The sequence below is a fragment of the Marmota monax genome, unplaced genomic scaffold (assembly GCF_021218885.2).
Source record: "Marmota monax isolate L192 unplaced genomic scaffold, Marmota_monax_Labrador192_F-V1.1 WCK01_AAM20220418_F8-fsc00315, whole genome shotgun sequence".
Lineage (NCBI taxonomy): Eukaryota > Metazoa > Chordata > Mammalia > Rodentia > Sciuridae > Marmota > Marmota monax.
In genome coordinates, this window is record NW_026692798.1 from 364,437 (window position 1) to 489,121 (window position 124,685).

The window sequence follows — 124,685 nt, forward strand, 5'->3', positions numbered from 1 at the left end:
TCCAACCCTGGGCATTACACATCCCAAGGAAAGGCTCCAACACTCAGATCCATCCCAGTCCTGGGAGGTTACCTAGAACTCTAGGTAAAGTTCTCCCAAAAAAGACAGCCCAAGGCACACAGAGATTATCTAGCCTAAAGAAGGAGCTCAGATCCCATGTGGAACCTGTGCAAATGTCATTTTCATGTGTAACTCAGAAGAAACTCTGGTCAGTTGAGACAGGAGAATTGGAGGAAGGACTTTCAGAGCGCTCCTAGGCAATCTTAGGAGATCCTATCTCAAAATAAAACTGAAAGCAGCTGAAAGTTAAGTGAGCCTTGGTTCAATCCTTGCATTTGCATAATAAATCAATTATTTCCTGCTTTCCTTCCTTCTCTCTTTCACTCATTGCTTTCTTATTTCTCCCTTTCATGTTGCCTATCTTTTTATATATTTCCATACAACTTAATTTTTTCCTTTTGTTTTTAACTGACACATTAAAATATGTGTACATAATTATACATATTTATAGGGTACATTCTGATATTTTGATACTAGTATATTTGGCGTAATGTTCAAAGAAGGGTATTTAGCATATCATCACTTATTATTCAAAAATCCCCTCTTCTTGCTGTTTGGAAATATTCAGTACAATATTGTTAAACACAATTATCTCACTCCACAAGAAATAATTGAATTTATTCCTCTTATCTGTATCTGTATCTTTTCACCTGTTGACCAATTTCTCAGCTCCCCCTGCCTTCTTCAGCCTCTGGTCACATAACCATTTTTCTACTCTAATTTTGAGATCAACTTTTAAAGATTCTATGTGTGAGTGAGATCACGCAGTATTTACTTTTCTGTTACCAACTCATCTCACTTAGCACAGGTTCATTATGTTGCCACAGGATTTTACCTTTTAATAGCTGAATAGTGTCCCACTGTCTATAATACATTTTCTTTTTTCATTCATCAATTAATGAACACTTAGTTTGACCCCATTTCTTGGCTACTGTGAATTGTGCTGCAATAAACATGCACAGGCAGATACTTCTTCAACATAATGATTTCATTTCTTTGAATATATACTCAATTGTGAAATTGCTGAATGATTCATTTATTGCACTTTTAAGTTTTTGAGAAATTCCCACACTCTTTTCCATAACAACTACAGTAATTTACATTCCTACCAACAGTATGTAAGATTTCTCCTTTCTGCACAACCATTTTAGGATTTTTTATTCTGTGTCTTTTCAATAATAGATATTCCAGCTATAAATTAGACATTCAACTTTTTCAATACAATTTCATTGTGGCTTTGATTTGCATTTCCTTGATGATTATTATTATTTATTTTTGTAGCCAGGATTGAATACAGGGGTGTTTAACTACTAAGCCAAATCCCCAGCCCTTTTTTTCATTTTTTGTTTTGAAACAGAATATTGCTAAGTTGCTTAGGGTTTCAATAAATTGCTGAGGCTGCCTTTAAACTTGCAATCCTCCTGTCTCTGCATCCCAAGTTACTGGGATTACAGCATACACCATTGCACCAAGCACCCAATATTTTTTCTGAACTTTTTTTAAGATTCTTGTTGACTATTTGTATATATATTCTTTTAATAGATGTATATTCAGGTGTTATTCTCATATTTTAATCAAACTACTTCTTTTTCACTGAGTAGTCTGAGTTTCTTGTATATTTCTGTGTATTAACTCCTTGTCAGATTCATAGTTAGTGAACAGTTTCTCCCATTCTATAAATTGTCTATTTGTTTTGTTGGTTGTTTCCTTTGCTGTGCAGAAGGTTTTAGTTTAATATAATAATTTGTCTATGTTTTCTATGTTTTGGAGATCTTATTTAAAAAAATTCTTTCCCACATGACTGTCATGAGAACTTTTCCTCCAGTACTATTGTTTTGGGTCTTGCATTTAAGTCTTCAATCCATTTTGAATTGGATTTTGTACATGGGTGAGAGATGAGGACTAGTTTCATTGTTCTTCATGTGGATATTCAGTTTCTTTAGCGCCATTTCTTGAAGAGACTGTCTTTTCTCCATTGTATGTTCTTGGCATCTTCGCTGAAAATAAATTGGCTGTAAATATATGGATTTATTTATGTTTTTCCTATTCTTTTCCATGATGTATATTTCTGTTTTTATGCCACTACCATATTGTTTTGTTTACCATAGCTTTATAGTGTGTTTTTAGGCCAGGTAGCGGGATACCTCCAACTTAGCTATACAATTTAATGATGAAAATATCTTGTTCCAATACTTAAATCAAAGAAATAAAAATCTAAAATATTAGGTTGACTTTTTTTCCCTAGTTTTCTGCCATGCTTTGAGTTTATCTCAAAAAAGAAAATATGAGTCTTTCATTGTTAAAATTCTCCAGAAAGAATTTTGTTGTCTTTTTTCTCATGTAATAATAAGAAAAGTATAAGATGACTCATAACAAAAAAATATAAATTCTGAATCATCGGTATTTCTGAACAGCAATATATGTGTGGGTTAAAGGCTTGATGTCTATTACCTCTCCATAGGAATGTTTGATTAGTTTTTAATACAAAATGAAAGTATTATTGAAGACCTTTCTTCTTAATGATTTTTAATAAAGGAGATGCTGTTATTTAGCATGAGTCTGAGAGATATCTTTATGCTTTCATTTAATGCTCTTAGATACTTTTCTTATAAAATTTAGGCGTGAGAATGAGAATGTTAAAACAAACCGTAATCAAGGTACTGAAGCAAAGGTTTTGTGTAAATTCAAGTTGTTACTGAACAAATTTTTGCCTGAGAAAATCTGTACCAAGATGTAATGTGTACTTAATCTGACAGGATGAAATCTGCCATTTCCAGTAAACAATCTTTGGTTACTCAAAGCCTGTTAATAAGTTAACCACATAAAAGACTTTCATCAGCAAAACACTTGAATAACCCTTGGACCAAAAATGCTGCCACCTTCGGAAGAGAAGCTGAATGTTAAATTAGAAATATTTTTTAAAGTCAAGCATCAAAAAAGGAAAAGATTAAAAACAAAAGACAAAGTCTTTGCCATATTGTGTAAATAAAGAACACTTTTTCTCTAAAATATTTTGTGATTCATATGGATACAATAGATGGGTATTATTAACTATGGTACTTTCCTATTTTGACAAATTATTTGTAAGAGTATAACACTTACACTAAAGATTCTTTTAAAAATGATTCTTAGGAAAATATAAAGAGAATATGTCAAAAATTTCATTTAATCTATTAAATATTGAAATAACCACTAATATGCATTACAAATTCCAATAGCATTCAAAAAGCTAGTTTATTCACAGGCAATTGAAAAAATATTAGCATAAGAATGATGAGGTAGGTATAAAGTGGTTAATATAAAAGAAGCATAAAATCTTGGGTTACATGCTCTGCCAGATAGAGATTATTTACAATAGTATCTGACAAAAAAAAATGAACAAGAACTTCAGTAAGTTTAGAACATTTCTTTATAGTAAATAGTAAGAAGAACTTACTTATAGCTAATTCTTATTATTAATTCTTATTATTAATGTATTCTTATAGCTAATCCTTAAGTGGCTCTTGTCTCCAAACAGCAACAAAAGAATTATATTATGATTATTTTAATCTTGTTTTTTAGTTTCTGAAATTTTTTATAGTTTCCCTTCAGTAAAGATTGTTCATGATAAGAAAAATTGAACTGGTAGTTCTCACAAGGTTTGGATTATTTTCATAGGTATATAAAGTGGATTCATTAGCCATGCAGTCCTTATGAGCCTTCAGTATCAAGTAAATATTAAGGCCACACAATAAAGTTTTGTCTAGGAGACAAAACAGAATATTGACTTAGACTTTCAGTAACAATATTATGGTTTTAACACTAGGTGTCCCCCAAAAGCTCAAGTGTGAGAAAATGTGAGAAAGTTTAGAGGTGAAATGATTGGATTATGAGAGTCTTGACCTAATTGGTGCACAATCCCCTGATAGGGATTAACTAGGTAATAACAACTGGCTTGTAGGGTGTGACTGCAGGAGGAGGGCCATTAGGGGTATCCCTGCTTTGGGGGCTTATTTGTCCTTGAGAACTTTCTACTTCCTGGTGCCATGTTTTGAGCTGATTTCCTCTATCACATATTTCTGCCATGATGTTCTGCCTCATCTCAGGCCCCAAGAAATAGAGCCAGCTGTCTATGGATTGAAACCTCTGATACTGTGAGTCCCAAAATTATTTTTTTTCCTATTCTAATTGTTCTTGTCAAGTCTTTTTAGTCACAGCAATGAAAAAGCGACTAAAACAAGTATCAAGCAAATAGTAAGGCCACACAATTAACTTTTGTCCAGGAGACCGAACATCTTGACAGACTTTTAGGAACATCTATAACATGTTATTTCACCTCCTATTGACTACAAAGACAAATGAATTCCTTTTATGTGGAAGACTCCAACATTGCCAAGGTCTTTAGTTTCCAGGGAAACAATCTTTACACTTGAGAAACTTGGATCTCATAAGTCAAATACCACATTCCAAAAGAGAACTTTGTAAGCATCATTCCCCAATATATTTCTTAATAATGAGCTTTTTGTGCTAGATTAAATCAGAATTATTTTCAAATATTAATACTATTGGTATTTATTTATATAATTAGATCAATGTGTCCAATTATACCCAAATGTAAAGAAAACCAATTCTTAATGAATAATGTAAATAATTACATTGCCATGGAAGGTAATGACACATAGTAAAAACATTTATTTTTTCAGAATTAAAATGGAGCCATCAAAAATTATGTGTCATTATAGCCAGGCACAGTGGCACACACCTGTAATCCCAACTGCTTGGGAGGCTGTGGCAGAAGGATCACAAATTCAAAGCCAGCCTCAGCAACTTAGTGATGTCATAAGCAACTTATTGAGAACTTGTCTCAAAATAAAAAAATGTAAAAGAACTGGGAATGTGGTTCAGTGGTTAAGCACTATGGGTTCAATCCCTGGTACAAATAATAATATGCCATTTTTTAATGTTTAATTTTGTCTATGAAAGTAAAATCGACTAGGCTGGGGATTAGGTAGTGTAAAAAGATAGGAAAAGAACTTTTACCATATTCATAAAAATACATTTAAAATAACACCATGTTCTAAATAAGTAACCATAATTTAATTTTCCTCCTCAATTCACTCAATCCTAATTCATTCTTCCTGCTTGATATTGCATCAAGTATTATTCTTTAAAAAAATTTAATATTGTTTAGTTGTCAATAGACCTGTAGGTTTTATTTATTTGTATGAAATAGCTGAGAATTGAACCTAATCTTTTACACGTACTAGGCAAGTGCTCTACCACTGAGCCACAACCCTAGCCCTCAAGTATTCTTCTTAAATGAAGTAGATTTGCTTCAGAACTGAAACTTACTGGAAATCTTATCTTGATACACTGTTACAACATGAAAGTTGTTGAAGGATTAACAACTCAGCAGTCTAAATTCACAGGTCTATTCTTTGAAGATAGCTGAGTGTTTGACAATAGAGTACTCTGCAAAAACCTTCAGCAAACATAATAGGGGAAAATGTGTTTAAAATTTGATTGCCACACCATTTTTCAATCTCACCAACATGTATACAAAGATTCTGTCCAGGATGGTGGTTTGGGGAGGTAGTTGAAATTTAAGAGGCAGGAGCTATTAAGAGGTTCTTAGGTCAATTGAAGACACTGACCTTGAGAATGGATTAAGATATCTCTTGTGCAACCTCTTGGTAGTTCTCATGAGAGGTTGTTATGAAAGCTTAAAATTGGCCCCACCCAGTTGTCTGGCTTTCACTCCTACCATTGTCATTTGTCATGGTATAATGCAGCCAATAGTGCCCAAACCAGAACTAAGCTAATGAAGATACCATATTCTTGAATTTCCAAAACTGTATGCTAAATAAACCTCTTATTATCTTAAGAAGCCAACATAAAGTATTTCATTATAGTAATGAAAATTGATTGATAACAAGTAATCTCTTTTTAAAAATTTATTTATTTATTGTAGTTGTAGAGGGACAGCATGCTTTTATTTTATTTATTTATTTTTTATGTGGTGCTAAGGCTCTAACCCAGTGCTTCATAAGACCTAGGAAAGAGCTTAATCTTCATGAAGAGCTTTAAAACCAATATATCGTTTAATGAAGAGAAAATCAAATTCTGGTAATACTGTAGCAAATATTTGAGAGTAAAATTTTTATCAGCTTACTTTAAATTAATAAGCTAATCAAAATTGAGCCAAGTGATATCAGAACAAAAAGGCAGAATAAGAAATTCAAAAAGTCTCATGTTTGTGAGATAGAAGATTTAATATTATTAAGATGACAATACTTCTCAAATCAAGCTATAAATGTAATGCAATCCCTTCAAAATTCCAGCTATCTTTTTTTGCAGAAATGGACAGAGTCAAAAATTCATAACCAAAATGATAATTTAAAAAAAGAACAAAGCTAGGGACTCATACATCTTTATTTCAAAATTTATTGCATAGATGTAAACAATCAAGATAGTGAGGTACCATTATAAGTACAGATAAATAGATTAATGGAATAGAATTTACAGTCTTTATACTATCTTAATTTCATTAATATACATTGCATGCACATATCAAATAAATATGTACAATTTAATAATAATAATAATAATAATTTACAATAAAAAAGAAAAAATTGGAAATCCATAAATAAGTCAACCCATTTTCAATGATTTTTGAAAATGATATCAAGAATATTCAGTAGAGGAAAGAATACTCACCTTAACATACAGTGTTAGAACAACCAGAAATTAAAAGACTCAAAGATTAAAGTTGGACACCTAACTCATATCCTATATAAAAATTAACTCAAGATAGATTACAAACTGGTAGGAATGACAGTGGAATGAGGTGGGCATCATTACCCTAAGTAAATGTATGAAGACATGAATGATGTAAATATACTTTGTATACAACCAGAGATATGAAAACTTGTGCTCTATATGTGTAATGCTATAATTACTATAGCTGTAATGCATTCTGCTGTCATATATAACAAATTAGAATAAATTTTTTAAAAAATTAAACTTACAAAAGTTTTAGAAGGAGCATAAGAATTAATCTTTGTGATGTTGAAAAGTATTTTGATTATTGATTTTTTCAAGTGTAGAAATAGCAAAATATGCTAATGTTTTACATTGGAGATTAGGAAGAAAGAGAGTCAAGGACAATGTCATGATTTTAGGTATGAATAATCGGAAAAAAAAATGTAGTACTGTTTAATGAGATTGAAATGGCTGAAGGGTTAAATTTTAGAATAAATAAAATATATATTTTCAAAAAAATTAGAATTAGCCTTTGTGACTTTGAATCAGGTTTAAAATTCTTATATATAAAAATAAAAGCAAAATCAACCAAAAATCTTTAAGAATTGTACTTTATAAAAACTATACACTTTTGTGCATCACAGGATATTACCATGTATGAAAAGGTAACTGCCACAATGGGAGAAAAGTTTTGCAAATGATACATCTAGTATGATCCAGAGTAGTTAAAGTACTCTTACAACTCAGTAATAAGATTAAAACAACTGAATTAGAAGAAAAAAAGGAATTGAACAGATATTTCTTTAAATAACCTGTTCAAATGACTAAAAAGCCCATGAGAAGATGTACAACATCATTATTTGTTAGGGAAATGTAAACCAAACCACCATGAGATACCCCTTCAGATTTATTACTATAGCTATACTTTCACAAAAATTAAAGTAGGATAAGTATTGGTAAATATATGAATACAATGCTGGTAAGAATTTTAAATAGTTCAGACACTGTGGAAAATGATCTTTCAGTTCTTCAAAATGTTCAATATCAAGCCGTCATATGACCCACAATCCACTCCTGTGTATATTCTCAAGAAAAACATGCTCATGCAAAAACTTGTACACAAATATTCATAACACAATATTCAAAATAGTAAAAAATGTAAATAAATATCCATTAACTGATTAATGGATAAACGAAATGTAGTATATCCATACAATGGAATATTTATCACTGATATGAATTGATGGTCGATGCATGCTACAACATAAACTTTGAAAACATAAAAGAAACTACACACAGAAGACTAAATGTATTATGATTCTACTTATCTGAAATGTCCATAATAGGTAAATCCATAAAAATAGAAAGTCTATTATGGTTACTAGAAGGAGAAAATCATTAATTTCCATTTATTGACAGCTAAGAAGTATGTGGTTTCTTTCTGGGAAGACAGAAATGTTCTATTACTAGATAGCAGTGATCATTGAATAATACCACAAGCACATTAGCAACCATTAAATTATGTAGCTTAATATAATGAATTTTATTTTAGATTAATTTTATCTCAATAAAAAGGTTGTCCAAAAGTAAATTTATTTACTTTTTCAGATTCAGTGTTACAAATAAAATGAAAAACTTCCCTTCTTGAAATCCTTATTCTACATTTATTTTGGTTTTCTCTTTCACTGTTCCATTTCATGTTTTGGAAAAACAAACCCTGAAATTTAGCTCCATCCCTTCTAAATTGCAGTCTAAGACCATTCCTGTGTTTACAGGTCCCTGTTAGGAAACATGTCCACAAGTACCCTTGCAAGCAGGTCTGCTGGCTTTGATCATATTGTATATTTTGAGATAGCGGGTAAATTAACTCCAATCCCTCTCATTTGTGATCTAAGAACAGGTCTGCCCACTCGGGGAACTTCCAGAAAACATACTTATCCATTAACTCAGAAGCAGGCCTGCAGAATGGTCTCAGCTTGTAAGCCCTGAAGCCGCCATGGATGTTGGTTCTCAGAGGCCAGTACTGCTTGCCTAGAGATGCACCCAATGACTCAGTAGGAGCCTTCCCAGGAGCCCAGAGAAAGCCACATCCATCCACATACCAGGTAAGAGGCCTACCATTTGCGAACCCTGAAGCAGACCATTATCCGGAAGAGTCCTATTGACTGAGGTCATGGGGGCAGTCCAATTTTTTTCTTACCCAAAGAATAGAAAAACCCCAAGCCTACCATACACGTTGGTAAAAAGCCCAATAACCAGAGGCCTCACTGTGGACCTAGCAAAACCACATGACCTGGCTATCACTATAACTGATCATTATTCTGTTATCCTAAAATGGAAGAAAAATTGCCCAAAAATTTATCAATGAAGAGCTTCAATAGCATACTTCATCATGAATAAAAAAGAATTAGCAACTCAAAGGCAAGTCTTTGGATATAATGTAATGAGAGGTACAAAACAAAAGAATTTAAAAGAGTGGAGAAAAAATAAAGGACTACATGACATCATAAGGTGTACCAAAATGCAAATTATGGGAGTTCCAGAAGAAGAAAGAGATGGGCAGAAAATGTATTTTAAAAAATACTTGGGCTGGGATTGTGGCTCAGTGGTAGAGCACTCGCCTAGCACGGGGACCCGGGTTCGATTCTCAGCACCACATAAAAATAAATAAATAAATATATGTATATATATATATATATATATATATATATATATATATATATATAGAGAGAGAGAGAGAGAGAGAGAGAGAAATAAAAAAGGCTAGAGTTGTAGCTCAGTGATGGAGCATCTCCAGGTTCAATTCCCAGTACCTGAAAGAATAATAATAATATACTTGTAGTACTTTCATCTCCATTATTGACATACAAGGAAATAGAAAAAAAACTTCACAGTGGAAATAACTATAAAAACTTGAAATGATTGGTGTATATATGCTTTTTTTGCCAAAGGTATCAAAAAACTAAAACAGAATTATTATGAATCCAAAATTCAGGGGTAAAATAGCACTCATGTTGTTAATCCTGTGTTAGAGAACTTTTTCCTTAGAGTATTTGATGATTCCAGAATGTCTGGCTGAGAATAATTTCTGAAGCCTTTAGTAAACAAAAGTGCAACAAATAGAGTTAAAGGCCTACTAATTAGGGGCAGAGAGAGGTTTTTATAGATCCTACCCATAATGTATTGAGATATCAAACTGAAGATACAATCTAAAATTGCCAATAAACAAATAAAAATACATGTAACCTCATTAATAATATATATTAAAACAAGATACTATTTCACTCATCAGATTGACAAAAGGTAAAATGCCTAGTGAAGCAAAATGATGGTAAAGATATAACAAACTTGGAAATACCTTACATTGCTGATAGGTATTAAAATCTGTGTAACACTTAAGAAGGGAAATTTATTAATATCTGACAAATTTCATGAGGTTTATGCATATATAGCCTATAACCCATTTTCTGCTATTTACTCTAGAAAATTTTAAAAAAATATTCATAAATAGATAGTATTCAAAGTATTTATAACTGAAAAATTGAAGATTATAACATTCAGCTATAAGGGAATGGAGTAACACATTTTACTATATGCATATGGTGGAATTCATATAGATGTTTATTAAAAATCAGTAAGTTAGTGTACAATCAGTGACTTGAAAAATTGTGTTCTATATATGCAATATAAAATGAATTGCATTCTGCCATCATGTATAACAAATTAGAATAAAGAAATAATTTAATTTTAAAAATCAGTAAATTACATCTTCAGTATTACATCTTTAGTATACTGTGAAAAAGTCTTAAAAACATAGTAAGAGGCAAAAATAAATTTTACAATTATACATGCATACTATTTAAATTTATGAAACACAAAATAAAAATGATTCTATATATTATTTACATCTATGTGCAATGAAACTGTTAAAACATTATTAGAAGGATACATATCAACCTTCCAATCCCACAACACTAAGAGGGAAATGAAATTAGAAATTAGAAATGAAATTAGAAATTAGAAATGAAATTAGAAAAGATTACAAAGCAGAATCCTTCCATTTCTTAAGAAATGGCCTTAAACAAAAGTGGCCAATGTTTAATTTTGTTAAATTTGGGGGTGTGCTAAGTACAAGCATATTCTATCTTGTTCTCTATATTTGGATGTATATATATGGAACATTTCATAATTAAAAATTAATGTTTTATTTGATGGTAATTTGATGAAAGAAAGAAGGTCTGATAAAGACTAAGAGGAATGCCCTGACTTTATATGCAGAGTTGACAGGAATGGGCTCTCCAAAGAAAAGACATTAGGTTGAAATATGGAGAAGTAGATAGAAAGCTGGTTTTTCAAAAAAGTTGCAAGCAGATCAATATGGGAGCAGACAGCAATGTGTGCATCCTCAGGGTGACACTGAATCTGCTGTTGGTTTATCTATGATCAGTCCTGGGCTTCACATTCTTCGAGAGCATGGACACTGAATATTCTGTTCCATATTGTATTTCCACCACCAAAATAGCACTTAATACACAGGAAGTCTCAAAAAATAATCTTAATGTAAACTTTAGTGCCCAGTTGTCAGACCCGCTGACAATCTGTAATTCCTGGTACAGCAGAGATGCTTAAGAAAGACACACACACACGCATTCAGTAGAAAATGAGCACCGTCTTTACTTTTTTTATCTCCTTCTTTTATACAGCATTGTTAATTAAAACAAGGGGAAAGAAAAAACATCCTTTCGTCAGCTTAATCCTTTCAAACATGGATAAACGTTCTCAGGAAAACTTTGTTTATGGTCACAGTGCTCCATATTTCTTATCAATTAACTTGTGGTTAGTTATTCCCAGGCAAACACACACACACACACACACACACACACACACACACATATATATATATATATAAATTTTACACTTTGCAGAACATTCTTTTCTCCTATCTTCTTAAGACATCAACAAGGACACAGTTCAAAGAGTTCATACTTTCTCACAGAACTCCTTGTTTTGCTAAGCACCGCAAAACTTAACACTTTGTGTGCGTGAGCACACACCCAGTCAGCAACAAGGAAAGATAGGAGCAAGTAAAGTCTGATGGGATTGATGCTATTAATGAAATAGGCAAATGGGATCTTTGATAACCCCTTTCTGATATCTCTTTTATCTGTCCTTCCTTCCATGGCAAGTACTTCTTTTTAAAAAAACTTCCTTCTTTTTAAAATAATTTTTACTTTTTTTTCTTTACACAAATGGAGCACAACTTTTCATTTCTCTGGTTATACATGATATAGTTACTAGCACCAAAACAGACATGTACAGAATAGAGGACACAGAGACAAACCCAAATAAAATACAGTTATCTCATACTAGACAAAGGTGCCAAAAACATACATTGGAGAAAAGATAAACTCTTCAACAAATGGTGCTGGGGAAACTGGAAATCCATATGCAACAAAATGAAATTAAACCTCTGTCTTTCACCAAAACTCAACTCAAAATGAATCAAAGACCTAGGAATTAGGCCAGAGACTCTGCAACTAATAGAAAAAAAAAAAAAAAAAACAGACCCAAATCTTCATCATGTTGGATTAGGCCCTGACTTCTTTAACAAGACTCCTAAAGCACAAAAAGTAAAATCAAGAATAAATATATGGGATGGATTCAAACTAAAAAGCTTCTTCTCAGCAAAATAAGCAATTATTGAAGTGAAGAGACAGTCTACAGAATGGGAGCAAATTTTTACCACATGCTCATCAGATAGAGCAATTATCTCTGATATATAAAGAACTCAAAAAACTTAACACCAAAAAAAAAAAAACAGTAATAAATGGGCTGAGGATATGAGCAAATACTTCACAGAAGAAGATACATAATCGGTCAACAGATTTATGAAAAATTGGTCAACATCTGTAGCAATTAGAGAAATGTAAATCAAAACTACTCTAAGATTTCATCTCTCTCCAGTCAAAATGGAAATTATTAAAAAATCAAACAATAATTATTGCTGGTGAGGATGTGGGGAAAAGATACACTGATTCAATGCTGGTAGGATTGCAAAATGGCACATTGCAAACTGGCACAACCACTTTGGGGTAGTGTGGAGATACTTTAGAAAACTTGGAACTGAACCACTATTTGACCCAGCTAGCCCACTCCTTGGTCTATACCCAAAGTACGTCACTTTAATCATTTTCTTCCAGGACCAGGAATCCACTGTCAAAAATAAATCCTCCTGAACTTGACTTCCCTCAATCCTGGAAAGAAATCTGTATATTGAATGACATCAAAGTGATACATCCCATCACCTTCAAATACAGTTTCCTTTGTTATTTGCATGTGAGAATTTTTAGGAGAAAGTTTCTTTGAAGATCCTTCATCAGAAGTTTGCAATGGTGCTGCGTATTACTCCATTGTGTATAAATGCCACATTTTTTTTTTATCCGTTCATCTATTGAAGGGCATCTAGGTTGGTTCCACAGTCTAGCTATTATGAATTGTGCCGCTATGATCATTGATGTGGCAGTATCCCTATAGTATGCTCTTTTAAGATCCTCAGGGAATAGTCCGAGAAGGGCGATAGCTGGGTCAAATGGTGGATCCATTCCCATATATTTATTCTTGATTTTACTTTTTGTGCCTCACCAATTTGCAGTCCCACCAGCAATGTACAAGTGTACCCTTTTCCCCACATCCTCGCCAACACTTATTGTTGTTTGACTTCATAATGGCTGCCAATCTTACTGGAGTGAGATGGTATCTTAGGGTGGTTTTGATTTGCATTTCTCTGACTGCTAGAGATGGTGAGCATTTTTTCATGTACTTGTTGATTGATTGTATGTCCTCCTCTGAGAAGTGTCTGTTCAGGTCCTTGGCCCATTTGTTGATTGGGTTGTTTGTTATCTTGTTGTTTAATTTTTTTGAGTTCTTTGTATATTCTGGATATTAGGGCTCTATCTGAAGTGTGAGGGGTAAAAATTTGTTCCCAGGATGTAGGCTCTCTATTTACCTCTCTTATTGTTTCTCTTGCTGAGAGAAAGGGAGAGAGAAGGGAAATCATATGGAAATGGTAGGAGACCCTCAATGTTACACAAAATTACACATAAGAGGTTGTGAGGGGAAAGGGGGGGAACAAGGGAGAGAACTGAACAACAGCAGATGAGGTAGAGAGGGAAGATGGGAGGGGAGGGGAGGGGGGATAGTAGGGGATAGGAAACGTAGCAGAATACAACAGTCACTAATATGCCATTATGTAAAAATGTGAGTGTGCAACCGATGTGATTCTGCAATTTGTATTTGGGGTAAAAATGGGAGTTCATAACCCACTTGAGTCAAATGTATGAAAGATGATATGTCATGAGCTTTGTAATGTTTTGAACAACCAATAAAAAAAACAGAAAAAAAAGAAGTTTGCAATGGAAATTAAAGTTCATTCCAACTAGAATATTAATTTTATCCTTCGGGAATACCTCAGAGCCTGTTAGAATTTAGCCTTAAAAAGAACGAGGCAATACTAAGAGCAATGACCCTTTTTGGGAACCTGTGCCCCATTCTGACCTCTCATCAAAAGACTTAGGTGGGGCTTGTTTAAAAATAACTTCCACATAAAGCCTGGTCAATGTAGAGAGTCTCAGAGATCAAGCTGAGGGCAAGGTGTTGGGAACAACACCACACCTGAGATTTGTCTCTCACTATGGGCAAAGACAAGCTTCTTCATTTATGTTTGGTGTTACTTCTTGTCTTGTTTTCTGCCAATGACTCAGACTCTGCCGAACCGTAAGTCTCACTGAAGTCTCAAGACTCTAATCAGTCATTACCTTTTATCTTTACTTTGCCTTTCCTATTAAATGCTACCTTTCCACTCCTTAAGGTACCTTTAAGTCAGAGAAGATTGTCTTGGTAAACCCATTTTTTTCTTTCACATATTCTCAACTCTTGAAATCACTTCTTTCCAGTGGACCAATCATCATAAATACAAGAAGTAGTCACTAGGAAGCACAATTTGAAACCTTATACTCTACTTTCTCATGAAGGTTCTTTTGGACAGAGGGCATTGAACATAAAAATATCAGGGTGTATAGTGGGGTGCAACTTAATTCACACTGTAGGTCAGATTTGTTCAGAAAGGACAGCTCCTTTATTATTTAATCATTTATCAAGTCTTCATGAAAAGTCCCCCAATTATTGGTCAATGGGAAAAAACGAATTTAGCCCTATCCAATTTTAAATTTGATGAAATACAATAATTGAATTTTGCTCTCTCCCTAGTTCCTTCTCCAAGATAGTGTCTAGAGGGTTATAGTCTCTATAACCTTCTGGAGGAGAAGAGAGACAGAGTGTTTGGCCTCAAGAGTTTTCTGTCTCTTTTTGCACTGTTAATCTGATTTCTTTTTACCTGCTGGCATGTACTGTTGGAGTCACTAGACAGCTGGTTTCTCTCTTTGATCAAGATGTAAAAGTCCTCTGGTTGACTCTGTCTCATTTCAGCTCTTTCACCTCCCATTTAATCCCAACGTTCTACTGCATTCTACATTCAGTAAAGTCACTATGATTCCAACATAGCTTAGGCTGCACAGTCAGTGTGCTCCTTTGCAGTTGAGGCTCATCTGGGGTCCCTGGCCTAAACCAAGCTACATTTACATTCTTCAGAGAATGGTGGGAATTCTTGGATCTGATAAGAAAACATACACACTGAGGTGTCCTGAGGAGGTTAAACTTCTAACCCTCCTTTGCCTACACACACTGTACTGCCAGATGACTTTGGTTGTTAGAGTCTGTAAACAAGTCAATCCTGGAATAAATGGCTCCCACTCCTGCTGTATCAAGCTACAGAAGTTATTCGTCACCCCCCTCCCTTATTTTGCCCAGCCAGCCGGCCAGCGGCATTTGGTGAAGCTACATTTCAGACTTATAGAGGACAACCTCCAGAGTTCAAAATTGGTAGAGAGGTAAGAGGACCCTCCATCTGTTGTTACCTTATTCATCTGTCACAATTGGTCCTGTTCAGGCCAAAGTATGGGAAGCAGGAATTAGTACTCTGATCAACTAACTTTTCTGTCTTCCTTAGGCTTCCTTTTTGCACATTTTTTCATCAAACAATACAGGTGAATTTCTCTCCCAACATTCTTCTACTTCATCTGCAACTGCAGATACATCAACTCCCACTGCTCCCCATCCAGATAGCATTTGATTATAGGTAGAGATTATTTGGTGTTCTGAGTGCAGGTTGAATGAATAAAGCAAGAGGCATTTATTGGGTTCGGAAATACAAAGCAGTTTGTATCCTCAAATGCAGTCTACACTACACAGGATTATCCCATCCATTGAAAATCATTATTCCCACCTTTTAGCAAATAGCAGTAAATCTAGTTATCATAAACAGAAAGGGATTTTTCTCTACACAGTGAAGAAATCCTTATCTTATCTCTCCAGAGTTAGACTTTGATGTGAAAATTGAGAGAGTGACAAAGAGACAAAGTATCTGTTTCCCTCTTCTAGGGACAGTAAGATTCCAGGAGACTAAAGTTTCAAATAACAGGTGAAAATAGTAAATTAAAAGTTATCAGTTTAATATTTACAAAATTTAGCTCCTACTCCAAAGGCAAATATTTAAAATGCAAACATTAATGGTTGAGTAATATATTGAAACATTGTGGTGGCTAACTGCAGGTGAAATCTTGGGCAAATTACTCAACCTCAGTGGGTCCCAACTTCAGTATCTATTAGATTGAATATTAACCAAACCCTTATGAAATAGTTGTTTAAAACATCAAATATGTATATAATTAAATTTTAAGTTGTTATCAAGTAGGCTTAAAATTTTTAAAAAAATAGTATATTGAGTCAATTATACACTTATGTCTCCTTTCCTACTGAGATCAAAGAACTAGAGGAAAAAAGCTGGATGGGAAGGCAAAAAATAATGTTTATCATGTATCAGATGCTTGAAAGAACAGTACACAAGATCTCAGAAAATTCAGGTGCCAGGGAAGAGTTAGATGAGAAGTACAAGTTGAATGACCATGGGTAAGTTACGTAATTACCATGACCTTCTCTTTTTTTATAATAAAAACTTAGTAGTCATGCAAAAAAAAATATGAGATTTACATTATTTAAGAGTGACCCTAAAAATTCATGACATATTTTTTTTTGCCAAGAAATTCTTCAAAACACATAAAGAAAGATTGATGTTTAGGAGTAGACCACCTGGAGAATGAGGAAACAAACTTCACTTCTGTATTCCACAGATCAAATACCTTTGGTATTCTCCCCTCCAACTCTCTGCTCTTTACATAACAAAGTAATATTAGGATTCTTGTACCAAGTTTCCTATTTAAAAAAAATTAAGATATGAGTTCATGTTGATGATGTATGGGCAAAAGTAGTACAAGATATAAGAAAATAATAGTTCTTAATTGCAAATTAACTACAGAATCACCATCTTATTGCTCTTGGTTTATTGACTCTTGGTACAGAACCAATTACAGCTATAAATAACTATTGTTCTGGAGAACACAGAAGACAATGCTTATTATTATAGGTTTGTATCTGATTTAACCTCTTACCTTCCCAGACATTATATGGTGCTGGTCCCCTCTCTTCTCCACACTGTGACCCCTGAGAAGGCCTGCCTCCTTCTTAGCCACTTGAATGAGACAGTAACTATCAGTGCTTCTCTGGAGACTCTAAGGGAAAACAGAAGCCTCTTTACTGACCTGGTGGTGGAGAAGGACTTATTCCATTGCATCTCCTTCACTGTGAGTACTACTAGAATACTGGGTGCAATGCCTGTCTCAATGAATTCTGCTAGTCCTGGTGATAGGAACCTGGTGTTCAATCCCAAGTAATCATTTTAAGAATGTTGTTAGGTCTTCCACAAAGACCATAGACTGTAACTTCTCAGCTACAAAGCATGCATCTTCCACTAGAGTAGGGGGAAAATATTTTCTAAATGCCAAAGTTTAGTTTAATTCCTAAACAAAAATCCTGTTGCCCACAAAAATAGTATAACATGGAGGAGTTTTCCAGTTTTGACATATGATTTTCTCTGAAAGAGTCAGGATTGGACATTGCCTAGGAGCAGATTATGCAAAGATAATTCTGCATTCAGTGCATTTTTTTCTTGTGATGCATGTTAGATGTCATCTGAATGTTTCAATCCTGCAAAACACTCCAAACATCCAGTACCTCTTTGAGGTTGACTAATGGGTCATGCTCAGTTCTTATATTCTCCCATATTTTTTTTCAGGACAAGGAATATTCATAGACTCAGTTAAAAGAAATGTGTTTTAATAACTAGAAGTCTATATCAGTCAACTTCTTGTTCTGTGACCAAAATGCCAGATGACAATTTAGAGAAGGAAAAGTTTATTTCGGCTCATGGTTTCAGACATAGCGACCATAGTTGGCTGACACCATTGTTCTGGGCATGAGGTGAGACAGGACATCATGGCAAAAGAGTGTGGCAAAACAAAGCTACTCTCCTTGTAGCATCTGGGAAGCAGAGAAAGACGGAGACAGAAAGAGATAGAGAGGCAGAGGAGTCAGGGACAAGATATAGTCACCAAGGGTATACCTCCAAGGACCTATATTCTCTAGCCATGCCCACTCAGTAGTTCATTCAAATTATTAATTCATCAAGTGGATTAATCTAGTTATGAGATTACAGTTCTCATAATCTAATCTGAGTTCTGCTGATGGCTGCTCTTATTAATTTCCCCTATTTCTTATGTTAATGTCTTTGTTCCTATATCCAGAGAAATAGTATTTTCTACCAAGCTGCTTTTAAGCTAAAGAACAGATAGAAATAATAATGAAGAACTCACAAGGAATAGGTGTAGAGTTCCTCAATTATAAAATATTTGTTTTTTAGCTCCCAAGGATTTTATCTTCTTCAGAGGTAGGATTCCTCACTATCCAAATAAAGGGACCTACACAAGATTTCAGGAAGAAGAACACAGTGCTAGTGAAGAATGCTCAAAGTCTGGTCTTTGTCCAGACAGACAAACCCATCTACAAACCGGGCCAGACAGGTATGTAAAGAAATTTCCTCAGCCAGGGAAACACTGAGAAGGAAGGGCCATCTCCCCTGCAGGTTTTCCAGCCAAAGTCATCATCATCCAATCCTTTATCTTCTTGACTAATAACCCAAATCATCTACTTTTCTGGGTATGAATCTTACAAGATAATTTGTTTTTTAGTGAGATTTCGTATTGTCTCCCTGGATGAAAATTTTCACCCCCAAAATGAACTGGTAAGCATCATATGTCTATGAAATGGGAATGAGGGGAGGGGCAGATTGGACTACTCTTCCAAAGCCAGGCAGAAAGGTCCAAGAAGAGCAAGATGATGAAAGATATTCCCTTTGTAACCTGACTCCAGCCTCACCACAATTCTAGAGTCTCATATAGGACAAAGTTGAGGGGCAGGAGATGAAGAAGTCTTTTCTCTTTAACAGTAATTAATCAATCTGATAATAGCTACATTTAATTGCTCTGAATATACTGCAATAAGGATAATGAATTATTAATAATATATTTAATACATATATTAGAAAATATATACAATATAGAGTTGGATGTGCTTACTGAACATCACTTGCTCCAACTGGCCTTCAACATATGACAAAATAACAAAGCTACTTTTTTTTTTTACATTTTTTAATTGACACAGTAATCACACATATTTAGGAAGCACAGGATAATAATTTGATACATGTATACAATATGTAATCACCAAATCATGCCATCTCATTTAGCATATATTATTTCTTTGAACGCTTCTCTTCTAGTAGAAGTAATAGTCTTAGTTTGCTTTTAATCAAATAATTCTGGAAATTCTATTCCTACTGGGTCTAAGTCAAAATGACATATAAATCTATGAATATACTTCTCTTGTGAAAGTAAATACTATAGTCATATCTTCATTAGGAGGATGTAAGTATTCAAGTGATATTATTAAATAATATTTTTCAGGGAAATAGCAACACATAGTAATAACCACATTACTTCTTTCCTGTTTTCCTATAGATTCCACAGATATACCTTGAGGTAAGCATCTCAAAGGAAGTTAGTATTTTGATGTGTTAGAAAGTTCAAATATTCCTCCTCCCTGAAGCCCAATTTATTGTATTTTATCTTCCTTCTACATGTGTCTTTCCCAAAGGCAATGCTAATTACCACCCTCAAAATTATTGGTAGTGTTCAAGGACCATCATAACTTAATGTTATCACTCCCTATGCTTCTTGCTTTTCTTTAGAACCCAAAAAGAAATAGAATTGCACAGTGGCAGAGTCTCAAGTTAGAAAGTGGCCTGAGTCAACTCTCCTTTCCCCTCTCATCAGAGCCCATTCAGGGCTCCTACAAAGTGGTGGTACAGAAAGAATCAGGTGGAACAGCAGAGCACTCCTTCACTGTGGAGGAATTTGGTATGGATAATATAAGTGGGAAAGGGCAGGACTTTTCTGGTACATAAAATATGCATTCACTTAAATCATTTAAATTTTACATAGGTATGTCGAACTTGAATTAAAGACAGTTAAACCTATCTCTAAAGAAAGCCATCATGATTATATAAACAAAGTCAAAAGGGTTTGTAAAATCATTTCAGTATTCTTTGAAAAATATGAAAATTCTTACCTAAATACAACTATTATCATCTGTTAGTGTCATTAAAATCTACTGTGGTTAGAGTCTGTTTTAACTGGTTCTGCATGGATTGTTAAATCTTGCCATATTAAAGTTAGTGCATTGAAAAATTCATATAACATTTCAGAGTACCATTTGAGGGAAAATTATAGACATGTCAAAAATGTTTGCATTTCCAGTAAATGTTCACCAGCCTCTCTTTTTATCATTATCTCTATTAACAGTGCTTCCCAAATTTGAGGTCAAAGTTCAAGTGCCAAAGATAATCAGTATCTTGGATGAAAAAGTGGAAATAACAGTATGTGGAATGTGAGTTGTTTTATCTACATTGTCATAATTGGCATCAATTCTGAATAATTATTTATCTAAGTATAGATAATAAATTTAGTTTCCCTCAGCACTTTTATAATAGTATTCCACTGACTGCCCTTTGAGTACTTATTAATAAAATCACAAATATAGAAAAGAAAAAAGACACCCTTAATCAATATTTAGCTTTCCATATTTGTATCATATTTTTTGCTTTAATATTTTAGATTAATTAGAGGTCACAAAATTTTCCCCAAATACATACCTCTAAAAAAATAGAGGTATTTCCCCACTTACAACATACCATTATTACACTAGCAAAATTTAAAGTATTTTTCAATATTAGTTATAAACTTATAGTCAAATCCTCAAATTTTTCTGAATGTGTCTAGAGGTGTTTACACGTTGTTTTTGGCAATTTTAACTCATAAGCACTCTTTGTTTCAACTCTCTATGATGGAAATTTTCAACCAAGTACAAAAGTTAACAGAAAAGTAAAATGAAACCTCATGTGCCTGGTACCTATTAAAAAAAAACTATGAAATTCTCCATATTTTAACTCCATTTACTCTCTCTATAGTACTTTTATTTTGCTTTAATAATTTAAAGCAAACCATAGAAACCTATAAATATCTTAATATCTTAAAATTTGTAGCCTTGTTTCTCCCTATGGCACTAATTTATTGAAGACAAAAGGCCTGTTAGATCCTAAACATTTCACTGGCTGGAACTGTCTTCTTGCTTCTCATGGAACACTGAATTAATTATGTTCAATCTCTCCACTGGGCAATTTTAAGAAAATACTTTAATGATTAACATAGATTCTTTGGTACAGTGATGGAACTAATTATTTAATAGCCTCAAATAATATTTCTCTCAGAATTTTCTACTCTAGGATATTTTACTTTCTCCTTTTCTTCATGTATATACCATAATTACTAATCCTGACATGGATCAAGAAGGAGGAGGCTCTAATGAGACTGACTGAAAATATAATAGAAAAGATCATAGGTCAAAACTACTGGGCAGAAGCCAATAATTAGAATTCTAACAAAGTGACTTACACATAAAATAAATGATCTAGTGACTGATATTATGACTATAAGGATAACAGGTTGAAATAAGCAGTCATGAGAACACTACCAGTGACACTATTTTATTGAGGTGTGCTATTTTTCTGAACCTCCATTCTTTCTTTTTCTTTTTTTTTTCTGAGCCTCAATTCTTTCTTCCTTTTTCTTGGAAATTGGACCTAAGGACATTTAACCAATGAGCCACAGCCCCAGGCCTATTTATTTATTTAAATAGAAGTTGTCATTAGGTTACTTAGGGCCTTACTAAATTGCTGAGACTGGCTTTGAACTTGCAATCCTCCTGCCTCAGCCTTCCATGTTGCTGGGATTACAGGCATGCCCCACCAGGCCCAACTGAGCCCCCATTTTTAAGTAGTAAATTGAGGGAGTGAATATGATCTATAAAGATCCCTTTCACTTTTATCTTTTGTGAAATCAGATAACTCGAGTTTTTTTAGCCTTGAGAATAAAACTCATTCTGGCAAATAAGCAATAGCAGAGGGAGCAGGCTAGATAAAGAAATGTGACAGCCTAACTATTATAAGGCTTGTGGAGGGTTGGTAGTGGGAAATGCAGGTGGTCTTTCTCAATTCCTGATTTGTTTCTCACGTGATAGATACACCTATGGGAAACCAGTCCCAGGACTTGCAACTGTGAGCATGTGCAGAAAACTATTTCATCATGGTAATTGTTACAAGAAAGAGTTCTGTGACGAATTCAGTCAGCCGGTTAGTATTCAGTGTTCTTTCTTGGTACTATCACCATTTCAGCCAGGAGGGCACTCTATTTTACAAGCTAGAAGGAGAATAATACGACAAACTTGCCCCAAAATATCCCTTATCCAAAACAGGAATTTCTATTCTTAGTCAATAAGATTCATTGAAAAATTAACCTTAGAGATTACAAAGCAGAAATGAATATGAGGTTCCTGAAGGTCAATTAACAATTTAACCCAAAAAAGTTTCCTTGGCATTAGAAAGAAAATAAATTTAGTGACTATGCATCTTAATCAGCTTGACATTTATTGTTTTTGTGTTCTCAGCTCAACAGTGATGGCTGCATCACCCAACAAGTAAAAACCAACTTGATTCAGATTAAAAGTTCGGGCTACGAAATGAAACTCAGAGTGGAAGCCAAGATCAGAGAAGAGGGAACAGGTTTGAGTACTAAATGAGTATGGGAGATAAAATACTAAACATTGATTTATTTCTCATAACAAAATGAGGTTGAGAAAAGTTGACATAGAAAGGAAATTTTAGGACTAAAGTAACTTTCAAGAGTATTCACTCTTTTCTGTATATTTTTCAGACCTGATATTCACTGGAAATGGGACCAGTGAAATCACAAACATTGCCACCAAACTCAAGTTTGTGAAAGTGGACTCACACTTTAGACGAGGAATCCCCTTTTCTGGACAGGTATAGTGTAACTCACAAGTAGGCAAAATTTCCTGTTGATATAAGTCCAGGGCCCAGTGATGTAACCCATACTTGATTAGTTATTAATTACTCAATATGACCAAAGTCATGAAACCAAAAACTAGAACTTCCCTTTGTAAATATCACTGATGAAATGTACAAATCTAGAGTAAAGTACTCACCCAGCTAGCACTGGAATTTTCAGTTTCTCACAAGTGACTCTCAGTTTATGGCTGCCAGTGCCTTCTTCGTAACTGTTCTTCTACTTAGAAATAGGTGAATAAACAGTTCAAATTTTAGGTATAGGTATTATTATATCATGCATTTCATAGTTATTATTGTATTGTTTTAATATGTAAGATATATAATTTAAGAATAATAAAGCAAGGCAAATACTGATTTTATTTATATTAAGAATTGATTTCATTGGTTTTATAATTATTTAACTTTCCTCAAAAAGAAATATTTTCATGTGGGTTTCCATAGCTGATTATTTCAGGAGATAATAGTAATGTTACTGACCAATATTTTTGGAATAAATGTGTCAGATATCTTCTAATATATTTTAAGTGGATTACTTTACTTAATCTTCACTGCTACATATGAAGGAGGCACTACTGCTAGCCCCAGTGGGAAGCTGAAGCACAGAGAAATGCTTTGTTCAGGGAGGAGGAGAGTGAGCACAGCCAAGCACTCTAGCCTCCTGCTAAATGAAAAGGGGAAAGCAGCCCTTTTAAGTTGATTCCTATAATTTTGGCACTAGATGTAATTACTAAATTATTAAATATCAAATGTAATCACTAAAAAACCTCTGACTAGTAACATAATTTAAAAAATAAAACCTCCCTGATCTTAAAGGAATACTAAGGAGTTTCAAAAATAAACCAGTTATGGAAGCATCTGAGGAGCCCAAATGGAAGAAAAGCCTCCTAGTAAACTTAGTTACAGCATTAAAGGCATATGTGCACATGAGTTCTGTTCTCTTTGTTTTCCCTATAAATTATCGAATACTTTTTCTTCTATAGGTGCTTCTGGTGGATGGGAAAGGTATTCCCATTCCCAATAAATTGATCTTCATCTCTGCAAGTGAAGCCAATTATCTTTACAATGCAACTACCAATGAACAGGGTCTTGTAGATTTTTCAATCAATACCACTAACATCTTAACCAACAAACTTTTTATTACGGTAAGTACCACAATAAATAAACCCTCTGAGGACAAAGAGAGAGAAATAACATTAGTAACAATGAAATATTCAGAGCAAACATTGCATTTGAAAGAAATAAGAAGTCCAGACTTCAAGGTTAGATATTTGAGGATAATTGAATTTCATGAAAAATAATTAAGGCATTAGAAAAGGATATTATAGGAGTGACTGATAATTTCATTAGTATTATTTGTAAAATTTTATATACTGTGTAAATAAAAATCTTATTTGATTTGGGTCCTGAATAATATCAGCTGCTTCACTTATTAATGAAATTTATGTTATATATTTTCACATCTACTTAGGTATTTTGTAAAGTGATCATGAATACACACACACCTAGTATATATTATCTAATGATGATGATCAAAAGATTTCTACAGCTAAAAGTTTTCTTGCTTGTTATCATAAACAAAAAGTGGTAAAAGACGACAATTTGTTGATTCTAGCTTAGATAAAGAGTATTTAAATTATTTCTAATTCCAAATATTCCTGCTAATTAAATTTAAAAATATGTGATGATGTTAAATGTTTTCCATGTAATGGATACCTGCTCCTCCTTAGGACCAAAAAGATAAATAAGCAGAGTCCCTTAAAATAGTTGAAATATCCATAAAGTTAACAGACCTGTAAATTATTAGTATAATGTATCTAAGTATAATAGTTTTTAAACAAATAGAAATTTTATTATGGGATCAAATAGATTAGTCTGTAAAATATGTCAAATAAATTTAGGAAAAAAATATTTATGCACCAAGAAAAGAGCTAAGGAGTAGTGACTTTTTAGGGAATATGGAATTATGTGCTAAACATCTGCAAGGTTTAAAGTTCCAGGAACTACATAGGCCTTAAAAGTTGGAAATCATAATAATGAAAAGAAGTATGAATGCAAATTTTCTGAGGATTATTTATAAGCAATTTTAGGTCAGTAAGATAATATATTACATTTATATATAATTTCAATAAAGCAATTTACAAAGGATTTCAGTTATCTGATGATTCTCTTTTCTGTTTGGATGATTTATACTTTCCATTTGAATATCATTATTCCTCTAGCTCTGAAAAGTAGAAGAAAAAAGAAAAACAAAATGTCAAAGCAGTGATAAGTCAGCAGAATCAGGACAAAGGAGACAAGTCTGTGGATGACTTCTTTTTAATATCTTCAACATAGGGATACTGACAACTCTGGTATTTAATAGTCAGCAGGGATGAGGGAGACACAGAATAGAAGACACATAGTTTTAACTATTCATTTCGATAAGAAACTAACTAAAGAATTTCAAGATAATTTTGTCTCTTTGCTTTTCTGTTGTATCAGGTGATCCACCAGCAACCTAACACATGTTTTAACTATATATGGATCCAAGAAGAACACCAGGGAGCTCAGCATACTGCAAGTCATGTTTTCTCCTTAAGTGGGAGTTACCTTTACCTGGAGCCTGTGGCTGGTACCCTGCCCTGTGGCCAAACACAGAATATCAAGGCACATTATATACTGGATGGACAAGCCATGGGAAAGCTCAAAGAACTCATTTTATATTACCTGGTAAGAATAAGGCAGTGGAAGGTATTCGGGTCTTATCAGTAGACAGAAGTGATCAATAGGTCCAAGAATGTCACAATAAATTACCTGTGCACCACAAGTAATTCTCATCCATGCTCCCTTGACTCTTACGTTTTATCAGGTTGATTCCCTCCAGCAGACTCAACAAACCAAAGTGGGTCAAGGTCAAAGATGTCAAGTCTCTTTTCTGTTGATTTTTCATTTCAGATCATGGCTAAGGGAAGCATAGTCAGATCAGGGACCCATGCTCTGTCTGTGGAGTCAGGAGACAGTGAGTACCCTCAAACCCATCTCCCCATTTGTTCATTAACACATTTATTCTTACCCCTCAGTGACAGTTCACAAATGGAGAAATTATTTTTATTATTCCCTCATAACAAGAAGAAAGACAATAAGAAAAATATAGAAATTCCTTATGATTCTTTGGCATCTTTTTAAATGGTCAATAGACACGTTTGACTGCCTACTGTAGATCAGACACTCTTTTCCCCCCATAGCTTTGTTGAGGTAAAAATGAGGTACAATAAAATGCACATATTTGAAGTATGCAATTTGATCAATTTTGACATGTATGTAACCAATACGATCAATATAAAAAAGCATTTCCATTACTTTTTTTTAATTTGAAATCATGCAGCGTGTACCCTTCATGATTTATTACATTAGAAGTCAATCACCTTAAGATATAGAGAAACCCACCCCCACATGTCAACTATTTCAAAATTAAATGGCATTTATAAATATCTAGAGGTCAAGTAAGAAAGCACAAGAAAAGTAAATAAAAAGTGCTTTGAACTAAGTGATAATTAAAGCTTAAAATATCAGGATCTTTGTGATGAAAGTACTCAGATGAACATTTATAACAAAGTACTCATATCAAAAAGAAGCCAGAATAACAATAAAATTACTTTCAAATTATGTATTAGGAAGGAAAAAGTAAAGAATAAGAACAAAAATATATGAAATAGAAAAGAAATAATACAAATAAAATTTGATAAAAATCTAATCAATAAAAAGAACACAAAAATTAATATTAATGGAAAGGGAGTTATCAAAATAACCCTTATGGATGTTAGAAATATATTAATATAATATTACAATTGTGTGCCAACGTATGTGATAACTTACTTATAACATGTTCTATATTAAAGATGGATCCATGTGCTGCTGAGAATAAAGTGTATTCTGTCATTGATGGGTAAAATATTTTATAATATCTGTTAAGTCTAAATTATCAATTGTATGTTTTACTTCTATAGCTTCTTTATTTAGTTTTGTTTGGAAGATCTATACAGTGACAGAGGCATGTTAAAATTACCCAATATTATTGTGTTGTGGTCTATTTGATTCTTGAAATTGGGAAGGGTTTGTTTTATGTACGTAGATGCTCCATTGTTTGGGACATAAACATTATGATTATTATGTCTTGTTGATGTATGATTCCCTTAACACAGTATGAAATGGCTTTCTTTATCCCTTATTAACTTTAGCTTAAAGTCCACTTTATCTGATATGAGGATAGAAACCCCTGCTTGTTTAGGTGATCCAAGTGAGTGATATGTTTTTTTCCCATCCTTTCACCTTCAATCTATGGATATCTTTGCTTATGAGATGAGTCTCTTGGAGACAACATATTTTTGGGTCTTGTTTTTTAATCCAATCACCCAGTCTGTGTCTTTTTATTGATGAGTTTAGGCCATTAACATTCAGAGTTATTATTGAGACATGGTTTGTATTCCTGGTCATTTTGCTTTTTAACTTGACTTGGTTTCTCCTTTGATTGACGTTTCCTTTAGTGTAGTTTCTTCCTTTGCAGATTTTCATTGTTGATTTTCATCTCCTCCTCATGGAATACTTTGCCAAGAATGTTCTGTAGTGTTGGCTTTCTTGCTGTAATTTCTTTTTAACTTTTGTTTATCATGGAAGGTTTTTATTTCATCTTAAAATCTGAAGCTTAATTTTGCTGAATATAGGATTATTGGTTGACATTCATTTTCTCTCCAGAGCTTGGTATATGTTATTCCAGAACCTCCTAGCTTTGAGGGTCTGGGTTGAGAAATCAGCTAGGATCTGAATGGGTTTCTCCCCTATACATAGTCTGATATTTTTCTCTCGCAGCCTTTTAAATTATATTTTTATTCTATACATTAAGCATTTTCATTATAATGTGCCTTGGTGTAGGTCTGTTGTATTTTTGTACATTTGGAGTCCTATAAGCCTCTTATATTTGATTTTCCATTTTATTCTTTAGGTTTGGGAAAATTTCTATTATTATTTTATTGAAAAGATTGTGCATTCTTTTGGTTTGTATCTCCATGCCTTCGTCTATCTGGTAAATCTTAAATTTTGTCTTTTCATGTTATCCCATGGTTCTTGGAAGTTCTGTTCATAAGTTCTTAACATCTTTTCTCCATGGTAAACTCTATTTTCAAGATTACATATTTTGTCTTAATTGTCTGAGGTTCTGTCTTCCAAGTGGTCTAGTCTGTTGGTGATGCTTTCTATTAAATTTTAAATTTGGTTTATTGTTTCCTTCATTTCAAGGATTTCTGCTCATTTTTTCCCCAGAATCTCCACCTCTTTATTGAGGAGGTACAATTCATGTATTTTCTCTTTCATTTTATTTCTTATACTGTCCTTTACTTATCAAATCAGTTTAACTATGTACATTCTAATCTCCTTCTCTGACATTTCTTTTTTTTTTTTTAATTTTTTATTGTGGGTTGTTCAAAACATTACAAATTTCTTGACATATCATATTCCACACTTTGATTCAAGTGGGTTATGAACTCCCACCTTCACCCCATACACAGATTGCAGAATCACATCAGTTACACATCCATTGATTTACATATTGCCATACTAGTGTCTGTTGTGCTCCGCTGCCTTTCCCATCCTCCACCCTCCCCCCTCCCCACCTCTCCCCTCCCCTCCCCTCCTCTCACTCTACCCCCTCCACTGTATAACCCTGAGGGTCTCCTTCCATTACCATGCAATTTCCCTTCTCTCTCCCTTTCCCACCCACCTCTCATCCCTGTTAAATGTTAATCTTCTTCTCCTGCTCTTCATCCCTACTCTGATCTTAGTTACTCTCCTTATATCAAAGAAGACATTTGGCATTTGTTTTTTAGGGATTGGCTAGCTTCACTTAGCATAATCTGCTCTAATGCCATCCATTTCCCTGTAAATTCTATGATTTTGTCATTTTTTAATGCAGATTAATACTCCATTGTGTATAAATGCCACATTTTTTTTATCCATTCGTCTATTGAAGGGCATCTAGGTTGGTTCCACAGTCTTGCTATTGTGAACTGTGCTGCTATGAACATCAATGTAGCAGTGTCCCTGTAGCATGCTCTTTTTAGGTCTTTAGGGAATAGACCGAGAAGGGGAATAGCTGGGTCAAATGGTGGCTCCATTCCCAGCTTTCCAAGAAATCTCCATACTGCTTTCCAAATTGGCTGCACCAATTTGCAGTCCCACCAGCAATGAACAAGTGTACCCTTTTCCCCACATCCTCGCCAGCACTTGTTGTTGTTTGACTTCATAATGGCTGCCAATCTTACTGGAGTGAGATGGTATCTTAGGGTGGTTTTGATTTGCATTTCTCTGACAGCTAGAGATGGTGAGCATTTTTTCATGTACTTGTTGATTGACTGTATGTCCTCCTCTGAGAAGTGTCTGTTCAGGTCCTTGGCCCATTTGTTGATTGGGTTGTTTGTTCTCTTATTGTCTAATTTTTTGAGTTCTTTGTATACTCTGGATATTAGGGCTCTATCTGAAGTGTGAGGAGTAAAGATTTGTTCCCAGGGTGTAGGCTCCCTATTTACCTCTCTTATTGTTTCTTTTGCTGAGAAAAAACTTTTTAGTTTGAGTAAGTCCCATTTGTTGATTCTAGTTATTAACTTTTGTGCTATGGGTGTCCTATTGAGGAATTTGGAGCCCGACCCCACCAACTGTAGATCGTAGCCAACTTTTTCTTCTATCAGACGGCGCGTCTCTGATTTGATATCAAGCTCCTTGATCCATTTTGAATTCACTTTTGTGCATGGCGAGAGAAAGGGATTCAGTTTCATTTTGTTGCATATGGATTTCCAGTTTTCCCAGCACCATTTGTTGAAGATGCTATCCTTCCTCCATTGCATGCTTTTAGCCCCTTTATCAAATATAAGGTAGTTGTAGTTTTGTGGATTGGTTTCTGTGTCCTCTATTCTGTACCATTGGTCCACCCACCTGTTTTGGTGCCAGTACCATGCTGTTTTTGTTACTATTGCTCTGTAGTATAGTTTGAAGTTTGGTATCGCTATACCGCCTGATTCACACTTCCTGCTTAGCATTGTTTTTGCTATTCTGGGTCTTTTATTTTTCCATATGAATTTCATGATTGCTTTCTCTATTTCTACAAGAAATGCCGTTGGGATTTGGATTGGCATTGCATTAAACCTATAGAGAACTTTTGGTAATATCGCCATTTTGATGATGTTAGTTCTGCCTATCCATGAACAGGGTATATTTTTCCATCTTCTAAGATCTTCTTCTATTTCTCTCTTTAGGGTTCTGTAGTTTTCATTGTATAAGTCTTTCACCTCTTTTGTTAGGTTGATTCCCAAGTATTTTATTTTTTTTGAAGATATTGTGAATGGAGTGGTTGTCCTCACTTCCATTTCAGAGGATTTGTCGCTGATATACAGGAATGCCTTTGATTTATGCGTGTTGATTTTATATCCTGCCACTTTGCTGAATTCATTTTGTAGCTCTAATAGTTTCTTTGTAGACCCTTTTGGGTCTGCTAGGTATAGAATCATATCATCTGCAAATAGTGATAATTTAAGTTCTTCTTTTCCTATTTTGATGCCTTTAATTTCTTTCGTCTGTCTAATTGCTCTGGCCAGTGTTTCAAGAACTATGTTGAAGAGAAGTGGAGAGAGAGGGCATCCCTGTCTTGTTCCAGATTTTAGAGGGAATGCCTTCAGTTTTTCTCCATTCAGAATGATGCTAGCCTGAGGCTTAGCATAGATTGCTTTTACAATATTGAGGTATGTTCCTGTTATCCCTAGTTTTTCTAGAGTTTTGAACATAAAGGGATGCTGTACTTTGTCGAATGCTTTTTCCGCATCTATCGAGATGATCATATGGTTCTTATTTTTAAGTCTATTGATGTGGTGAATAACATTTATTGATTTCCGTATATTGAACCAGCCTTGCATCCCAGGGATGAATCCTACTTGATCATTGTGTACAATTTTTTTGATATGTTTTTGTATCCAATTCGCCAGAATTTTATTGAGGATTTTTGCATCTAGGTTCATTAGAGATATTGGTCTGTAGTTTTCTTTCTTTGAAGTGTCTTTGTCTGGTTTAGGTATCAGGGTGATGTTGGCCTCATAGAATGAATTTGGAAGTTCTCCCTCTTTTTCTATTTCCTGAAGTAGCTTGAAAAGTATTGGTATTAGTTCTTTTTAAAGGTTTTGTAAAATTCTGCTGTATACCCATCCGGTCCTGGGCTTTTCTTAGTTGGTAGTCTTTTTATGGTTTCTTCTATTTCCTCAATTGATATTGGTCTGTTTAGGTTTTCTATATCCTCCTGACTCAATCTGGGCAGATCATATGACTTAAGAAATTTATCTATGCCTTCACTATCTTCTAATTTATTGGAGTATAAGGATTCAAAATAGTTTTGATTATCTTCTGTATTTCTGAAGTGTCTGTTGTGATATTGCCTTTTTCATCCCGTATGCTAATAATTTGAGTTCTCTCTCTTCTTCTCTTCGCTAGCATCGCTAAGGGTCTGTCGATTTTGTTTATTTTTTCAAAGAACCAACTTTTAGTTTTGTCAATTTTTTCAATTGTTTCTTTTGTTTCGATTTCATTAATTTCAGCTCTGATTTTAATTATTTCTTGCCTTCTACTTCTTTTGCTGTTGTTTTGCTCTTCTTTTTCAAGGATTTTGAGATGAAGTATGAGATCATCTATTTGTTGGTTTTTTCTTTTTTTAAGGAATGAACTCCAAGCAATGAATTTTCCTCTTAGAACTGCTTTCAATGTGTCCCATAGATTCCGATATGTTGTGTCTGTGTTTTCATTTATCTCTAAGAATTTTTTAATTTCCTCCTTGATGTCTTCTATAACCCATTGATCATTCAGTAACCTATTGTTCATTCTCCAAGTGATGTATGCTTTTTCCTTGCTTCTTTTATCGTTGATTTTCAGTTTCATTCCATTATGATCAGATAAGATGCATGGTATTATCTCTACTCCTTTATATTGTCTAAGAGTTGCCCTGTGACATAATATATGATCTATTTTTGAGAAGGATCCATGTGCTGCTGAGAAAAAAGTGTAACTGCTTGATGTTGGGTGGTATACTCTATATATGTCAATTAGGTCTAGGTTATTAATAGTGTTATTGAGTTCTATAGTTTCCTTATTCAACTTTTGTTTGGAAGATCTGTCCAGTGGTGATAGAGGTGTGTTGAAGTCTCCCATGATAATGGTATGGTGGTCTATTAGACTCTTGAACTTGAGAAGAGTTTGACGAACATAGCTGCACCATTGTTTGGGGCATAAATATTTATGATTGTTATGTCTTGTTGGTGTATGGTTCCCTTCAGCAGTATGTAGTGTCCCTCTTTATCCCTTTTGATTAACTTTGGCTTGAAATCTATTTTATTTGATATGAGTATGGATACTCCTGCTTGTTTCCGAAGTCCATATGAGTGATATGATTTTTCCCAACCTTTCACCTTCAGCCTATGTATGTCTTTTCCTATCAAATGCGTCTCCTGTAGGCAGCATATTGTTGGGTCTTGTTTTGTGATCCATTCTACTAGCCTGTGTCTCTTGATTGGTGAGTTTAAGCCATTAACATTTAGGGTTATTATTGAGATATGGGTTGTTCTTCCAGCCATATTTGTTTATTTATGTTACTAAACATGGTTTGTTTTCCTCTTTGATTATTTTCCCCCCCTTTACTGTCCTACCTCCCACTGTTGGTTTTCATTGTTATTTTCCATTTCCTCTTCCTGTAATGTTTTGCCAAGGATGTTTTGAAGAGATGGTTTTCTAGCTGCAAATTCTTTTAACTTTTGTTTATCGTGGAAGGTTTTAATTTCATCTTCCATCCTGATGCTTAATTTCGCTGGAAACACAATTCTTGGTTGGAACCCATTTTCTTTCAGTGTTTGAAATATGTTATTCCAGGATCTTCTAGCTTTCAGAGTCTGTGTTGAAAGATCAGCTGTTTTCCTGATTGGCTTACCCCTAAATGTGATCTGCTTCCTTTCTCTTGTAGCTTTTAAAATTCTCTCCTTATTCTGTATGTTGGGCATCTTCATTATAATGTGTCTAGGTGTGGGTCTCTTATGATTTTGCACATTCGGCGTCCTGTAGGCTTCTAGGATTTGGGATTCTGTCTCATTCTTCAAGTCTGGGAAGTTTTCTCGTATTATTTCATTGAATAGATTGCTCATTCCTTTGGTTTGAAACTCTGTCCCTTCCTGTATCCCAATGACTCTTAAATTTGGTCTCTTGATGTTATCCCATATTTCTTGGATGTTCTGCTCATGGTTTCTTAACAGTCTTGCTGAGCTGTCTATGTTCTTTTCAAGTTGAAATACTTTATCTTCATTGTCTGATGTTCTATCTTCTAAGTGTTCTACTCTGCTGGTAGTATTCTCAATTGAGTTTTTAAGTTGGCTTATTGCTTCCTGCATTTCTAGGATTTCTGTTTGTTTGTTTTTTATAACCTCTATTTCCCTGTATAGTTGATCTTTTGCTTCTTGGATTTGTTTATGTAATTCATTGTTGAAGTGATCTTTCATTGTCTGATTTTGCTGTCTGATGTCTTCCTTGAGACTCCAGATCATCTGAAGCATGTATATCCTGAATTCTTTATCTGACATTCCATCTGCTGCAGCTATTACCTCTTCTAACATTGAGTTGACCTGCAATGCTTGTGGTCCTTTCTTTCCTTGTCTCTTCATACTGTTCGCGTTCCTTTCTACTTGGTGAAACTGTTGTGCTATTGAATTTTCCCCCTATATATTTATATTGGTCTTGTATAGTTGCAACGTCTCCCTCGCAGGCGCGGGCGGCGGCTCTGTTCCTCTGCGGGCCGCTAGGCTTGTTCTTTCGGTGGTCACAGTTCTGTCTACTTTGCAGGCGCAGGCAGCGGCACTGCCCCTCTGCAGGCCTCTGGGGCTGTACTGCCAGTGGGTCGCAGGCCCGCCTACCTTGCAGGAGTGATTGGAAGCTCTGTCCCGCCGCGGGCCACTGGGCCTTTTCTGTCTGTGGTCACGGTTCCACCTACCAGGCAGGCGTGGGGGGTGGGGGGCGGCTCTGCCCCTCAGCAGGCCGCTGGGCCTGCTCTGTGCGTGGTCACACTTCCCTCTACTTTGCCGGCGCAGGGGGAGGGGGCGGCTCAGCCTCTCAGCAGGACGCTGCTCCTCTTCTGCCGGTGGGTCACAGGCCCGCTTACCTTGCAGGAGTGATTGGAAGCTCTGTCCCACCGCGGGCCACTGGGACTTTTCTGTCGGTGGTCACCTGGCAGGCGCGGGGGGTGGGGGGTGGCTCTGCCCCTCAGCAGGCCGCTGGGCCTGCTCTGTGCGTGGTCACAGTTCCCTCTACCTTGCCGGTGCAGGGGGAGGGGGCGGCTCTGCCTCTCAGCAGGTTGCTGCTCCTCTTCTGCCGGTGGGTCGCAGGCCCGCCTACCTTGCAGGAGTGATTGGAAGCTCTGTCCCGCCGCGGGCCACTGGGCCTTTTCTGTCCATGGTCACAGTTCCCCTACCTGGCAGGTGCGGGGGGTGGGGGGCGGCTGTGCCCCTCAGCAGGCCGCTGGGCCTGCTCTGTGCGTGGTCACAGTTCCCTCTACCTTGCCGGTGCAGGGGGAGGGGGCAGCTCTGCCTCTCAGCAGGCCGCTGCTCCTCTTCTGCCGGTGGGTCACAGGCCCGCCTACCTTGCAGGAGTGATTGGAAGCTCTGTCCCGCCGCGGGCCACTGGGCCTTTTCTGTCCGTGGTCACAGTTCCACCTACCTGGCAGGCGCGGGGGGTGGGGGGGCGGCTCTGCCCCTCAGCAGGCCGCTGGGCCTGCTCTGTGCGTGGTCACAGTTCCCTCTACTTTGCCGGCGCAGGGGGAGGGGGCGGCTCAGCCTCTCAGCAGGACGCTGCTCCTCTTCTGCCGGTGGGTCACCAATCTTTTTTTTTAATAAAATACGGATATTTTTTATTGCAGAAATGTCATTCAAAGAACTTTAGAAAACATGTTCAATTAATTAGCTAATATGATCGGGTATCTATGAAAACAGTTATAAATCAGTACTCAATATATGCAATCATATGCCCATTTCACAATAATAGTTGCTAGAAGTTTCTGTTTTAACAGGAAATATGAGAGCAAAAAGCAAATCTAGTTCAGGGATTTATTGTAACATATGTAGGAGAAAAATTGTAGAAACTTAAAGCAAAATAAAATAAAGATAAGGATAAAAAACAGATCCAGGTGAGAATAAGGGATTACAATAGGAAAAAGAAACAATTCTACACATCTGAAGATAAAGCCTGTCTTATGTGTTAGCAGCAACATTTGCTGTCCTCTTGTTAAGATAATAATTTGCAGAACTATTTAATATATATTATCAATAATACAAAAGCATTGAGTTTCTCCTGTATTTTCTAGCACTATTCTTCTTTTTCTTTTTTAATTGATTTTATTTTTTAAATACATGACAATGGAGTGCATTACAATTCTTATTAAACATATAGAGCACAATTTTTCATATCTCTGTATATAAAGTATGTTCATGCCAATTCATGTCTTCATACATGTACTTTGGATAATGAGGTCTATCACATTCTACCATCATTGCTAACCCCCTGCCCCCTCCCTTCTCCTCCCAAACCTCTGCCCTATCTAGAGTTCATCGATTCCTCCCATGCTCTCCCTCCTTACCCCATTATGGGTCAGTCACTTTATACCAGAGAAAACATTCAACATTTGTTTTTTGGGGATTGGATAACTTCATTTAGTATTATTTTCTCCAACACCATCCATTTACCTGAAAATGCCATGATTTTATTCTCTTTTATTGCAGAGTAATATTCCATTGTGTATATATATGCCACATTTTTTTATCCATTCATTTACTGAAGGGCATCCAAATTGGTTCCACAGTTTAGCTATTGTGAATTATGCTGCTATAAACATTGATGTGGCTGTGTCACTGTAATATGCTGTTTTTAAGTCCTTTGGGTATAGATGGAAGAGAGGGATAGCTGGGTCAAATGGTGGTTCCATTCCCAGTTTTTCAAGGAATCTCCATACTGCCTTCCATATTGGCTGCACCAATTTGCAGTCCCACCAGCAATGTATGAGTGTACCCTTTTCCCCCCACATCCTTGCCAACATTTATTGTTATTTGTCTTCATAATAGTTGCCATTCTTACTGCAGTGAGATGATATCTTAGAGTAGTTTTGATTTGCATTTCTCTAATTTTATTGATTTTATTTTTTATTTTGCTAGAGATAATGAACAATTCTTCATATGTTTGTTAATTGATTGTGTATCCTCTTCTGAGAAGTGTCTGTTCATATCCTTGGCCCATTTATTGATTGGTTTATTTGTTTTTTGTTTTTGGTTTTTTTTTTTTTTTTTTGGTGCTTAGCTTTTTGAGTTCTATATAATACCCTAGAAATTAGTGCTCTATCTGATGTATGAGGGGTAAAGATTTGCTCCCAAGATGTAGGCTCTCTATTCACTTCACAGATTGTTTCTTTTGCTGAGAAGAAACTTTTTAGTTTGAGTCCATCCCATTTATTGATTCTTGGTTTTAATTCTTGTGCTATAGGAGTCTTATTAAGGAAGTTGGGGCCTAATCCCACATGATGAAGATTAGGGCCTACTTTTTCTTCTATTTAACACTATTCTGTACAGCATCCAAATTCCTCAAATTTCAGAACTATTTTTGAGTCTGTTTAAAATTCAGAATACAAATTTTAAATAACAAAACCTTTACAAATGTCAGTAATAATGGGTTAATTTCTTTAAATTATTCTTTGCAAAAAAAGATGTCTGTTCTCACTTCTCTTTCTGACCTTATGGCATATCAGTCTACTTTGCTTTCTATGTTTAGCTCAAGTGACAGAAGGGCTGAAATTTCACTCCTTTTAGAGTGGTAATTTATTTCTTTTTCAAGATCAGAACTAAAATTTGATCTGTCCAATTGGACAATGATATGAATGGCACGGCACTGCCTAAGAGACATCAGAAACCCCATTTCCTCCCAAATTTAGAGTTTTGCTGTGTAAGCACCTCACAGTAAACAATGTTAAGTTAAAGTAAAGTTTACATAGGGTTGGGGAAAATCCCTATTATATACAGAGTTATACAGTTTTTAACTGAGCTTCACCGATAGCAGGGCTTTAAGACACTTTTTAAAATAATAAATTTTATCTGTATATATTTAAGGTATGCAACATGATGTTATGGAATAATGTAGGTAAAAAATGGTGAGTATAGTGATGCAAATAAATATATTACATTATCTCACCTGGTTGCCCATTTTATTGTGTATATACCAAGGGCAGCTACAACCTACTCAGCAGAAATCCCAAATACAGTATAATTTTATTGACTATAATATTCATGCTGTACATTAGATTTTTCATCCTAATATAATACTTTATAAAATTTCCTGAAGGATATTTTTAAACTCTTATAGTCAAAAGGGAAAAATCAGTTGTAATTTCTCAACAATTATGACATTCTTGTCCTATGATATTTTGAATTTCAACAATGGCTAGAGACTCTGCTGTTCTATGTGTAGTCTAATTGTATCAAGAATATGTAAATGGAGAACTTGGAAGCACAGGACTTTGAAGACTTATAGCTAGGTGTCTGGGTACAGGATGTGGAGAAGAGGAGGGAAGATATGGAACAAATGACAGATTGTTTTCTGCCCTTTTTTAATATTTATTATTTGGTTGTAGGTGGACACACAATCTTTATTTCATTTTTATGTGGTGCTGAGGATCGAACCCAGTGCCTCATGTGTACTAGGCGAGCACAGTACACTGAGCCACAACCCTAGCCCCTTCTGTTCTTCTTTTGTGAACCAATATTCCAAACTCTTTGTTATCATTAAACAAATTGTTTGGCTTTTTAAATTTCTTTTATTCAGATAAATGTGGGTCATAAACTCAAGTCAGCATTGAACCATTCAGAAACTAGAAATATTACATCTATCCTTTTTTTCCTCTTAGCTAGTCTTAAATTTTAATGTGCTTTTCAAAGTGTAACTGAGTATCATTTAACACTTCTGGTAGACAAACATTAATAGGACTTGTAAGAGCTTAAAACTGCAATGAAAAGTCAAATATCTACATTTTCTCTTAGGAAGTCTAATGGCCATTAATTTCTTCATATTCTGAGATTTTTAAAAGTCACATATTTGAAAAATACATGTTATCAATTCTAGCACTATATTTAAGTTGAAAATCACCTCTAGTCTGAAGTCTAAATAAAATGGTCTTCATTTATCATGCATATATGGAGCAACTTGAAACTATTAATATTTAAGTTGATTTAGGCATCAGGTGGAAAATCAGATGAAGAAAGATGTAAGTGAAAGGAATTTTGTTAATTTAGTCTACAATTGAAGTCATGAGGGAGACATCAGCCTATTAATATCACCAAATAACTACAACAATATTTAAAGAGATTAAGCCACTGAATGCATAGACACAGTTCTGAACTGGGTGAAACAAAGCAACAGTTGGTCTAAACCACCACCATGTTTCCCACTCTCTCCATGCTCCAGTGAAAGGCAGTTTTTTCCTGTCTCTCTCTGTGGAATTGGATATCGCTCCCATTGCACGAGTGTTCCTCTTTACCATTTTACCAGATGGAGAAGTTATTGGAGATTCTGAGAATTTTGAGATTGAAAATTGCTTAGCCAACAAGGTAAGTGATTCAATATAAAATGATAAGAACACAAATAAATGATACTATCATCAATTTTACCCCAAAGAAAACTGGGCCAGAAGAGTGAAGTGAATTGTTCAGTGGTTCCCAATAAGTTAATGGCAGAGTCAAAACTTCAGGCTTCAACTATAGCACTTTTTAAATTACTACCACATACAATATAATTCATTTTTGTATCAGCTCTATGCTGACTCCATTATATGCATATATAAGGTTAAGACTCAGAAGTTCCAAACAGCTGTAGGACAAATAAAAATAACTAGAGACACCTTTCATATACCAGAAGCATTGATGGGCTTCTAAAATTCAAACAAGCTATCTATCTTTGTGATGTCAAATTTAATGTCTTGGGACAAGACTGATATATTGAATAAACATTTTCTTCACAATAGCTAAGCTATGGAAACAACCTAGGTGTCCTTAAACAGATATATTGATAAAGAAAATGTGATGTGTATGTATTTACATATATATGTGGGTAAACACACACAATAGAATATTACTTATCCATAAAAAAGAATGAAAATATGGCATTTTCCAGTAAATGAATAAAATTGGAGACTATTAGGCTAAGTGAAGTAAGCCAATCTCAAAGGCTGAATGTTCTCTCCGATATGAAAATGAACACACAATGGGGGAGAGTGATAGAAGTTCACTGGATTAGACAAAGGGGAATGAAGAAAAGGAAAGGTAGATGGGAATAGGAAAAACAGTGAAATGAATTGGACATAACTTTCCTATGTTCATATATGAATACACGACCAGTGAAACTCCACATCATATACAATCACAAGAATGGGATCCTAATTAGAACAAATTATACTCTATGAATGTAAAATTTGTCAAAATACACTCTACTGTCATGTAACATCTAAAAATAACAACAACAACAAAAACAAAAACAAACCTTTGGCCAAATTTAACTGATGTGGTTATATTTCAAAGGGTTGGCATTTCTCCAAGGACTCCTGTTCCCTGAACATTCTAGAGCCTACCTAAATTAAATAAATGTAATTGACAGTAAGGAAAAAAATAATTTTTTTTCAATAAACAATGAAGAAAAGATGTGAAAAGAGGTCCTCAACTGACATTCCTGACGAGGTCATATAAAGCTGAATGTAAGGATGACTGAAGAAAGGCATGTAAAGACATGATTAAATCAAGAAACTGGCTTTTTTGACCTCTCTTTCAAATTCACAGGTGGATTTGAGCTTCAGCCCTGCACAAACTCTTCCAGCCTCACATGCCCACCTGAGAATCACAGCTTCTCCTCAGTCCCTCTGCGCCATCCGTGCTGTGGACCAAAGTGTGCTGCTCATGAGGCCTGAAGCTGAGCTCTCTGCATCCTCGGTGAGTGCCAGTCAGAGTTCAGGGATCAGCAAGGACCGTGAAAAGGGCTCAGAGCAAGAGAAGCCTCTATTGAAAGTAAAATGTGATAATAAAGGTACTTACCACTTGAGTAGTCCTTGATAGTCTCTCCCTGTCCCACATAGGGGTTGTTCTTACTTACTTTTCCAAATCCCAGAAAATAAGTAATAGCCCCATTTTAAGATGACAAAACTAAGATTTGGAGCAGTTGTGATGTTTGTGCAAGATTACCCAGAAGTAAGTGGCATAACTGAGATGTGATTCTGAAACTCTGCCTGCAAGTTTTGATTCTTCCTATTCTATTCTAAGCTATTACTTTCAGCATGTATTAAAGGAATTTAGTCTCTTCTCAATATTTCTATTCTTCTATTTCTGTAAGGAATCAAATCTAATGTCTTCATTTTAATGTCTTCAATAATCTTCATGAAAGCTACATTTTGTTAAGATTCCTCACTTATGAGACAGTCATGCTCAAAAAGGAAAATGGATTAATGAGTTGCTAAAAGTATTAGATAATATGACTTCTGTCTAAATAAAATAATTTTGGTCTCAGGAATAAATCAGTTTGCTACAAAATTAATATTTGAAAGCATTAAGGAAGTCATGTACCTTCTAACAGATCCATTCATGTCTCCATGTTCCTTGGGATCTGTGAAAATGTTAATAAGTAATTCACAATTATTTTCAATTTTTAAAAAATGTCCTACTGCATCTTTGTTAACAACACTGATTCACTAAAATTTTAATTTTCTGCTTTTTTCTGTAATTATAATAATTCTTGGTATTAACTCCTGACATGTCATGCTTATTTATTTATTATCTTATCATTGTTGTTGGTATTGTTTCAAGCCCACTATGTGCTGGATCTCTTGCAGGAGCAGAGGAAAAAGAAATAAATGTATCACAGTCCTTGTCCTTACAGAACTGTCATTATTGAGGGGTAATACCTAAAAGACTATATGTGACTCAGAAAAATGGTTAATACCATTTGGAAGAAATACTGACAAATAAATAGTTTTTCAAAGAACGATTACCAAAGGAAGGGACATTTTTAGAAACTACATCTCCCAAGTTCTAAATAGAAAACTAGGTTATTTATATTTTGAAAATTTTCAGCATAATGTGAAAAAAATTTGTGAGTTCATCATTATCAAAAAGTTATGGTAGACCAGTGTAACTCCACATTATGTTCAGGCACAAGAATGGGATTCTAATTAGAATAATTTATACTCTATGTATGTATGATATGTCAAAATACATTCTACTGTCACGTATATCTTAAAAAAAAACAAATTTTTTAAAGTTATACTAAATTTTATGGCTTTAACTACCTCATGAATCAACATTTAAAAGGACTGATTAATATGCCTGGAGGGGAATTATTGCTATTTTTCTATGTTGGGAGGTAAATCGGTAATATTAAAGTTTATTTTGTGTTTGTTCTAGTTTCTGCTTCATATATATGAATTTTTAAAAAATATTTATTTTTTTAGTTGTATTTGAACACAATACCTTTATTTTATTTATTTTTTGTGGTGCTGAGGATCAAACCCAGGGCCCAGCTCATGCTAGGCAAACGTTCTACAACTGAGCCACAATCCTAGTCCCTAATATATATGAATTTTAAACCTGTGAAGTAACTATACCAAATATACTTGTCCTATTTTTATTCATCCAAATTAATGTCCTTCAGCATGAAGCACATAACCAAAGTTCTTCTCTACCTTAGTATTTTAATAGTTCAAAATACTTCCTCATTAATAACTATCACACTGAAGAGCAATTATATTTCTCTTCTTAATTATAAGAGTTAACCTGGAAAAGGGATTTTTTTTCTCTGAGTGTTTTCTTTGGAAACACACCTAATTTTTTTACACTTCCTATTGATGGTAGTCTATTCTAAGCTATTATTTTCAGCATGTATTAAGGGAATTTAGTCTCTTCTCAATATTTATATTTACCCTGTTTAGTCATATAAATTTAGTGGTTGTTTTGGTTGCATACAAAGTTTTGAGTGTTATGGAGGTGAGAAGGTATCATAAACATAAATGGAGATTTCAGCTTTTTAAGTTATAGAAATATTGAAGCTTACTTTCTTTGAATAATAACTTAGAAAACATTGGTCTGTCCAATATAGACAATGCATGCTTACTTAAGTGCCTATTTAATTCTTCTACTGGAGAATAAACACAAACAGGCAAAGAAGTATAAGCTATTAGCTATCTACTGTTGCATAACACTTTTCCCCAAAACTTAGTGAACGAACACAGTAAACTTCTATTATCTCATGCAGTTTCTGTGAGTCAGGAATTTAGAGCAGCTTATCTAGGTGGCTCTGGCTTGTGATCTGTCATACGATTATGATTAACATGTTGATCAGAGCTGCATTCTTGCAAAGATTGACTGAATTTGGGAGATCTGCTTCCAAGACTGGTTTTTCATGTTACTGTCAGGAGGGCTAAGTTTCTCACCTCAAAGACTTCATATTGCCAGAGATTTCCAGCAGGGCAAGTGATCCAAGAGAGCTAAAAAGCTCTTGGCCTAGCCTTGGAAGTTGTATACTATCATTTCCATAATATCTAATACAGGTCAGCCCTACACTTCATGAGAGAAACACTACAAAGGCAGGAATCACAACAGGCAGAGATTATTATTCAGGGAAATTTTGGAGATGGTCTTCATAGGCTGCCTGCCAACTCCCAGTGATTCATGATCCTCTCACATGTAAAAGACACTCAGTCTTCTGTCTGTGGTCCCTAAAATTCTCATTCTAAAATGATAACAGCTCAAAAACTGAATTTCACAATTTAAACCAGATCCAAGTATAGAGTATTCTTCCCAGGTATAATTCCTCAGGTATCTAGCTATGAATATCTTGAACTAAAGTGAAAGCAAGTCATTTGCCTCCACACACCCACCATACAATGGTGGAATGACTGTCATGGAATGATCACTGATGATGCCTTGGAAAAGTGGGGAAACAGGAGGCACTCGGGAGTTGCTGGTCTACAGTAGTTCAAAAATCAAGCCAGGCAGATGCTGGAAGTTCTTCAATTAAGACTATCTTACTCCAGTCCTGGAATAAGTATCCAGGCCTCTAGCTCTGTGCTATGAGGATTTGGTTCTAAATCATTCTTCTTTTTCCATAAAAAAGTAATCTCCGTTTGCAACTGCATAAAAGCCCATCTACCCAATATGGATGATATATGTTCATTTATGTGCCTATGTGGTTCTTCAGTACAAAAACAAAAATGAGTAAACATAAAAGTTTAACGGGGGCAATAACAATTCATACCTGAATTCCATGGGGCATTAACATCATCAAACACAGAGGTAAGTTAGATCTTCTTCCAATAGTTGATCTAAACTCCACACTGAATTTTTGATTAATACTTCATAATTTAAGATTTTATTACTCTTTGAAAGCAATTCTCCAAGCAAGTTTTACTGTTAAAAATCAAGAAAATCTTTAACTTTGTTCTAAGGTACCAATTACCTGAATGTACTTAAGAAAAGTTTGATGATTAATTATCCAATTTCTATCAGTTTATTGAATATGTCAAAAAAACAACAGGTAAGAGTTCTGCCTTTGATTTCCTCCTACTGTTACAGGTCTACAATCTTCTAACTGTGAGGGATCTCACGGATTTTCCCAACAATTTAGACCAGCAGGAGGAAGAGCAAACAAGCTGTGTGCATTCTTTCATCATTCGTGGAGGATCGGTCTATGTTCCCTTATCAAGTTATGATGAAGAAGATGTTTATAATTTCCTCAAGGTAAAGTTCCTACTAATTCACATGCTGTCTTGGGATTTTTTATGCTATTAAAACTTTGAATTTATAAATGATTTTAGTAATTTTTTATTTCAGCTCACCACTTCATTTTTCAGCTGAGAAAATGAATTCAATGACAAAATTAAAATATCTTTAAGATCACACAATATTTCTGTTAGTAAGTCAGCTATGGCTAAACCCAACCTCTGGCTCTTCATTAGACACTTTTTTATTATATTTGGGGTTTTTTTAAAATATTTTTCCTTAGTTGTTGATAGATCTTTTTAAATTTTATTTATTTGTATGTGGTGCTGAGAATCAAACCCAGTGCCTCACACATGCAAGGCAAGTGCGCTACCTGTAAGCCAAAGTCCCAGCCCTATATTTAGTTTTTTTCCCAACTAACCAAAAATAAGTAATAAAGAGTGAAATATTAACAATTCATAAATTATAGTAATTTTACTACAGTGTATTTCCTGAGTTGTGCATATCTCCATGGAATTAAGACTATTGGAATTATGTAGAAAATTTAAAGATAATATTTTATAAATTCTAATCAAGTTTACAAAGGGAGTGATCATTTTTTTCCAGGGTATGGGATTAAAGGTGTTCACCAACTCAAAAATTCGAAAAATATCGTCTTGCTCAGTTACCCACACACCTACAAGAGAAGCTGGAAGAGGATTTCCTGGAGGTAAAATAACAAGTTGCTTTTAATTTTGTAGCATATACAACAATACTACTTTTCTGCAAAGGTAAAATGAGATCAATAATGTAGTCCTATCTCCTTTTCATACACACAGAGAACCATGATTTAGATCAGGTGTTTTTTGTTAAGATCACTTAGCTGGTAATCAGCCTATTCAGAACATATCAGAGGTTTTCTGTAGATTAGTCAGATGCTTCAGGGCACAAAATCAGATGAAATAGAATATTCCAATGTACTATAAGATTGGAAAGACAGGTAGAGAGGAAAGAGAGAGTAGTTATCATTATGGAATCAGGAAAATATTAAAAGATGCTCCATCTTTTAAAATAGAAGAAAGGACAAAGGCCTACCAATGAAAAGACATTGTAAACATGACAGAAATACTCATAATTCATGACCTAAAAAAAAGTACTTAAATAAAGCAACATTTTTCTAGATCTCAACTTCCCATTAAAACTACTGTCCTATCCTCAGGTCTGCCTACATACAAACCCCATTATCTACCCTTTTTCATTCTTCTTTCACATGATTTGAACTATCTTTTCTCCAAAGTATCTTGATGTTTATCTGCTAACAAATACTTATATTTTTTAAGCTCAAATTAGGAATCAGAGGTACTTTGTGTAGAATGAGTAAGTAATGTCTATTTTCTAAGGCTCAGATCCTTCATTAATAAGAAATTTGACTAAAACTTCTCATAGCCTTTCAAAATACCCAATAAAATAATTACATACAATTTATCAATACAAATTAAGAATTTGTTTAAATATTATTTTCTGTTTTCCTTGACATTAAGGTTTATATCCATCTATAACAAGGCTTACCATGATAAAAATCATACTATCAGCTCTATTGGAAAGGGCCATGTTTTAGTTGGCCTTTTCACTGCTGTGATTAAAAGGACCTGACCAGAACAATTGTAGAGGAGGAAAAGTTTATTTGAGGGCTCACAGTTCCAGAGGACTTTGTCCATAGAATGGCGACTCCATTCCTCTGGGACTCCTGGTGAGGCAGAACATCATGGTGGAAGAGTGTGGCAGAGAGAAGCAGCTCACATGTTGATCAGGTAGCAGAGAGAGAGAGGCCTCCACTTGCCAGATACAAATATATACCCCAAAGACACACCTCCAATTCCCACCTCCTCCAGCCACAGCCTACCACTTCATTACCACTCAATTAATCCCTGTCAGGGGATTAATTACTGATTGGGTTAAGACTCTCACAACCCAATCATTTCTCCTTTGAACCTCTTGCATTATCTCACATGTGAGCTTTTGGGGGACACCTCACCATCCAAACCATAACAGGCCATAGGCTGTCTTTCTCTAAGATTCAGTAATAGCACAAATTTCAGCTTTTCATTAAAGGTAAATAAGATTTTTATCATGTAAGGTATTTTATAAATGATGGAGAATTTAAAGGAAAGGAAAATAATCATAAGAACTACATAGAAAGAATTTCAAGTTGAAACCTTGGAAGTTTGGGGAAAAGGAAATGATCTGGAATCTTTTAAGGAGAGAATTTCAGGTATCTGAGATGTCAGAAAAAAGAACACCTAAAATGTGTGATAGGTACCAAAAAGGGATTGAAATGTGTAGCTATAAATAAGTCAAGTATATAAACAAATGAAGGAACTAAGATAAATGGAATATCTTGTGAATGCTCTTTTTTCTTTCTTTTTTTATTTATTTCTTACATAGATGACAATAGTGGAGTGTATTACATTCATAATTATCCATTCGTGAATGCTCTTGGATAATTAGTTAAAGAACATGAAATCATTGCCATAACTGTTTGGGAAGCCATCCTACCATCTCAAGGTGTTTGATGATATGGACTAGTATAGATAGAGAAGCCCTTAATAGTATCCCTAGGACCTAAGAGAAAGAGGAAGGGAGAAAAACAATAATTGAACCAAACCATGGACAAAAATTATGTTAGACAAGAATAGAAATAACTAGTTCCTAAAACAGTAAAATTAAAAAAATAAGTTATTTATTCTTTATTTTAATAACTGACCTACTTTCTGATTATACTTACAAATATCAGAAACAAAAACGTTTGACTTTATGAAGGTTATGTTTGTAATAGGCAAGCAAGATCATAAACATATTAGTGAGAATATTATATGGCTCATTAGAAGATGATAAATTATATAAGCAAAATTCAAATAAGGAAAGGGATTTGAATTACAGGGAGTTGCAAATTACATAGGGAGGTCAGTGGAGGTCTTACCAAGAGTGAAATTTAATGAAAACCTGAAAAAAGCAAACCACATGACTATCTGGAAGAAGATTATTACAGCCACAGGAAATATTAATAATAAAAAGTAGTTATGGAGTCCTTTATTGAGTAGATTTCCTTAATTCTTGTAGAAACCTCATATGGTAGGCATTCTTATTATCATTCTTCAGATGGGAAAAAAAAAACCTGAGGCCCATAAAAGTAAAATAACTCAGTCACTATATCCCAACTAGTAAGATATGGAATGGGGATTCATGTCAGTGAGTCTCACTCCAGATCTCCTGGTCTGAACCTCTACACTATTCTGCCTATCAAAGACTCTCAGGTTAGTATTTTCCTGAAAATTCTAAGCAGAATAAGGAAACTTGCACGGTTGAAACAAAGTTAATTAAGTGTAAGCAATTGGAGACAGAGATCAGATCAATAAGCAACGCCACACTGTGTAGGGCTTTTAGGTCAGGGTGAGTATTTGACTTTTTGACTGAAATGTGGGGACTTTCAGATGAAGAGTGATACCACCTAAGATGCTTCTCCAAAGAAATACTAAATACTAAATATCTAGTGATACTAAATACTAAATATCTAGTGATACTAAACTAAGAAAATAAAGTTTCAAGTTTTTGTAATTTTTTGCTTGAAGTTATTGAATGTCAAAGAAGTGTTAAAAAGTTAGATTGAGCAGTTCATTTTAAGCCATGAATGGAGTATTCGTTTGGAAATATTTTGCAATCAGGAATGAAACAGAACATAAGTGGGTTAGTCCAGAGATCAGCACCTTTTCATGAGGTCATATGGGAAAAACAAGCCGGGACAGGGGAAGATAATATGTTTGACACCAGTCACATCCCAAGAAAAAAAAAATCATATCACCTTAACAGTAGTTTATTAATTGTGGCATGGAGGAAATATAGAACTTTGCTACAGAAACTGAAAAGACAGAGTCAAGTTGACAATATAAATAGAAATAATATATCCATCACTTAAAAAATGGAGCTAAAATAACACATAATGGTATGGTTTGTCAGCTGCAATAGATGGAGGAATTAGTAGGTCTTTGAAACCTGGGGTAGGAAATGAAAATGAATTCACTTGGGCACATTGTTCATTTATATATTTAAGAATTAAAGATGAGAATAAAGAGAGGAAAAATAAAATATCCATGAGAAAGCAAAGTCAGAGATAGAAAAGGCTACCACTTAAAAAGGACACAGAGAAAAGCTGTATGATATCCATTAAAGAAATTATTACTGATGCTTTCCTCAGGAGCAATGATTAAGGAGAAATTACTGGAAATCAGTTTTTCATAACTTCTAAGTATTCCTTCACAAGGTGTTTCTGAAATATCAGATTGGATACCTAGATAGAGATCCTAACTGAAATTTATTTGTAAGCATGATTTCAGTCATGATATGAGCCAGGCAGCTTTCATGTCTGTTTTTCTGCTCTCTTGCTTTTTTAAGTGATTTCTTTATATGAACTATAGGGCTAAAACTAATTAGTTATGGTTGGAAATAGCTATGATTAGTATCTTGAATTCTTCACATCATTTTTCTATAAACTAAGCAGAATAAAAACCTAATATTCTAGTCTTATTATCCAGAGACCAATGAATTTTCAAGCTTCAACATTGGCACACGAGTTTATTGTTGAATTCTGTTCACTCCATTGGTAAATCAAAAATTTTCCAGTATAGCCACCCTTACATCACCTAAATAGCATTTTACAACTTTTGATCAGTCTCTCTGAGGATGAAGCAATACTCTCACCTTAAAAACCAGCCCTTCCTGCATAAGACCCATAAAAACATCTGAGTTATCTTGTCATTCCAGCTACAATTCATGTAAAATCATGTCATATATAGGATACACAGAATTAAAACCTTTAACAAATATGTCTCTCTTCTTAGTGAATGAAAGATCAACAAATTATTTCCAAAGTTCTACAGCACCTAGGAGAAAATTCAGGAAAACTGAAAATTTTCTCTCCTACATCTCACACATGCACCATGAAATGCATGGATGTTTTCTTTAATTGAAATATTATTTTCTCTCATTTTATTTGCAGCAGGATCATTAGCCATGCCATATATTCCTCAAGCAGCTTCATTTAATATGAGAACTTCAAATAATATGCAAAATCCAGAGCCAGTCCTTGAAACTGTGCGGAGCTATTTCCCTGAGACCTGGATCTGGGAGTTAGCAGTCGTAGAGTATGTAACTTCACATTTCTCCATTTGCTGTAGGGGAGGGACTGTGGGTCCTCCAGCATTTTCAATCCTAAAATAATCATTCTGGAAATTTCTAAATAACTATCTTAACCTCTGACCATTTTAGGATAGACCTAAATTCAGATGCTTTATTTAGGTGGGTTTGTTAATATAATTGTCTCAAGAACTGAGCAATTCTAAAATAATTATACCTGAGTCTGACAGAAAATAACCATGGGAGCCAAAAGTTGTATTCAGGAAGCTTGCCATAAACAGTATGATTAGAACAAGTACATAAATAGACCAAGCTACAATACAATGGTCTATTTGTTGGACCATGTTTTTAAGAATTTTCTTACATAAGAAATGGTACAAGTAAGGAAGTTTTAGAACCAAATTGGATCACATTCAAATATATTTATCAAAAGTACAGCCATGTGTGATATGGCCACAGGTTGATAACAGAAAGAGGTGCCTTTTTGTGCCTTTCATTTTTCCAATTCAGTCCCCAATATGGAATCTAGTACACACACGGCACACACTTGTGCACCCTTGAGTGATTTCTTCCTCCACAGTAGTTTTACACTTATTGATTCTTACTTGAGAAAATATGTTTCATCTGCTTGCTTTCTGTTCTTCACATTGTGTCCTTTCAGCTCATCCGGTATGGCTGAAGTAGAAAAAACTGTCCCTGACACCATCACTGAGTGGAAGGCAGGGGCCCTCTGCCTGTCCAATGACACTGGGCTTGGTCTCTCTCCCACTGCCTCTCTCCGAGTCTTCCAGCCCTTCTTTGTGGAGCTCACAATGCCCTACTCTGTGGTCCGTGGAGAGGCCTTCACTCTCAAGGCCACTGTGTTGAACTACCTTCCCAAATGCATCCGGGTAAGGAAAATAAGTGTGAATTGGAAGGGTGGATAGAATGAAAGACTCCTTTGTCCAAAGTTCCCAGCACTAAGTATTCTTTCAGGTAATTATGTGTTGACACTACAAATAAATTGTATGTGGAAGGGCAGGACATGATCACTGAGAAAATATGACACATATGTTACAGGTGTTTAAACCATGGATCATTAAACTACAATTTTTTAAAACTTTTCTAGAGCTTATGATAAGAATTCTTTGCCACAAATTAGGTTTTGTTCCAGAAAGTTTCTTAATATTGATTCAAAATTCAGTTTTATCAATTCCATGAGTGTCATTCTCTGGGCCCTCATTTTGAGATTTCCACAATACTGTATATAGTTATAATTTATCTTATAACACTTACCTCCTTATAAATTATGCCATCATTTTGTAGTATATTATTTCCTTTGCAATACAATATCCTCAAGTTCAGGAACCTCTTATGTATTGCTCATAGTGTTCCATGTCCTGAACAGAGGAGACATGTATAATTTAGAGGAAGTGGGGGAAGGAAAGAAGAAAGGCAGAATCAGGAAGAATATCATCATGGCAGATAGGAACCTTAGGTTGTTTCCCCAAGGACAGTATATAATCTCTGTTGCTCCCCTCCTGCACTACTGCTGTATCAGCAAATTTCTCTAATTCACCCTAATGTAAATGCCAGATCTTCCTACTAGATAAGCAATTGTGATTTGTGTCGTTGCCATTTTCATGCTTCTTAAAGCATAAACCAACTTAAGTATCATACTTTTCTTTTAAAAATCCAAATGTAAAGCAACATCCCACACTTGGCCCTGATTCCATGTGTTCATTGTCTTTTCATATCCTGTTCATTTTTATCTCTTTGCCTCACTTGTGGATATAGGTTAGTGTGCAGCTGGAAGCTTCACCAACATTCTTAGCTTCCCCAAATGAAAAAGCAGAAGAATCCTATTGCATTTGTGGGAATGAAAGGCAAATCTTGTCTTGGACAGTGACTCCTAAAACTCTGGGTGAGTGACAGTCTCCCCAAAAGGCTCACCAGTCACCAAGGATGGTGGCTATCCAAGCACTCCTTTCACTGTATTAAATTTTTTTGTTGTTGTCCAGGAATATAATTCTATAAAATTAATTTCTTCTCTTTTTATTTCTCCCCACAATGACCACTTCTCATCATTCTCATCTAACTTGGTCCCCACAATCACTACCCTTGGGTAACATTTACTCTGCCCATTAGTCTTGGAATTTTTAGTACTATTTCCTTCTCTTGCCAACTGTAAGAATGAAGTGTATCCCTTAAGGGTATTTGAATTACAAGATGGATACTCAATTTTTCTATTATTCTTTTTTTTAGGGAATGTGAATTTCTCTGTGAGCACAGAGGTAATGAAGTCTCTAGAACTGTGTGGAAATGAAGTTACTGAGGTTCCAGAGACTGGAAGGAAAGACACGATCATCAAAACTCTGTTGGTGGAGGTAAGTCAGTCTGACCCACTTGATATATTTTTCTGAGCCCCTAACAATTTACAATGTGACCACTCTTGGGACAACAAAGGACAATATCATGCTCACCCAATCCATTCTATAAGACTAATGGAATTTCTCACCTTAAAAGAAATACAGGAGATATTGCCAGCTATTATAAGTAGAGTTTTCCATAAATCATTTGAGAAGTATTCCCTTTTTAAAAAATTTCTACCTCTCTCCTAAGATTTGCAAATTTCTTGTAACTATTATTGATTCACTAGTCTTATCCTCATTTTTCATTTTATCCTCTACCAGCAAACCTGGTTTTTCAGTGTTTTATGGATTTATAATAATTTCATAATAAGTAGGATATTGAACATCATTTCTTATAAATACTACCTTTCAAAGGAAGGAACTTTGTTGTCTTTCTATGACCTGGGGATATGTTTATACCTTTACTTATCCCTTTTCTCTTCATTCAAGCCTGAAGGTATTGAACAAGAGGAGACCTTCAACTCTATGGCCTGTGCTTCAGGTGAGACTCCACCCTTAAAATTACTGTGAGAACAAAGCTACACACAGGTAGAAACTTCAAATTACTGTGTGTATCCATACATATTCTCTCCCTTAATTTTGGAGTTGTTTATAAAAATTAGCATCATACTAATTATTTCTTTATACACATTTAACAGATAAGAACACCGAGTCCAAAATAGCAAGTTAATATGGCTCAGATGGTACAGGCAGGACTAATTCTGGGGACTTCATGGTTCATATTTAGCTCTCTTACCTCAATAGACCAGTGGTTATCCATTAAGAAGCCTGGCTATTGAAGCTCAAAGTGTCCCAGGACAAGGTAGAAAGAGAGCCGAATTATGATGAGTTTGAATCAAGTAATAGTCCCTAAAATTGCTGCAGATGAAAAACATGGTATTTTATACTAATCCTACCTAAAAAATTTTTTTTCATTTCAAGGCAAAAAAAGTTACATTTGATTTTCACTATATTATTAAGAAACAGTTGTAGCTTTAATACAGTATTGCCACCTTAGTGTTAGTTCCATGTCCAGAATACATACAATATTGTATTTGTCAATTGAGGAGTAATTTAATATATATTCATGTTATCTATTTATAGAATCCATTGAAGATTATATAGAATAAGGAAGTGAAATAACTCTATTCTTATGGGTATGTTTTACTAACACAATAATAAATCAGAGAGATGTGGCTCCCCACCATCTCCTAGCCTTCTTTTAGAAATCTACTAAGCACAGCAATGCAAGACATGGTTAAATAAGAAGGGAAAGGATTCTGAAAGTCACACAGTCTAGGGAACTGAACTATTCAAAGTAATCTCATCTTTGAGTCAAATTTTTATTCCTTAGATCCAGAATTCCTCAAGGAGATAAAAATAATACTACTGCTAACTATAATAATAAAGGAAGAGCAATATTAATAACTGTTTACAGTCATTAAAATTTAATATGTTGCAGACACTGTTCTGATGTTTTACATTTATTATTTCACTGACTCATCACAGTTTATCCTGGGTCACATAGCAGGGCCAGTAGCGTATGAAGGCTGTTTATCTCTGAAGCTCCCACTCTAACCATGACCTTATATTGTAATCACAGAGGACCTTCTTTGATATGAGTTGTCTATTTCTAAAGGTACTAAAGTGTCTGAGCTGTTATCCCTGAAGCTTCCACCAAATGTGGTCAAAGAATCTGCCAGAGCCTCTGTCTCAGTTGTAGGTGAGTCACCTTAAGCTTAGGAAACTTGGTTCAAAAGAGTTGCCTGTGCATAATTGTCAAGTTTGTGATTGTTTCAATTTCTATTAGGGTCCTAGAGGGTTCATTATCTGTAAATGTAATTTTCCCTTATCTAAATGATAGAGTATGTGACTCTGAATACAAAAGTCATTTACTGTTTATAGCATTGACTACTTTTGAAGTGAAAGTGCCCTGACTTCAAATCTTTTTATTCCCCAGGTGACATACTGGGTTCCACTATGCAAAATATACAAAATCTCCTCCAGATGCCCTATGGCTGTGGAGAACAAAACATGGTCCTATTTGCTCCTAACATCTATATCTTGAATTATGTGAATGAAACCCAACAGCTAACTCAGGAGATCAAGTCCAAGGCAATTGGTTATCTCATTGGTGGTAAGTGAAAAAGGAAAAAAACTTATCTTGTTATTCCAATGAGACGTTTCCCAATTAGGCTTAAGCTATATTATTAAATATTAACCCATGTTGGTGATTTTTATGGAAATAACAGTCTTCCCACTCTGCAATAGGATGTTGTTTCAGTGTCTATAATATCCACCGAACTATAGCAGATCCTGCACACAGGTGATCAGACTATAAGTGGCTCCTAGTGGTTCCTGGATGATCAGCTTACACTTATGGGTGGCTTGCCTCATCCCCTAGGCTTCCTGAACTATCTGAACCTCCATTCCAGGTTACCAGAGACAGCTGAACTATAAACACCAAGATGGCTCTTATAGCACCTTTGGGGAACAATATGGCAGAAACCAGGGCAACACTTGGTAAGAAAAGAAAATCAATTCTGAATTCCAATTATGAGTTCAAAGAACACACATATATTATTATCCTATTTAATTCTTATAGAAATCCTATGAATGAGAGTTATTAGCTTCATTTTTATGGAGGAGGAAATTAATATTCAATTTGGATAAATAAATGTCTCAGGCCTAATTCTAATTAATTCTAATTACTCAAAGAACTGAGAACACTTTAAGGTTCATTCTTTTGATATGCAAAATATCAAAACCCTTTTTCTTGTCATAGTACTAAAGGAACATAAGTTTGTGATTTGCCCCTTTTAGTTGTTGCTTAGCATTTGAGAGTGTTCCAAATAGGCTAGAAAAGCAACAGCTGTCACTCATAGAACATAACTTAACTCCCTTCTAGATGATTTGCTCTCATTCTCATTTGACTGCATAGGCAAACAAGGGGAAGGAACGTGGTCAAAGAGCAGGACAAAATGGTGGGAAGTATTTCTGTAGCAGGACATCAGGGTAACTAGAGCAGAAAAGAAGGTAAAGAAGTCTGTGAAAAGAAATAAATACAGAATGCCCAGAATGTGAAAAAAAAAGGTCTTACCTAGCCCCCAAAGAAACTAGAAGAAATCTGAATCCCTAGAGTTAGCAAAGAAATTCTTTTGGAAGCAAGGACAAGTTGGTGATGGACTTAACAACATATGGCAGTGAACCAAAAAAAAAAAAAACCATGGAATATTCCACATTAAAAAGCCTCTAAACTCTCAGTTATAGCTCATAAATTCTACAGGGGTGCACTGGGAGTGGGGGGGCCCTATGTGTCCCAAACAGAGCATTATGGTGCTGCATGAGAACAGCCTCCACACTCATGCTTTCTCCCCCGCAGGCTCACAGCCTTTGTACTGAAGACATTTGCCCAGGCTCGAGCATACATCTTCATTGATGAAGCATATATTACCCAAGCCCTCACCTGGTTGTCTCAAAAGCAGAAGGACAACGGCTGTTTCAGGAGCTCTGGGTCACTGCTCAACAATGCCATAAAGGTGAATTCTTCCCAGAACTTCTGAACCCTATAATGGATCAATGTAATATTCTCTTAGGGGAGGGGGAGAAGAAGCATAGAGAAATTGCCAAAGATAAAGTCCTAGGTAAAGTGTGAAGGCATCAGAGAAAGAGAACAGTTATCCCTTGGTATCCACAAGGATTGGTTCCAGGACACTATGCAGATACTAAAATAAAAGCTCAAGTCCCTTATATAAAATGGTGTGTCATTTGCTCATAACCTATGCACATCATCCTGTATGCTTTAACTATCTCTAGATTATTTATAATACCTAATACAATGGGAGTTCTGTGCATTTAGATATTATACTGTATTGTTTAAGGAATAATGATTAAAAATATCTGTACATTTTAAATATAGATGCAATTTTTTACAAAAACATATGAATCCACAATTAGTTGAATCTGTCCATGTAGAACCTTTAGATGCAAAGAATGATTATTTTAATCTTTCTACGAAGGAAGAAATGTACTTTATCATGGTGATATTTCTTTTTATAATAGCAGCAAATACTAAGGAGGGTTTCTATTGAGCAATAGAAAATAATATACAAAACTTGTAGTGGAGTGGGAACCAATCAAAATCAACTTCAATCACCCTCTCAGTCTCCCTCACAAACTCTCTCTCATATTTACAGGGAGGAGTAGAAGATGAAGTCACTCTCTCTGCCTATGTTACTATTGCCCTTCTGGAGATTCCACTCCCAGCCACTGTAGGTACCACCTCAATCCATTCCCTTCTGTGAAAACTGAAGCCTGCTATCTGGAATGGCTTCCTAAGAAAAGCCAAGCCTCAAACTTCCTTTGCTCAATAATGAGGCATTTTCAGATCAATGAGCTCTTTGGTAAATGCTTTTAGGAGAGATTTATACTGTACTTGCCTTGCCCAGTGGTGTCCTTGGACTCTATACTAAAACTGATCCTTAAGACAAAGCATCTTATTTTCTTCATTAGAATTAACTATAAAGAGATCTAAAAACTATTTTTCTATTTAAATATGATAGGTATCTGTCTATCTACTTGATTGGCTGAATGCCATCAATGACATCTGACAATATCCAACTTAGAGATTACTTTGTCCTCTGTTTAGCCAAGTTAGACACCACCACCTCTTTTGATTTTTATAGCATCCTGTTGTCCGCAATGCCCTGTTCTGCCTAGAATCAGCCTGGAACAGAGCAAAAGAGGGAGCCCATGGCAGCCATGTCTACACCCGGGCTTTGTTGGCCTATGCTTTTGCCCTAGTGGGAAACCAAAATAGGAGTAGAGAAATATTGCGCTCACTCAATGAGGAAGCTGTTAAAGAAGGTAAGAGTAAATAGCAAAAGTTTCATCTGTTCATTCTTTTCTTGGGTCATATGCTGTGAAACAGAGCAACTTATTATAATATCTTTTCTAGGATTATATGTTGTATAGAACATAACATAATAGACAATGACACAGATTAATTACAGGATTCTATTCCCACCCTCCATATTACACAAATTTATATATTTTATTTTGATGTCTACATACTAATAATTGGATGATAAGAGGTAAAACAACAACATAACAAAAAAGTAAAGGTATCATAATAACATTTTCAATGCAGTTTTTACTCTAAAATTTGCCAGCAAGATCCTTACAAAAGTCTTCTGACATCAAAAGGTAGGAGTTTTTTTAAATGTTTTTTTAGTTACAGATGGACCTTTATTTTATTTATTTATTTCTATGTGGTGCTGAGAATCGAAACCAGTGCCTCACACATGCTAGGCAAATGCTGTACCACTGAGCTACAGCCCCAGACCCAAAAAGGTTGGTTTTATATTTCAATTTATACTCTAATTCTAAGGAAATGTCACAAATGATAAGAATCTCTCTACCACTGTTCTAGCAATCCAACTAAAATAATATTTGAGAGAATGGTAAAGATGCTATATGCTTCTTCCTTCACCAATATTTTCTACAGAATAACCCAAACAGCATGGAAGTATGAGTTGTAGGGGCTTATGGAAAAGAGAAAGCCTTGTTCGATCTCCGGTATTTAATTTCAACTCCATATGATACAAATGTGCATTCACTTATTATTTAACAAGTAAACAATTATGATTCCCCCCCCCCTTTTCTTTTGTCACCCTTAAGACAATTCAGTCCATTGGGAACGGCCTCAGAAACCCAGAGCACCACAAGGACTTTTGTACCAACCCCAGGCTCCCTCTGCTGAGGTGGAGATGACGGCCTATGTGCTCCTCACTCTCCTCACAGTCCAGCCAGCCCCGACCTCAGAGGACCTGACTTCTGCAGTGCCCATTGTAAAGTGGATCACAAAGCAACAGAATTCCCATGGTGGTTTCTCCTCCACCCAGGTCTGTGGTTCACAAAAAGTGTTCTCTGGGTACATCTGGAAATTAGATATGTTGAAAATGTAACAGTTACAAGGAAAAGAGAAGGGAAATAAGTAAATCAAAGAAGAAATATTTAGGGATATTTGTGGGCAGTGAGAATACACAGGAAAGACTTTAGATGTTCCTCCAAAAAAATGTTTTTTGTTAAATCCTAAGTGCTACCAAGGTGGAAACTTAGCATAAAGAGCATTTCTCTCTAAAGCTACACTATGCTCTGTGAATACTTCTATACTGGGGGGAGGGGGCAGATCTCAATTTCTGAATATAGAGAATAGTTCAGGATGATACCAATTTAGATATACTGAGGTTTCTAAGCAGCAGCACTACTGACATTTGGAGCCACATAATTATTGCTGTAGGGGCTGTCTTTGCATTGCACCATGTTTAGTAGTATTCCTTGCCTCTCTTCATTAAATGCCAGTAGCAGCCAACTCCTAACTGAAACAAAGCAAAACATCCCCCTGTGGAGAATCAATGTTCTAGAATACAGACTATATCTTCACACTTCCACACGAACTCTTCTAAGGTGAACCCTCCCCCAAAAAAATGTGTTTAAAAGGAAAGTGATTAAGTTGAGGCTCATGTTGATCTTTATAGAATGACTAAGAAATTCCACTTAAACTACTCCAAGGAACTGAGCCTCTTTTTCCTGGGAGCTCCCTTCTTATTTCCCAGTTAAGTGGGATTTTTATGCAGAAGTTCTTGAAAATTTCCTTTTCGGTCTTTTTTTTTTTTTTCCCTATCTCAATTCTGGAAATAGCTTATGAAAGGTATAAACCTCCAAGAGAGTCTGTTACCTGTCTTCTTTCAATATTTAGGATAAACATAATGAAACTTGTTTTTCAAAGAGATAAGGTGGAGTAAATAAAACAAGCTAGAAAAAGAGGAAATGAATCTTGAAAAAGTAGGGCTTGTCTTGTTCCATTCTTTTTATTCACAACCAATTTCTATCACTCTTCAATCTAAATGGTCATTATGCATCTGGTTAATAGTGGTCACTATTTCTGTTTTACTTCTTAATTTTAGAATTATTTTTTGAAGTAAATGACCAAGAGCAAGAGAATTGTTAATAAGAAAGACCTGAACAAAAAAAAAGGGAGGGGGCAGATCTCAATTTCTGAATATAGAGAGTAGTCCAGGATGATGCCAATTTAGATGAAAATAAATTATGAGATAATTAAAATTAGTAGTATTTTGAGAAAGTGTGGCATGATTTTAATAATACCTGAAAGGCAGCGGAAAGGAAAAACAACTATCCGAGGTATGCTTTGTAGGGGAAAAATTCCTTGTCCCCTCATGGTGGCTAACACAGACTTTTGGGGGAAATTTCAGCTACCAAAAATTGGCTGTGGGGCAATTCTCCACTCATCTCTTCCAGGACACAGTGGTGGCTCTGCATGCCCTATCCAGATATGGAGCAGCTACTTTCACCAAAACTGAGAAAACTGCACAGGTTACCATTCAGAACTCCAGGGCCTTTTCCACAAATTTCCAGGTGGACAACAACAACCCCCTGCTACTACAGCAGATCTCATTGCCAGAGCTGCCTGGGGACTATACCATAACAATAACTGGGGAAAGATGTGTATATCTTCAGGTGAGACCTGGGTTTGCTATGTTGGAGAAAGTTACTTTAAACTCTGGTTTAAATGGAAGCTCTGCTCTTTCTTTTCTGGGCAAGCAAAGGGAAAATCTGGAGACATTAAATGATGAAAGATTGAGATAACCCAGGAAAAAAAGAAAGAAACTGATGATCTTTGGTATTTCACAGACATCCATGAAATACAATATTCATCCAAAGAAGGAGGATTCCCCATTTTCTCTGAAGGTCCAGACTCTACCTGAAATTTGTGATGGACCCAAAGCCCACACCAGCTTCCAGATCTCACTGAATATTAGGTAGGACCTCTTGACTAAATTACTCAATCCTGACTCCAAACACTACCTAGTACTATCAGTAATTAATAGCCTATTTGGTAGCTGTGTTGTGAAATCAGAATAATAGAGAATTGATACACCTATTACTTTAACATTATGAAGTATTCCTTTTTCTAATAAGTCTTTTTATCTTGAAGTTTCAGTAATACTTTAAAAATAAATCTGGTATTATCTTTCAAATTAAAAATGTGAATTAGTCCAATACTCTAATCAATTCCTACTTTTCACACATAGTTTTGTTCAACTCACTGCTAATGAATAAATTATTTTCCTTGAGGATTTGTGTTTTAAATTAAGTCTTCCTTGCTTCTACTAAATAATTAAATCTTATTTAATTATCTCTCTAATCAAATGAATAAGTAATTAATATTAATACTAAATGCAAAGATAAATTACATTATAAAATATAGAGATCACCTATCAAAAACTACAGGAATCCCAAGAAAACAAAAGCAAATGGTACTCCCATGCTAATGTGTTAATATTATAAAATAAATCATATTTCAGACAACCAACTCAGCTATGAAAAAAAGTATACTGTGTAAGAGAGTGTGTCTGATCTCTGAAATTCTGAAGCCTCTTTGGAGAAATATGATACATTTTGGTTGACTAAAAATATAAAAGTGATGCATAAAAATGAATAGTAGTATAGATGGAGTTTCTAAAAACTGTAGATATGTTTTAAATGAAGATTATCAAGATCCACTTTTATTTTTTTTGTGTGCAATTCATTAACATATTAGCTATGCCACTCCCCATATTATACTTGAAATTTCACCTCATTTCTATAAAATTATTCCATAAACACCTATCATCCTGGTCCTGAATGCATCTTTGGCAGGATGTAGGAAGAAGCAACATTAGATTTGCTGAGAAGTATGGCTTCATTTTTACATAAGATTTCAAAAATAATTGCCAGACAAATTTCTATTTATAAAATTTACATGTCAAAATTATTACTGAATGTATACTTGGCCATAGTGTGGCATTACTAATCTTTAAATTAAATATTTAACATTAACTATTTAATGATTTTCAATTAAATATTTATAAGAAACATTTAAAATACATATCTTCAGTTTTTTCATGATTCAAGAGTAAAAATGGTTCAATTATTTTGAGTTTTTTTCTAAACTGAAAATGTTTGACTAAATCATGTAAAGTATCTATTCATATCATTTTCTCATGGCAGAGGAGATTAGGTAATTAAAGGGAAAAAAGAATTGAAATAAACCAAATTTATCCCTTGGGAATTTTATACACTGTTTAGAAATATACAAGTTGGAGAAGTTAAATATAGGAGCAAGTAAATGACAGGTAAACTAATCAAATTCATAAAACAATTTTGGATTTAGTAACTAAGATAAAAGTTAAATTTAAAACAATTTGAAGACAAAGTGGACAAAGTTATAAATTTTTTTAAACTAAGATCCATAGTTCAACACCATACATGACAAAAATGGATATTGTCCATAAGCATGTGGTGAAATCACTTGTGGAGTAATAGATTTATATGTATTTCTGAAAGGCAAAGAAACCACAGAAATTTGTCTTTACTGCTTTTCAAGTATGGGTATTTTATTTTATATTCTACAAATCTACATTTACAACCAAATAGCAAAACTACATTATACAGATCAGACATGTCTTCTTATTCCATCCCCCACAGTCCCTACCAACCATGATTTACCAGTTATTGATTGACTCACAAGCATATCTAGTTAGACTTCAAATCCTTGTTCTACCATTGACTAGCTAGGTGAAGTTCAGCAGATTTTCCTTTACAATGCAGCTAATGATAAAGCCAAGAAGGTGAGAATATAGGAGGTGGTACAACTCAAGCACTTCAACATAATTACTTCTCAAGATCCACTTTTAAAGATTCTGGTTTGATTGTCTGGGATGTGAAATTTTAGCAAGCTGTAGATCTGATGTACACTCAGGTTTTCAACATCAATATCATCCATGTCCAAGGTGCACAGATTTCTGTGGATATTGAGAGAAAACTTCATGGAGATGGACAGGTTTATGGTGAGGCCTGAAGGAGAAATCTGGCTTTCTTTCACATATTTCATCCTAACTCCTTTTTGCTTTGACACTATAGTTACACAGGGAGCCGTCCTGTTTCCAATATGGTGATTGCTGATATAAAAATGATATCTGGTTTTATTCCCCTGAAACCAACAGTAAAAATGGTAGGTATATTTTAAGTCCATTAGAGCTCATCCAAAATGATGCTATGTAACCCCAAACTAAAATCATAATAACATCAAACCACATCTATATCATCCTGCCTCATAAAGTATTTTCCCCAAATCCAGGCAATCAAACTATTTATTTGGCTCTATGATAATAGAATGGTGTGATACTAAAGAAATATAAGAATGGTTCCCATTCTTAGGCCACTCATGGTCTAGCTGGGAATTTAAACTACACAAGTGCAAAACTATAAAATAACAACTCAAGAAAGACAGAATATAATTCAAGTCCAAAACTGACTGATAGGAACTAAAAAATTGTATTTTTAGTTATAAAAAAATTGATGTGAACTAAAATCATCTGCTACTTGGATATTGAGGACTATATAGTTTCCTTATTTTCATAAGTTTGATGATTTTTGTCACAGTCAGGACATGATGTTGTTGAATCCTGCCTCCAAAACTTGATATCTCCTATCTTTTTATATCTGTACCTGGTTATTTAATCTAGAAAATGATTTAAAGTTTCCTAGTTCTATGATTTAAAGAATCCTAGTTCTTACATCATTCAGATAATAGTTTTCTACTCTTAGAAAACAAATGTGCTAACAGTGCAAGACTAACTTTTCAAGTTCTCTAATTTTCTTTAGCTTGAAAGATCTAGCTACGTGAGCAGGACAGAAGTGAGCAACAATCATGTCCTTATTTATGTGGATCAGGTGAGAGCTCTGACATTCTGGCTAGGATTTCACATCAGTGGGCTTTGTAAGTGGGTCCCTTTACAAGGAAGCCAGTAATATGAAGAAAGCAATAATTAGGAATGCCCTTCCAGAAAGTTTTACTATTCTAAAGAAAATAAAAGAAATATTTTAACTCCAAGACATGTTCTACTCTTTGTAATTATGTTAAATTTCAAGTGTGAAATTAATAGAAAAGTTTATAATGTATTCCTGTTATTTTACAGGCCCCCCCAAAGGAATAAATATGATCACATTGGTTGATCAATGATAATGTTAACATTTGAATATGTCATTATGTAAAAAAAAATGTGGATTGCATGAATATCTTCAAATCTGACTGTGAAGCAAAGGAAATGTTTTATTCAGTCACACAAAAAGAATAGGGTTATATTATAATCACAGATTGTAGAAAGCCATGTCTCTATATCTTGGCAAATATTCACATTGGTCCAGAAAATTAATCTTACACACAGGACTACAAGAGGATATAGGTTGTCTCAGTGGTCTTTGTTCACCATAAAAAATGCCCACAGTTATGGTATAAAACCCATCCTGTCATCCATCAATATTTGCTCATGTAAAAGATACAGGTGAATCAGAGTCAAAGAATATTTAGTGAAAATATGTTTTGTTCAAGGAAGAAAGTAGAAGGCATTCTGTGTCCTTAATTATTCCCATTTTCGTTTTAGGTGACAAATCAGACACTAAGTTTTTCCTTCACGGTTTTGCAAGACATCCCAGTAAGAGACCTGAAGCCAGCAATTGTTAAAGTCTATGACTACTATGAAACAGGTAAGTGAGAGAGAACTGAGACAATTGAACTCTCTCAACCGAAACCAAGAAAGTGATCCTATTGTGACAAGTCATCCTATTTTTAATCCACTTAAGTCAATACTGTATCTTTGTTTCTTTCCTCCAAGACATGTACACTGAAGAAACTACCTATAAAACTAATTTATCAGTTAAATTGAATAAGAAACATAAGAATTTAAAAAGAAGGATAATACAGGTCACTGTTTTCAAGTAGTTTAGACACAGAGAACATAATACACTTGGAAAGATAAGTTAATGACATATGAGAGTTAACCAGCTAGTAAGATTGAAAAGCTAAAATCATGTTGAAGGTTGATGCTCAATAAGAACAGAGAAAGAAAGATTCAAGCTGGATCCTGAAGAGACAGTAAAAATTTTAGAGTAGAAAGGAGTAAAAAGAGTGTTTTAAACTAGACACGTCATTTTTAGAAAAGGATTTAAAGAAACAAGCTCAACAAAGTAAACAGAAGTAGAGGATTCAGAGAAGAGAGAACTTCAAACTGATGCAATGATGGTCATCTTCCTAAAAATTTAAAATTTGAACAGCAGCTGTCTAAACAGGTTTCAATCCCCTCTCCTCTCCAGAGAAAGATAATATAGATATTTTAATTATTCTGTTCAATTTTGGTCGATTTACCTGGAGAGTTTTGATAATTCTTATAGCATTCACTTCACTCCAATAGAAAGGTGAATAAACTTAACATGGTCCCTATTTTTAGATTTTTTTGTTTCTCCATTTCTTTCAGATGAGTTTTCTATTGCTGAGTATATCAGTCCCTGTAGTACAGGTAAGAAGTCACATTTTATGACCATTTTTATATTCTGTAAACCTTGCTTGCTAATATTCCCTTAAATTTTAAATTCTGTAGAATCTGAGATAATTCATATGGCAAGTTCTCACACAAAGAGAAATCTTTGAAGTAAAGCACTTGTTCTGTAGTGGATTCTCCAGTTTCTGAGAAAAAAAATCAATAAGCTTTGTTATTTGTATGACAACTATCCCTAATAGGTAACATTTTGTTTCATAGCTACTTGGGTTTCCTTCTTTACAAGGGTTGATGAATTACAACTCTCAAGGCAAATCTAGTCCAACACCTATTTTTGTAAATGATGTTTTATCGGTACATAGCCACACACATTCTCATACTATCGTTATGACTGCCTTAATGCGTTGATTAGTAATGACCAAACCACGTGGCCATATGGCCCACAAAGTCTAAAAATAAAAATATTTACCACCTGGCATATCACAGAAGAAGTTTTATTGTCCCCTACTTTAGTTACTCTGCTGCTACACTCATCTGAGAGAATGCTCCTCAGGAAACCCTGCAATGTTCTGATGGGTTTTCTTGCTGTTTGCTCTCCATAGATACAAAGCATGAAAATGTTTGAGGACCAGATTCAGGCTGCATATCTTACTGGATTCCCTGTCATATACTTTTATTTAGAAGGAATGGAGTTTGTCTCTATAAAACAAATGCCCAAAATGTGTACTGAATAAATATACATTTCTGGTCAATCATGTATTCATCATTCATTCATCAAATACTAATTGCATGTTCACAGGGAATTTTTAATATATTTTTAAGTAATATGGACACAGATTCATAACATATCTACTTATATTACAAATGTGGACATAAAGTCAAATCAAGAACAATTTAAAATATCTTTATGTTCTGAAAAAAAAACTATTAATTAAGGGAGTGTGCACGTAGTTCAGTATATGCAAGGCCCCAAGTTCAATCCCAGCACCAGAAACACCAGAAAAGTTGTTCATTAATCTAGGAAGCCTTCACTTGGGAAATAAAGGGAAAAGTGGGGTAGGGAGGAGGAGCATGGGAGGAACTCTAGATAGGGCAGAAGGATGGGAAGGGAGTGGGCATGAGGTTAGTAATGATGGTAGAATGTGATGGACATCATTATCGAAAGTACATGTATGAAGACATGAATTGGTGTGAACATACTTTAGATACAGAGATATGAAAAATTGTACTCTATGTGTGTAATAAGAATTGTAATGCATTCCACCGTCATGTATTTAAAAAATAAAATCCATTAAAAATAAACAAATAAAAAATTAATTAGGGGGGCTGGGGTTGTGGCTCAGTGGTAGAGCGCTTGCCTACCATGCGTGAGGCACTGGGTTCAATTCTCAGCACCACATACAAATAAATAAAATAAAGGTCTATCAACAACTAAAAAATATTTAAAATAATAATAATAATAAATAAATAAATTAGGATTACATAATTTTTTTCTTGAGAGGGAATTCCTAAGCAAAAGCATCAAAAATAGGCTTGAAGAGACACGAAAATGATTGAAGTAATTAGAGAACATTTTGGAAAGAGGCAATAATGTACAGCTGTCAGAGTCTATAGACATAGGAGCCAGACTTCCTGGGATTGAATTCTGACTCTAGCCTGCCTCCCCAACTAAATCACTAGAACTAAATCACTGACCTCTCATTTTAACCTCTCCATTTTCTCATTAAGAAATGAGGATAACATCAGACTTTCTCAAAAAAATATTGTTTATGAAGATGTACTACTGTCTTGAAAAGAGAAATAGCTGAATCAAACAATACCTCATAAAGCTTCTGCTTAAATGAGGTGTATTTCAGTTTTGTATGTATTTTGCTAAAGCAAGTTATATGACCAAGCCACGTTTATGTTTGATTATATTATTTTTTGTTTAAAGACCCTTATCTTTTAGAGGTATGTACTGAAATATTTGTGAATCTTATTTCAAAAATGGCAATAGGAGAGATAAAGTGATGGGAACACATAAGTAGGAATACGGGCAGGCAAAATTGTACATGGTTAACAGATATTGGGGCTGGTATTCTAGGTTCATTTTACTGTTATAGTATTATAGGTACATCTGGATACATTATTCTATTTTTATAATCTTATTTCTCTCTAATTTTGAAACTCCACTATAGACAGAAAATTATGAGTAAATAACAATGAAAGTTACAACTATACAGAATTGAACAACAAAAACATTATATATCAAATACCTGGACTATTTAAAATGAACCTTAGAATTGTATTTTATAAAACTAAACTAAATGTATTCAAAATGAAAGATTTTAAAATGGGATCACAGGAAAGTGGGGCAAGATGGCAGCTGAGTAAGAACTTCCATCATCATCTCCCCCTTAGAGACACAGTGGGAATAGGTCTTTGCACACCAGTTTACCTTTACTCTAGCTGAGGAAGCCAGTTGAGAGACTTTTTGTATGTTTTTAGTGTAATAATAAAAAAATGATGCATTGAAGAAGGCAAGAAGGAAGGAGTTGCCCAAATCACCCCACTCCCAACTCCAAGCAATAGAGTACAGGGAGATAACTCAGATTCTAGATTTCAAACCTAGAACCAAGCCAAACAAAAGGAAACCCTGAGCTGATCAGAACTGCATGGTCCCTGACCCTAGGCCAGTACCCATACTGAACCTCTGGAACCTTGTTAGCCAGGTGGCCAAGAAACTGCCTCCCATACCCCTTTTTCAACCTCAGGCAGCAGAGCAAAGAAGAAAACTCCTCTCACCTGGGAATGGGGCAGGAAAGTGCGCACAGGACTAGGTGTTGTAAAACTCCGAGATATAGGATGAATTTATAAAGATAGAAACTAAGCACACCTCACCTGCCATTCTGTCTTTCAAGATCAATGCTGAATTAAGACATACTTCACTTGACAGAGAAAGGATAATCATGAAGGCCCTAGTTTCCCCACTCATGCCACAAACCTCTGAGGTATCTACTCATAGAGAACCCTATGGCCTTCACAAGACATAGAGCCCAGCTTGCTGAGCTGAGGAGCTGTGGGGTTACTACACTACTATTGCCCCAAAGAAAAAGTCCAGCCCCTGTGTCCCCTTCCCCACCCAGGCTCTCACTGCACAGTCAGTCTTGAAACCCGGCCCACCCAGGGTACTGAGAAACAATCAGGCAGCTCCCTCCAGCAGCTCTACCAACCCGGCTCTATAAACCAGCCAGGAGTTTTTACTTGCCTTCCCATTGCCAAGCAAGAAATTGTGCTACTCACCCCTGAGCAGCTTGGCCTGCAGAGGCCTCTAGAAATCAATCAAGCAGTTTTGCACACCCTCTTACTGCCCAAATGCAGCTGAGGGCTCTACCCTTGCTCCTTTGACCCTGGGAAACAACCAGGTAACCAATCCTAAGTAACTCAGCCTGTCAAGTCTCATGGGAAGCAGCCAGGTGGCATGATTCACACACATCTGCAGAACATAGCCAGGCAGCCATTCCAGACAGCTCAGTCCACAGAGGTCCAGGGAAACAGAGGAATAGCCCTATTCACTTATCCATGACCCCAGAAAACAAACAGACTTTCCTAAGTAGTAGTCAACAAAGGTCCCCCAGAAAGGTCTTACCTACTACAGGAGTGTGGCCTCCAGAAGCAGTTGGGAAGCTGCTTTTCAGAAGTTCAACCCATGGAGTCCTGAGAAGCCAACACTTTGCCCTGCCCATTTACCCTCAGTCCCACAAAGCAGCTAGGCAGCCCATCCATGTTGGTCCCTATATGCCCCCATGAAGTCACCAGTGCAGGTGTCACACACTGACAGGTGCTCCAAACTGAGCACACTGGCACAGTGCAGCCCCCTGGGACCCTCTGACACTGATAGAACCTTATCCCACTATTGCCATTCACCTGGGTCTTCCAGGTGGCTCCACCCATGTATAATCTCAGAAACCGACAAGCACCCCACACCCACAGCCAGGGACCCCATACCCAGACTTGCCAAAAAACTTGCCTCACCTACGGGAGCTGCATGCCAACTGGTTGTGCAACCCCACCTGCAACCTAGGCCAATAAAATGCATATAAGATATGATAAGAACAAAGCATCACCTCCAGGATGTTCTTCTAAAGATACAAATGCCTTCTGGACATTACAGTTTTATGTTTTATAAACACATCAAACTCTTGTTCAAACCTTCTGACTTTTTCTTGCCTATATGAACTATCTTGGTAATAGTGTTATCTATTTTTTAAATTTTTTCTTAGTTGTAGGTGGACACAATACCTTTATTTTATTTATGTATTTTTATATGGTGCTGAGAATAAAACCTAGTGCCTCACATGTGCTAGGCAAGTGCTCTACCACTGAGCTACAGCCCCAGTCCCAATAGTTCTATCTTATCAGTTTAATTCACTCTCTTCATCTTCATTCTAAATCCTAATCCATTATCTTCTACCAATGCAAGAACCTTCTTTCTGACTTTCTTGCTTCTTTTCATTCTGTTATAACTTGGATATGTGGTATCCTCCAAAAGCTCATGTGTGAGCCATGCAAGAACATTTAAAGATGAAATGATTAGATTATGAGAGTTGTAACCTTATCAGTGGATTAACCCACTGATATGATTTAACTGGGTGGTAACTATAGGCAGATAGGGTGTGGCTGGAGTAGGTAGGTCACTGGAATGTGCCTTTGGGGTATATATTTTGTCCCTGGTTCTCTCTCTGCTTCCTTGTTGCCACATTCTGAGCTGCTTTCCTATGCATGTCCTTCCACTATGACGTTCTGCAACTGTGGAATCAGTCATCCATGGACTGAGACTTCTGAAACTATGAGCCCCAAATAAACTTTTCCTCCTCTACTTTATTCTTGTCAAGTTGTGGACACAGTGAAAAAAAAACAGATAACTAAAACACATTATCTCCTAAATCCATTCACTACATAGCATTCAACATAATGAAATTATGTTTTCTTTAATGTCTATAAGATTACATCACCCTTTTGCTTCACAGCTTTTCTGCAGCTTCTCTTCATACTTGGAATCATATCCAATGTCCTTGCATGACTCAGATCTTCCTACCTCTTCAAACTCATATCCCATCTTCCTTGTTCACTCTCCTCCATTCACACTGGTTTTCTTTCACATCCTTAAATGCACCAAGATTTTTTTGCCCTTTTATCTTTTACAGGTAACAACCCATCTATTTGGAAATCTTTTTTTTAAAACCTTGTCTTGACTAGCACTTTTATTTCAGAAATCAGCTCAAAAATCAGTTCCTAAGAAGGTCTTTTTCTGATCTCCAATTGAAGTAGCCTCAACTCCCCTGCTTCTAACATGTAGTCCTTTCCATCATAACATTTGTAATGATTTATCTGTTTATTGAGGAATTTTCTTTACACCTGATTCTCTCACTAGATTTAATCCTGTAGTAGATCAGTAAAGACTGAGTTAGAGATTATTTGGTTTATTACCAAAAAGGAACCTCCATTAAATATTTTTAATCTTTCTTATCCAACTTCCTAGTAATTGTCATCGAAGTTGCTCATTCCCTCTCTGGAACAGTCTCATCTCTACTTCAGTATCACCACACTCTTGGGCTATAGAACTCCAGATTTACATACAATATCCCATACCTTTTTGACCTCTCCATTTGGATATCCAGTAGGCAGCCTACATTTAACATGTCCCAAACAGAGCTCTAACTCTTGAATCTCTCCCCACTAAACTCTCCTCCTCTAACTCTTCCTCACATGAATTTTTATTAACACATTGTCCAAGGGGGCAAAACTGTGACGTATGCAGTCGAGGGGAGAAATAAAGAATGCCCACGAGTTTCTGCCCCTTTCAATGCTTTATTCACTCAAATTACTCAATACAGTTTCACTCTATAGGCTCTTAATCAAGAAAATGACAGTTCTTAATGCTAGGCACTGCAATAGACATAATCAATTCACAGAAAACAATTCTAGATTAATTAATTCACAGCAAACAATTCTAGATTAATTCTAAGCACTGCAAAACACAGGTAACCATGATAGGCTAATGACAGACATTTCCTCTGCAGGCTAAGTTCAAAAGTCTTAATCCTTAGGCTTTATGTCCAGCAGATGCACACTCACTCAGACTGCGGTGACCAGGTCGGAACCAAGGAAGGCTTTTCCTGGTGTGGAGTGGACGACCAGTTGAGGAGAGGGTCATAGGGAGAAGTACGGCTCTCACCAAGGTCTAGACGAGGCGGTAGAGATTGAGAGCGGTGAGGATCATGCAGAGGCTCTGGAAATGATGACAAGTGATGGGATATCAGGTCCTCATCAGGCTCTCTGAGTGCATCCTTGTTTTGGCTGGCTGAATCCCTGTTCATTTGCTCTATTATTTATACTAAATTTGGAGGCTTTTGATCCCCCTTTCAATCCTTATCAGCTACCACCGGATTTCTCAGTGACATAATTTACTCTGGGGTCAGAAACATCTGGTGGTCTCCACCCTGATCTTCTCACCTTTTCTTCTTATCAGGTGAGGACAACCAGCCAGGGGCTTCACTCTGTTTATCAGGGTGAGGGGAAGTAACTTGTTTGTGGCCATACTAGAGGGCTCTATGGGTATGCCTGGTGAAACTGCTGGTTTCAAACTGGAGTTTTTAAAATGGAGTTGCTTAGGCTCAGGCCTAAGGCCATCCTAACACACATTTTATTCAAATTGCTCAAAATCAAATCTTTGAGTCCTGTCTTTCATACCAAAATGCAGTCTACCAGTATGCTTTGTGTGTTATACCTACAAAACATAGTCTAAATACATTTACCTCCATTTTTGTCTTTACCACTGATATATTCCCTGTAATATTATTTTAGCCATCTAATAAATCTTCAAGCTTCTGTTATTTCCCCCTGCAATTAATTTTTTCAATAATTAAAATAATATTTTTAAAATATAAATCTGATCATATCAGCCTTCTGCTTAAAATCTTAGCTTTGAGCTGGGGATGTGGCTCAATCAGTAGCCCACTCACCTGGCATGCGCGGGGCGCTGGGTTTGATCCTCAGCACCACATAAAAATAAAATAAAGATGTTGTGTCCACCGAAAACTATATATATATATATATATATATATATATATATATATATATATATATATATATATATATATTCTCTCTAAAAAAAAAATCTTACATTCATATTGAATGTCAAAAGAAATTCCAAATTCTTTGTAACTCCTTGTATTGTTCTTAGATTTCTAAAATGTTAGCCTGCTTACCATTTTTAGAATATGTCAGGCTAGTTCTTCATCCTAGATTTACTAGCTCTTATGTTTGCTTGAATGATATTCCCCATTATTTTAAGTTTCCTCTTGTCATTCAGATCTCATCCTAAATACAATTCTCTCAGAAATCACTAACAAAGTCAGTCATTTGCTTTCATGTACTCTAATCTTCAATGGTATTTATCAATATCTTTTGTCTATGTACATAAATGTTTGTTATCAGTAAAAATGCAGGCTGCAAGTGACCTGCTACCCCTTCTCTCGTTTTGTTCTACACTCAGTCTTCAATAGTGTGTTCTCAATGAACATATACAGAAATAATTAGTGATAATAATGTTCTACACCTCACCTAATACTTACAAATCCTGTCACTCAGATTCTTTAACCTATCTCTCATTCATCTTCTCATTAATAGAGACTTATTAATGGAGGCTTTGTTTTGTTTTGTTTTTATATTATGCCAATATCTTTTTAGTGACAATGTCTGCCTCTTTTCTGGATAACCACTAATCTGTATTCCACATTGCTGCCTACATAACAGTACTGAAGCACAAAACTGACAACCTCACCTCCCTGTTTTAGGATCTTTTATTGATGGCATTTAGCTTTGCCCCAGGCCCTTGTGTTCTGGCCACTGTCTCCTTCTCTGTTACTATTTCCACTTACTTCCCACTCACATATGTTCTTGATTGTGTGTCATGCATCAATAAATCCAGACTTTATCACATTTCCATGTGTTTTCTCTTCTTCCCATACCATACTCTGAACCATATTTTTCCTTTTGATTCAGACCCACAGATATTATCCCCCAGGAACTTCCTATCCTGTTCGATTTAGGTGTCCCCTGTCCCCTCCCCTAATACTCCACATTTAACTCTTTCAAGGCACTTACTACAGAGTGGTGCTAGCATTTATTTACGCATCTGCCTCTTAACAGATTTTAAGTTCTCATAGGGCTCTCTTTTCTCAGAAATCACAGAGCACCTCATATGTAGGTAATATATAAATTGTGAAATGAGCAAATTGTTTATATAAAGTGGCATTGGATTATGTTTCTGCACAGATGGTTCTGTTTTCATTGCAGATTTATAATTTGTCCAGTTAAAGAAAATTTTCAGATATATTGTTAACAATAATTTTCAGGACTCAACCAATGTAGAATCCATATGGTTCACAAACTAGGATGTAAAAAATTATACTGATGTCATCCTCTCATTTTTGTCTCTTATTTGCCCAATTCCCATCTCCTTCCCTTTTACATAACTTATGTTTAGTGTTTTAGGTAATCATTCAATTTTTCTTAATTTACACCCAGGCAGACATGGTTATTGATTCTGATCCTCCCCTTAGCATAAAAAGTAACATAAATACACTCTTCTTATTTGTACTTCATAATACATCCTATACATATTTCCTTATTAGTACATAGAAATTTTCATTTCTTTAATGACACAGCTTCACAACATTACATTGTATAGATATTCCATAATTCATTAACTAGTTCCCTATTGATGTAAATTTGGGCTGCTTCCAATATTTTACCACTACAAACAACATTGCAAAGAATAACCTTGAATGCATGCACCATTTCATCAGTGTGCAAGCATGTGTAAAGATTGCCTTCCTAGAAATATAATTGCTGAGTCAAATGACTTTTGCAATAGTAGTCTTAATAGATATTTTGATGTATTGATAAATATTGTTGCATATTAATTTTATGTCCAGATAGCATACTGAATTCTCCCATAGTCCTTAGGCATTTCTTTGTTGATTTTCTTGTATTTTATTTTTAAATAAAATAATATGCAAATTATGATAATTTTTGCATTCTGATGATAATTTGCATATGATAATTCTGCCTTTCCTTTTTCTTCTTCTTTTTATTTGTTCTTTTTAGCTATACATGACAGTAGAGTGTATTTTGACATATTACATATTCATAGAGTATAACTTATTCTAATTAGGATCCCATTCTTGTGATTATATATGAGGTGGAATTTCACTGGTCATGTATTCATATATAAACATAGGAAAGTTATGTTCAATTCATCCTACTGTCTTTTCTATTCCCAACATGCCTCCCTTCCCTTCATTCCCCTTTGTCTAATCCAATGACCTTCTATTCTTCCCTTCCCCACTTATTGTGTGTTAGCATCCACATATCAAAGAGAACATTCAGCCTTTGTTTTTTGGGGACTGGCTTATTTCACTTAGCATGATAGTTACTATTTATTTCATGACAGCATGTTAGCTATTATCTATTTCACTTAGCATGATAGTTATTATCTCTTTATTTTGGGGGTTTGTCTGAAACTTCCAGTACAATTTTAAAGACTAATGAAGATAGATATATGTATTACTTCTGACTTATGAAGAATGTTTTCTTATTAACTGTTGTTACTTACTTTTAGGAGAAGATAATACACACATATGTACAATTATATATATTAAATACTGTATATAGTTATAGAACTATATCCATTGATTATTATTATATTACTAGTTATTTTGTAACAGCTTGGTCATGTTGTAAAAATGATTAATTCTTTAATGTGATACTGGCTTATGTTTACTAACTTTTCATTTTTTTTTTAATTTATTTTTTTTATTGGTTGTTCAAAACATTATAAAGCTATTGACATATCATATTTCATACAATAGATTCAAGTTGGTTATGAACTCCCAATTTTACCCCAAATACAGATTGCAGAATCACATCGGTTACACATCCACATTTTTACATAATGCCCTATTAGTAACTGTTGTATTCTGCTACCTTTACTATCCTCTACTATCCCCCCTCCCTCCCCTCCCATCTTCTCTCACTACCCCATCCACTGTAATTCATTTCTCTCCTTGTTTATTTTCTTACTTTTCATTTTAAGTATTTATCAACATTCGTAAGAATAGTCTCATTCATATTATCTTTACCAAGTTTGGACATCAATATTACACTCAGTTCATAAAAAAAAAAATGTTAAGTTTCTATGTTTTGAAAAAAAGTTCAATATCCTTGCAATTGAAATTGTTTAGTTTGCTGTGAGAAACTGCTCCCTTAGTTGCTCCCTCCCTCCCTGAATGTTATATTTGTTCAAGTTGATATCAATGCTTTGTGTATTGCCAGTATTTTGCAACCACATAAATTCAAAAAGAAAAAACCTCATTTCATTTTGAGGAAGTTATTTGCCTTGAACTTAGTGTGTTATTATTGTTAACAATAATTGTTATAATTATGTGTGCTCAATAAATGATGTGGATATATAGATGAAAGGAATTAATTCCTAGTCACCTAGGATGAAGATATAGCAATTGTCTTACACAAGGTTGACAAATAATCTAATGAACTCATTACATCATCATGCAAAACTTATTATAAAAATTCAAATAATATATTTGTTAGTGAATTTGTAGTTTAATACACAATTGAATTACTGTACCTATAATGTCAATAAATAAATTTAAATATGGCAAACGTTCTTCATTAGAAAACTACAGTTTCTTAGTAGTTTTTTTAGTTCTACGTGTCTGTCAGTAACTGAACACACAAAAAAGACTGCTTATCAGTTTGCAAATAACACAATGCTGGGAAACACAACTCATCTGTGGACATTGGAATCACATTTGAAAAACTAAGAGAACAGACCAACAGTTGCAAATTCATAATATTTGAATATGTCTACATAGACATTTTTCAAAAGAAAAATACAAATGACCAATAAGTATAAGAAAAATGTTCAATATCACAAGCTTTCACACCCTAAGCAATTTACAGATTCAGGGCAATGCCTATCAAAATTCCAAGGAGGTTACATAATCAGATAGGAATAATAAGTTCCAATGTTTCATAGCATAGTAGGGTAGCTATAGTTCATAACAATTTATTATATATTGCCGCAGTCTGGGTAGGCACAAAATCACGAGCCACTCAAGCAGGAACAAACTTTATTTTTTGAAACTGCCGCCAATGTTCTGTAGGCCCCCAGGAAGATCGTCGATCCACCCACGCGGCGTTCTCCCGGAACCCCCAGAGGAAGTTCCTCCCCCGGAACTCCCTCCTACTGTATTTCCCCAACCAATGGGAACTCTCCAGGAGTCCCGTAGCAGGCTGAGGTAAACAGCAGGAGTCCAATATCCATATGAATGCAAATCTTAACATAATCATATCATCTCAATGGCTAGCTGGCGTCACCTTTCAACCAAAAATGCCATGCATCATATACTTGGCTGGCTCTTAGCATCTCCTCCCTTCTGTTTAATTAAGCAACAAGCAATGTGGCTAGGGACCGTGCCTGTTAGGTTTGTCCAATTCAACATATGGTTCTTACCCGTCATCGGAAAACTGACCTCTAGGCGTCAGCCTCCTGTCTTAGGTTGATACCACTGCAATTGGATCATACCCATCACTGACTACCGGTCCAGCATATAGCCATACTTGTGGATAGGCCTATGCACCAGTGGGGGGGGGGGGGTGAGGTTCTTTGCCTCACCTCTGTTGGCCCCCAAAATTAGACCATCACTAGTAGAAGGGAGGAGGATACAGAAATGCCATGACACCAAGTCAAATGACGGCTCCTAGGAAAAATTGCATCACTGGTGACACATCAGCAAAGATACACCAGCACTACCATAATTCGCTGCATCAACAGATAGATCACAATGCATACAAGTGATACATAGTCCAGGCAAGTTCTGTAAGCAGTTCAAAGCAGAGGAATCTATCAATATGTCCATATCCTCCCAAAATAAATCAACTCATTGATTGAGCATTACTTGTTGAGTTATTAATCATTGATGTATCAGTTTATACAGTTTGTTGTGATAACTCTCGAAGAAGTTGTAGTTTGGTTTCATCTTTGTCTTCACCGGCACTGGGATGAAAATAGGAATTCTGACAATGATGCTAAAAAAATATGTAACATTTCAACAGGTACTAAGAAAACAATTTTTAGAACAATTTACATTATCCTGAACAGAATTATTAAATATAATGAAAAGGAAAGGTGAAAGTAAACAAACAGATCTGTTAACCTCCTATTTGTTCATATATTAAAACAATCCTCAACAGCTGTTTACCCAAATTAAATTAAACTATTAAAATCACGTGAATAATAAAAAAAATTCGGATCCATATTCATGAGCACTCCTCTTATATGATATATGGACATACGCACATACAGACATACAACACAAGACAGAAGTGTGCACACATAACATACAACACATAAGACAATAGTAAAGGCCTTGTAGCTTTACCTAGGTGAAATCTCCATTGCAATGTTTAAAAACTCCACAGTCAAAAAATAAAACTGATCAGAAAAACATTAACCTAGGTCTGTATGAGCTCAAAAATAAAATAGAACTTTATGATGTGGGAAAAAGCAATAATAAAATAGATATTGAAAAAAAGCATCCTGGTTAATCACTGTTGCAGATGTAAGAATAGCCAAGCTGGAGTTCTGGATATCAGCTGTTATGGATTTGAGTCAAATTATCTTCCTTTTGGTCTGTAGAAATTGTTTTGGTTAATCTCTCTGGAATCGAAATCGGCTGCTGTTCTCCCTGTGGAAAAACACAAACAGAACCCCGACTCCAGACAATCACTGGGTCAGGACCTTTCCATTGTCCTGTTAGAATATCCTTCCAAAGTACCTTAGGCTTATGTACATTTTTTGGATACAAATGTCTTTCCGCAGCACTAAGCCCTGATGAATCCAAATTTAAAAAGTTTAGAGTAAAAAGGGTTATTTTAAGTTTATCTTTGGGGGATATATACCCCTTTCCAATTCCCTCCTTTTGTTTTAATAAGTACATTTTAATAGTTTGATGAGCTCTTTCAACTATGCCTTGTCCTTGTGGATTGTATGGAATTTCTGTTATGTGAGTAATGCCAAATGATGAGCAAAATTGTTTAAAAGAGGTAGAAGCATAACCAGGACCATTATCTGTTTTTAACTGTTTTGGAACGCCCACAGTGGCAAAATTTTGTAAGCAATGAGCTATAACATCTTTAGTTTTTTCTCCAGCATGAAGGAAGCCCATCAAAAATCCAGAAGAAGTATCAACTGTAACATGCAAATATTTTAATTTTCCAAATTCTGGCAAGTGTGTGATGTCCATCTGCCAAATATGGTTAGGTATCAGTCCTCTAGGATTGACTCCAAGATTAACTTGTGATAAAAATGTCACACAATTTGGACATTGTTTTATTATATGTCGGGCTTGTTCTTTAGTTATTTTAAAATGCTTTTGTAAAGTATTAGCATTGACATGGAACCTTTTATGAAAATTTATAGCTTCTTCTATTGTGGAGAAAATATGTATGTCATGTGTAGATTTATCTGCTAATTCATTGCCCAAACTAAGGGCTCCAGGCAATCCTGTATGTGCCCTGATATGTCCTATAAAGAATGGATCTTTTCTGTCCCAGATTAGACTTTGTATAGTGGAAAACAAAGAGAAAACAGTAGAAGAAGAGGAAATCCTACCAGCATCTTCAAGGGATACTATAGCATTAACTACATATGACTATCAGAAAATAAATTAAATACAGAATCTTTAAACATCATAAAAGCTTGTAATACTGCATTAAGCTCTACCTTTTGAGCTGATTGGGTACTAAAAATATAAAAGTTTGATCAGGGGTAACTACTGCTGCTGTATTTTGACCCATCAGTGAATACATTTGGAGCATTCATGATAGGGGTTTTTCTTGTCATCTTTGGAAAAACTACAGGATGCTTAGACCAAAAAGACAACAAAGGATTAGATGGTAAGTGATTACCAAATGAAACATTAGATTTACACATGATTATTGCCCAAGTATTTAACTCATTAGCTAACTCATCAATTTGATCCATAGTATATGGAGTAATAATTTTATTGGGAGAAATCCCAAACACTCCCTTTGCTGCTTTTATTCCTTTGAGTATTAATTGTCCTACAGCCTCAGGATATCTAGTAAGAATAGTGTTAGGAGAATAAGATAAATGTATCCATAATAATGGACCTTCTTGCCAAAATACTCCTGTAGGAATATTTTTTGTTGGCAGTACAATAAATAATAAAGGCAAACTTATATCAATTCTATCCAAATGCATATTTTCCATATATGTTTCAATGATTTTTAATGCCTTTCTTGCTTCAGGCGTCAACATGCGGGGTGAATTTGGATCTGATGGACCTTTTAGAATATCAAATAAAGGTCCCAACTCTCCTGTCGGTATGCCTAGATAAGGCCTTATCCAATTTATGTCTCCCAATAACTTTTGAAAGTCATTAAATGATTTGAGTTGATCTACTCGTATTTGAATTTTTGGTGGACAGACCATGGTTGAGGATAATAGAACTCCTAAATAATTAATTGGAAGATTTAATTGTACTTTATCTATTGCTATCTCTAGATTATAATTTTTTAATAAATTTGTAAGTGTGGCATAACATTCTAGCAATGTGTTTTTATCTTTATGTGCCAATAACACATCATCCATATAGTGAAATATTTGTAGTTCAGGATTTTGATTTCTAAGTGGCCGTATTGCTTTGTTAACATAAATTTGACACATAGTTGGACTATTAGCCATCCCTTGAGGGAGTACTTTCCATTCATATCTCTGATCAGGACCTTCATGATTTAGTGCAGGGATAGTAAATGCAAAATGTGGACTATCCTTGGGATGAATTGGAATTGAAAAAAAAATCATTAATATCTATAGCTAAAACATACCAGGTTTTTGGTAAAGCAGACAATTGGGGAATCCCTGATTGAGCAGGTCCCATAATAACCATCTCATTATTAATGGCTCTTAAATCTTGCAATAATCTCCATTTACCAGATTTCTTTTTAATGACAAAAATGGGAGTATTATGGGGAGATACGGAAGGTTGTATATGTCCCTCTGCTAATTGTTGTTTGATCAGGTCATGGGCTACTTGTATCTTTTCTTTAGTCGGGGCCACTGAGGAACCCACACTGGTCTTTCTGATTTCCAAGTAATTTTGATTGTTTCAGTGGCCCTTTCTGAAAACCCAATCCATGTCTATTTATTTCTTGATCTATTTGAATTGGTGCTATCATACCTTGTTCTTGTTCTCTTAATCTTTTTTCTTTCCTAAAGCCTTGTCTAGCCCTAGTAGTGGGTGTGTTAGGATTGATGTTATTTGTTAATGTCAAACCTAATTGATCTAGGACATCTCGTCCCCATAAATTTATAGGAAGATGATCCAATACATAGGGCTTCACATCCTTCAGGATCCTTCCAATCTAATACCATTGCACTTCTATGGGGATTAGTTGCCACTCCTAGGCCTCGAAGCATTTGAGTGGCTTGTTGTAATGGCCAATGTTTTGGCCATTCTTGACAAGATATGATGCTAAGGTCAGCACCTGTGTCCAGTATCCCATTAAAGTCATGTCCTTGAATATTTAGTTTTAGCATGGGGCGAGAATCTAAATTTAAAGACAGCATAGCCCAATCTACACCTGTGGAGCCTAATCCCTTGGAACCTCTTTCTACAGTACGACTGGAAAATTTATCATGCAGGCTGGGTATTATTAATAACTGTGTTATTCTATCTCCTGGTGAAATTACTGATATACCTCTTGGAGAACTAGCTATAATTTTTATTTCACCCTCATAATCGGGATCAATTACCCCAGGACTTATCATAAGTACTTTTAGTGTTGAAGAACTGCGTCCCAATAATAAGCCTACTGTTCCTTGGGGAAGAGGTCCTTTTACTCCTGTGGGAATGATTTGAACTCCCATCTCTGGAGTTAGTACTGCTCTGGCAGAGGTGCAGATGTCCAACCCTGTGCTCCCTCTAGTTTGTCTGATGAGGGATTTAATGGATAATGCGTCCTGGGCACTACCTTGATGGTGCTGCTGGGTTCCTCCATTGCCCCTTATATTTGTGGTTTGGGGCCCCAGAGCATTGGGCCCTCCAGTCCGTTTTTTGGCAATGGAGCCTGATGCCTTTCTCCACAATATCGTGGGTAAACACTTGGTCCTTGCCTGTTTTTTGATAACGGAATACCCTCTATGGTGGTTTGAGAACGGCACTCATTAGCCCAATGTTTCCCTCTACAGCATCGTGGGCAAATACCCGGTATTCTATTCCTTTGATACCTAGCTTTGTTAAACCCTCCTCCTATGGGGCAACTCCTTTTAAAATGTCCTATTTGATCATAATTATAGCATGTTTTTGGCCTGGCATCTAAAGCCTGTTGTACTGCTGCTAAGACTTGCCCTTGTTCATTAATGTCTCTACATAATTTAATATATGTGTTTAAATCTTCATGTCTCCATGGTCTAATCTCTCTCTGCAGCAACAATTTGCTTGGTCATAAGCCAGTTGTTTTATAAATGGCACTGCCTGTTCTGTATCTCCAAATATTCTGGAAGCTGTTTGAATAAGCCTATCTACAAATTCAACGTAAGGTTTATTAGTTCCTTGTATTACCTTAGATAATTGTCCTTGTAAATCTCCATGCCCCTGTAAAGTTTTCCATGCCCTAACCGCATCTACAGCAATTTGTGCGTATACGCCAGGATCATATTCAATTTGTTGCCGTTGACCCTCATAAGGTCCTTTTCCTAATAACATATCTAGATTTCCTTGAGGGTAACTGGCTGCTGCATTTTGCCTAGCTGTCTCCATGCAAAATTCCTCATTGGCAACCTTCCATAACAAATATTGTCCTCCATTTAGCACAGATCGACACATGTTAGCCCAATCTGCTGGCGTCATGTCTAAGTTGGTAATGGATTTGACCATGCTCACAGTGAAGGGTGCTTGTGACCCATAGGTTGTTACAGCCTCCTTTAATTGCTTCACTGTTTTGAAATCTAAAGCACAGTGAATTTGTTGCCCTCCTGCCTGCTCAAGTACAGGGCATGCTAATCTTTGGGGTCCTGCCTCAGGATTCCGTCCATCAACTACGGGAGTTGAGGGCCGCTCAGCTGTAGATGGAGCTGTTGGTTGAATTACGCCCTCTTTTGATAGAACAGAGTTAGTAGCAGCCTCCTGTTGTAATTCCCCGCCTGATGGTTGTTTTTCCTCTAAGCTTTCTTTCTTCAAATTTTCCTCTGACTAGCTCGAGAGACCTTCTCTTTTGCTTGACCTAACATGTTTTCTACCATAGTCTGGACCTCTAACAATTTACTTAACAGTTTTTCGGTTTGTTTTTTACTAGTTTCTAATCTACTATAAAGGTAATGCAACCCAATAAGATAGCATAAAACAAAACCGAAACAGAATGAAACAAAAACGGAACAAAGAATAGTTGTATCAATTTTCTCTTTCTCAGGGCCCAACAACTTCAAACCTTGAGCCAACCATTTTTCCCAGTTTGCCTGAGAAAATTCTAGAGATAGGCAGCTTGAAACAAAAACAAAATAAATCAAAACAAGGACACATTGTTTTTTGAAATGGTCACCCATTTTGTCGCCTTCCCTCAGGGGCGAGCAATTTTACTCACCTCCAAGCTTCAGGCATTCCCCATACCGGCCACCAAATGCCGCAGTCTGGCTAGGCACAAAATCACGAGCCACTCAAGCAGGAACAAACTTTATTTTTTGAAACTGCCGCCAATGTTCTGTAGGCCCCCAGGAAGATCGTCGATCCACCCACGCGGCGTTCTCCCGGAACCCCCAGAGGAAGTTCCTCCCCCGGAACTCCCTCCTACTGTATTTCCCCAACCAATGGGAACTCTCCAGGAGTCCCGTAGCAGGCCAAGGTGAACAGCAGGAGTCCAATATCCATATGAATGCAAATCTTAACATAATCATATCATCTCAATGGCTAGCTGGCATCACCTTTCAACCAAAAATGCCATGCATCATATACTTGGCTGACTCTTAGCAATGTATTTTACAAAATACTACAAAAGGGAAGTTTGATTTCCTAACACAAAGAAATGATAAAATGTTTAAGGAAAGGGAAATACTAATTGCCTGGATCTATCATTACACATTTATATGTGCATACAATTATCACATCATAGCCCATAAATATGTACAATTACTATGTTTTAATTTTTAAAATGATCACCTCTTAATAGAGATATAAAGGGATTCAAATTCTTAGTTGGAAACCATGTTTGAAATGTAGAGTTAGAGGCAACGTGGAGAAGGATGTTGGGTATTTTGCTAATAATAGATTCTGAGGTCTAAAAGAATTAAATTTCAAGACATGTGGAAGGATAGAAAATTGGGTCATATTAGAAAAAGCCTGGAACTATAAAAGAATGAAAGACTGATTAAAAACACCTGGGAGGATGGATGAAGTTAGCAGAGTAAAAACACCTGGATCTTACCAAGAGTAATTGTAAAGAAATAGAAAATCTGAATAGCCCTCTAAGTAATATGGAGATTAAGTAAATAATCAAAAACAACCTAAAAAAGAAAAGTCCAGGATCAGGTGGTCTCCTACACATATTCTACCAAACACATAAAGAAGAATAAATGCTAATCTTTCTAAAGTATTTCCTTTAAAAAATGAAGAGGAAGAAACTTCAAACTTTTTAATAATGCCAGCAGCACCCTGAAACCAAAGCCAAACAAAGACATAACAAGAAAAGAAAACTACAGGCCAATATCCCTAATCTATACAGGTGCAAAAGTCCACAACAAAATGTTAGGAAATAGAATCCAACAACAATAACCTGGTTATATTTGTCCCTAGGATACATGAATTGTTTTGCATACACAAATCTAAAAGAAGGACAAAACTTCATAAAAAGGATAAGTGAGGAAAATCACATGATCTTATCTATAGATGCAGATAAAGCACTTCACAAAATTCAACATTCTTTCGCTATAAAAATTCTTTAAAAAGTAGAGATAGAAGATAAGTACACCTCAATATAATAAAGGTTGTATACGAAAAACCCATAACTAATATCATACCCAATGGTGAAAAGTTGAAAACTTTCCCTCTAAGATCAGGAGTATTTTTTCCCTAAAAGACGCCCACTCTTACCACTTCTGTCCAACATAGTATTGGCAGTCCTAACCAGAGCAGTCAAGAAAAATAAATAAAAGGCATCCACATCAGAAGGTTAGAAGTATAATTTTCTCTATTTGCAGATGTCATAATTATCTATACATTATATATAATTTTATATATATGACATACATATGTGTATGTACATATCCCCCAACAACTCCATTTTCTAAACTATTAGAATAAGTAAATTCAATAAATCAAAACACAAAATCCCCTGCATTTCTTTTTTTACATATTAATTGTGCATATTGTATGTAATAGGATTCAATGTGATATTTTCATATGTGTATATAGCAGCATTGGTCTTGCCCATCCACCCTTCTTCTACCTTAGCCCACCTACACTGGAACTCTTCCCAGTCCCTAGTAATCCCTTTTCTTTTCTTCAGGTCATCTTTTTCTTCTTCTTCCTCCTCCTCTTCTTCTGTTTTGGGGTGTGTGAATGTGTGTGTGTGTGTGTGCGCGCTCGCGCGCGTTCGTGTATTTGTTTTGTTTTATTCTGCTTTTTGTTTTGTTTTGGTCTTCCTAGTTTCTACATATGAGAGAGAACATTCAATACTAGTTCTTTGTCTGGGTTATTGCATTTAACATGATGTACTCCAATCCCATTCATTTTGCTACAAATTATAGGATTTCATTCCTTAGGCTATGAAATACTCCAGTGGGTGTGTGTGTGTGTGTATGTGTGTGTGTGTGTGTATACATATATATAAAATATATATGTATATATATACTTTTTTCCTTATCTAATCATCTGTTGATGGGCACTTAGGCTGATTCCATATCAGCAATTGTTAATGGTACTACAATAAATATGGGCTATTAAGTACCACTTCGGTATGCTGATTTAATTTCCTTTGAATATATACCCAGGAGTGTGATACCTGGCTCATACAATAATTCTTTTTTTTATTATTAGTTGTTCAAAACATTTCAAAGCTCTTGACATATCATATTTCATACATTTGATTCAAGCGGATTATGAACTCCCATTTTTACCCTGTATACATATTGCAGAATCACATCAGTTACACATCCACTGATTTACATATTGCCCTAATAGTGACTGTTGTATTCTGCTGCCTTTCCTATCCTCTACTATCCCCCCTCCCCTCCCCTGCCCTCCCCTCCCATATTCTCTCTCTACCCCATCTACTGTAATTCATTTCTCTCTCTTCTTTTCTTTCCCCTTTCCCCTCACTTCCTCTTATATGTATTTTGTATAACAATGAGGGTCTCCTTCCTTTACCATGCAATTCCCTTCTCTCTCCCTTTCCCTCCCCCCTCTAGTCCCTGTTTAATGGTGATCTTCTTCTCATGCTCTTCCTCCCTGCTCTGTTCTTAGTTGCTCTCCTTATATCAAAGATGACATTTGGCATTTATTTTTTAGGGAATGGCTAGCTTCACTTAGCATAATCTGCTCTAATGCCATCCATTTCCCTGTAAATGCCATGATTTTGTCATTTTTTAGTGCTGAGTAGTACTCCATTGTGTATAAATGCCACATTTTTTTAACCATTCATCTATTGAAGGGCATCTAGGTTGGTTCCACAGTCTAGCTATTGTGAATTGTGCTGCTATGAACATCGTTGTATCAGTGTCCCTATAGTACACTCTTTTAAGGTCTTTAGGGAATAGTCCAAGAAGGGGAATAGCTGGGTCAAATGGTGGTTCCATTCCCAGCTTTCCAAGGAATCTCCATACTGCTTTCCAAATTGGCTGCACCAATTTGCATTCCCACCAGCAATGTACAAGTGTACACTTTTCCCCACATCCTCGCCAGCACTTGTTGTTGTTTGACTTCATAATGGCTGCCAATCTTACTGGAGTGAGATGGTGTCTTAGGGTGGTTTTGATTTGCATTTCTCTGACTGCTAGAGATGGTGAGCATTTTTTCATGTACTTGTTGATTGATTGTATGTCCTCCTCTGAGAAGTGTCTGTTCAGGTCCTTGGCCCATTTGTTGATTGGGTTATTTGTTATCTTATTGTTTAATTTTTTGAGTTCTTTGTATACTCTGGATATTAGGGCTCTATATGAAGTGTGAGGAGTAAAGATTTGTTCCCAGGATGTAGGCTCCCTATTTACCTCTCTTATTCTTTCTCTTGCTGAGAAAAAACTTTTTTTAGTTTAAGTAAGTCCCATTTGTTGATTGTTGTTATTAAGTCTTGTGCTATGGGTGTCCTATTAAGGAATTTGAAGCCCGATCCCACAATATGTAGATCGGAGCCAACTTTTTCTTCTATCAGACGCAGAGTCTCTGATCTGATATCAAGCTCCTTGATCCATTTTGAGTTAACTTTTGTGCATGGCGAGAGAAGGGGATTCAGTTTCATTTTGTTGCATATGGATTTCCAGTTTTCCCAGCACCATTTGTTGAAGATGCTATCCTTCCTCCATTGCATGCTTTTAGCCCCTTTATCAAATATAAGATAGTTGTAACTTTGTGGATTAGTCTCTGTCTCCTCTATTCTGTACCATTGGTCCACCCGCCTGTTTTGGTACCAGTACCATGCTGTTTTTGTTACTACTGCTCTGTAGTATAGTTTGAAATCTGTTATCGCTATACCGCCTGATTCACACTTCCTGCTTAGAGTTGCTTTTGCTATTCTGGGTCGTTTATTTTTCCATATGAATTTCATGATTGCTTTATCTATTTCTACAAGAAATGCCATTGGGATTTTGATTGGCATTGCATTAAACCTATAGAGAACTTTGGGTAATATCGCCATTTTGATGATGTTAGTTCTGCCTATCCATGAACAGGGTATATTTTTCCATCTTCTAAGATCTTCTTCTATTTCTCTCTTTAGGGTTCTGTAGTTTTCATTGTATAAATCTTTCACCTCTTTTGTTAGGTTGATTCCCAAGTATTTTATTTTTTTTTTTTGAGGATATTGTGAATGGGGTGTTTTTCCTCATTTCCATTTCAGAAGTTTTGTTGCTGATAAACAGGAATGCCTTTGATTTATGCGTGTTGATTTTATATCCTGCCTCTTTGCTGAATTCATTTATTAGTTCTAGTAGTCTCTTTGTAGACCCTTTTGGGTCTTCTATGTATGGAATCATGTCGTTCACAAATAGTGATAATTTAAGTTCTTCTTTTCCTATTTTTATGCCTTTAATTTCTTTCATCTGTCTAAATTGCTCTGGCCAGTATTTTGAGAACTATATTGAATAGAAGTGGTGAGAGAGGGCATCCCTGTCTTGTTCCAGATTTTAGAGGGAATGCCTTCAGTTTTTCTCCATTTAGAATGATGCTAGCCTGAGGCTTAGCATATATAGCTTTTACAATGTTGAGGTAAGTTCCTGTTATCCCTAGTTTTTCTAGAGTTTTGAACATAAAGGTATGCTAGACTTTGTCGAATGCTTTTTCTGCATCTATCGAGATGATCATATGGTTCTTATCTTTAAGTCTATTGATGTGGGGAATAACATTTATTGATTTCCATATATTGAACCAGCCTTGCATCCCAGGGATGAATCCTACTTGATCATGGTGTACAATTTTTTTGATATGCTTTTGTGTCCGATTCGCCAGAATTTTATTGAGGATTTTTGCATCTAGATTCATTAGAGATATTGGTCTGTAGTTTTCTTTCTTTGAAGTGTCTTTGTCTGGTTTCAGAATCAGGGTGATGTTGGCCTCATAGAATGAATTTGGAAGAGCTCCCTTTTTTTCTATTTCTGAAATAACTTGAAAAGTATTGATATTAATTCTTCTTTAAAGGTTTTGTAAAACTCCGCTGTATATCCATCCGGTCCTGGGCTTTTTTTGGTTGGTAGTCTTTTGATGGCTTCTTCTATTTCATCCATTGATATTGGTCTGTTCAAGTTGTGTGTATCCTCCTGACTCAGTCTGGGCAAATCATATGACTTAAGAAATTTATCAATGTCTTCACTATCTTCTATTTTATTGGAATATAGGGTTTCAAAATAATTTCTAATTGTCTTCTGTATTTCTGTAGCATCTGTTGTGATATTGCCTTTTTCATCCCGTATGTTAGTAATTTGAGTTCTCTCTCTTCTTCTCTTCATTAGCATGGCTAAGGGTCTGTCAATATTATTTATATTTTCAAAGAACCAACTTTTAGTTTTGTCAATTTTTTCAATAGTTTCTTTTGTTTCAATTTCGCTGATTTCCACTCTGATTTTAATTATTTCTTGCCTTCTGCTACATTTGCTGTTGTTTTGCTCTTCCTTTTCTAGGACTTTGAGATGAAGTGTGGGCTCATTTATTTGTTGGTTTTTTCTTTTTTTTTTTTGAGGAATGACCTCCAGGCAATGAATTTCCCTCTTAAAACTGCTTTCATTGTGTCCCATAGATTCCGATATGTTGTACCTGTGTTTTCATTCATCTCTAAGAATTTTTTTATTTCCTCCTTTATGTCTTCTGTAACCCATTGATCATTCAGTAACATATTGTTCATTTTCCATGTGATGTAGGGTTTTTCCTTCCTTCTTTTATCATTGATTTCCAGTTTCATTCCATTATGATCAGATAAAATGCATGGTATTATCTCCACACCTTTATATTTACTGAGGGTTGCCCTATGGCATAATATATGGTCTATTTTTGAGAAGGATCCATGTGCTACTGAGAAAAAAAGTATATCTACTTGATGGTGGTTGATATATTCTATATATGTCAGTTAAGTCTAGGTTATTGATTGTGATATTGAGTTCTATAGTTTCTTTATTCAACTTTTGTTTGGAGGATCTGTCCAATGGTGAGAGAGATGTGTTGAAGTCACCCATAATTATTGTGTTGTGGTCTATTTGATTCTTTAACTTGAGGAGAGTTTGTTTTATGAATGTCGCAGCACCCTTATTTGGTGCATAAATATTGATAATTGTTATGTCTTGTTGGTGAATGGTTCCTTTTAACAGTATATAATGTCCTTCCTTATCCCTTTTGATTAACTTAGTCTTAAAGTCGATTTTATTTGATATGAGGATGGCCACACCTGCTTGCTTCTGAGTACCGTGTGCATGGTATGATTTTTCCCAACCTTTCACCTTCAGCCTGTGTATGTCTTTTCCAATCAGATGTGTCTCCTGGAGGCAGCATATTGTTGGATTTTTTTTTAAATCCATGTTACCAGCCTATGCCACTTTATTGGTGAGTTTAAGCCATTAACATTTAGAGTTACTATTGATATATGGTTTGTATTTCCAGCCATGTTTGATTATTTATCTTTTTTTAAAATTTGGTTTGTTTCTCCATGATTAGCTTTCCCCCCCCCACCCACCTCTCGCTTTACTAAGGTACTTCCCACTGTTGGTTTTGGTTATTGTTTTTCATTTCTTCCTTGTGTCATTTCTTCCTTTGCTCAAGATGCTTTGCAATGCTGGTTTTCTGGCTGCAAATTCTTTTAACTTTTGTTTATCATGAAAGGTTTTTATTTCGTTGTCATACCTGAAGCTTAATTTTGCTGGATACAAAATTCTTGGTTGGCATCCATTGTCTTTCAGAGTTTGAAATACGTTGTTCCAGGATCTTCTCGCTTTCAGCATCTGTGATGAAAAATCCACCGTTAACCTTATTGGTTTACCCCTGAATGTAATCTGCCTCCTTTCTCTTGTAGCTTTTAATATTTTCTTTTTGTTCTGTATATTGGATATCTTCCTAACAATGTGTCTTGGCATTGGTCTACTGTGATTTTGTATGCTCGGTGTCCTGTATGCATCTACAATTTGTACATCTGTTTCCTTTTTTATGTCTTGAAAATTTTCTATAATTATTTCATTCAACAGATTGCTCATTCCCTTGGTTTGAACCTCTATACCTTCCTCTATCCCAATGACTCTTAAGTTTGTTTTTTTTATGGTATCCCATATCTCTTGGATGTTTTGCTTGTGATTTCTTACCAGCCTTTATGAGTTGGCTAGACTCTTTTCAAGATGATATATTTTGTCTTCATTATCTGACGTTCTTGCTTCTACTTGCTCCACTCTGTTAGTGATACTCTCATTTGAGTTTTTAATTTGGTTTATCGTTTCCTTCATTTCTAGGATTATTGATTTTTTTTTATAATCTCTATCTCCTGATAAAGATGCTTATTTGCTTCTTTTACCTGTTTATGTAATTCATTTTCAATGTGTTCTTTCATTGTTTGAATTTGCTGTCTCATGTCCTCTTTAAGATTCCATTCCATCTGTCTAAGGTATTCCTTGAGTTCTTTATTTGACCATTTTTCTGATGCCTCTATATCCTCCTGTATATTTCGGCTGTCCTGCATTGTTTGTACTCCTTTTCTTCCTTGCTTTTTCATACTGCTCATGTTACTTCTTGTTCTGTTTGACTGCTGAGTTACTGTTTACTCCTATAAATTTATTTGGTTTGTGTGTCTCTGGGGTCTCTCTTTTGTGATGGGAGACTATGACGAGAGATGATGAGTTTTGTTGCATTTTAATGCAGATTCATTCGTTTCCTAAACTGTGTACAGATTCTGATGGCATATAGGTTTGCAGTTTGGTCTTGGGACTTATATTTAGGTCGAATGATGTGATGGTATTGAGGTTGGTATCTCTTGGTAACCTTGGAAGGTTGCTCTACTGATGAGGGATATTAACAGGAGAATGGTCTGGAGTATTTGGGGGTAGCTAGGGACTTGGTAGCACTATATAACAACTCAGAACATTTACCTATAGATATTTAGTATATTACACATAAACAGCATCGTGATGCTTGGGAGGAAAGGTATTAGAAGGGGAGGGAAGAAGTCACTAAAGAGAATGAGAGTAAACAGGTAGAATTCAAGGAAAGGGGAATAAGGAAATTGAAAAGACAAAAGAAAAAATAGAAAATAAAAAAAGAGAAAAATTTTAAAAATAATTTTAAAAATTTAAAAAAACAATAATAAAAAAAATTTTAAATGCAGTCTTAGAGTTCGATTAACTTCTCTCCCAGTAGGTGGAGCTGTGCCTACCGGGCCAAGCTTCTCTCAATACACACAAACCAATCGCTGTGAAGCAGCTCCTCCTCCCCGACTGGGCGGGTCTCCAATCCTGAGTGCCTAGGGCCTTTTCTTGTGTCCAGTCACTTCCCCACTTTTCCTCCAGCCAGGCCCTTCTCACTGGTGACGCTCACCACAATACTGGCTACACGCCAGGTCTGCTGCTCCCTGGAGCACTATTTTCTTGAACGACTGGGCACACTCTCCCTACTTGCCATTCCCTAAGACCCTAAGGTTGTGGAGCGAGGGGCTGAGAACCCTCAGTGTGTTTTGCCTGCCCTCCGGTAGCCACGCCTCCGGGAGCTGGTGCAAGAGACCTCAGTTGTCAGCGCTGGTGGGAGTGGTAGCCGGGGGTCCTGCGCCGTTCCTGATTCCCTCGGTCTGACTATCACACTCACAGGAATGCTGGGAGGGGCCCTTGAGGTTTCCCCGCTGTGTGGAGAGGGAAGGCTAGGGGGTTACACACCTGCCGCCGCCAGTTTCAATGAAGTTATCTCCTCCTCCGCATTCTGGTGACGTCAGTTCTCTGCCATGGTGATATCCCATGCGAATGGGGACAGTTTGTTCCCTTTGCCAGGTGTTCGATGCAACGGGTGGGTCCTGACCGGCTCTCCCAAGCCCCGTCTCAACCCTGTGGCCACTGCCTATGACGGCTCGGTTGGTATTAACCTCCACAGGTTCATGGAGGAGCCGACAAGTTGTTTCAGCGGGAGCATTTAGCGCTAAGTCACAGGGGTTTGTCTGCAAGATGCAGGCCAACGGGAGCCTGAATTCACCCGCTCCGGGCTCAGTGTGTGTTCTGAGGGGCGCAGACTGCTCACCTGAGATCCACGTCAGCTCAGCATTGCCTAGTGATCATCATACAATACAAATATTTTCAGCTTTTTAAGGAGCATCCATACTGTTCCCTACACTAGCTAAACTATTATACATTCCCAACAACAGTATATAAGACTTTGTCTACTACCCATACTTTCCAGTATTTCTTTTTTTTTTTGGTATTTTAATAATAGCCATTCTAACTGTGATGATAAATATTATTTCTCATTATAACTTTAATTTGTATTTTCCAGATGGTTAATGATATTGAGCATTTTTTTCATGAATTTATTGGCCATTTGAGCCTTTTCTTTTGAGAAGTGAATATTCAGATCATTTGCCCATAGTAATTGTATTATTTGTTTCATACTGTTAAGCATTTTTAGTTCTACATATATTCTGTACATTAATGTTCTGTCAGATGAATAATTGGCAAATATTTTCTTTCATTCTTTAAGTTGTCCCTTCACTTAATTGTTTCCTTTATTGTGCAGCAGATGTTTAGTTTGATGTAATCCTATTTGTCAATTTTTGCTTTTGTTTCCTGTGCTTGGGAATCCTACTCAGAAAATCATTGCTTGTGCCAGTGTCTTAAACTCTTTTGCTTATGCTTCATTTTAATGTCAGAATATCCAGTCTTACAATTAGGTTTCTTATTCACTTAGATTTGATTTTTGGACCGGGTGAAAAATGGGGTGAAATTTCAATCTTCTTCATGTGGATATTCAATTTTCTTGGCACCATTTTTTAAAGAGGATTTTATTTCTCCAAGCATGTTCCTGGAACCTGTGTCAACAGTTTTCTATAACTATATTGGTATATTTTTGGTATCTCTATTTTGTTCCATTGGCTCGTGTCTGGTTTTGTGCCAATAACATGTTTGGGTTGTGATACCTCTACAGTATTTCATAAAAGCATGTACTGATTCCTCCAGATTTGTTATTGATCTTATTCAATATTTTACTGGAAGTTTTATTTTTTTTTTAATTTTTTATTATGGGTTGTTCAAAACATTACAAATTTTTTGACATATCATATTCCACACTTTGATTCAAGTGGGTTATGAACTCCCACCTTCACCCCATACACAGATTGCAGAATCACATCAGTTACACATCCATTGATTTACATATTGCCATACTAGTGTCTGTTGTGCTCCGCTGCCTTTCCCATCCTCCACCCTCCCCCCTCCCCACCGCTCCCCTCCCTTCCCCTCCTCTCTCTCTACCCCCTCCACTGTATAACCCTGAGGGTCTCCTTCCATTACCATGCAATTTCCCTTCTCTCTCCCTTTCCCTCCCACCTCTCATCCCTGTTAAATGTTAATCTTCTTCTCCTGCTCTTCGTCCCTACTCTGTTCTTAGTTACTCTCCTTATATCAAAGAAGACATTTGGCATTTGTTTTTTAGGGATTGGCTAGCTTCACTTAGCATAATCTGCTCTAATGCCATCCATTTCCCTGTAAATTCTATGATTTTGTCATTTTTTAATGCAGAGTAATACTCCATTGTGTATAAATGCCACATTTTTTTATCCATTCGTCTATTGAAGGGCATCTAGGTTGGTTCCACAGTCTTGCTATTGTGAACTGTGCTGCTATGAACATCGATGTAGCAGTGTCCCTGTAGCATGCTCTTTTTAGGTCTTTAGGGAATAGACCGAGAAGGGGAATAGCTGGGTCAAATGGTGGCTCCATTCCCAGCTTTCCAAGAAATCTCCATACTGCTTTCCAAATTGGCTGCACCAATTTGCAGTCCCACCAGCAATGTACAAGTGTACCCTTTTCCCCACATCCTCGCCAGCACTTGTTGTTGTTTGACTTCATAATGGCTGCCAATCTTACTGGAGTGAGATGGTATCTTAGGGTGGTTTTGATTTGCATTTCTCTGACAGCTAGAGATGGTGAGCATTTTTTCATGTACTTGTTGATTGACTGTATGTCCTCCTCTGAGAAGTGTCTGTTCAGGTCCTTGGCCCATTTGTTGATTGGGTTGTTTGTTCTCTTATTGTCTAATTTTTTGAGTTCTTTGTATACTCTGGATATTAGGGCTCTATCTGAAGTGTGAGGAGTAAAGATTTGTTCCCAGGGTGTAGGCTCCCTATTTACCTCTCTTATTGTTTCTTTTGCTGAGAAAAAACTTTTTAGTTTGAGTAAGTCCCATTTGTTGATTCTAGTTATTAACTTTTGTGCTATGGGTGTCCTATTGAGGAATTTGGAGCCCGACCCCACCGAATGTAGATCGTAGCCAACTTTTTCTTCTATCAGACGGCGCGTCTCTGATTTGATATCAAGCTCCTTGATCCATTTTGAATTCACTTTTGTGCATGGCGAGAGAAAGGGATTCAGTTTCATTTTGTTGCATATGGATTTCCAGTTTTCCCAGCACCATTTGTTGAAGATGCTATCCTTCCTCCATTGCATGCTTTTAGCCCCTTTATCAAATATAAGATAGTTGTAGTTTTGTGGATTGGTTTCTGTGTCCTCTATTCTGTACCATTGGTCCACCTGCCTGTTTTGGTACCAGTACCATGCTGTTTTTGTTACTATTGCTCTGTAGTATAGTTTGAAGTCTGGTATCGATATACCGCCTGATTCACACTTCCTGCTTAGCATTGTTTTTGCTATTCTGGGTCTTTTATTTTTCCATATGAATTTCATGATTGCTTTCTCTATTTCTACAAGAAATGCCGTGGGGATTTGGATTGGCATTGCATTAAACCTATAGAGAACTTTTGGTAATATCGCCATTTTGATGATGTTAGTTCTGCCTATCCATGAACAGGGTATATTTTTCCATCTTCTAAGATCTTCTTCTATTTCTCTCTTTAGGGTTCTGTAGTTTTCATTGTATAAGTCTTTCACCTCTTTTGTTAGGTTGATTCCCAAGTATTTTATTTTTTTTGAAGATATTGTGAATGGAGTGGTTGTCCTCACTTCCATTTCAGAGGATTTGTCGCTGATATACAGGAATGCCTTTGATTTATGCGTGTTGATTTTATATCCTGCCACTTTGCTGAATTCATTTTGTAGCTCTAATAGTTTCTTTGTAGACCCTTTTGGGTCTGCTAGGTATAGAATCATATCATCTGCAAATAGTGATAATTTAAGTTCTTCTTTTCCTATTTTGATGCCTTTAATTTCTTTCGTCTGTCTAATTGCTCTGGCCAGTGTTTCGAGAACTATGTTGAAGAGAAGTGGAGAGAGAGGGCATCCCTGTCTTGTTCCAGATTTTAGAGGGAATGCCTTCAGTTTTTCTCCATTCAGAATGATGCTAGCCTGAGGCTTAGCATAGATTGCTTTTACAATATTGAGGTATGTTCCTGTTATCCCTAGTTTTTCTAGAGTTTTGAACATAAAGGGATGCTGTACTTTGTCGAATGCTTTTTCCGCATCTATCGAGATGATCATATGGTTCTTATTTTTAAGTCTATTGATGTGGTGAATAACATTTATTGATTTCCATATATTGAACCAGCCTTGCATCCCAGGGATGAATCCTACTTGATCATGGTGTACAATTTTTTTGATATGTTTTTGTATCCGATTCGCCAGAATTTTGTTGAGGATTTTTGCATCTAGGTTCATTAGAGATATTGGTCTGTAGTTTTCTTTCTTTGAAGTGTCTTTGTCTGGTTTAGGTATCAGGGTGATGTTGGCCTCATAGAATGAATTTGGAAGTTCTCCCTCTTTTTCTATTTCCTGAAGTAGCTTGAAAAGTATTGGTATTAGTTCTTTTTAAAGGTTTTGTAAAATTCTGCTGTATACCCATCCGGACCTGGGCTTTTCTTAGTTGGTAGTCTTTTTATGGTTTCTTCTATTTCCTCAATTGATATTGGTCTGTTTAGGTTTTCTATATCCTCCTGACTCAATCTGGGCAGATCATATGACTTAAGAAATTTATCTATGCCTTCACTATCTTCTAATTTATTGGAGTATAAGGATTCAAAATAGTTTTTGATTATCTTCTGTATTTCTGAAGTGTCTGTTGTGATATTGCCTTTTTCATCCCGTATGCTAGTAATTTGAGTTCTCTCTCTTCTTCTCTTCGCTAGCATCGCTAAGGGTCTGTCGATTTTGTTTATTTTTTCAAAGAACCAACTTTTAGTTTTGTCAATTTTTTCAATTGTTTCTTTTGTTTCGATTTCATTAATTTCAGCTCTGATTTTAATTATTTCTTGCCTTCTACTTCTTTTGCTGTTGTTTTGCTCTTCTTTTTCAAGGATTTTGAGATGAAGTATGAGATCATTTATTTGTTGGTTTTTTCTTTTTTTAAGGAATGAACTCCATGCAATGAATTTTCCTCTTAGAACTGCTTTCAATGTGTCCCATAGATTCCGATATGTTGTGTCTGTGTTTTCATTTATCTCTAAGAATTTTTTAATTTCCTTCTTGATGTCTTCTATAACCCATTGATCATTCAGTAACCTATCGTTCATTCTCCAAGTGATGTATGCTTTTTCCTTCCTTCTTTTATCGTTGATTTTCAGTTTCATTCCATTATGATCAGATAAGATGCATGGTATTATCTCTACTCCTTTATATTGTCTAAGAGTTGCCCTGTGACATAATATATGATCTATTTTTGAGAAGGATCCATGTGCTGCTGAGAAAAAAGTGTAACTGCTTGATGTTGGGTGGTATACTCTATATATGTCAATTTGGTCTAGGTTATTAATAGTGTTTTTGAGTTCTATAGTTTCCTTATTCAACTTTTGTTTGGAAGATCTGTCCAGTGGCCAGAGAGGTGTGTTGAAGTCTCCCATGATAATGGTATGGTGGTCTATTAGACTCTTGAACTTGAGAAGAGTTTGTTTGACGAACATAGCTGCACCATTGTTTGGGGCATAAATATTTATGATTGTTATGTCTTGTTGGTGTATGGTTCCCTTCAGCAGTATGTAGTGTCCCTCTTTATCCCTTTTGATTAACTTTGGCTTGAAATCTATTTTATTTGATATGAGTATGGACACTCCTGCTTGTTTCCGAAGTCCATATGAGTGATATGATTTTTCCCAACCTTTCACCTTCAGCCTATGTATGTCTTTTCCTATCAAATGCGTCTCCTGTAGGCAGCATATTGTTGGGTCTTGTTTTGTGATCCATTCTACTAGCCTGTGTCTCTTAATTGGTGAGTTTAAGCCATTAACATTTAGGGTTATTATTGAGATATTGGTTGTTCTTCCAGCCCTATTTGTTTATTTCTGTTACTAAACATGGTTTGTTTTCCTCTTTGATTATTCCCCCCCCCCTTTACTGTCCTACCTCCCACTGTTGGTTTTCATTGTTATTTTCCATTTCCTCTTCCTGTAATGTTTTGGGGAGGATATTTTGAAAAGATGGTTTTCTAGCTGCAAATTCTTTTAACTTTTGTTTATCGTGGAAGGTTTTAATTTCATCTTCCATCCTGAAGCTTAATTTCGCTGGATACACAATTCTTGGTTGGAACCCATTTTCTTTCAGTGTTTGAAATATGTTATTCCAGGATCTTCTAGCTTTCAGAGTCTGTGTTGAAAGATCAGCTGTTATCCTGATTGGCTTACCCCTAAATGTAATCTGCTTCCTTTCTCTTGTAGCTTTTAAAATTCTCTCCTTATTCTGTATGTTGGGCATCTTCATTATAATGTGTCTAGGTGTGGATCTCTTATGATTTTGCACATTTGGCGTCCTGTAGGCTTCTAGGATTTGGGATTCTGTCTCATTCTTCAAGTCTGGGAAGTTTTCTTGTATTATTTCATTGAATAGACTGCTCATTCCTTTGGTTTGGAGCTCTGTACCTTCCTGTATCCCAATGACTCTTAAGTTTGGTCTCTTAATGTTATCCCATATTTCTTGGATGTTCTGCTCATGGTTTCTTAACAGTCTTGCTGAGCTGTCTATGTTCTTTTCCAGTTGAAATACTTTGTCTTCATTGTCTGATGTTCTATCTTCTAAGTGTTCTACTCTGCTGGTAGTATTCTCCATTGAGTTTTTAAGTTGGTTTATTGCTTCCTGCATTTCTAGGATTTCTGATTGTTTGTTTTTTATAACCTCTATCTCCCTGTATAGTTGATCCTTTGCTTCCTGGATTTGTTTGCGTAATTCATTGTCGAAGTGATCTTTCATTGTCTGATTTTGCTGTTTAATGTCTTCCTTGATACTCCAGATCATCTGAAGCATGTATATCCTGAATTCTTTATCTGACATTCCATCTGCTGCAGCTGTTACCTCTTCTAAAGTTGCGTTGACCTGCATTGCTTGTGGTCCTTTCTTTCCTTGTCTTTTCATACTGCTTGTGTATCTTTCCTGCAGGCGCGGGCGGCGGCTCTGCTCTCTCCTTATTCCAATTGGGGTGTCGTGGCTACCACGCCGGCAGGTCACTGGGCCTGTTCTGGGAGCTGGCGGTGGCTCTGTTCTGCCCCTACTCCAATTGGGGTGACGAGTGTACCACGCCAGCAGGCCACCGGGCCTGATCCGCCGGTCGGTTGCAGGTTTGCCTACCCTGCAGGCGCGGGTGGCGGCTCTACTCTGCCCCTACTCCATATGGGGTGACATGTCTGTCGTAGCGGCAGGCCACTGGGCCTGTCCCGCTGGTCGGTCGCAGATCTGCCCACCTTACGGGCACGGGTGGAGGCTCTGCTCTGCCCCTACTCCAAATGGGGTGTCGTGACTACCCCGCCTGCAGGACCCTGGGCCTGTTCCTGGCACGGGCGGTGACTCTGCTCTGCTGCTACTCCAATTAGGGTCGTGTTTGTACCACGCCGGCAGGCTCCTGGGCCTGATCCGCCGGTCTGTTGTAGGTCTGCCTACCTTGGAGGCACGGGCGGCGGATCTGCCGTGCCCCTTGGAGGCGCGGGCGGCGGATCTGCCCTGCCCCTCCTACCACGCCTGCGGACCCCTGGGCCTGATCTGCAGGTTGATCACTGGTCTGCTCACCCTGGGGGCACGGGTGGCGGTTCCGCTCCGCCCCCACTCCAATTGGGGTCACGTGACCACCACACCGGCAGGGCCTGATCCGGGCGTGGGAGAAGGATCTGCTCTGCCCCTACTCCAGTTGGGGTGACGTGTGTACCACACTGGCAGGCCACTGGGCCTGACCTGCCAGGCTGTCCCAGGTCTGTTTACCTTGCAAGCGCGAACGGCGGCTCTGCCCTGCCCCTCCTACCACGCCCATGTACCACTGGGTCGCGGGTCTGCCCACCTTTCGGGTGCAGGTGGCGGCTCCGCTCCGCCCGCTCTCCAATTGGGGTCACGCGGTCACCATGCTGGCGAGCCGCTGGGCCTGCTCCGGGTGCTGGCGGCGGCCCGGCTCCTCATAAGCCATTTTAAATCCTTTTTGAAAAGAGTTCAGGTATCAGGGTGTACTGGTGGATGCCTGTAGTTCCAGCTGCTCAGGAATCTGAGGTAGGACCCGAGCAACACAGTGAGACCCTGTGATTTATTCTGTTCAGGTTCTACTTGACAACCCAGACTGATGACATGATTGGTGACTTGAGTGGCCAGTCAGTTGTTCACTGCCAGTCACAAGTGGCCAGGGTTGTGTTGGCATGAGGAGGTGTCCATAAGGCAGTTTCTGTCAGCTCAGCAGGATGTAGGGATAAAAGGGTAGCTAATTCTGGCTCTTGGCAATCAGGTCTGGTTGTCTGTCAAGAACTCTGTGAGTATCAGTAGTCATTTTTGGGTCTTCAATCATCATTTGGTTCTGAGAACATTGAACCAGAAACTAGATAGTTCTTAAATCATCAATCAGTGAATCCTTTTCCTAACTGGATCCAAGCAGTCCAGTGTGGAGAGAGGTGGTCCCTCCAAGCTTCAGAAGTTCCCCGTACGAGCCGCCAAATGCCACAGTCTGGCTGGGCACAAATGCCGCAGTCTGGCTGGGCACACAATCACGAGCCACCACACAGCTTGTAGATTCAAACAGCAACTCTTTATTCCCGAACTCACACCAGCCGTCTACAAACACGTTCTGGGGAAATCCACGTTCTCTGCCCAAATCCAAACTGGAAGTTTTAGTCAGAGTAATTAGACAAGAGAAACAAATGGAAGACATAAAACAAAGGGAGGAAGTTAAATCATCCTGTTTGCAGATTATGTGATTCTAAATATAGAAAAACTTAAGGACACCACAACTTAAGTTCTTTTGCTCAAGAACTGCTTTGGCTATTTGGGGTCTTTTGTGCTCCTATATGAACTTCAGGATTGTTTTTTTTTTCTAGTTCTGTGAAGAACATCATTGGTATTTTCATAGCAATTACACTGAATCTATAAATTGCTTTGGGTAGTATGTTAGCTTTTCATTGCTGTGACCAAAATACCAAGTAAGAACAACTTAAATGTGGAGAATTTACATTAGCTCATGGTTTCAGAGTTTAGTCCATGGTAGGCTGACTCTATTGTTGTGGGCTCAAAGGGAGGCAGAAAATCATGGGTGTCCTTGAGGGGCACTGCTCCATTCATGGAAGCCAGGAAGCAGAGAGAAAAAGAGGAAGGAGCCAGAGGGAAGATGAATCCTTTTGAATACAACTCCAGTGACCCACCTTGTCCAGTCATGTCTCATCTGCCTAAAGTTACCACCTTATTAGTCCATTCCAATTTGGATGGACTGATCAGGTTATAGATCTCACAATCCAATCACTTTACCTCTGAATATTACTGAAGCTTTGGGGGGAAACCTCATATTCAAACACAAGAGATAATAGAGACATTTTCACAATATTAATTCTTCCAATTCATGAATATAGGACATCATTTCATCTTTGTCTTCAATTTCTTTCATCAGTATGTTGTTTATTTATGTTGTAGAAGAGATCTTTAAATTCCTTGGTTAAGATTATTCCTACATATTTTATTTTTTAAATTTTGTAGCTATTGTGAATGGGATTGTGCGTGGGCTGTCTCTCATCCAGCAAGGAGGTCCATGGAACAGGATAGAGGAGAGTGCAGCTGCAGAGTCGCTATTCAAGACCTCCAGACACCAGACAGGAAGCAGATCTAATTTTATTGCATAGTTACCATGTCGGGCAGTAGCTAAGCAGATTACAGGCAACCACCAATACAATTTCTTGCCAACTGTCCTTGCAGCAACCAATCAAGAGACGAGCTGCAGAGCAAGTGCAGGGACTGCAACACATGGCCTCACACCCAGGGCTGTGCCTATGAGGTAAGTGGTCTGCTGCTCACACACCTAGCAGGAGGGGAGTGGCCTACCACTCAGACACCCTTAATGTGGCCATGTATGCAGTACTCCGTGCATTTGTCCCCACAGTATTGCTTTCATTATTTCTCTCAATAATTTTGTTATTGATATGCAAAAAAAAATATTGATTTTTTTCTATTTTTTTATCCTGCTACTTTACTAAACTTCTTCATCAGTTCTAATAGCTTTTTTGGTGGTGTCCTTAAGGTTTCTATATTTAGAATCACATAATCTGCAAACAGGGATGATTTAACTTCCTCCCTCTGTTTTATGCCTTTCATTTCTTTCTCTTGTCTAATTACTCTGACTAATACTTCCAGTAAAATATTGAATAAAATCACTAAGAATAAACACACATATATTAGAAGAAATGCTGTCTGCTATTCCCCGTTTAGTATTATGTTGGCAAGGAATTTGTATGGCCTTTATTATGCTGAAGTATAATCCTACACCAAATTGGTTCAGGGCTTTTATCTGATGATAGAGATATTGCATTGCATCAAATGCTTTTCTTTATCTATTGAGATGATTGTATGATTCTTATCCTTCATTCTGCTTATGTGATATATTTATCGATTTGTATATGTTGAGTGATCCTTGCTTCTGTAGTATTTAACCAAATACTTTTTGTGTAGTGATGTTGAATTTGATTTACACCTGTATTTAAATGATGAAATTTGCATCTGTGTTGGTCAAGGATATTGATCTTTTGTTGTTGTTGTGTTCTTTTTTGTTGTTGTTGTTCTTGTGTTTGATAACATGGCAATGCTGCCTTCATAGAATGAGATTTGAAGAGTTTCCTTCCTTTCAATTTTATGCCATAGTCTGAGAAGAGCTAGAATTAATTCTTTGAAAGTTTGGTTAAATTCAGCAGTGAAGCCATCTGGTCCTGTGCTTTCTTTGTTAGAAAGCTATTTACTGATTCAGTCTCATTATTTTTATTAGTCTATTCACATTTTTTATGTGATCATGGTTCAATTTTGGTAAGTCATATATGTCTAGATATTTGTCCATTTCTTCTAGTTTTCTAATTGATTAATATATAGTTATTCAGAATAATTCCTGTTTATCCTTAATATTTCTGTGGTATCAAGTGTGATGTTTCCCTTTTCATCTCTAATTTTATTTATTTGGGTCTTCTCTCTTTTATTCTTTTTTATTAGAGTGTTATAGTTATACATAGTATATGGGTTCATTTTGACAAATCATACACAAAGGAATTTGATTTTAATCCCCATTCTTCTCCCCACACTTTTCCTTCCTTCCTCCATCCCTCTATTCTGCTCCCTCTGCTCTACTGGTCTTCCTTTCAGTCCTTTATTTTTTATTAGTACTTTCTACATATACATAGAAGTGAAATTTCCTTTGGTATATTTACATATGCAAATGACATGATTTCATTAAATTCATTCTATATTTCTTCCCCTTTCCCACTCTAATACACTGATATTCCCTAGATATGTATGATATCCGATGCCCACCACACCTTTTTTCCCTTATTTTGCTGTAACTTCGACATATGAGAGAAAACATTCAACTCTTGATTTTCTGAGTATGGCTTATTTCATTCAGGATGATGTTTTCCATTTCCATTAATTTACTGGCAAATGCCATTACTTCATTCTTCTTCTTTTTTTCTTTAGATATCTTTTTTTTTAATGTGGTGCAGAGGATCGAACCCAGGGCCTCACACATGCAAAGAAAGTGCTCTATCCCTGAGCTACAACCCCAACCCCTATTTCATTCTTTATGGCTGAGTAAAACTCCATTGTGTATATATACCACATTTTCTTGACCCATTCATCTATTGATGTGCGGCATCTAGGCTGATTTCATAATTTGGCTATTGTGAATAATGCTGCTATATACATTGAAGTGTCTGTATCATTATGCTAATTTTTGTTCTTTTGGATAAATACCAAAAAGTGGAATAGCTGGTCATATGGTGGTTTGCATTCCTGGTTTTTAAAGGAATATCCACACTACTTTCCTGGGTGGTCGTACTAATTGCAATTCTACTGACAGTGTATCAGTGTACCTTTTTCTTCACATCCCTCATCAGCATTTATTATTATTTGTGTTCTTTATAATTGCTATTCTGATTGGAGATGAAATCTTAATGTAGTTTTGATTTGCATTTCCCTGAATGCTTGAGATGTTGAACATTTTTTTCATATATTTCTTGACCATTTATGCTTTTTCTTTTGATAAATGTCTACTTCTTTTTCCCATTGGTTGATTGGGTTATTTGGAGATTTTTTTGGTGTTAGGTTTTTTGAGTTATTTACATATTCTGGATATTAATGTCCTGTCAGAAGAGAAGCTGGAAAATATTTTTCCCCATTCTGTAGGCTCATTCTTCATAGCTTTTAGTCATTTCTTTGATGTGCAGAAGTTTTAAAAATTGATGGAATCCCATTTATTAATCCTTGATTATATTTCTTGAGCTTTTAGGGGTCTTATTGAAGAAATCAGTGCCTGCACTTAAATGATGCAATGTTGACCCTATGTTTTCTTCTAGCAGTTGCAAGATTTGTGGTCTAATTTCTAAGCCTCTGATCCATTTTGATTTGATTTTTTGCAGGGTGAGAGATAGGGATCTAGTTTCATTCTTCTACATACAGATATCTAGTTTTCCCAGCACCATTTGTTTAAAGGCTGTCTTTGATACAGTCACCTCAATATTTATAGCAGCACAATACACAATATCTAAATGATGGAATAAGCCCATTTACTCATCAATAGATGAATAAATTAAGAAATTGTTACAAATAGATATGTATATATAGTTTTATATATAAACTATATGTATACACACACACAATGAAGTTCTACTTGGCCATAAAAAAGAATAAAATTATGGCATTTGCTAGCAAATGGATGGAAATGGATAATATTGTAAAGTGAAATAAGACAAACTCAGAAACTTAAAGGTTGAATGTCTTCTCATATGTGAAAGCTAGAGTAAAATAAAGGAAAGGGGGAGGGAAGTATAGTATAAACATAAAGGGAAGATAATAATGTAGAATAAGGAGATTGAGAGGCAGAGTGGAAGGATGGATATGAGAAAGCAATGCAGAATGAATTATTTAAAAATCATGTTATATGCATATGTAAATATATCAGAGGGAACTTCACCTTTATGTATAGGTAGAAGAACCAATATAATATAAATAATAGATGAGTGAAGGAAGTCTAGTAGAGTAGCGGAAGAAGAATGGGAGAGGGGAGGGTGAACTGGAAGGAAAAGGGGCAGGGAAAAGGGGGAATAATAAACTGAAATCAAACTCCATGTATGTATGAATTTGTCAGGATGAACCCAAATACTATGTATAACTATAAAGGTCCAACTTTTAAAACAGGCTATCTTTTTTTATATATTGATATATTATGATTAATTGATATATCATTGATATATTTCATATATTGATATATGAAAAAAAGATAGCCTCTTTTAAAAGTTAAAAGTTAGAGCTTTTTTTCAATATATGTGGGGGAGGGTACTGGGGCAAATATATATATTTGAACCCAGGGGCCCTTAACCACTTGGCCATATCTCCAGCCCCTTCTTTATATTTTATCTAGGTACAGGATCTTGCTGAGTTTGCTTAGGGCCTTGCTAAGTTGTTCAGACTGGCCTTGAACTTAGGATCCTCCTCCCTCAGGCTCCTGAGCTGCTGGAATTACAGGTGTGTGCCACCATGACCTGGTGCCAACATATATTTTTGACTCTTTTGTCAATTATCAGATGGCTGAATTATGTGGCTTTGTCTCTGTGTATTCTGTTCTATTCCATTGGTCCTTACATTTATTTTGATGCCAACACATGCTACTTTTGTTACTACAGCTCTGTAGTACAGTTAATTTCAGATCAGGTATTGTGATGCCTCTTGCTTTTTTTTTTTTTTTTTTTTTTTTTTTTTGGTACCAGGGATTAAACCCAGGGACACTTAACCACTGAGCCACACCCTCAGCCCTCTTTATTTTTTTTATCTTGAGACAGAGTCTCACTAAGTTGCTTAGGGCCTCACTAAGTTTCTGAGGCTTGATTTGAACTTGTGATCCTTCTGCCTCAGCCTCTCAGGCCTCTGGGATTACAGGCATACACCACCATGCCTGACTTTGCTTCACTTTTCTTGCCTAGTATTGCTGTGGCTATTCTGGGTGTCTTATTCTTCCAAATGAATTTAAAGACTGTTTTTATTAGCTAAGGGAAGAATTCCACTGGTATTTTGATGGGGACTGCATTGAATCTGTATATTACTTTTAGTAGTATGGCCATTTTGACAATATTAATTCTGCCTATCCAAGAACATGGAAGGTCTTTACTTCTTCTGAGGTTTTCTTCATTTTTTTTCTTCAGTGTTCTACAGTTTTCATTGTTCAAATCTTTTTACCTCTTTGATTAGATTAAATCCCAGTTGTTTTTTTAGGTTATTGTGAATTGGATGGTTTTCCTGATTTCTTTTTCAGCTAAATCACTATTGGAATATAGAAAGCTATTGATTTATGAATGTTGATCTTCTATCCTGCTACTTTGCTAAATTCATTTTTTCAGCTCTAGAAGTCTTCTGATGAAATTTTGTGCTTCTAGATATAGCATTATGTCATCAGCAAACAGAGACAGTTTTACTTATTTGTATCTCTTTAACTTCTTTGTCTTGCAAAATTGCCCTGGCTAGAATTTCAAGAACTATATCAAATAGAAGTAGTGAGAGTAGACATACTTATCCTATTCCTGATTTTAGAGGAAATGCTTTCAGTTTCTCTCTATTCAGAATGATGTTGACTTTGGGTTTGTCATATATAGCCTTTATAATGTTGAAGTAAGTTTCTTCTATTCCTAGTTTCCCCAGTATTTTTAACATGAATGGGTGTAGAATTTTATCAAAGGCCTTTTCTACATCTATTGAGATAATCATGAGATTCTTGTTTTTAATTCTATTAAAGTAGTAAATTTATTGATATACATATGTTGAACCAAACCTTGCATCCCTGGGATGAAGCTCACTTGATCATGACACATTATCTTCTCAGTGTGTTTTTTAATTTGGTTTGCTAATATTTTATTAAGGATTTTTGCATCTATGTTCATCAGAGATAATTTTCTATAGTTTTCGTGATGTGTTTTTGTCTAGTTTTTGGTGTCAAAATTATACTGTCTTCATAGAATGTATTTGGGAGTGTTCTCTCCCTTTCAATTTCATAAATAATTTGAGAAAAACTGGAGTTAGTTCTTCTTTAAAGGTCTAGTAGAATTCAGCTGAGAATCCCTTTGGTCCTGGGCTTTTTTCTTTGTTGGTAAGCTTTAATTGCTTTTTCAATTTCATTACTTGATATTGGTCTGTTTAGGGTTTTGTTGTTGTTGTTGTTGTTGTTTTTTGTCTTCCTGGTTCCAATTGAACAGATCATATGTGTCTAGAAATTTGTGGTTGTCTTCTAGATTTTCCAGCTTATTTTTTTATTAGTTGTTCATGACAATACAATGATCTTGACATATCATACATTTGAATCAAATGGGGTATGAATTCTCATTTTTCCAAGTGTACAGGTTGCAGAATCACATTGGTTATACAGATACGTATATACATACAGCAATACTAGTGTCTATTTTATTCTGCTGCCCTTCCTATCCCCCACCCCCTCCCCTCCCCTCCCATCACCTCTCTCTACCCAATGTAATGTGACACATTTCTCTCTCTTTTTTTTTCTTCCCCCTCACATCATCATACATGTATTTTGTATAACGATGAGGGTCTCCTTCCATCTTCTGTGCAATTCCCCTTTTCCAGCTTATTGAAATGTAAATTTTCAAAATAATTTCTAATGCTACTGTGGATTTCAGAACTGTATGTGGTGGTATCTCATTTTTTAATCTCTAATTTTGTTCATTTGGGTCTTCTCTCTCTTTTTGTTAGTTTGACTAAGGGTTTATCAATTTCGTTAATCTTTTCAAAGAACCAACTCTTTGTGGCATTGATACTGTGTATTGTTTTTTATTATCATTTTATTAATTTTGGCTCTGATCTTAATTATTTCCTGTTTTCCACTGATTTGGGAGTTGGTTTTACTCTTGATTTTCTATCTAAAAGTTTATTGATTTTGTTCATCTTTGCAAATAACCGAGTCATGCCATTGATCTTTTGAATTTTATGTATGAAGACATGAATTGGTGTGAACATACTTTATATACAAACAGAGCTATGAAAAATTGTGCTCTATATGTTTAATAAGAATTGTAATGCATTCCACTGTCATGTATTTAAAAAATAAAATCAAAATAAAAATTTATTTCTGTTCTGTTCTTTATTATTTCTTTCCTTCTTTTAATTTTGGGGTTTTTCTTGCTTTACTAAGTTTAAAATGAATCCAGAAATCATTTCAAATCGTTCCATTTTTTTATTTAAGCACTCAATACTCTTGGTACTGTTTTTTGTGGGGTTTTGTGTTTGTTTGTTTGTTTTTCTGAATTCCACAGGTTTTTGGTATATTGTACTTCCACTATTATTTGTGCTGAGAAAGCTTTTTGAATTTCCCTTCTGTCTTTCTCAATGACCCACTCACTGTTCATTCAAAAGTATGTTGTTTGGTTTTATTGTATTTGTATAATTTCTAAATTTTATTTTGTGATTGATAGTTTTATTCCAATGTTATCTTAAAAGTTACAGGATATGATTTCATTTTTCTCAAATTTATTAATACTTGAACTGTGAACTAATATATGAACTTTTCTAGAGACAGTTCTATTTCTTGATGAAAAAATGTGTATTCTATAGCTATTGGGTAAAATATTCCTTAAATTCCTGTTACATCTGCTTGATCTCTAGTATAGTTTAGCTCTGATGTTTCTTTGTTGATTATTTTTTATCAGATGATCTGTTCATTGATGAAAATAAAGTTGAAATCCTCAACTACTATTATATTTGGGGCCTATCTTTTCCTTTAGCTCAATGACAATGTTTGTTTTATAAAATTGGGTGTTCTAACATTAGCATATAATCATCATATCTTCATTTTAATTGATCCTTTGATTAGATATACTGACCTTCTTGTTTCTTCTTACAGTTTTTGTCTATTTTGTCAACTATAAGTATACCTACGCCTGCTCACTTTAGATTTGTTTGCTTGGAATATTTTTTTAAATTTTTTTTTAGTTGTTGGTAGATGTAATACCTTTATTTTACTTATTTATATGTGGTGCTGAGGATGGAACCATGGGCCTCTCATGTGTTAGGCAAGCGCTCTATGGCTGAGCCACAGCCCCAGTCCCTGAAATATTATTTTTTATTCTTTCACTTTCAGTCTATGTGTGTGTTTACTGGTGAAGTGAGTTTCTTGTTGGCAGCATATTGTTAGGTCTTTTTTTTAATCCATTCAGGCAGCCTCTGTATCTTTTAATTGGAGAATTTAATCCATTTGCACTTATTGAAAACTGTGGACCTGTTCCTGTCATTTTGTTCCTTTGTTTTTCTAGTTATTTTGAGTATTCTCTGTATGTGTGTTTCTATTGATCTTCTTTATAGTTTGTTGGTTTTTCTGTTCATAATATTTATTTTCTATTTCTCTTCTCAGCATCTAATCTTCGTTTGACATTTACTTTCATGTGCTGTCATGGTGGTAGTTATCTTTCTTTCACCTCTCAATATAGGACATCCTAGAGCATCTTTGATAAGGCTGGTCTGGGGCTCATGAGTTTCCTCAGTTTTTACTTGTAATGAAAGGTCTTTATTTCTGAACAATAGATTTGTTTTACATAATCATCTTGGCTTGTAGTTATTTTCTACCAGAACTGTGAATATGTTATTCCATTTCCTCCTGGCCTATGCAGTTTCATCTAAGAAATCTTCTGTTAGTCTAATGGGGCTATCCTCACATGTGACTCAGTGCTTTTACCTTACTGACTTCAAACTTTTCCTTGTATTTTTGACAGTTTAACTATAATATGTCATGGTGGTGATCTTTTCTGGTCATGTTTATTTTGGCAATGTATAAGCCTCCTGTACATGGATGTCCATGTCTTTCCCAAGATTAGGGCAATTTTCTTCTAATATTTCCTAAAATACATTTATTATGCCCTTACCTTTGATCTTCTCACCTTTGGATATTCCAATAAAGTAGATGTTGGTTCACTAAATGTTGTCCTAGAAATATTGAATGATCTCTATATTCTTTTTTCTTTCCTATATATATATATATATATATATATATATATATATATATCTTTGCTGAATTTCTCATTCATTTCTTGCATTGTCTTCCTAATTTCATTTAACTCCCTTTCTGTATTCTATTTGGATCTCATTCAGCCTTTTCATAATCATTTTTTAAATTACATATCCAGTATTTCATACATTTCAATTTCTTTGAAACCTATCACTAGAGAATTATGTTTTTTATAAATGCCATATCACCTACTACTCCATACACAACTGTCAACACAATGCCTTCCTGAACTAATAGAATGTCTCCACTCTTGTGCAGCCTAAAGAGACATACGTTTTCATATTTCCCATGTTCCTACATTGATATTTGTACAACTGGATAGATCAAATATCACCATCAATTTTACAGGATGGCTTCTAGTAAGTGAACTTCTCCTGAAGATGTATCTTAGGGTGTTCATTTGTTATGCAATGTGGCTTTCATTCTAGCTAGACTTCATAAAATACACTCTATAGTTTCTTTGGCTGTAACTAGTAAGTTTGGGCATAGTGCATATAGTGACAGAATCAGGAACCCATTGCCTCTCTAGGCTGCACAAGAGTAGAAACACTGTATCAGTTCAGACAGGCAGGCAGGCAGGCAGGCATTGTATTAACAAGTAGTGTGTTGCGTAGTAGTGCTCACTGTGTGTATAATCTTACAATGGGAGTGTTGCCCCCTATTGTGATGGGCATTTCCTCAGGCACTGTTGACATTAGCTCTGTTGCTATCAAAGGCCTCTGGCACTGGTGGTAACAGTAGTAGTGAAGGGCCTTGTAGCACTGACCTACAATCAGACAGTAGTGTGAGCCCAGACACCACACAAGGAAAGGCAATGGTAGGAAGAGCAGCCCCTATGTTACACTCACATACAGTCCTGTCAGTAGTTTTTCAGATAAGGTATGTAATCACTCAGCAGTGGGGCCTTCTTTGCTGCCACGAGAGGGGTGCCCACCTAGAAGTAAGACTTCACCCCATAGCCATGCATTCCCAGGATGAGGCAATGGTGAGAGCTATTCTTCCCATAACTCCACTATAGTACTTGCCTAGAAGCAAGCAGGAGTTGGACACAGCATGACAAAGTTTATCTCAGAAGTCTCTTTTGGCTGTGTTCACAGGAGGGTGGGAGAGACAGAGAGACAGCTGAAGTTGCTGTGTTATTCAAGTCTACCTCATTACTCCCCTATGGGTGGGCGGCAGCAGAACCTAGGTATTCCTCCCATTATTAACTCGTATCTTAGTGCAGCACAGGGGTACAGGCAGTGGGAACTGCATGGACCCTTGCTTTCAGCTGTGGCATGGTGCAAATCCAAACATGACTGGTAATGCTCCTGGTCTCAAACGGTAAACTTCTCAATCACCTTGGTCTCAAGAGCTACATCCTCTACTTCCTCTCCATGTCACAATACCCTTCACCTAAAGTGGAAGGCAGCCAGGAAAATTGCAACACAGTCATTCTGTTGAGCCAAGTTTGGTTCATGAGCCAACTACTGCTGAGATAGTACAATGGAATGACTGTGGAGTCCCAGAAATGGGAATATCCAGGAGTTTCTGACCCCTAGAATATCCGGTGGACTCAATAGCTCACTTCTCAAAATCCCTGAGGATTCACGTGTGAGGGTTCATTGGGGATGGATATGAGATGTTTTTTCAAAGTAAGGCTACCATGAATATTCCAGCCTACTTATCTAGGTGCCAATATATAAATGCCAGTATGTAAGGATTATGGAACTTTTCAATAGCTAGTATTTCTAGCACTGCCTCCTTCATCCTTACTCATAGAGGAAAAGCTTTCCCTTCCACATCTGTGGAGTCAGGGTGGCAGACACTGGGATCTTTTGTTTCTCTTTCTATTCTGAGTTCCCAGGACCATCAATCTTACAAAGTTCCAGTGTCTCTCTTGCTGATTCCGAATATTTTTTCTTAGTCATTAATCTCAAAACGCAGCTACACACTTGTTACTTTGGTTTTTCTTTGGGGAGGAAGAGGTAAGTGTTAGCCAGCCATGGTGATGCACACCTGTAATTCTAGCAGCTTGGGAGGCTGAAGCTGGAGGATTGCAAGTTCAAAGCCAACCTCAGCAATAGCAAGGTGCTAAGCAACTCATGAGACCTTATCTCTAAATAAAATACAAAATAGGGCTGGGAATGTGGCTCAATGGTTGAGTGCCGCTGAGTTCAATCCCCAGTACACACACATAGACACACACAAAAAAAAGAGGTGAGTGCTAGGCAGCTCTATTCAGCCATCCCAAAATCTTCATTTCTATATGTTAGCAAGAAACCAAATTTAAAATTCAAGAAAACAATTCCATTCACATTAGCACCAAAAAATAAAATACTTAGCATCAAACTTAACCAAGAAAGTTAAAGACTTGTGTCTGAAGACTACAAAATATCAATGATAGAATTTGGAAAGACTTCCTATGCTAGTGAATTGGAAGAATTTTTATTGTTAAAATGCCCATATTACCCAGAGTGATTTGTAAATTCAATGCAATCTATATCAAAATCACAATGGCATTAGTTACAGAGAGAAAAACACAATTCTGCAATTCACAACCACCAAAAAAAAATGCACACAGAACAATATTGAGAGAGAAGAACAGAACCAAAAGGTTTATATTTCCTAAATTCAAAATATAGTACAAAGTCACATTCATCAAAATAGTATGGTACTGGCATACAGATAAATGTATAGGTCAACAAGACAGACTAGTTTGTTTTATTTTTAATAATATCACCAGTACCTAATGAAGAACCCGGTTCATTATAGTCTTTTAAATAGGACTGACTGACTAAATAATTTGGTTAATCAATCTCTTTTCTTTAACTTCAGAATGTTATATCCAACTTCTTAATAGCTTCACTGGAATTCTCAAAAGAACCTCAAATTCAGTGTATCTAAGATTCCTCCTACTACTTTCCCTATATCTTTCATTAGCAAGACTATCCATGCACTTGTCCTAGTGAGAAACCCAGAGTTATCCTCGACTTATGATATCTAACATGGAAAATAAAGGCCCATACCTATATACCTATTTTATAAAGTTTCAGAAGCATTAAGTGAAATAACCCAGGCAAAGTGCTTATCAGGATGCCTGGAACACAATATTTTCAAGTATTAGATTTTTTGTCAATTCTAAGATACATATCTTTTCACATCTCTGAAATCAGGATGTGTTTTTCAATCAGAAAGTGATAATTTAATTAGATGTTACTTTCTCCTTTAAATAGCATATTTTATAGCCATGTCCTTTTATTTATGGTGTCTAGGATGTTATAAAATGCAATAAAATGATTTCTCTGTCCAATATACTGATTAATATTAAAGTATTAATTAAGTCATAGAAAATGTGCTTCAAATTCATACTTTCTTGCCTCTATCCACAGTTCTAACTACTTTTGGACCCTTGTTTTCTCTCAGATGAACATTGAAATTGTCCCCTGAATTATCTCCCTTCCTCCTGCATTGCCTTTCTCCAATGTATGTGCCACATTCCTGCCAGAGTGATTATGTTTCTTCCATGCATAAATTTACTACATTGCCTAAACAACTGTCTGCATAACTAAATCCAGATTCTTCATCATGGTATAAGGGCTCCAGTTCTCTCTCTAGTTTTATTCCTAAGCCCCAGTGTATCTGAAGTCCTGTCTTTAGTTGCAGATTATCTAACACCTCATGTTATTTTAAAATCATGTGTTTTAGTCTCACTGATATCCCTCTAGAATGTTTTGCATCTGTTTGGAAGTTAGCTAGTAATCCGGGGAGCAATAAATAACAGAAAAGCAACCAAGAGTTGCTTGAACAAATAGGACAGTCCATAGGTTAATAGTCCAAGGTTGATGCAATAGCCCAGTGATGGTCAGGACCTAGACAGTTTCAATCTTTTGAATTTGCTTAGCAAGCAAACCTTCATTCTCATGCTTGTTGCTTCAGCATTGCAACACAGTGGTTGAAATTTCAAGCAGCATATCTACTTCTCATGCAGGAAGAATAAGAAAGAATACTCAGGGGTATGCCCACTGAAATTCTCATCTTTAACTAAGCAAACATAAAGCCTCTTCCCATGAACCCCATGCAGCAGTTTTCTACTTGAATCTGATTGGCCATAATATATTAAAGAGTCACCCCTAGTTTATAGGTGGCTTGGTAGAAGGATGCTGTTTGATCTCTGTTTGCTATAATCTGCTAGGCAAATGTCTTCTCATTTCTTGAGACTCAGCTATATATAGATACAGATAGATATATAGCCTGCTCATCATTACATGAACATTAATATAGAACCTAGTGCATAATACAATGAAAGAAATTCTTCCCTTGTGGAATTACATCCTCTTATTTACCTTGTGAGTCATTATTTCTATACCTACTAATTTACCTTAGAGACTCTCCTCAAAGACCAAATATTGACCAATATCAATTGACCAATATCAATTTGGTCAACATCAACTGACTTAAAAATTACCCAATATCAATTTTTGTCAATCTAATATTATAATAATATTATTGTACTTCAATAATATTATTATTCATTGAAGCATAATTAGATTAACAAAAATTGATAACTTCAGTATGTGATTTATTAGTTATGATACACATAATATAGTGTAACTATCAAAATGTTTCTAACTGTAGATATTTAAACAGACATAAGAAGTTATCTCAAATGTATATTTTAATGAAAAATGTGAAGCAAAATGTATAGTAAAATACCAGTTTAAAAAAGGATAAATCCAAAAGAAGAAAAAGTTAACAAATAAATTACCTCACACTACATCTCAAAGCCCTAGAAAAAGAAGAAATAGGCAGCAAAATCAGTAAAAGGCAAGAAATAATTAAAACTAGAGCTGAAATCAATGAAACCAGGCAAAGACAAATCAAAGAAAGAAAAGCTCAGCCAATATCTCTAATGAATATAGATGCAAAAATTCTCAATAAAATTCTGACAAATTGAATACAAAAACATTCCAAAAAGATTGTGCACCATGATCAAGTGGGATTCATCCCAGGGATCCAAGGATGTTTCAACATACGGAAATCAATAAGTGTAATTCATCACATCAATAGACTTAAAGATAAGAATCAAATAATCATCTCAATAGACGAAGAAAAAGAATTTGACAAAATACAGTACCCCTTTATGTTCAAATCACTAGAAAAACTAGGGATAACAGGAACATATCTCAACATTGTAAAGGCTATCTATGTTAAGCCTCAGGCCAACATCATTCTAAATGGAGAAAAAATAAAGGCATTCCCTCTAAAAACTGGAACAAGACAGGGATGCCCTCTTTCACCACTTATATTCAATATAGTTCTTGAAACGTTTGCCAGAGCAATTAGACAGATGAAAGAAATTAAAGGGATTTGTATAGGAAAAGAAGAACTTAAATTAGCACTATTTGCTAACAATATGATTCTATACTTAGAAGACCCAAAAAATTCCACCAGAAAACTTAAAGAACTAGTAAATAAATTCAGCAAAGTAGTAGGATATAAAATCAACCCCCATAAATCAAAGGCATTTTTGTGTGTCAGTGACAAACCCCCTCTGAAAGGGAAACAAGGAAAACTGCACCATTTATAATATCCTCCAAAAAAAAAAAAATACTTGAGAATCAACCTAACAAAAGAGGTGAAAGATCTATACAATGAAAACTACAGAACACTAAAGATAGAAATCAAAGAAGACCTTAGAAGATGGAAAGATCTATCTTGCTCTTGGATAGACAGAATTAATATTATCAAAATGACCATACTACCAAACGCACTATACAGATTTAATGCAATTCCAATCAAAATCCCAATGGCATTCCTCATAGAAATAGAAAGGCAATCATGAAATTCATCTGGAAAAATAAGAGACCCAGAATAGCTAAAGCAATCCTTAGCAGGAAGAGTGAAGCAGGTGGGATTGCTACACCAGACCTTAAACTGTACTACAGAGCAATAGTAACAAAAACAGCATGGTATTGGCACCAAAACAGACTGGTAGAACAATGGTACAGAATAGAGGACACAGACACTAACCCACAAAAATTACAATTTTCTTATATTAGACAAAGGTGCCAAAAACATGCACTGGAGAAAAGATAGCATCTTCAACAAATGGTGCTGGGAAAACAGCAACAAAATGACATTAAACCCCTATCTCTCTCCATGCACAAAACTTAACTCAAAATGGATCAAGGACCTAGGAATTAAACCAGAGACTCTGCATCTAATAGAAGAAAAAGTAGGACCTAATCTTCATCATGTGGGATTAGACCCCAACTTCCTTAGTAAGACTCCTATAGTGCAAGAATTAAAACCAAGAATCAATAAATGGAATGGATTCAAACTAAAAAGTTTCTTCTCAGCAAAAGAAACAATCTGTGAGGTGAATAGAGAGTCTATATCCTGGGAGCAAATTTTAACCCCTCACAGTCAGATAGAGCACTAATCTCTAGAGTATATAAAGAACTCAAAAATCTTAGCACCCAAAAAACAAATAATGCACTCAATAAATGGGCCAACTACCTGAACAGACACTTCTCAGAAGAGGATATACAATCAATCAACAAATATATGAAAAAATGCTCATCATACCTAGCAATTAGAGAAATGTAAATCAAAACTACTCTAAGGTATCATCTCACTCCAGTCAGAATGGCAGCTATTATGCATACAAACAATAATAAGTGTTGGCAAAGATGTGGGGGAAAAAGGTACACTCATACGTTGCTGGTGGGATTGCAAATTGGTACAGCCAATGTGGAAAGCATTGGATTTCTTGGAAATTGGGAATGGTGTTGAGAAAGATAATTGATGGTATTGAAAAAGATAATGCTAAGTAAAGTTAGCCAGTCCCCAAAAAACAACAAATGCCGAAAATATTCTCTGATATAAGGAGGCTGACTCATAGTGGGGAAGGGAGGGGGAGAATGGGGGGAATAGATGAATTCTAGATAGGGAAGAGGGATGGGAGAGAAAAGGAGGGGGCGGGGATTGGCAAGGATGGTGGAATGTGATAGGTCATTCTCCAAAGTACATACATGTATGAAGACACGAATTGGGTGTCAAAATACTTTATATACAGAGACTACGAAAAAATTGTGGTATATATGTGTAATAAGAATTATAAAAAAATAAAAATAAATGACTGTGAAATGCATTATAATTCTTATTACACATATATACCACAATTTTTTCATATCTCTGTATGTTGATTTATATTGATATAAAAAATAAATGACTGTGAAATGCATTATATCAATTAAAAAAAAGATAAATCCTAAAATTCATATGGAATCTCATGGAACCCCCAAATTGCCAACTTTGCTCCTCTTTGAAAAAAGTCAATAGTCACCACTGTTTTGTCCTTCTTTGAAACAAGAAAGACAAAGTTGGAAGACTCATAGTCCTGACTTCAAAATATCTTACAAAGGTATTTACAAAAACAGGGTGATATTGGCATAAACATAGACAAATAAATGAATGGAATAAAATAGCCTAGAAATATAACCTCAAATATATGGCCAAATAATCTTTAATAGGGTGCCAAGATCACTAAATAGGACAGATTCATCAAGAAAAGGAGTTAGGAAAATTGGACATTCATATGTTCAACAATGAAGTTTCATCTTTCATACACAGAAATTAAGTCAAAATAAATTAAAGATGTAAAGTTGAGACCTATAAAGCTATTAAACTATAAAACTTCTAGAAGAAAAAAGTGGAAAGTTTCATGATATTAGAGTTGTGAGTGACTTCTAGAATATGACATCAAAAGCATAGGCAATAAAAGCAAAAATCAACAAATAGTATTTCATCAACTGTAAAACTTTTAGATATCAAGAGAGAAAAGATAATTTATGGAATGGGAGAAAATATTTGCAAATAATATACATGATAAAGGGTTAATGTCCTTAGTGTATAAAGAATTCATACAACTCAGCAACAAATCAGTTAGGCTTATTTCATAAATGGGCAAAGGACTTCAAAAAACATTTCCTCAAAGATGATGTATAAATAGCTAATAAGCATGTGATAAGTTATTTATCATTACTATTTATTTGAGAAATTAAAATCAAAACCACAATGACATACCACATTTTCTTCAGGATGCCCACTATAAAAATTAAAATTTAAAATAAAAAGTGTCAGTGAAGATGCAGTGCTGGAAATCCTAGCTATTGAAAAATTTCAAAATCCTCACATATTGCATTTAGATAAGTAGCCTGGAATCTTCACAGTAGCCTTACTTTGGAAAGCATCTCACATCCATCTCCAGTGAACAGTCTCTAACAGTGCTTTGTATTTCAGCAATATTTGTGATGAATTTATATAATAGAAGATCACCGAAAAAAATATCTACCAAAAGACTTGTAGAGATGATAAACAAATTCATTATATTAGCAAGACATAAGATCAACATCAAAAAATCAACAACTTCCCTATACAATAACAAATGTGATGAAAGAGAAATCAGGAAAACATTCACAGTAGCCTCAAAAGAAAAAAATTAAACCTGGGAATAAATCTAACAAAGGAGGAGGAATACCTCTACAATGAAAATTATAGAACATTAATGAAAGGAATTGAATATGACATTACAGATAGAAAGACTTCCCATGTTCATGGACATGCAAAATTAAATGGTTAAAATAACCAGATTACCCTATTGATCTACAGATTCAATGAATGATCCATCAAAATTCTAATAACTCTCTTCATAGAACTAGAAAAAATAATTGTAAATTCATATGGAGGAATAAAAGTCAATCCTGAGCAATAAGAACAAAGGTGGAAGCATCATGGTACCAGACTTCAATGTATACTACAGAGCTCTAGTAATGAAAACAACAAGATTACTAGCATGAAAATAAAAAGAAGAGAAGACACAGAGACAAACCCATACAGATATGTTCATCTCATTTTTTACCAAGATGCTGAAAACATAAGATGGATAAACGATAGTCTTCTTAACAGATGAATGGATAATCATTTGTAGAAGAATGAAACTAGGCCCCTACCTATCATTCTACACAAAAGTTAACTCAAAGTGGACAAAAGACCTAGGAATTAGATTGGAAACTGTGTAACTGATAGAAGAAAATAGGGGAATTCTCCAACATACAGGTCTAGGCACAACTTCCTTAATAAGACAACTAAAATGCAAGAAGTTAAACAAAGAATCAATAAATGGGATGGCAACAAATTAAAAGGTTCTGCACAACAAACAAGAGCATGAAGAGAGAGCCTATAGAATGAGAGAAAATCTACCAGTTATTTTTCTGATAGAGAATTCATATCTAAAATACATATAAAGAACTAAAAACTCTCATCACAAAAAAAGATGCCCAATCAGTAAATGGGCAAATAAACTAAACAGACACAACTAAACAGACAAAGAAAAATAAAAATGGCCAACAAACATATGAAAATAATGTTCAACATCATTAGCAATCAGGAAAACAAATTGAAAACTACACTGAGATTTCATCTCACACCAGTCCGAATGGCAACTATCAAGTTATAAATAAAAATAAGTGCTGATGAAGATGTGGGGAGAACAGAATACTTAAGCATTGTTGGTAGGTCTACAAATTAGTGCAATCCCTGTGGAAATCTAGATGGAGTTTCCTCAAAAAACTAGGAATGGAGCCATCATCTGACCCAGCTATTTATTCCTTGGTATTTATCCAAAAAACTGAAATCAGCATACAATAGTGACATATGCATTTCAATGTTTACAGCAATGCAATTCACAATATCAAAGTTATGGAACCAGCCTGGGTATAGGTCAACAGACAAGTGGATTTTAAAAATGTGGTACATCTACCCAATTTAGTTCTGTTCAGAGATAAAGAAAAATGCAATGATGTCATATGTAGGTAAATGAATAGAACTGAAAAACATGCTATGTGAAATAAGCCCAACTCAGAAAGTCAGGGGTTGAAAGTTTTTCCTCATAGGTGGAAGCTAGAGAGAAAAAATGAATTTAAAAAGGGAGGGAAGTCTTATAAAAATAGAAGGGAGATAAGCAGGGGGACACGTAGATGATCAAGGGAGAGGGAAGAAAGGAGGAAATGTAGAAAATTGGGGAATAAAATAGACCCAATTATGGTATGTGCATGTGTGGTTATACTGCAACTAGCCCCACTTTGATGTTTAATTATAATGTGCCAATGGAAAAAAATACAAACAGGGAAATAAATAAAAGGAATTCCAGAAGAGTAGAGGATGAGAAAATAAGGTGAGAACAAGGAAGTGAAGTTAACAGCTGAGTATACCCACGACAAGCCTTTTATAAAGAATTTGATATCCTAGATTTACTACTCATAGACTGTAGGAAAAGATATACTTAACTATGTAGCTTTGTATTTTTCCTTTCATATTATAATGCTCTCTTGAATTAATTGCTCTAACATTTTCAGCAAAGTCTAATGCATTTGTACAAGGTTATATGTTGATGACATACAGACTAAATGAACAGAGGAGTAAAAGAAATTATGACTGCTTCTATGAAAGGATAAACAGAATCTCAGGCAGAAGCTTCAGGCAGTGATCAGCAGAAACTGTAGACCATTGTATTCCAAGTTAGAGACAAGAATAGAGGGAAGCGGCATCTAATAGTGAAGGTAAAATTCCACATTTGGAGCTGTCTGATGCTTTCACAGACATCATCCTTGTCTAAGCTGTTGATGGGAGTTAACCTGTTGGAGGATCTGGAGTTCCAGTATTCTGAATCACTATGTGGGGTAGATCCATAATCATAAATCAGATGGGCAGCTGGAAAGTTATATATTCTTCTGCAAAAAAAAAATTAAGGGGTCTACAACAGGGCTCACCTGGTTTATAAAAAAAAATGAGCCATAGAAAAAACAGCAGAAAAACTTGAATTTTCCTCTCAAAAATCCCTGTGTCACGTGAGGAGCTGCTTGACAGAATACATTTTGTCCTAAATTTGAAATCTAAAGTTGTTATTTCTCTAAAACAATTTCAGTAGAATACCATTTTATATAAAATTTAAATGAATTACAGTAAAATTTTCTTAACTAATCCTCATTTAAAAGATACCCTAGGGCTGGGGTTGTGGCTCAGTGGTAGAGCACTCGCCTAGCATGCATAAGGCATTGGGTTCCATCCTCAGCACCACATAAATGTAAAATGGGGATATTATGTCCATCTAAAACCGAAAAATAAATATTAAAAAAAAGATACAACAGATAAAATAATTTTCTCTATTCCAGAAAATAAAATCAGTAAAATATCAAATGCTTGTAGCTAATTATAATCTCTGCTATCCCTACATACTTTTGCTAACATTTGTATTATATGCTTATTCAGAAAACTGTGGTTTATTCTCAAATCTATTATGCTAGTTATATTATTACAATGATATATTGTAATACATAGTAATACACTGCATGAACTGATAAAATATAAACAAAAAATTAATTTTTATATAAAAACTAAATTGAAAGATTATAGAAGGACTTAATGGAAAAGAATCACCTAAAAATGTCATTGAAACCATTCTACAATATATATATTTCAAAATGGCATGTTATATATAATAAATAATACAATTTTGTCAATTAAAAATAAAGTGATCAATTAGAGTTTTCAAAAAGATGTCATTATGAACTCATAAATTTAAACATATGGAATTTTTATAAATACAATGCATTTCTTTATTAAACTCAAGGTACCCCATCTTTTGCCAATATAAACCCTTTAAAATTGGCAACTGAGTCCCTTTGACATTACTCTAGTAGTCTTTGATAGTGTTCTTTCTATTTGGTATGATAAGATGCTAATCTTGCATTTTCTGCAAAAATTTTAAAATGTCATTGAATTAGGCATAGAGGAAATAACTATAAATTTTAAGGGAAAGTGTAAATCCAGGAAGATTCTTCACTCCAATTCTTCACAAGCAAGGGAGAAACTGGAGTTAGAAATATATTCAATGTATTAAGGATGTACATTAGGAAAAAACATAGTATCTCAGATTAAATAAGGCCATTTAAAATCCATTATAAAATGGTGTCATATTGACAAATTCCTAGAGACATAGGATATGCCCAAATTGAACCATGATGATATAGAAAACTTCAACAGATCAATTTCAAATAATGAAATTGAAGCAGGCATCAAAAGCCTTCCAATAAAGACAAGCCCAGGACTGGATGGATTTTTATCCAAGCTCTACCAGACTTTTAAAGAAGAAATAATTCCAATCCTCCTCAAATTATTTCATAAAATACAAAAGGAGCAAACTCTGCCAAACTCACTCTATGAAGTCAGTATTACCCTGATACTAAAACTAGACAAAGACACATCAAGAAAAGGAAACTTCAGAACAATATCCTTGATGAACATAGATGCAAAAATTCTTAATAAAACATTATCAAACTGCATACAAAAATATATTAAAGATAGTGCATCATGTTCAAGTAGACTTTAATCCCAAGGATGAAAGGTTGGTTCAACATGATAAAAATCCATAAATGTAATTCACCACTTAACTAGACTTAAGGTCAAGAATCACATGATTATAATCACTCAATAGATGCAGAAAGAGCATTTGACAAAGCAGAGCACCCACTCATATTTAAAACATTAGAAAAACTAGGGATAGAAAGAACTTATCTCAATATTGTAAAAAGGTTATATGTAACAAATTCAAGGCCAAAATTATTCTGAATGGAGAAAAACTGAAAGCATTCCCTCTAAAAACAGGAATAAGACAATGCTGCTCATTTTCACCACTCCTATTCAACACAGTCCTTGAAAATCGAATAAGAGCAATCTGGCAAGACAAGAAAATTAAAGAGATATGAATAGGAAAAGAAGAGCTCAAATTATCTTTGTTTATTGATGACATGATTCTATATACAAAGACCCCAAAAAAAACTCCACCAGAAGAGCTCTCAAATGAATTCAGCAAAGAAGCAGGATATAAGATCAACACTTATAAATCAATAGTGTTCCTTTACTCCAATGATGAATCTGCTGAACAAGAAATTAGGAAAATTATCCCATTCACAATAGCCTCAAAAAAATATTTGGGAATCACTCTAACAAAAGAGGTGAAAGACCTCTACAATGAAAATTATAGAACAATAAAGAAAGAAATTGAAGAAGACCTTAGAAGATGGAAAGACTCCCCATGTTCTTATATAGGCAGAATTAATATGGTCAAAATGGCCATACTACCAAAAGTGCTATATAGATTGAATGCAGTTCCCATCCAAATTCCAATGACATTCTTCATATAACTAGAAAAAGTAGGTATCAAATTTGTTTGTAAAAAAAGAGGCCAAGAATGGCCAAAGCAATCCTTAGTGAGAAACATGAAGCAGAAAGCATCACAATACTAGACCTCAAATTATACTACACAGCTATAGTAAAAAACAGCATGGTACTTGCACCAAACTGCATGAAGACCAATGGAATAGAAGCACAAAGACAAACCCACATAAGTACAGTTATCTGACACTAGACAAAGCTACCAAAAAACATACATTTGAGGAGGAAAATAATACCCTTTTTAACAAATGGTGCTGAGAAAACTGAAAATCCATATATAGAATGAAATTTAAGCCCTCTCACCTTGCACAAAAGTCAACTCAAAGTGGATCAAAGACCTAGGAATTAGACCAGAAACCCTGAAAATGCTAGAAGAAAATGTAGGCCCAACACTCCAACACATTGGCTCAGGAGTTGATTTCCTTTGCAAGCCTCCGAAAGCACAAGAAATGAAAATCAAAAATCAGTAAGCAGGATGGCATCAAATTAAAAAGTATCTTCACAGCAAAGAAAACAATGTATAAAGAGAAAGCCAACAGAATGGGAGAAAATCTTTGCCACTTCCTATTCAGAACATTAATATCCAAGATACACAAAGAACTAAAAAAACTTAACACCAAAAAAAATAAAACCAAATAACTCGAAGTAACTAAACAGATAATTCTCAAAAGAAAAAATACAGTCAACAAATACATGAAAAAATGTTCAACATCTCTGGCAATTAGAAAAATGCAAATTAAAACTACATTGAGATTTAATCTCTATAGTCAGAATGGTAACTATCAAGAATACAAATAATAATAATGTTGGCAAGGAGGATGTGGGGGCAAATGGTATACTCATACATTGTTGGTGGGAGTGCAAATTAGTACAACCACTCTGGAAAGCAGTATGGAGATTCCTCAAAATAACTAGGAATGGAACCACCATATGATCCAGGTATCCCACTCCTTGGAATCTATCCAAAAGAATTAAAGTCAGCATTCTACAGAGTTGCAGCCACATCAATGCATATAGCATCTCAATTCCCAATAGCCAAGCTATGAAACAGCATGGGTGCCCTTCAACAGATGAATGGATAAAGAAAATATAGTATATATACAAAATGTAATATTACTCCGCCATAAATAAGAATGACTTGTGGGATTTGCTGGTAAATAGATGGTTCTAGAGACTATCATGCTAAGTGAAATAAGCCAGTGCCAAAAATCAAAGGTCAAATGTTTTCTCTAATATGCAGAAGCTAATTCAAAATAAAGGGGGATAAAAAATAAGAGAAGAAATATAAATGGAGTAGACAAAAGGGAATGAAAGGAAGGGAGGAAGGATGGCTGAGGGAAAAACAATGGAATGAATCTGACCTAACTTTCCTTTGCACATATATGAATATACCACAGTGAATCTCACCATCATGTACATCCAGAAGACACTAAAAAAAAAAAAAAACTGTAAGTAAATAGCTGAAAAATGAGCAGAGTTGAAGAAAGGGAACAAGGGAAGGGAGGAGAGGAGGGATGGAGAAAATACTGAGGACAGAATTAGAACAAATTTATTCCATGCTTTATAATCATGTCAAAATGAATCCCTATTGTTATGTATAATTTAAGAGCCAATAAAAAAGAAACTAAAAACAATATCATAAAATAATTCAAAAGAAATTTTCCAGTTATTTCTTCTAATAAAAACGAACATTTTTGCTTTTTAATACAAATAAAATGTATTAGCATGAAGTGAGTTACATTGTGATGAATAATTAATGTCATTATTTTTGATTACTGCCAAAAGCAGAGTTAGATATACACATTACATAGCATGTCTTTTTTGTATTTTGTTACTTATAACATCTGATTTTGCCTAATATACGCTGCATTATTTCCAATTAAATAATGAGTCGAGCTCAGATGACCATTAGCATCTTTAGAAATATTTTTAACTGAAAAAAGGTTACAAATTTGAAACTTGTATTAAAAAAAATAATATATACACATGACATGACAGCACATCTAAAAACTTTTAAACATATGTATGCTCTTTGACTTTGCAAAAATCTATAAATTATGAGAGCTATGCCATTTAAAACTTAAGAACTATGTTTTTGTCTGTACCATTACTCTATTGCTTATGTTTCCTGTTTCAATGAATACAATAAAATTTTCTTAGAAAAGTAAGACACTTGAAAGCCTTCCATGCAAGTTCCTTATTATTTTAAAATTCTATTGGCTGATAAAAGCATTTCCACTACAGAACTGGAGAGATCTGGGAAAGTACAAGATGCACTTTGGGGTAGAACACCCAAATCATTATTACATTATGCCTCATGGCAAAATTAGCAGGCCAGCAAACTTTCAATAGTATCTTTATACGATGTATTTCATAATTTCTTTAAAAAGTTTTTACAATATTACTTATAAACTATCAGCATTGTTGTAGCTGTTATTACTATCAGTATCATCACAACATCTAAGTAAAACTTGGCAAACAATTTTGTTCCCTTCCTTCCCCAAAATTTTTTTCTGTTCTGGTACTGGGGCTCAAACCCAGAGCCTTGTGAGTACTGAGCAAATGCTCAACCATTGAGCTACATTCCCAGCCCTCTTTATTCTCAAAATCTAACTCTACTGTCTGCGCCTAGATTAAATAGAATCCTCTAAAATGAGAGTTCTGACACTGGAAAGTTCCACAGTAAACAAAAGAGCCACAGTGAGCACAGGGGATTCATTTGGTTAATAGTCATGAACCAACCCTGTGTGCATGCACACAGACGCATTTCTTATTTGCTAAAGGAAAAATTAATCCTGCAGCATTTCCCCTAAATTGCTTCATATTCAAAAGTAAACTGCAGACAGTTGAAGATAAGAGTTTCTATACAAACATTTAACAGGAAAAAATAC

The 124,685-nt window shown here is 35.6% G+C and overlaps 1 protein-coding gene across 4 annotated transcripts; it reads left to right on the forward strand.

Moving 5' to 3' along the window:
• Window positions 1-14,413: 14,413 nt before the first annotated feature.
• Window positions 14,414-100,276, forward strand: LOC124095088 (pregnancy zone protein). Of its 4 annotated transcripts, none has more exons than XM_058580498.1 (36): window positions 14,414-14,574; window positions 17,372-17,555; window positions 18,671-18,830; window positions 18,999-19,051; window positions 19,827-19,847; window positions 20,057-20,225; window positions 20,670-20,754; window positions 22,444-22,555; window positions 22,870-22,984; window positions 23,136-23,245; window positions 24,271-24,432; window positions 25,772-25,999; window positions 26,225-26,288; window positions 38,831-38,973; window positions 40,195-40,344; window positions 43,975-44,139; window positions 44,728-44,830; window positions 49,154-49,298; window positions 49,952-50,180; window positions 51,067-51,193; window positions 51,535-51,656; window positions 52,131-52,182; window positions 53,320-53,403; window positions 53,641-53,817; window positions 54,116-54,203; window positions 55,063-55,219; window positions 55,877-55,951; window positions 56,366-56,546; window positions 57,360-57,583; window positions 59,001-59,219; window positions 59,394-59,521; window positions 61,665-61,755; window positions 62,409-62,477; window positions 63,188-63,290; window positions 64,058-64,099; window positions 100,179-100,276. In XM_058580498.1, the coding sequence occupies exons 1-36, from the start codon at window positions 14,492-14,494 to the stop codon at window positions 100,259-100,261; spliced, it is 4,503 nt and encodes a 1,500-aa protein (XP_058436481.1). In that variant the 5' UTR covers window positions 14,414-14,491; the 3' UTR covers window positions 100,262-100,276. The 4 variants fall into 4 exon arrangements, with proteins under 4 accessions (XP_058436481.1, XP_058436482.1, XP_046304152.1 ...); XM_058580499.1 differs by having other exon boundaries at window positions 49,157-49,298; XM_046448196.2 differs by lacking the exon at window positions 100,179-100,276 and adding an exon at window positions 64,681-64,830.
• Window positions 100,277-124,685: the final 24,409 nt, after the last annotated feature.

What these genes read in the sequence shown, in the direction of transcription:
- LOC124095088 (XM_058580498.1), top strand. Translation starts at nt 14,492, where the DNA reads ATGGGCAAAGACAAGCTTCTTCATTTATGTTTGGTGTTACTTCTTGTC. An exon ending in CTGAGCTCTCTGCATCCTCG is followed by an intron (nt 40,345 to 43,974) that starts GTGAGTGCCAGT and finishes CTACTGTTACAG; the next exon opens with GTCTACAATCTTCTAACTGT. An exon ending in AGTGACTCCTAAAACTCTGG is followed by an intron (nt 51,194 to 51,534) that starts GTGAGTGACAGT and finishes TCTTTTTTTTAG; the next exon opens with GGAATGTGAATTTCTCTGTG.